The sequence below is a fragment of the Cnephaeus nilssonii genome (assembly GCF_951640355.1).
Source record: "Cnephaeus nilssonii genome assembly, chromosome: 7".
Lineage (NCBI taxonomy): Eukaryota > Metazoa > Chordata > Mammalia > Chiroptera > Vespertilionidae > Cnephaeus > Cnephaeus nilssonii.
In genome coordinates this window covers 100,597,871-100,709,005 of record NC_137078.1, presented here as the reverse complement: position 1 = coordinate 100,709,005, position 111,135 = coordinate 100,597,871, and the positions used below count along the sequence as shown (strand labels likewise).

Sequence of the window (111,135 nt, the reverse complement as noted above, 5' to 3'; positions counted from 1 at the left end):
AGTTGGAAGCTGGGGCTGTATCTCCCAGCGCTGGCCCGGTCGGGTACGCTCTCCTGTGCGACCCTTTCACAATCTCAGATGCAAGCCGCCCGCCCACTGACCTCCTCCTGGTTTCCAGTTCTGCCAGTGCTTCTCAAACTGGCCTGGCGCCAGGAGTCTCCTGGGGGCCCGGTTAACATGCAGAGCCCTAGCCCAGCCGGTGTGGTTCAGTGGTTGATCCTCGACCCATGAACCTGGTCCTGGTCAGGGCACATGCCCGGTTTGCAGGCTCCATCCCCAGTAGGGGGCGTGCAGGAGGCAGCCAATCAATGATTCTCTCTCATTGATGTTTCTCTCTCTCTCCCCCTTTCCCTTCCTCTCTGAAATCAATAAAAATATTTTTTTTAATAAAGTTGCCTAGAGAGTTCCCAGCTTTATGTTTGGGGGAACATCTTTTTATATAGCCTTAGTTATAAAGTGTCTATATAAAAATCTTTTTAAAATAAAATAAAATGCATAGTCCTCGTCATTGGCCCATGAGCTTGAGACCATGCATTTCTCACAAACTCCCAGGAGCTGCTGCTGCTGCTGGTTCATGGCCCACAAGTTGAATAGCAAGGGTCTTCTTCCCAGGTCTACAGTCGATTGACGGTGACAAGAAAGACAATTCAGGATATTCTAAATTAAAATCACAGCGGCTGGGAGTGAGAGCAAGAGAACATTACCCTGCTAATAGCTGTGGGCCAGTTCTGACAAAGAAAGAACTCCTCACATTCCCTTCTATCTGTTCAAATTTAGGGCTAATTTCCAGGTGGCTATACCTGGGATTATTGACCCCTAGGGCCCTCTGCTTATTTACACACGAACTTTCCCATCTGCTGCCAGGAGAGCGTACCCGACCGGGCCAGCGCTGGGAGATACAGCTAATCCACAGGAGCGGACACTTCTCCCTTGCGGACTCTGCCGAACTGGCCCCACTTCTTTCCTGTAAATTTATTCCAGCTCCTGGGAACTTGTACTTGCTGCTCCCTCTGCTTTGAACTCTTCCTGGCGTGTCCGGTGTCTGATTTCTCTTCATCTGCCAGGGTCTCGCCCTCTCTGCCCATGGATGTCTAGTGTACCCTCAGCTCCACCCCCTCCCAGCCGCCCTCCATCGTATCATTCTGATTATTTTCCTCGGAGCATGTAACACAGGGGTCTGCCATTATTGTACTTGTTTATTTGTGTACTGGTGTGTTCCCTCCTGTGTGTCTGACCCATGACACAGGTGTGTTCCCTCCTGTGTGTCTGACCCATGACAGATGCTGAGTAAATACTGTCCAAACAGATGAAGACAGGATTGGACAGATTAAATAAGCCGGTATCGGGAACAAACACCCGCCTCCTGCTGCCCCTCCAGGGGGAAGCTAATGCACCATCCATTCATGAAGGACTCAGCTGGCTTTGTACAGTAGCTCTCCCACTTACTAGGGTAACATTTTCTACCTCCCTAGGGTTGTTGTCAGCATTAACAAGTAAAAGGACTTTGACTAGTACGTTGTCCCATAAACATTAGCCATTGTTACTATTTTTTAAGTATATTTTTATTGATTTCAGAGAGGAAGGGAGAGGGAGAGAGAGAGAGATAGGAACTTCAATGATGAGAGAGAATCATGGATAGGCTGCCTCCTGCACGTCACCACTAGAAGAATTGAGTCCCATGGGAATCGAACCATGACCTCCTGGTTCATAGGTCATGCCTAACCACTGAACCACACCAGCTGGGTTAGCCATTATTATTATTATTATTATTATTATTATTGTCATCATGACTTGGGGCAAAAATGAAACCAGGGCTAGGGATGACCCTTAAAAGAGCAGGTAAGCCCTAGCTGGTTTGGCTTACTGGATAGAGCGTTGGCCTGGGGACTGAAGGGTCCCAAGTTCGATTCCGGTCAAGGGCATGTACCTTGGTTGCGGGCACATCCCCAGTGGGGAGTGTGCAGGAGGCAGCTGAATCGATGTTTCTCTCTCATCGATGTTTCTAACTCTCTATCCCTCTCCCTTCCTCTCTGTAAAAAAGCAATAAAATATTTTTTTTTTAAAAAAAGAGCAGGTAGTTTCTGCCTAGAATCCACTTCCTTTCTTTCCCCCCTGGCAAACTCCTACACATCCTTCAAAACCCAGCTCGGATATTATCTCCTAGTCTTTTCTGATTAGTAAGAGTTTATTGAGCACCTTATGTGGGACAAGCTCTGGGCTTGACTCTTTGATTCCAAGAAGGGCAGGAGCTGTTTTCCCAGAGCTCAGTGTGCGAAGAAAGCAGACAATGACCTAGGGATGAAGGGCATTCTGGAGGAAATCATCCTGGGATGAACGAGCGCTCCCCGGGCCTAGATCGGCAGAGGGGACCTGGCGGAAAAGGGGGCGGGCCTGCTTCCTTGGAAGCCTAGTATTTGCATTTCACTTCCTGATGTCTCACCCCCTCACTGGGAGGCCGCCCCCTTTTCCCAAACCCGAAGGTTCTGAGAGGCCAATACCTTGGCCAGGAGCCGGAGACCAGCCAAAGAGCGGCCACGCCCTCCCGCCCCCTCGCCGGTACTGGGCTGTCTGTGGAGGGGCGTCGCTGCTCTCTGTCGCCCCCAATGGGCCGCGTTGGAACTGGGGCCACGGGGACCCACTCCTGCCCCGGCTCAGGTCCGGTGGATACAGCCCCCCGGGCTCCGGCGGCTGCGAACTCAGGGTCCTGCCTTCCCAGTGGGGCCTCGGACCCTCGCGTGGCGCGTCCTTCGAAGCCGCGGTGTCCCCGCCTCTCCTCCGCCCAGACTGGGGAGGGCGTGGCCGTGGCCGGACCCCGCGGGCCGAGGCCGGCCGGGTAGGTGGGCGGGGGCACCCGGCGGAGCCGCACGGGAGGGGCGTCGCCGGCAGGTCACTCGGAGGACAGGGCGGGAATTCCTGGGGTGGGAGTGCGGGTGGAGAGGTGGAGGCAGGGGAGGAAGCCTGGCGGGTCCAGCCGTCTGACCTTCCAGGGCCACCGCGGGGGTGCGGGCGAGGCCGGAGCGCGGGCCCCGGACCGGCCCTCCGCAGCCTCCCTGCCCATTCCCCCTGCGCCCTGCGCCCTGCGCCCCGCTGCTCCCCGCTCCGTGACCGCCGCCGCCCCGCCGCGGCCCGGCACCGCCCCGGCCGGCGGATGTCGGGGGCTATCTTCGCGCCCCTGGAGGGTCCGGGCATCCTGGACGCGGCGAGCGGACACCCGCTCGTGTGCCCGCTGTGCCACGCGCAGTACGAGCGCCCGTGCCTGCTGGACTGCTTCCACCACTTCTGCGCCGGCTGCCTGCGCGGCCGCGCCGCCGACGGCCGCCTGGCCTGTCCGCTGTGCCGGTGAGTGCCCGGGGCCCGAGCCTCCCTCCGGGGGACGGGCTCCGCCTGGCCTGTCCGCTGTGCCGGTGAGTGCCCGGGGCCCGAGCCTCCCTCCGGGGGACGGGCTCCGCCTGGCCTGTCCGCTGTGCCGGTGAGTGCCCGGGGCCCGAGCCTCCCTCCGGGGGACGGGCTCCGCCTGGCCTGTCCGCTGTGCCGGTGAGTGCCCGGGGCCAGAGCCTCCCTCCGGGGGACGGGCTCCGCCTGGCCTGTCCGCTGTGCCGGTGAGTGCCCGGGCCCCAGAGCCTCCCTCCGGGGGACCCAGGTGCGGGGAGGGCCAGGCTCTGACGCCCAGCAGAGACGCTGGGAACGGCGGCTCCCACCCCGCTCTCCGCGGGAGAATGCACGGGCTCCCGCCCATTTTGCAGGTCAGATTCGCTGAGGTTAGGGTTCCTGGCCCAGGGCTCCCACAGAAAGCCAGGGGCCAGGGCGGAGCTAGAGCGCATGTCACCTCCGGACTTGGTGCTACTGGAGCACCCCAACTGAGCACCGCGCCAAGACCTCACTTAGGGTCCCGGAAATCTTAGGTCAATGGAAGCAGGGGATGCCGGCTCAGGTTACGGGGCGTGGCCGTGAACTCCCCGAGGCCCTGAGACGGGCTGGAGGGCAGGCTCCCGCCTTGTTATCCCAGGTCCCAGCCCCTCACCTCCCAGGATTCGCCCAGGACTGGGTCAGAGTGCGCAGTGACTGAGATATTTATAGCAGATGCCAGCCTGCTGGACGGGCACCCACCCACCCCCACCCCCACCCCCACCCTATTTTTAGTTCCCGACTGGAAGGTGGGGTGGGGGCGGGTAGGGAGCCTGTGAAGGGGCCTGTGATCCTGGCTGCACCGTCTCTGCAGACACCAGACGGTGGTGAAAGGCCCCAGCGGGCTCCCCCCGGTGGACCGGCTGCTGCAGTTCCTCGTGGACAGCTCCGGGGACGGCCTGGAGGTGGTGCGCTGTGCCAACTGCGACCTGGAGTGCGGCCAGCAGGCAGGGCCTGAGGGGAGGCGGGGCCTGAGGGGAGGCGGGGCCTGAGGGGAGGCGGGGCCTGAGGGGAGGCGGGGCCTGAGGGGAGGCGGGGCCTGGGGAGGCGGGGCCTGGGAGGGGAGGGCCGTGGGGGGCAGGCAGGGGGTGGGGAGGCAGGGCACCTGGGGGACAGCAGGGGCCCCTAGGAGGAGGCAAAGGCGCCAGGTCGCAGGGTCCTGATGCTGGCGGAGTATACCCATCAGGGGGTCCTCCAGCACCTCCTTAAGTCACCCCGGATTCCAAATGTAGGCCCCCTTTTACAGGTGGGGAGACTTAAGATGCAGAACGAGTGACCAGCCGATAGGCAGGCAGTGGCGGACTCTGGCCTGTGTGTGTGGAGGGGGGGTATTCCCAATTCCGGGAGGACGGCCCTACAGCTGGGAGGAGGGGGTGCAGGGCCAGCGCTAGGACAGGTGTGACGACCAGCTGGAGGTAAGGAGAGCAGGGGAGGAAACGCCCTTGAATGCCAACGTAAGAACTTGTGCTTCTACAGCCATTGTTTTGGTCAATGCCATGGCTGCTGTCTATGCCCCAGACCCGTGGTCGGCAAACTGCGGCTCGCGAGCCACATGCAGCTCTTTGGCCCCTTGAGTGTGGCTCTTCCACAAAATACCACGGCCTGGGCGAGTCTATTTTGAAGAAGTGGCGTTAGAAGAAGTTTAAGTTTAAAAAATTTGGCTCTCAAAAGAAATTTCAATGGTTGTACTGCTGATATTTGGCTCTGTGGACTGATGAGTTTGCCGACCCCTGGCTCAGACCTAGCTCTGGGTCTGGCCTGGGAGAGGGAACCAGCAAGCCCTCACCCCTTCCCCCTCCCAGCCAACTCTGGCCTCCACGCGGCCAGGGTGGGCACCGCCATCTGGCTACTAATGAGGGTGACAAGGAGGGGCTTGAGAGGTCTATGCGCGCGAGCGTGCACACACAGACAGACACACACACACACACTTTTGTTGTAGGTGAAATGTTTTGCAAATGCATTTCTGCCCTCTCTCCAACTCCATGTAACCGCCTCCCCTAGCCCATCCCGGGTACCTGTCCCATCCGGAGCCTCGTACGGACTCTCTGAGCCTCGGGGTTCTCACCTGTAAAGTGGGTATATTAGAGCGTTGCATTACCTGTAAGCACCGCACTGAGCCGCGGGCCGCCCAGGCTGGGACTGGCAGGCTCCGGACACGCAGGGACAGCCGTCCTGCAGGGGCGGGGGGCGGGGGGGCGGGCTGAGGCTCCGGGTGGGGGGGGGGGCTGAGCCTGCGCTGGGCCCGCAGGACGCCGAGACCACGTACTTCTGCAACACGTGCGGGCAGCCGCTGTGTGCGCGCTGCCGCGAGGAGACGCACCGGGCCCGCATGTTCGCGCGCCACGACATCGTGGCCCTGGGCCAGCGCAGCCGCGACGTGCTCCAGAAGTGCGGTGAGTGCGGCGTGCGGGGGGGGGGGGGGACGAGGGGAGGGGCACGGGGGCGGGCGCCGCCCCAGCCCTCACCCCCTCACCGCCGCCCCCTCCCCAGCGCTGCACGCGGAGCCCTACATCATGTTCTCCACCGACAAGAAGTCGCTGCTGTGCATCCGCTGCTTCAGGGACCTGCAGGGGTGGGTAGGGGGAGCGGGGGGCGAGGGGGGCGGAGGAGCGAGGCTCTGAGCCGGGCTTACCGGGAGTCCCCGCAGGGAGAGCCGAGCCCACTGCGTGGACCTGGAGTCGGCCTACGTGCAGGGCTGCGAGCGGCTGGAGCAGGCGGTGCTGGTGAGCGCGGGGTGCCCTGCGCGCCCCCCGGGACAGGGTTGGGGACGCGTGCGCGCGCCCACGAGGCTGAGGCCGCCTCGTCCCCAGGCCGTGAAGGCCCTGCAGACGGCCACGCGGGAGGCCATCGCGCTGCTGCAGGCGATGCTGGAGGAGGTGCGGCGCAGCGCGGCGGAGGAGGAGGCCTCCATCCACTCCCTGTTCGCCAGCTTGCAGGTGAGGGAGGGGGGTCGGCCAGCCACAGGCTGGGCATCCTCCTCAGCGGTGACCCCGGTGCCCATGACAGAGGGCGCCCCCAGAGCCCTTGCGGAGTTTCCAGCCCCGGCAGGGCAGCCGGCCTTGAACTCCCAGGCGTTGGCCACAGTTGCCAGGAGAGTTCAGAGGGAAGCAGGGCCTGCCCAGCTGTGCGGAGGCGGGTGGGTGGGGAAGGTAGGGGAGACTATCCCCAGGAAGTGACATTTATGGGGAGGGCCCTGGGCTCTCAGGCAGGGGCGCTGCAGGTGGTGGGGCTGGCTGTTAGAGAGGGCACCGGCCTACCCAGTGTGGCTGGGCCCAGGGAGTGGGAGGGGGGAGGGGGGAGGGGGCAGGGCTGGGGACGTGGTCAGCGCAGCCTGTCCCTCCAGGACAAACTGGCTGAGAGGAAGGCGCTGCTGCTGCAGGCCGTGCAGAGGTGAGTGCCCTGGGCTTCCGCCCTGCCCCTCGGCGCCACACCCCTGGCTCACAGCCTGGACCCATCCCAGGGAGCAAAACATCAGGTGCCCTCCATGAAGGGGGAAGGGGGTTCAGGGCACAGCGAGGGGAGGGTGGCAGGGAAGGATGCACACAGCTGGTGGGGTGATGGAACCACTGGACCCGGCCCCCTGGGGGTGAGAAACCCTCCCCCAGAAGCTGAGGCTGCTGCCCCTCCCCCAGCCAGTATGAGGAGAAGGACAAGGCCTTCAAGGTGCAGCTCTCCCACCTGGCCACTCTGCTGCCCACCCTGCAGGTAAGGGAGCCAGGGTGCGGGGCTGGGCACTCTGGCACAGAGGGCCCCTCCCAGGCCGGGCACCGAGCAGTGTCCCTCACGCAGGTTCACCTGGTCATCTGCTCCTCCTTCCTCAGCCTGGCCAGCAAGGCCGAGTTCCTGGACCTGGGCTATGTGAGTCCCCAGCTCCTGCGGGGCCTTCCCCTCCCACACGGGGTCTCCCAGTCCACCACTGAGGGCTGGCAGCCTGTCACCTGGAGGCTGGGCCAGGGTCTCTGGGCTCACCTTCCCCTCTTCCACACCATCACCTACAAACTGGTTAGGGAACAGCTGAGCCCATTTCTAGGGGGAGGGTTTCCCACCCACCCCCAGGGGGCTGGACCTAGTGGTTCCATCACCTCCACCAGCTCTGGTTTGGCTCAGTGGATAGAGCGTCTACCTGCGGACTGAAGGGTTTTGCAGGCTTGATCCCCAGTGTGGGGCATGCAGGAGGCAGCCAATCAATGATTCTCTCTCATCATTGATGTTTCTATCTCCCTCTCTGTCTCTCTGAAATCAATAAAAATATATTTAAAATAAGCCCTAGCTGGTTTGGCACAGTGGATAGAGCATCGGCCTGCTGACCAAAGGGTCCCGGGTTCGATTCTGGTCAAGGGCATAGACCTTGGTTACAGGCTCCTCCCCAGCCTGGGTCCTGGTAGGAGGTTCATGTAGGAGCCAACCAATCGATGTGTTTCTCTCACATGGACGTTTCTCTGTCTTTCCCTCTCTTCCACTCTCTCTAAAAAAAAAAAATCAAAGGAAAAATGTCCCCAGTGAGGATTAACAAAAAAAATTTTAAATAAAAAATATACCCTATATAATGAAACCCTAATATGCAAATCCATAACCGAAGAAATGACCTGCAGAACAACCGGTCGCTATGATGCACACTGACCACCAGGGGGCAGATGCTCAACGCAGGAGCTGCCCCCTGGTGGTCAGTGCACTCCCTCAGGGGGAGAGCCACTCAGCCCGAAGCTGGGTTCATGGCTGGTGAGTGCAGCGGTGGTGGCAGGAGCGAGGGGTCCCAGACTGTGAGAGCCCCGGAATGCGAGAGGGATGTCTGACTGCCAGCTTAAGACCGGGGAAATTGGGCCTACGCCAGCAGGTGGACATCCCCCGAGGGGTCCCGGACTGTGAGAGGGCACAGGCCAGGCTGAGGGACCTCCCCTCCACCCCCCAGTGCACCAGGCCTCTAGTATTTAAAATAAATAAAAGGACAGCACAGCCTGGAAGGCAGTATAAGCCTCTACTCTCCCAAAGTGCAGCGTCTAGGGGCGTCCAGCCACCCAACCTTTCCTGGGGATTTGGGGCCAGGTGGTGGTGGGGTTCCAGGGAAGGGTTGGAGCCTCCAACAGACACCCAGGTAAAGTGCCCAAGACAGACTTGCCCTTGAGGCCTTCCCCTCCCTGTCATCCCCCTCACCGCCCGTGCGCACTCACACACACACACACACACACACATATACACACACACCCCCCACACACTCACACACACACTCACACATATACACACACACAAACACACACATATATACACACACACACACATATACACACACACCCCACACACACTCACACTCACACACACACACACACTCACACATATACACACACACAAACACACACATATATACACACACACACACACACACATACACACACCACACACACATACACACACACACACACACACACACACACACACACACACACGCAGCCTGAGCGCCTCCCCTCCCCCCGCCTCGCAGGAGCTGATGGAGAGGCTGCAGGGCATCGCCACGCGGCCGCACCGCCTCCGGCCGGCGCAGAGCAGCAAGGTGCGCGGGCGCCGGGTGAGCCGGGAGAGCGGGCCGCCCCCCCACCCCCCCGTGGGTCCTGGGGCTCACGACCGTGTCTCCCCGCCCAGATCGTCAGCGACCACCGCGCCGAGTTCGCTCGCTGCCTGGAGCCGCTGCTGCTGCCGCCGGGGCCGCGCCGCGCTGCGGGTGCCGGGGGCGGCCCCAGCACGTGAGCGACAAGGCCCCCGGGCAGGGCCCCCCAGAGGCCGGCACGGGCTGAGCGCTGCTCTCCGGGTGGGGCCCGGTCAGGGCAGGACCGGGGGCCGGGACACTCCCTGTCCGCAGCCTGGGCGCGGAAGGGTAGGGGCAGCTCGGAGGGCCTGACCCCCCAGGGCCGGAGACCTGGGAGGAGTTAGGGGAGATGCCCCCCCATGTTAGGGGCAGCCGGGGAGGGCTCCCAGCCTTTCCTGGGGACCAGCCCTGACATCCTCCGTGCGGACTCCTCCACGTTGACACCACCCCGGAGGGTTTAACATTCCCTGCGGATGTCATTGGTCTTGGGTGCGGATTTGCATCCGCTTTTCTGGACTCCCACGGTGGTTCTGGGTGCAGTCAGGGGTGAGGGGCTGGGAGGCACTGGGAGGCTGGGGGAGGGGAGGGGAGAGCCGCCCTCCCTTCCCTCCCACCCCCCATCTGCATCCGCACCGGTTCTCGCCCAGGCTGGCAGGGGTCTCAGGCCCCAAGGTGATGGTGCCCAGCTGCCCCTCCCCGGGGGGGAAGATGTTGGGGTCCCCGGTCCAGAAGCCCACGCTGCACCGGTCCATCGGCACCAAGGTGCTGCTGGCGGAGGGCGAGGACACGCCCTTCCTGGAGCACTGCCGCCGCTATGAGGACTCCTACCGGGTGAGCGGGCCTGGGGCCTGTGGGCGGGAAAGGCCCACCCCTTCCTCACGGGGCCACCAGGAAGCCAGCTCTCCTCTGAGCCCCAGGAGGCTCGGCCTGCAGGAGCCCAGGCGCTCATGGGACCGCCCCGCCCGCAGCGCCTGCAGGCGGAGATGCAGAGCCTGAAGGACCAGGTCCAGGACCTGCACCGGGACCTCACCAAGCACCACTCGCTCATCAAGGCCGAGATCATGGGAGACATCCTCCGCAAGGCCCTGCAGGTGGACGCGCAGATCGCCTCGGAGTTCGCCTCCGTGGAAGGGATGAGAGCCGCCTTCCAGGAGGTACCCCTTCCGAGGACCTAGCGCCCAGCAGCTCACCCCTCAGCATGCACATGGGCGACCCCAGACAGGAAGGGGGAGAAAGAGGGCATTGGCGGGTGCCCCACGAGGCCTGGTGTGGCAGGCTCTGGATCCCGGGTCTTTGCTGCCTGGAACCCCATGACTGGCTGGGGGTGCCTAGGGCTCTGAGTAGCTAGGGGACAGAAATGCCACCAATGGAAATTCCAACTCGCACCACACGCGTGTCCGCCTTACTTTCTCTTTCAGATGTGGGAGGAGTCCTACCAGCGGGTGGCTAACGAGCAGGAGATTTATGAAGGTCCCAGGCGGCCGCTGCTGGGTGCACCCCTGTCCTGGAGCTAACCCATGTGCCGTAGGGGCAGGAAGGCAGTAACCCACTAACCAGACACAGAATCCCCATGCTCTTCCCTTAGCCCTTGACTTTGCCTCACAGCTGCTAACTGGCCCCAACACGATGCATCTGGGGCCAGAATCCAGTGAGTAGAAGGCCCTCCCTCTCAAGTCTTACTCCACGCTTTAAAGAACGAAGTAGCGATGGGAGTCGTTGGGATATTGCGATGGTGTGAAGCTGGGGAGTAAGAATCTAAAGCCAATAAGACCCAACACTCTGGCCTTGGCCCCACAGCCCAGCTCTATGACCTCCTCCAGCTGAAGCAGGAGAATGCCTACCTGACCACCATCACCAAGCAGATCACACCCTACATCCGCTCGATTGCCAAGGTGAAGGAGCGGCTGGAGCCCAGGTGAGACCGGGGGGGGGGGGGGGGCGGGAAGGGGGGTGCTCAGGGGAACCCAGACACTTCAGAATGGGTGCCACATACTGGGAAGAGCCCTTTCATGAGGGCCGCGTCATGAGGTTTAAGCGGGGCACCTGGGGGGACCAGGTGCTGGACATCTGCCAGAACACAGAATGCGTGGGTTGCCCTGAGTTTCTGCTTCTAGGCACACGATCTTCCGCCCTCTCTGGCTCTCGCGAGCAGGTCAAAGCAGAACACACTTCATGGGAGTGTGATGAGGGCTCTCAGCGGACCCAGGCAGAACACAGAGAGAGCAGACCTTCCTCTGTGCGTGGTCAAGTCTAACAAGGAGCCACACCAGGCTCTCGGCACCATGCATGAGCTTCGAAAGGTGTTTCCGTGGCAGAGGGATCCTGGTTGCAGGTCCTCAGTGTGCCCACCTCTTAAATCGCTCAGCCTCCAGGTGGCTGGTTGTTCTTTACATCGGGTGCACAGGAGTCAGCCTGAGCTCCCCCCCATCACCCTCCTGGGGATCCATTTGCCTCATTCCTGTCGGATCTCCTGTGTCCTACATCCCATTTGCCTCTTTCATATTTTTTTAAAATATATTTTATTGATTTTAGAGAGGAAGGGAGAGGGAGAGAGAAAAACATCAATGAGAGAGAATCATTGATTGGCTGCCTCCTGCATGCCCCCCACTGGGGATCAAGCCTGCAACCCGGGCATGTGCCCTCGACCGGAATCGAACCCGGGACCCCTCAGTCCACAGGCCGATGCTCTGTCCATTGAGCCACACCAGCCAGGGCCCTGGAGTGTTTCTAGAGTTTGGTTCTCGTGCAGAGTGAGCTTCAGCACAGGCTCTGCCTCCCGATTGATTCCTGGGCTGTTTCCTCGGCAGGTTCCAGGCGCCCGCGGACGAGGAGTCCGAGCAGCTCCAAGACCTGGGTGACGACAGCGCGAGCGACGAGGCCCAGGCCAGGTAAAGCTCGTCTGCCCGCCTGGGCGGCGAACACCTCATCCCAGAGACATTCCCGCCCGTCCCCTCTACGGCCTTAGTGGGGCCTCAGTTTGTAAAACACGGGTCAGAGAGGTTTGTAATCTGGACAGTGACTCGTAGAGGACAGATGTGACTTTGATAGACGTGACCCACGTTTTCTAACCATCGATGCATGGTGGCTGCCGGGCCCCGACACCACCGAGAGCCGCCAGCACTTGGACTGGCTCCTGGGCACTCACACACGTGGCTCACGCCCACTGGGCGAGGAGCAGTGACTGAGGACCACTCTGGGGGCACCGCTGTCACTGGAGCCACGGTGTTTACAAACACTGCCAGAGGGAGGAGGGTGCGGGAAGACAGCCTCGGTCACAGCGGGCTCTCCGCGTTCCCCTCTGGGTGACGTGCCAGTCGGGGTGGGGGCAGAGAGCGGAGGTGGGGGGGTCAGAGCTGTGAGAGCCCGGAGCCCTGGCAGGTCTGCTGCCGTGGCTGGAGACAAGGCGCACACACGTGCGCACACACACACACACACACACCAGGCACCACGGTTCACTCCGATGCTTCAGGGGAGTGAACTGAGCTCCTGCTGGGAGAGCTGAGCTGCTGATATCTAGGCAACTACCTCTCATCAGAAGTGAACTAACCCTGAAGGAGGCCGTCGCTCTGGCTCTGATGACGCGGTCACCGTGCCTTCCGGAAAGGCCTGGGCCGGGTGGACGGCAGCGCTGGGCACGGTGAGGCGGGGCGGCGGGCGGCGCCACAGGCTAGAGCTCGCGTCCATGATCCTCTAGGAGTGACCCAGTGTGTGGGGCGGACAAGAGGGAGAAGACCTCGGAGCCGAGAGGCAACAGCCGGACCCCGCACAGCCTCACGGAAGAGCCTCCCCTGCAGAACAAAGATCCTCACAGACCCAAAGCGAGAAACGGGGGTGACGTCCCCCCACGGAGGGAGCGCCCCACCTAGCAGATGGGGCTCGTCCCGGGGGCGTGGGCCTGTCACAACAGGCGGGTGAGCCCGGGCCTGTAAGAAAAGCGCGCTCCCACCATGATGTTTCACCGGGTGAAGGGGGATCGCTTATCGGCAGTAAAACCCAGAAACTCACGGGTCCTCATTTCAGTCCCGTGTTCACGTGGCACAAAGTCTTGGTTCTCATCACGGTGACAGGGGACGGTCCTAGGCCACATGGTTGTTCAATGAGGAGACACCCAGCCCAGCCGGTGTGGCTCTGTGGTTGAGCATCAATCTGTGAACCAGGTCACACTTTGATTCCGGATCAGGGCACATGCCCAGGTTGTAGGCTCTGTCCCCAGTAGGGGGCGTGCAGGAGGCAGCCGATCAATGATTCTCTCTCATCGTTGCTGTTTCTCTCTCCCTCTCCCTTCCTCTCTGAATCAATAATAAATATTTTAAATAAATAAAGGAACATCCAGCCTCAAGCCTCTCCCCAGCCCAGCCCCTCCCCAGGGCCTGGGCTACCCAGTGCCAGGATTACCTGCGTGCCCGGAGGGGCGGACCACTCTGAACGTAGGTAACGAGACTCCATCCTCAGAGGAAGCCAGTTTCTCCCGAGTCACAGCTCCACGGTTAACCTGGTGCCACTGGGAGGTTCCACCCAGCAACCTGAGCGCTGCTCAGCAGAGGGAAACCCCGTACCCAGCTTCTTCCCTCCCAGGCGAGGGCTGAGCTCCAGAGCAGGTGCGAGGCGGGACGGCCCCCCCACAGCTCCTCGGCTCCTCCCCAGGCTGCTGCCCGCACCTGTGCTCGCCTTCTGTTGATTATTAAAGCAGATTCGGCAGCAACTTGTCTCTGCTAGCTTCCCATTCCTACACAGCGCCCTCTCTGCAAGAGGAACTGAATGTTCCTTAAAACGGAAAATGGCCCTGGCTCGTGCTGCTCAGTGGTTAGAGCATTGGCTTGTGCACTGAAGGGCCCAGGGTACAATTCCCGGTCAAGGGCACATACCTGAATTGCAGGTTTGATCCTCAGCCCGGGTCGGGGTGTGTGTTGGAAGCAACCAATTGATGCGTCTCTCTCACATCGATGTTTCTCTCTCACACCCTTCATTCTCTAAAAACAAATCAATGGGAAACATGTCCTCGTGTGAGGATTAACATACATCAGTGATGGGCAACCTTTTGAGCTTGGTGTGTCAAACTTCACCAAAAAACTGAGCATAACTCAGGTAGTGTGTCCCTTTGAGGAAAAAACATTATTTTGCAAATGTTTCATCCTCGGCATGCGGCCGCCTCAGCGGCCGCGTGTCATCAGAAATGGCTACACGTCGCCGAAACCGGTTTGGCTCAGTGGATAGAGCGTCGGCCTGCGGACTCGAGGGCCCCAGGTTCGATTCCGGTCAAGGGCATGTACCTTGGTTGCGGGCACATCCCCAGTGGGGGGTGTGCAGGAGGCAGCTGATCGATGTTTCTCTCTCATCGATGTTTCTAACTCTCTATCCCTCTCTCTTCCTCTCTGTGAAAAATCAATAAAATATATTTAAAAAAAAATGGCTACACGTGTCAGTGCTGACACGCATGTCATAGGTTCGCCATCACTGACATACATTAAAAAGGAACATTAGCCCTGGCCGGTTTGGCTGTGGGTGGAGCATCGGCCTGCAGACTGAAGGGTCCTGGGTTTGATTCCGGCCAAGGGCACCTGCCTGGGTTGCGGGCTCGATCCCCAGTGGGGGGTGTGCAGGAGGCAGCTGATCAATGATTCTCCCTCATCATTGATGTTTCTATCTGTCTATCCCTCTCCCTTCCTCTCTGAAATCAATAAAAATACTTTTAAAAAAGGAACATTCATCTACAGGACCTAAAATTTAAAGTTTTGAGGTAAATGCTGCCCGGAGTCACATTTTAAGCAAATGTCCATCTTGAGTCCGGGGTTCAAACAGCGAACGGCTTTTCTGCACCAGCTGGGCTTGCACATCCAAACGTCAGTGTCACACGGGAACTGCCAACCCCCTGGACCTGCCCTTTCAGGGCCTGCCGTCCCCGTGCCAGAGCGGCAAGACCTTGGCAGCCGGCAGGGTGGGAGCGCCTGGCATCACCGACTGCCTGGAGGCAGGACTGCAGAGCTGAGTGGAGAAGACCCCTGGCTGATGCTGTAGGTCCTCATTTCTCAGCTGAGCGGCGTGACCTGGAGCGGCCACACCCCACACCATCACACTGCTCTTCGTAGTGAAACCGAGTATAGTTTTATTTCAGATTTGGAAAGAATATCAGTATCTGTGAGAGAAATCCAATTTAAAGTATTTAAACAAACATGTCTGCATGTAGAAAGAAGAGTAGAATAATTACTCCATTAAGTTATTCTCCTCGCTAGGCCGGCTTCCCCAGAGCGGCCGCGGGTGGCCGGCCCGGGATGGCCAGTCCCCCAGGCCGGAAGCTCTCAGAGCAGGGCACGGGGAGCAGGTCCCACCACGCGGCAATGCCGAGGTCGCCTACCCTCGCCAAGTCTCTACAGAAACCAAAACGGTGGGAGATGGCAGCTATCTAAGGCAGTAGGTAGGAAAGTGCAGAGAAGGGACAGTGGTAGGTTAGTGCACCGTTACGGAGCGACTGTTACCAAAGGTGAGCTGTGGCCGAGGCCTCACTGCGCCCAATCTATTGATTAGTTTAGGAATACTCCCCTATCGGTCATCACCGGGATGGCAGGGGCTGGTAACATCACTCTTAGGCTCCAGAAGCAGCTCACCCCAGGAGGGGCTGTGGGGTCTCTGCCCGGCCTGCTCCCTCCCGCAGCTGTAAGCTGCCACGCGCAGCCCCGCCGATCCTGTCAGGGGCCCTTCCAGGGCTTCAAGGCAGCGTAGTTCTGCGCAATGCCCGTGTCCCCTTAAGGAGCCGCAGTGGGACGAGTCATCTCCTGGCGGTTTCATTCGAGGGCACAGAGCGGCGCCTTGGCCCAGGAAGTGTGGGGGAGTACCCAGAGAGCCTGCACCTCATTAACCTGATTCCCTGCCCTGCAGGCCAGCGCTGCTAAATTTGAACGGTTAAAAATAACCTGGCGATCCAGGACCAGACGAAAGCCAGCCACTTGCCAAACCCTGTCCCTCACCAGTTCACCTTCTATCCCGAGGTAACCGGGCCTCTGCCCTGGGACTGCAAAGGAGGGCGCCGTGTTCCCCCGCCCCTCCCCCCTGCTCTGGAAAAGCCCAGCAGAGTGCCAGTCCCCGGGGCCCAGGCCTGAGCCCCTGCAGCAGCAAGGTGGGCTCGGAACTCGGCGGGGGGAGAAGAGATCATCACACGGACACCTCACAAAGCCGGGCCCTCAGAGCTGCTCTCAGCTGCTAAGGAGACAGATCCATGGCCCAGGAAGTGTCATCAGATCTGGCTCACGCCGGCTCCACGCGGCAGGAAGTTTCCCTCAAAGAGCTGGGGGTGGCTGCCCACCCCCCTTTATCCTGCAGTCCTACTAAGTGGAGCTGACCTCACCAAGCGCGGTCGGGGGAACAAGGCTGGTCCAGGCCCGACAGTGGCCGTGGCCAGTCTGACTGCACCCCCTGCGGCGGCCCAGGGCGGGGTCCCTGGTTCTCACACCAGCAGGCGGCGAACCCGCACACCTCTTTGGTACATGTGATGACGAAAGGATTAATTAGGCCGTGAAATCTAGAAATTAATACTATTTTGAGTTGGTAAAATGCTCTTTTGCACACACATTTCCGGCATCTGGCACAGTTAACCGAATGTCCTTTTTTGCGCAACTCTCACACAGTACAGATCCCACAGGTCCTGTCACCTAAGCATTAAAAACGTTTGACGTTCTTCTCAGTCTTCACAACACCCCTGTGAGGTAGGCGGTATTGACCCCATTCCACAGATGGGGAGGTCTAGGCACGGAAAGATAGTGGCTCCTCGGAGGCCGCAGGTCTGCGCTCCGCCGCGGCTCCGCCTCCACGTTCGCGGTCCCAGCGCCGCCGCCGCCGCCGCCCCGCGCGGAAGGATCTCACACAGACCACGCTCCTGTCTAGTCCGGAGTCAAACGAGGGTCTTCACAGTTCATGTTTGACTCCTAAAGCCAGCCACTCGCCCTGAACTGGAAAGACAGAAATGTGACTAACCCTCGGTCGGGCTATTTGCTCCATGTAAGACTTTCCCGAGTCGCCTTGCATGCGAGCGCTCCGACCCCTTTGGAAGACAGTTTGAAGTGGCATCAGGGACGATGAGATTTTGAGAATGGAACATAGAAATCAATAGTTAATAGATTTGATTCAAAACATAAAACTACACGCTATGGCAAAGTAAGAATGAACCCCAAACCGACGGAGAGCAGTACTCCCAGCGTCTGACCAGGCCTCGCACAGAGCAGGCGGCCAGGAAGCGTTTCCTGGACGGAGGACACATCTCGGACACGCCTGCGCGGATGGCAGCCCCCTGGGGAGAAGGGCAGGGGCAGGAGCCGGAGGCCCGGGGGCCCGGGGCGCCCTGGTAACACAAAGCCGCTCGGCCACTCGTCTGGGTGTGGCTGCTGCCTTTCTGCCAAGTAAGAGTTGGGGCTGTCAGCACGGAGCCCCCCTGAACTTCCACTGCCCATCACACAGACGGGGTGCAAACAGGATAACTACATGGAGAGCCTCCTCAGGGAGTGTCTTTAAACCTGGGTAGATGCTCATGCACCCACGGAGGAAGGGAAGGAGGAGGTTAGGGCTGTGCTGCTCGTGTTTCGGCTAAAATGTATCTCTAACGCTAGAAGGCCCTGGTGCCCACGCCCCTCCGGCGGAAGAACCTGACTCTGAGTAAGGAGTCCACCTCCCCCGGGGCGGGGGCTTGGTTACAGCCCAAAGGCAGCGAGGCCTCAGGACCGCTGGGCTCCTGCAGCCTGGCTCGCCGGCGCACTGCTGATATTGCTGTTATCTGCTCCGTGTTCATCTCTCATCCTCGTCCATCTCTTGATTCAGCCCAAGAGCAGACTGCTCTGAGAAGTTGGGGGAAGGGTCCTTTGGTCCTAAGGCCTCTGACCTTTGGTCTTGAGGGATGTCCCGAAGAGGAAATGGTGAGTATAAAGTGATTAAGAAAATCCATCCTGCACAGCGGCCGACCGGAGGCCGTTTTGTCCCGGGCTGCACAGAGTGGGAGGCGCCGTGGACCCGGGGGTCATAGCTCCACCTTGACCCCTTTTATGAAAGGCAGGCCCGTGGGCACCCGCTTCTTATACTCCAGGTACTCCTCGCCGAAGAAGTGAATCAGGGAGATCTCCTCCTCTTCCGTCCGGTCGCGGAAGAACCGCCACACCGTCAGTGCGTAGCCCACGCCGCAGATGGGGTTGCAGAGCATCACCTGGTGGGGACACAGGCTGGTCAGGGTCCGAGGGACCCACACTGTGGACATGAGCGCCATCGGCTTCTGTCAGACCCACAGGACTCCCCGCCAAGGGCCTGAGAGACTCTCGAAATAAATTAGATTAGGTGTCCAGCCGGCATGGCTCAGGAGTGGAGCATCGACCTATGAACCAGGAGGTCATGATTGGATTCCTGGTCAAGGGCGGGCACACGTCAGGGTTGTGGGCTCATCCCCAGTAGGGGGCGTGCAGGAGGCAGCGGATCCATGGTTCTCTCTCATCAATGATGTTTCTCTCTCTCCCTCCCTCTCCTTCCCTCTCTAAAATCAATAAAAATATCTATTTTTTATATAAATAAATAAAGAGGACCAACAACCTTGCGAATACACCGAAACCCACTGAATAGTACACTTTGAACTGGTGGATTTTATGGGACGTGAATTATGTGTCAAATAAAAAAATATTTGAAGTAAACCTAAAGGAGGCCAGGGTCACCTCTGATACCTTACCTGGGTTCCGATACTCCAGTAAAACCACCCCACGTAAGAAGGGTGCCGGAACCAGGCGTACACTCCGCTCGTCACCAGAGTGTGGGTTTCTGATTTTTCATTCTGCACCACGTGGTTGAAGTTGGAACCAGCTGTAAACATCGCCGCTTTCCTCAGGCACTCTCCGAAGACCACCATCAGCAGGCCCGTGGCGCTGAGCCAGGTGACCTGCTTCAGTTCTGCAGGGGACACGTGACAAACGGACTGTTGAGTCCTCCCTGTGGATGCTTAAAGAATCTATTTTTCCCAGACAGGAACCGAGGACCGCGCTGGTTGGGCAATCAGCATGTGTCATCAGGTTCAAGTTTAAGTATAAGCAAAGTTGTGCTATTCATCCATTTAAAGTGCCAGCAACCAGCCCAGCTGGTGTGGCTCAGTGGTTGAGTGCTGGTCCAGGAACCGAAGTAGCTGGTTCGATTCTCAGTCGGGGCACATGCCTGGGTTATGGCTTGATCCCCAGTAGGAGGCATGCAGGAGGCAGGCAGGAGGCAGCCGATCGATGATGTTCTTCTCTCATCGATGTTTCTATCTCTTGATCCCTCTCCCTCCCGCCCTCTCTCTCTAAAAATCAATAAAAATATATTTAAAGGGCCAGCAACCCAGTTAGAGCATCATAGCAAAGACCTGCTGGGCTCTCGTCCACGTCCCCTGCCACACACTCCTGTCCTTCCCTGGGGCCAAGGACAACCAAGTGAAGCCCAGCAGGACCCAGCGCGCCTGCTCCGGCCACTTACTGGCTCCTGGAACTACACACATGTGGTCAATTTGCTGTGGGAAGTTCACCCTGGGAGCAGGCTCCGGGGCAGTGGCTTTTGCTAATAAAATCCCCGTGTGGAACGTCTCAAGCCACAGAAAAGCCATGGACCCAAGTCTCCTCCGACTGAAATTGGATTGCAGCGATCCGAGGGAGGGCCCGTCTCAGAGCGCGCACTATGCTCCGCAAGGCTTAACGCAAGCGGTCACCGTGCCCTCGACCTGAAAATCCAGAAGCGGGTGCACAGTCCCGTCCGCTATAAAGAGCTTAGTGAGGACTGAGGCCTGCGGAATCACTCGGGGAGATTAGACCCGAGAGGAGAGCCCCCGAAGTCACTGCCATGACGCCCACTGGAAGCCGCCCCGCCCGAGGGGCGAGCAGGGCACACTGACCTGGCCAGAGCAGGTTCTCCAGGGTGAACTCGATCCACGAGGAGAGGGCAGCCACGGTGTACTCCAGGCTGTGGTTCAGGAGGAAGGAGTCCAGGGACAGGCTCTTGGGGTTGTTGACGGCCGTGACCAGGTACTCAGAATAGTGGAACAGGGACAGCGAGCACATGTACCTGTTCACAACGAGGGAAAGAGAGGCTCAGCTTGAGCTTTTTGGGGAAGAGATTTTAAAAAAAGAGATAGAGGTCAGCTGGGGCAAAGGAATCGCCCCCATTCACAGTACAGATTCGGGGCTGTGAGACCATCGCCGGGCCTATGAGGAGGTCCCGCGCCCCTGTCTGAGGTGGACCTCAGGCACCCATATTACTCCCTCAGGTCTGCAGACACTGACTGGGTTTTATGGTTTCTTAAGATTCTTTATTGCATTTATTTACTTATTTATTAGAGGAGAGGGGAAGAGAGAGAAACATCCATGTGGGTTGGCTGCCTCCTGCACACCCCCTGCAGGCATGTGCCCTGCCGGCATTCCATCCAGCAACCCTTCAGCGCACAGGAGGCCGCCCAACCAACTGAGCCACACCGGAGGGGGCAGAGAGGGGGGCTTTAAAGGGACTACACTTTTGAATGTCATAGGCAAAACAAACAAACGAACAGGAAGGCATGATGGGTCCTTCAGCCTTTTTAAAATCGCACCACACACAGTAAAACATGAAAGTGGGAACTAGCAAAATAAAGTAGTAATGTATGTCAAACACAAAAACAAAAAACAAAAAAGAACTGAAATGAAACAGTTCCAGCAACAAAGAATGAGACGGATCCGTGTTGATAACAGGAGACAGCGCCTTTTACCTGGAAGCCCGGGTTCATATCTAGGTCAGGGGCCAGAAGGCTCAAGGGACTGAAATAGCGTAGGGAAAAGTCCCAGCCTGGCCGTGGGGGATGCACTAGATGTGACCTAATAGAAATGGGAGATGCAGGAGGCCGGTGAAGGCCAGCCAGAGCCCCCCATCTCCCCCAGGATGCCACAGCAGCTGCTGCTGCAGGTGGGGCACCTGTGGGGAGGGTGCCAGGGAGACCTGCTTCTGCCTGCAACAGACGCGACCAATGGGCACGAGTTCTCAAGGTCCGAGATGCAGGACTCCAGGTGGAAGGTAGATACCTGGTTTCCACAGAACCCTACCAAGCACGTGACCCTCGCCTCCGGCAGGCTGGGGCAGGTGGCCCTGCACAGCTTCCAGCCAGCCAAGATGAGACGCGGGGACGATGAAATGCCACGACTGTTCTCTGCTCTGCCACCCTAGCCTCAAACCCACTGTTCCCAAGGGCCTTCTTACCAGCCGAAGTGATCCCAAGAAGACTGGCTGAAACTCAGCAGCACCCCGCAGCCGAACACGAAGCCCAGGAAGCAGGCTCGGACGGCGATCTGAAAGAGACCAGGAGCCCTCACCGGGCTGCTCTGGAGCACACACCTGCTCCTGGTTAAAACCCCGAGCCCAGCACTTGCTGCCTGTGTGTCCTTGGGCAAGTTACTTAACATCTCTGGACCCGTTTCCCCATCTATGCAATAGGGATAATAATAATAATACCTACCTGTTAGCATTGCCTGGAGGATTACCCAGGAGAAGCACTTAAGAGTAAATGCTACCTAAGTTTTTGCCGCCATTACTAGTGATTGCTGCTGTTATTACTCAGGGCTGTGGGTAAACTGTGACCCTAATTTATTGGGAGGGTTCTCACAGGTCCCCGCAGCGTGTCTGGTCCGAGCACCGGGGACTGCGCCCGGCCCCCTGCACGTAACAGCGGGGCCTCTGACCTCAGACTTGTAGGTCCACACCTTAAATTACGTAAAAGGACTCGGGAGCTCGCTCACTGCTCTCCCCACGGGCATCTGCCGCAGCTGCTGAACCGCACCAACTGCAATTCTGCACCCGCCCCGCCGGGTGGAGGGCCCGGCCCCACGCCCCTGAGCCCGGCGAGGCGCGGTCCCCGCTGCCACCGGGTGACTCCGGCCACGGAGCGCTCCGGGGAAGGAGCCCCTCTCCTGGGCCCCGCTCCCGGCGGCCGCCCCCACAGCCCGGCCCCCCGGAGGGTGCCGCGCGTCCCGCCCGCCGGCCCCGGCCCGCACCTGGTAGCGCGGCGGCCGGTAGAGCAGCAGCAGCAGCGCGTTGAGCCCGGCCACGTAGAGCGCCAGCGCCGTGCGGCCCTGCAGGCCGGCGCGCGTGAGCAGCGGCAGCGCCAGCACCGAGGCGCCCAGCAGGAAGGCGGCCAGGCTGAGCCGCGCCTCGGAGCCCGGCGGAGCCCGCGCCGCGCAGCCCGCCATGGCGCAGGCGGCGGACAGCGGGCGCGGCGCCGGCTGTAGCCCCGGGAAACCCGCCCGCCGCGCCTGCGCGCCGCGCCGCCGACGCCGGACTGGAGGAGCCGCGGGAGCCGCGCGCCGCCGGGAGCTCTCGCGATACCGCCGCGCTGCCGGGCTGGGGCCGGAATTTGGAGGGAACGCCCCGCCCCTCAGCCACGCCCTCGGCCACGCCCCTCCCGGGTCCGCCGCGGACACGCCCCCTCTCGCGGCCCCGCCCCGCCGGCCTCCCGGAGACTGACTGACACGGGCTGAGCCGGGGCCTGCGCGGCGGCCAAGTCTCCACCGAACTCCAGAATGCCGGGAAATAAGAAGGACCCCACCCTCGGCGGCCCCGCGCACGCCTCCCCCAAATTCTCACCCGCAGCCGAGAGCCGGGCCGATCCCCTTCTCCACGTCTAGGGGTCCGCACGCGGGCACCCGGCGCGGTGGTCCCCACCTGCCCTCAGCGGGGCCCCGTGCGCCCCCTGGAGCCCACGCAGCGCCGCCGCGGGGATACTGCCCTTGGGCACCCTAAGCGCGGGACGACCGCCCACTTGGTGGAGGGCGGGACTATCGGGATGCTGTTACGTTTTCTAAAAGGCAGAAATCAGAACTTGTGATCTTGACTTCACTTGGGAAAAACAGAATCATTTTTGTGAGCCTGGGAAAATGATGGAAATAGAAGCCAACATTACTTAACAGCGGTTATATGCAGGTGGTAAAACTCCGGGCGACTTCGATTTTCTTTATAGGTTTTTGTATTTTCCATATCGCCCACAATCAACTTATAGTACTTTTTAAAATATATATATATATTTTATTGATTTCAGAGAGAGAGAGAGAGAGAGATCAATGATGAGAATCATCCATCGGCTGCCTCCTGCTCACCCCACACTGGGGATCGAGCCCGCAACTCTGGCATGTGCCCTGACCGGTAATCGAACCCTGACATCCTGGTTCACAGGTTGACGCTCAACCACTGAGCCACGTCGGCCGGGCACCTTATATTACTTTTATAATCAGAAATTGTCTTTTACATTTTAAAGGGTTAATAGTGCCCCTGTCCCCCGGGGGCTAAGAAGCAAGGGTGCAGGAGAAAGGTATGTCAACAAAGGACTAGAAAGCCTGTGGCGGGTGGGAGCGGGGCAGCAGCAAGTAAGGACGGAGAGAGGGACCCCAGGGAGGGGTTATGGTGGGAGGGCCGCGGTGAAGAGTGCGTGGACGAGATGCTGCACTAGGTCGTGGGGCCCCTGGGAACCGGCAGCCTGCCTGCCGCTGGAAAGGAGAACAAGGGCGTCGAAGGGTCGGAGGGGGGAGGGTGGCACAGACACAGGAGGAAGCGAGCATGCGGCGGGATAGGGGACAGGCCCCAGGGGAGCTGGAGCCCTGAGTCGTGGGCCAGACGTCGCTGAGGCCGGGCGGGCTGTGAGCTGCCGTCATCCGGGTCCCGCTCTCCTCTGCCCCCCCAGGACCTGGCAGGCCGCCTGGCGTGTGGGCAGCGGGGTTCAGGGAAGCATGGAGCCTGCGCTGGAATCCGGGCCCGGGGCTGCTGCGGTCCAGCGTTGTGACCTCGGGCAAATCAACTCTCACAGTTTCTGTAAAATGTAAAATGTTTCTGTAAAAACCAGGGGATCCTGATTTCACAGGCAGGCATCGCTACCGTTCCGTAAAGCCTAATGCCATGTTCATGTGGTGCTCTGAAGACAGGTACTAGACTCGGTTGGTCAGAATTAAAAGGATTTTTAAATGTTTTTAAAATCCAAAGTCGGCTGGCGCCATGTGGGAAGGAGGCTTGGGCTTTATGTTGAACCCCTCTCCTGCCTCTGCCCCAGTTTATCAAGGTCTCCCCCAGACTCAGGACTTCTCCCTCTGTGCCGGGAAGCCTTGAGGCCACTAGGGGGCGCTCATTTCATAATCGGTCCTGGGAGTGAGTCTGGCCCTGGGCAGAGAGCTGCCCTCAGGAACCTCCACCTCTGGCCATTGATTCTGCTTTTCCCGCTGACTTACCGCCCTGGTTCCCCCCAGGGACCATCCCCATTCTAGGGGCACAGAGTAATGTAACTCAAATTGGAGGGCCTCCCCTCTCTGCCCATCACTGCCCCTTAAACCCTTCCAGCCCCATCTTGGAGAAGTTGAAAAGAAAGGGGGAGCAGTCCCCTCCTGCATGGGGCCAGTCCAGAGGGACGGACGGACGGGGAATTTTTAAAAGTCACTGGAGTGGCTGAATTTATCAGGGCCCACAGGCCAAAGCAAATGTATCCACCCTGACACGGGCATCGGCCCAGAGAAACGAAGGAGCACAAAGAGATGCACACAGACACACGGAGAAGCAGACAGGAACACACACAGACCTGCTTCCCTCCGGGGAGGAGAGTGACCTAACACACCCACTCTGCACCCAGCGCTCCAGGGCCACCCCCCAGGCCCGGGGAACAAGCCTACAGAAAATATGAGAAAATACAGGAAAACTGCTCCGCCCCGGGACGCCTCGCCGGCCTTTTCTTGTAAATAAGCATTTGAATGTGTTTTGTTCTAAACTGCAGGGCCCGCACAGAGGGAGCTCTTTCTCATGCAGGAAGGTCCTTCGGCCGGGCCCTCCCTCCGCCCTCTCCTCCAGCCGCCCGCCCACCAGCTGGGGCGGCTCCATCCTCAGCCCCGGTCGGGGTCCCTCCTGTTCCAAAGAGTCCTAAGAACACCTTGACTTCTCCCAGTTACACGGCAGGCTGACAGAAAAGTAGGCTTCCCCTTCTTCAACGGATTGCTTAATTGAGCAAGAGAGAGTGGGGTGGAGCAGGGAGCTGCAAGGCTGGGCCTTACCCAAGCACCTCAACCCACATCAGGCTTGGCACCAAGTAGGAAAAAGTCAGGGAGCCGGGCCTCTCCACCACCTCTGTGTGTGGGTCCCCAGTCAGTGGCTGTTAGAAGGGCCTCCTGAGCCCCTGTCACTCACAGGCCTCCTCCAATTCCCACGTGAAGGTGGGAGTGAGTCTGTCCGGTGTGGCTGCCGCCCTGCAGGGGGTGGGGGTGGGGGTGGGGAACCCCTGGTTCTCGGAAAGTTTTCTTTTCCATCCCTGGGCCATTCTGGGCTCCCGGCATTAAAGCCTTCTCCCTCTCTCGTCTGGAAATGGGTAAGTGACGCGTAATTTACGAGCACACCAGCCCAAAGTGCAGAAGTCAGACGTGCACAAAGCAGCGGGTAAATATTTAAAGATTGGAGCCAGCTGGGGAGAGGCACAAAGGCGGGGACAATGGGGCCTCCCGGAATTCCCTCCCCCAGGGCCGGGCGGCGGGGCGCAGAGTCGATGCACTCGCCGCGGTCCCAGCCTTTGTGCCCTGGAGGACCCTTGGCGGGAGCTATTCGGAGCCCCAAGCAGCCAAAGAGAGTTAAACAATCGCGGCCTCCCCAGCCCCATCCGGAGACAATTGGCTGAGTCATTCCAGCGCTTTCGCTGTGTCCCCAGAGTTAATTACACGGAGCAAGCCCTCCATCCGCTTTGAAATGCATCTGCGCGGGGCGGGGCCTTCCCCCCAAAGCGGCCTTTGCGGCACTCACCCGTGAGCCCGGGAAAGGGCCTGGGCTGCTGGGAGGACGGGGCTCCCGCCAGGCAGGAGGTGCCCGGGGCCTGCAAACCCCTCCCCACCCCGTGTCCACACCTGACTCGGTCTGCCATTTTTATTTATTTACTTATCTATTTATTTATCTATTTGTTTATTTATTTATCTATTTATCTGTTTGCTTGTTTATCTATTTATTTTTGTTGTTGTTGCCGAAGTCAAGAAAGCCAGCCCAGCTGGCATGGATCAGTGGTTGAGTGTTGACCTCTGAACCAAGAGGTCACAGTTCGATTCCTGCTCAGGGCATGTGCCCGGTTTGCGGGCTCCGTTCCCAGTGGGGGGCGTGCAGGAGGCAGCTGGTCGATGTTTCTCTCTCATCGATGTTTCTAACTCTCTATCCCTCTCCCTTCTTCCCTGTAAAAAATCAATAAAATATTTTTTTAAAAAGTCAAGAAAGCCAAAGGGGAGAAGGGAGGGCAGACCCAGGCGCTCGTCGCGTGAGGAAGCAGGGCCCCGAGTGGCGCCTCCCGAGCGACAGAAGGACTGTGCTCCCTGCATGAGCAGGCAGCCTCGGCCTCCCCCCCCCCCCCTCGGCCTGGACCCCAGATCCTAAAGACGAAGGGGCTGGGGCCTACATCCCCGCTTGCAGAAGCCCGGCCTAAGGCGGCCCATGCCCTTCGCTTTGTCCTGAGTGCAGTCTGAGAGGACTTGGGGTGAGCCCTTGCGCACCCCCACTTCGGAAAACGCCTCCCCCCCCGCTGCGCGCCTCGGGGGCGGGGGGGCAGGCCTGCCCGGGTGTGCGTAGGACGGGCCAACCGCCAGGGAGACGGGCGGAATGGAGTCCCCAGCCTGGCGTCGGAGGGATCTCGGTGGAGACCCGTTTACGACCCTCTCCCAGGACGTCGCCTTTAACTTAGAGGCGGGAGTGGCTGCCCAGGAGGAGCCCGAATTGGGGTCAAGTGGGGAAGGGGTGGGGGTCGCTGTCTGTGAGCGCGGGCAGGGAGAGGGGACCCTCTCAGCCCTGAGTCTAGGGCAGGGGAAGCGGGGAAAGCAGATGGGGGCTCAGCCCAGGTGGCAGGACCCGGCGGGAGGACGTGCGGAGGGTGGGGGTACGGGGGCTCGGCGAGCGCGCCGGGGTGGGGGGCGGAGGCGGGTCTCGAGGCGGAGACTCCCGCCCGCCGGCCTCGCCCCGGCAGCCCGAGCAGAACATTGCGAATTAGAGCATTTTGCGGTCAATTTTCCACCGCTCAGGCAACACCGAGCCACCCACGGGAGCGGCCCCACCCTGCGCGGCCGGATGCCCGCGCAGCAGCTGGAGAGGAGGGCCGGCCGGGGGGGCCGGGGGGGCCGGGGCGGGCGGGGGCGCCGGCGGCCCCTTTACGGCGGCCCTAACTCTGGAGAGGGCGGCCCCGCGCTCCCGCTGCGGCCGGAGGGCCCGCCGAGGGCCATTGGGTTGCTAATGCGCCGGAGTTGAAAGGCGAGGGCGGCGGCTCCTGGGGAGGGGCCGTAATTAGGGGACAAATTGCCGCGCGGCCCGAGAGCGGCGGCGGGCGGGGGGGGGGGGTGCCGGCGGCGGGGGCGGGGGTGCCGGGGGCGGGGGGGGGGGTGCCGGGGGCGGGGCGCCAGGGCGAGGCGCGCGCCCCGTGCCGGTGCAGATGTGCAGCAGCTGGAAGCCTGCGCGCGGCGGGGCGCCCGGAGTTCGGCCCCGAGGGGGCGCGGCTTCGTGGGGCCGGCACAAAGCCCTCAACACTCGGCTGCCCCCTTTGTGCCCGCTGCGCCGCCCGCCGCCCGCCCGCCGGGGGCGCCTCGGAGCGCGCCGTCCCCGCCCCACCGGAGCGCGCGCGGGAGGGGCTCGGGCCGGCGAGTCCGGCGCTTCAAAGCCGCCCGGCGCGTGCCAGCGCCCTCCGTCTGGCCTGCCCCGGATCTGGCCCGTGGTCCCTGCGGCCCGGGCGGCGGAGAACCCTGGAGCCGCTGTCGCCGCAGCTTCAGCCCGAAAGGAAGGCGGGGCGCCCTTCTCCTCGCCGCTCGGCGCCTGGGAACGAGGCTGCCCCGGCCGGGCCTTCAGTATCTCCCGGGCGGGGCGGGGCGGGAGGGGAGAGAGGCCCCGCTGGAGGGAGCTGGGGGGCCCACCCAGAACCTAGCCATCCCCCCCCCCTCCACCCCGGCGGAGCTCTGCACAGGCCAATTTGTTCATTCCTCTGCCGCGGGCTCCCTGCGGAACCCCATTGCACAGACACTGAAACTGAGGCTGTGGGTCCAGGAAAGGGAGCTGCGTGAGTTCGAACCCAGTGTCCCCCCCAGACCTCAGCCTTCCGGTCAGCCTCAGCCCCTGCGGCCCTGCTCCTGGGGCCACGCCCAGGCCTGCACCCAAGTCCTCCTTCCCTGAGCTCCGTGGTGTCCGGCTCCAGCCGGAATAGTCAGAAGAGATTGGGGTCCCAGACCTGCAAAAGCCGCAGTGACGCTCCCCCAGGGGGCCGGTGGTCTTCCCACCCCCACGTACCCTCTGGGAGCCGGCGGCGGCGGGAATAAGCCCCCAGGCCTTCCCATGCGGGAGAGGTTCTCAAACCCAGCCGGCTAGGAGGCTGCGGCCCTGCGGGCGGGCTGCACGCTTTAATGGGACACATGTCCCTGTGTGGCCCCCGCGGGCCCGGCCTGCGCCCGGCTTTGAGTGGCCACAGGCAGAAAATTGCTGCATTGTCCGGACATTAGGGCCACTAATGCGCGTGGCCAGCGCGGCCGGAGCGTGAAGCCCGCCTGGAGGCCTGGCGGGCGGGTGCTCCCGCCTCCGCATCTTCATCAGGCCCGAGGCCGGGCTCTGTCACAGTCGCTAGCAGGGCTCAGAGCTGGTTGGGCCTGCACACCCCCAGTGGGACCCCAAGAACACTCAGAGGCAAGAGCAGCAAGAACGAGGCAGGTGGGCCTGGTGGTGGGGCCCAGAGCTTCGGGACACTGGGACGGGACAGTCATGGGGGGGGGGGGAGGAATAGGCCTGGAGGGGATCCCAGACATGCGAAGTGGTGGGGTGAGAGGAATAGGGAAAGACTGGGGCAGGGGAAGGGGGTTGCTGGGGAGGGAGGAGAGGCCCTGGGGCAGAGCTGAAGCCTGGGCAGCAGGAGGGGTGGGGCAGAGGGAGGTGGGGGAATTCACTCTGTGTCCCCCTCTCCTCCCCTCCCCTTCAGGGGTCCTGGAGCCCAGGATCCCTCATTGACATGTAAACGAGGGGCCCCTATAAAGGCTCGGCCGCCTCCCGCGGGCACGTACACGACAACATGGGCACTGAGCCCGGGACCCAGGGCAGCTCTGGGGGCCCTGCGGGCAGATTCCGAAAGGTCCGGGGTGCTGAAGAGCTCGGGGTGGGGGCCCTGCCCGCCGGCAGGGGCAAAGGGCGAGAGGGCCGTGACCCCGCCCTCTGACAGCCTCTCTTGGACAGATCTCCAAGCCACTGATGGAGAAGAAGCGCCGGGCGCGCATCAACGTGTCGCTGGAGCAGCTCAGGTCGCTGCTGGAGAAGCACTATTCGCACCAGGTGAGCCCGGACGCGGTGGTGGGTGGTGCGATCCATCCCTCGCCTCTCCCCGCCGCGGGCTCCCCGCTGAGAGCCCTTCCCACCCACCGCAGATCCGAAAACGCAAGTTGGAGAAGGCAGACATCCTGGAGCTGAGCGTCAAGTACATGAAAAGCCTCCAGAGCTCGGTGCAAGGTAGAGGGGGCCCTGGGAGGGTTGGGGGGGGGGGGAGCCCTGCGTAACACAGGGCCAGATAACAGAGGGATGGAAGGAGAAAAAGGCGCAGGGAGTGAGCAGCCGGGTGAGGCAGGGCCCAGGCCACCGGAGGCGGGAGGCGGGAGGCGGGAGGCGGCTAAGGCGGGCGGGCTGCGGAGTTGTAATCCGAGGGGAAGGAGGTCTGGACGTTCAGGTGGCCTCGCCTCCCCTCCCCTCCCTGCTCTTCCTTTCCCTCCACGCTTCTCCCCTCCCTTTCTTCCTCTTCTCTACAACTCCCCCTTTCGCTCCTCCTCTTCCCCTCTCCCCTTTCCTTCCGTCCGCTCCCCTCTCCCCAGGGCTCTGGCCCGTCCGCAGCGGCGCCGAGTACCCGTCGGGCTCCCGCGGCTGTCTGGCGGGCGTTAGCCAGCTTCGGCGGCGCGGGGAGGACGGCGGCGGCGGCGGCGGGCTGCGCGGCCCGCAGGGGCACGAGCGCACGGCGGGCAGCACCACGGACAGCGCCAGTCCCCTCCCGGAGGCGCCCACGCGCTGCGGCCCTAGCGCCCCCGCCCTGTGGGCCCCTAATCCGGGCGCCGGCGGCTCGCGGTGCCCGCCATCCAGGCTCCTCCTCCCTGGCGGTCTCCCCTGCCCGTCCACCAACGTCCCGGCACCGCAGGCGGCGTCTCGTCACTGCGCCGAGAGCCCGGGGTCGGGGTTGCGCCTGTGGCGGCCCTGGTAAGGCCCAGGCGTGGCCTCGGACTCAAGGGGTCCCCCGTCTGGTCTGCCGGCGCAGACGCAGTTTGGAGCGCGCCCGTGTGACGACCCGGACCTCAAACGTCCGTCCCGGTCCCGTGGGGAGGGAGGCCGGGAGGGTGCCGCGTGCCCGAGAACGCAATGAAACGCACGGAGCCTCGGTGGACCCGGGTCTGCGCGTCTAGGCAGCATCTAACCCCGACCCCAGCCTCACCTGCTCAGGCAGGACCCGCTCTCTCCTCCTCCCACCCAAAGGGGCTGGGAGCGGCGTCCTGGGCGCGCCCCTTGCCCAGGGCCCCGGCGGCAGCCCGCCCCCGCCCCCGCCCCCGCCCCCGCCCCGCGGCCGCGCCGCGCTGGGAAGGTCGCCGCCGGCTGCGGCGCAGAGCAGACCCCTCGCAGCGAGGAGAATCGCTGCCCCGCCCCGGCCCATTCAGCCTCCTGGGGACGCCCGGTTCCCACCGGCGCAAAGCACGCCGGGCCCGCCCCGAGGGCGAGGGGCCCCAGCAACTCCGTCCCTGAACCTTCTCTGCTTCCACGGGTCCCCACCCCCTCGGCACGCAGCGCGGCACCCGAGCCGCCCGCAGCCCACTCCGAGCTCTGCCTCGCGCCACCAGATGCTCCTCCCACCGCCCCGCCCGCCCGACGCCCTGCCCGCGCGGCTCCAGGGGGACCCAGCGCACCGTCGCGCCTGTTTGAGGGGGGCTGGAAGGAAGCCGAGCTCCTCTCGTGCGAGTGTCCCCTTTCCCACTCGGCAAAGACCCCGGCCCCGGCCCCGCAGAGCCCCGCCCCCGGATTTCTGGGCCGTCTAGAAGCCTGCGTCCTTCCTCAGCCCTCGGAGGGCTGGGCACCTGTTATGGGGGTCCCACACGCCTGGGGGTGGGGGACGGGGTTCTCGGGCTGTGCCCAGGAAGAGATTTTGACACCTCCACACACCAGTTTGAAATTCAGAATAAAGACAGTGCGAACCTGAGAAATGGGTTCTCCTTTACCCCACGCGGCCCACGTAAGTGCATCTTTTTGAATTACAAATATCAACTTTGTATAAAACTTCTCTCATTTTAGGCTGCCCCTGTCCTGCTCGTGTGCTAAAAACCCATACAGGTCAGAGCGCGGGGAGAGCGCGGCCGGGTCCCCCACCCCACCCAGCCGGGTCTCCGGAGCGAAGGTGGGGGCGGGGTTCTGGGCTGTAGCGGTTTAGGGGCGGCCTGTCGGGTCTCGGCTTCCCACCGTCCTACATGTGGCTGGTGACCCTAATACCGCTTCCGGACACCAGGTGGCGATCTCGCATCGCAGACCCAGGAAGCGGCTTCCAAACCCCAACCCGGGCCGGGGGTGTGGTCTCATGGGGCACAACAGGTCCCGCGGGCCTGGCTCCAAACTGCCCTACCCTTGTCGCCCTCCTGGCCAACCTTACAAAGGCTTCCGGTCCCGGGGCAGGGACTGCTCCTGCCAGCAGGGCCTTGGTGCCCACCCCGCTGCTCCAGGCCCCTGACCCTGTGCCATAGCACGTGCCAGTAAGAAGGGGCAAGCCCAACCCCCGAGAATGCCGCACTAGTAGAGGAATTCGAGAGACACATTTGGGGGCAGGTGGCCAGGTGGGTGCTGTTAGATTCTAGAAAGGTGTATCCGTGAAACCAGCATAGAAATGCGAGGTGCAAATCACAGGAGGTTTTATTGGGTCTGTACAGAGAGAAATGCTTAGTTGTCAAAAACAAAACAAACAAACAAACAAAAAACAAACGGATCCCTGGCTTTGGGTTGGGGGGTGGGGGTGGGGGTATGAAGACAGAACCCTCCCCGCTAAGCCCAGGGTCAGGCTGCTATCAACGCAGCAAAGGGGCCTGGGGCCGCACAAAGTGTGAGCGGGATCCTGCCCCCAAGTCCCTCCGCTTGGGGTCCTCCCTCTTCTTATTTTTGTAAAAACCAGGAGTAGAGAGACTCTGGGGTGCCATGTCCCCCTGTAAGTATTGCTGCTGGATAGGAAAGTAAAAACCCCAAGGTGACCAATGGGCCAGCCTGAGGGGGGAGTGGCTAGCCGATGACCTCACGACGGGTCAGTCCTAGAAGGCACAGCAGTACTGGCCGGGCTGGACAGCAGTCCCCTGCCTTGCTCGCCCGTGGCCAGCTCATCCCCAAAGGTTACCCACAGCCAGGGGCTGCAGGGGCCTCGAGGCAGAGATGGAGCCAGGCAGTCCCTCCTCCCCCCTCCCAGTGGCCTCTCCTGGGGCTGGGACCAGTCTGGGGTGTGCAGAGGGAGGCCTGGCCACAGGAGGGGCAGGGGCAGAGCGGGAGGGAACGTGAGCAGGCAGGCTCCGCGCTGGCTTCCTGTGTCGGGGCCACTGCATGAAGGCCGGGGCCAGGACAAGACAGCCTCTGCACTTGCCCTTGTCTGCCACTCAAGGTCACAGCTGCTCCTGGGCCTCTCCTTAGCCTGTGCCTAGGGGCTTCCCAGGGCCCATGCCGAAGCCCAGGCCTGCAAGGGGTCCGCCAGGAGGGAGAGCAAAGAGCCCTGTTCACAGGGGTGGGGGGACCCCCTGTCAGAAACCAGGTCTTCACCCCAGAACCTGGGAGGCTGTGGGCCACACCTGTAGGCCGGGGGACCGGCAGAGTAAGGAAGCCCACTCCTTCGCTTCAGTCCTTCCCACCAGGTACCGTGTGGTAGTCAGAGGTGGCCACCGTGCGGGGACAGGCAGTGAGGACATAACAGTGGCAAAGGGGGGGTGGGGTGCCAATGGCGAGGATGTGTGCGTTGTGCTTTAGTTGGGGTGCGGGGGTGAGTTCCCAAGGGGCCAGGGGCAGAGAGCAGGATGCCTCAGGCCTGGGGCCGCGGAGGGCCGAGACTACCTCTCCCGCCCTGTGCGCTCCGTGGTCGGAGCATAGACCTGGTCACCTGTCCCACAGCGGGGGACGCAGAGGCGGGACGGCAGGGGGGCTGCTCTGAGCTTGTTGGGCTCCGAAGACCCTGTGCTTAGACCTCCGCGCCCACCGCAGAGGCGGGACGGGTTAGTGCCGGGTGGGGAGCGGCGGTCCGTGGCTCCCCTTCCTGCAGGGCCGGGCGCTGTTCCCTCTGGGGGTGGCCTGTCCTGGGGCTCCCCGCCTGGAAGCGCTGGGCACGTGCAGAGCCTCCTTTACCCAAGCCCAGAGACCAAGTGCCCAGCACAGTGTCCCGGGCAGCTGGCGCCCTCCAGGCAACGACCGCATCATCCCGGGACAAGGCTTCGCCCCTTCGCCCCGAGGGCCGGCCCTGCCCTGAGCCTGGGGGGCAGCCGGCATCTTTGGTGCTTTGGCCCCGGGGCGGCCCTAGGTCGCGGAGCCCAGCGAGTCCGAGTGCAGCGTGACGTAGCCCGAGGACTCGGACGGCGAGCTCAGGAAGCTGCTGGTGCTGCCGCCGCCGCCCGCCACGTGCAGGCCCGCGGGCTCGCCCCACGACGCGCTCAGGACCCTCTGCAGGGGCCGGACGTGCGCATGCGTGGCGGGGGGCGGCCCGGGACTCCGCTGCGCGCCGGGGCCGCCAGGGGGCGCCGCGTCCTCGCCGAGCGGGGCGGGGCCCGGGGCGTCGGGGGCCCGAGGGGCGGGTGGGCGGCGCAGGGCCTGCGGCTCCCGCTCGAAGGCGGTCAGCGCGAAGGCTTCGGGCAGCCGCGAGGCCGAGGCCGAGCGGGCGCCGGGCCCGGGGCGGCGGCGCGGGCTGCCGGGGGGCGAGCTGCGGGCGCGGCGCGGGCCGCCGTCCAGCCCCCGGGGGCGCAGCGGCAGCAGGCTCTCGGCGGAGCGGCGGCGCGGGCGGAACGGGGGCGCGTCCTCCGCGGGGGCCCGCGGGCTGTCGCGGCGCCGGTGGGGCCCCAGGGCGGCCAGGTTCTCGCCGGAGCCCCAGCGCGGCAGGAAGGCGGGCAGCGGCAGCACCGCCCAGAGGCCCGCGTCTTCGTGCGAGAAGCGTCGCGTGGGCGGGACCTGCGGGACCGGCGGGTTAGCAGGGGGCCTCTGGCCAATAGGGACCCACGCGGGGCAGGGCGCCTTGTGGGTCAGCATCGACCCACACCGGACCTCCTCAGGGCAGCTGTCAGTCCCCCCGAGGCCCCGTGTCATCAACCTGGGGTGGCGAGGAGACCCCTGGATCGAGGCGCTGAGCCCCAAGGGAATAACAGGCGCCAGGCGGACACTCCCGGCGCACAGGGGACGGAGCAGGGGCCAGGGTGCGGTGCCCACCCGCACGGGTCCGCCCCTCGGGCTGCCCGTCTGGAGGTGCAGCCACCCGGAGCTGCCAGGCAGGAGATGCGCTCAGAGGGGAGAGGCCCGGGACCAGGGACAGGACGCCCCGCCCGCACCTTTGGAGCCCGCCCCGCCGCGCCCCTACCTGCAGGTACTGCATCTTGTCCTCCTGCAAGGGCCCCAGCGGGTAGAAATGGGGCAGGCCCCGCTCCAGGGGCAGCTCGTAGTTGGCCATCCTGTCCAGGGCCACGAAGTCGCCCCCACAGCTGTAGTCCAGGGAGCGCTCCAGCACCAGGTCCTGGGGCAGCCCCCCCTCCAGGCTGGTGTCTGCAGGGCGGGGCAGAGGCTTAGGGTCAGGGGTCAGAGAAACCTGAGGGCACCCACAGGCACGCACAGGGCAGAGGGCTGGTTAGTGGGGAAGAGGAGGGGCAGGGTCCTGGGTGCAGATCCTGACTCCCCACCTTCCAGCTGTGGGGCTGGGGAGCCAGTTTCCTTGTCAGTGGGGGTGCGACCTCAGGAGCTAAGTACACACGAGGGGCTGACAGTGCCTGGCACGTAGCAAGGTCTTGGCTGAAATAACATTCCCATTGCTGGGGAGACAGGCCCTGGGTCTGCAGGAGCCGCTGGGGACTCCTGAGGTTGGAAGCTCAGAGCACATACAGTCTGGGGCACAGCCCTGCCTGGGGCAGGCAAGCGGGACACAGAATGCCCCGTGGGAGAGACACTGAGGTCCCTTAGGGGTTCGAGTGCATTCGGGTATAATTCAGGGGGTGTTTGGGGTTGACAGTGGGACCTCAGTGCCAGGGGGTGGCCACCTTACAAGTTGTTATCTCAATGACTCCAGGGACCGCACCCAGACGCCCCCTCCTCAGGGGCCCCTCTCGGGGTTCCTCACCATCGTCCGAATCCTGGTCGTTGGCCATGAGGGCCGCGCACTTCTCCCACACGGCCCTGAGGTCGGCGCGGTAGCGGTCGCAGGCCCAGAGGAATACGGGCAGCAGCAGGGCCTGGGCCACCGAGCACCACAGCACACACAGCACCATCCAGGGCGCCGAGGCGTCTGCCCGCAGGCTGCTGAAGCTCACCACCTGTGGGCACAGCGCTCGCCTGGCACCCGGCAAGACCCTCCACCGCTTCCCCTCCCAGACCGTCCTCCCGTCGGCGCCCACCTGCCCGAGGAAGGCGTGGTGGAGACAGCGCGCTAGACTACGGGCAGAAAAGAGGCAGAGAGTGAGGGCGAAGTCCCTGCCCCTGAGAGCTGCTGGCTGCCAAGGTACAGGCTCAGCCCAGTGTGCCTGGCCCCTCACCGCGTGCCAGCAGCCCCGGGCATGTCCAAGGACAGAGGGGCGGGCAGGGGTTCCCACCCCCTTTCTGGGAAGAGGAAACGGGCTTGGAGAACTAGGTTTCCAGCCGCCCACCTCGGGGACCATTCTGTCCTGCTCACTTCTGCCATGGCCCCCTCAGCCCTGCCCCTGCTCTGGGGGGCTAGGCCGCAGGCCCCAGAGGATGAGAATCAGAGCAGTTCCTGAGGCTCAGAGGGTTGGGATGCAGGGACAAGGACCAGCCAGGTGGCCTCTGGGTCACTGCCCAGGGGGCCTCATTCCTCCGTTCCCATCCCCCACCCAGAGTGACTGTTCCCCACCGGAGAGGGAGAGGCACAGTGCAGACATCACGCTGGTTCTGCCACGCGAGCTGCGTGCCCCTCAGAAAGGCACTGGACCTCTCTGAGACTCAGTTTCTTCATCTGTGAAATGGGCCAAGAACACCCTACAGGGTGAGGTACAGATTCCAGGCACTGTGCCAGGCCTGCAGCATGGAGTGGGCTCCATAAATGGCACCCCCTTTCCTGCCCTGAAGAGAAGCTGGGGGTGCAATTTCACACACACTCCTTCCCTCCCTCAGCATAGGGACGGGGACCCCAGGCTCCGCTGAACACAGGACCCCATACCTGGGGGGTGCTGGGCCCACCGAAGGCTGGAGACTGCACCCGTCACCTCCTTGAGCTGTGTCTGCAGGGCGCAGCCCTACCCAGCGGCTTGGACGAGCCCTCTGGCTGGTCCTTGTCCTGCTCCAGACCCTTCAGGGGGTGGGCTAGAGGCCCAGGGTGGGGCGGCCCAGCTATTGGGTGTAGACTTCATTCTTGGCCAGGGCTAGGCCCAGCCCGGCCTCACGGGCAGGACCCCAGTTGGCTTCCATGGAACTTGGACCCTGGTGGCAGAGCCTTCCTCGGGCCAGACCTCACCGTGACCTTCCTCAGCCCCTGGGGTGAAGTCCGACTCCCCAGCAGACATCCCAACCCTGCCGGCCCCCCAGTGCAGGACCAAAGCCTCACTCCGCACATCCCAGGACCTGGAGCCGTGACCCCACGTTCATGCCTGCTGCACTGACTGGGCCCCACTCTGGTGAGAAAGTCCCCTGCGGTGTGGCAGGAAGACGCTGGGCTGAGAAGGCCCCTGAGGGGTTCAAGCCCCACCACAGCCATCCTGACTTTGGCTCCGTCATGTCCCTCTCTGAACCTCGTTTTCCAAGCCTTTAAAGTGAGGATGGGGATAATGCCCCCCCTCCCACCCTTAGAGGACCGGGTGTGAGGATCCAAGCACCCAAAGCCCACAGTGCACCTGCCCCGAGCCCCCCACAACCACAGGCTCACCCACCAGCACGGGGAAGCCCATGAGGCAGTCGTAGATGAAGACAATGGTGGCCACCAGGCCCGTGATCTGCAGCGAGGTCTTGGCGGGCTCGGAGCCATCGATGGAGGAGCGGCGCTTGCCCTGCGCGTCCTCCACCACGATGGTGGGCACCGTGAAGGCCCGGCGCCCCGCCCGCGCGGCCAGCGTCTGGAAGAGGGCGATGGCTGTGCACACGGCGCCCATGGCCACGCTGCCCCCCACCAGCAGCAGGAAGCAGACGCCGAAGCCCAGGCCGATCTCGGCCACGATGAAGCGGCAGCCGTGGGCGTAGAAGCGCTCGCTCGTGTCGTGCCAGCCGACGGCAGGCAGGGCCGACAGGATGAAGGACACCATCCAGATGCCCATGACCGTGTGCACCGCCTGCTTCTTGGCGTTGCTCAGCCTGACACGGGAGGGGCGGGGCAGAGGGACGCCGTGTCAGTCACAGGGCCTCCGGGCGCCACAGAGCCCCGCGCCCGCGCCCACGCGGGGCTCACCTGTAGTTCACGGGCCAGCGCACCATCCACATGCGGTGGTAGGACAGGGAGGTGACGGAGAAGCAGGTGGCCAGGGTGAGGGTGTAGAAGGTGGACACGAAGACCTTGCAGAGGCCCTCGTTCCACTCGTAGCCGGGCCGCTGCCGCCGCAGCTGCACCACGGCGTAGGTGGCGATGGGCACCGCCACGTTGAGCATGTGCGTGGCCGCCAGCGCGCACAGCAGGAACTCCAGCGGCTTCCACTTCTTCTGCTTGGCACCCACGCTGAGGATGCCCCAGGCGTTGGCCAGCAGGGAGAGGCCCCCGCACGCCAGCCAGCCCACGGCGCTGCCAGGCGGCCGCTGCTCCTCACTCATGGTGCCGGCGGGAGCTGGCGGGCGGCTGGGGCATCCTCCTCGCAGCCAGGCCTCGGCTCGGAGCAGCGGCCCTCACACCCCGCGGCCCGGGGACACCAGGGACCAGGAGCATCTGCGGGGAGCGGGGCGGGGGGAGGGGGGGCAGTGAGGCTCAGCGGCTCTCCCTGTGGCTGTGGCGTCGGGGTCCTGGGGAGGAGATGGGAGGCGCCCCAGGTGCCATCACCTGTTGGCCCCGGCTTGGGCTGCTCTCCTGGCGCTGTGGCCTCCTGCCCGTCCCCGGCCCCAGGGGCTACGCGGAGCTGCCTGGTAAGTGCGGGGTTCCTCCCAGCCGCTCCTGGTGAAGGGAGGAATCCGCGCTTCCTTCCAACCACCTGTGCCCTCAGGGAGCCCGCAGGCTGGCTCAGACGGGCATTCTTGCCCATGTGTGCCCTGGCCCTGGCTGGCAACAAGCCCTCTCGCCAGCAAACACCCCAGATCCCAGGGCAGCCCTGGCAAGGCTTCCCAGCACACACCGGGGCCGCGCCTTCACTTGTGCCTGCGAGGCCGAGTCCCCTAGACCCCCGTGCGAGGGAGGGGCGACCTGGTGACACGTCCAAGGCCACCCCGGGGAAGGGCCGCCTGCGCTGCCCAGGTCGGCCCCCAGCTGGCCCAGAGGCCCCGCACGGCACAGGCTCCGTGTTCCAGCTGTTGGTTCCAGCGAGGTCCCTGCACCACGCCCTACACCGCCACGGGGCAAGACCTCCTCCGGGGAGGCTGGTGGGCACGTCTTACACACGGTGGGTGCTCGGGGTGGCGGTCAGTGTCCCATCACAGACGCCTTGGGCGCAGCCAGGGATAGGCCTGGACCCAAGAGGAACCGCCGACGGCCTGGACATGAGCCAGGACAAAGGACTCGGGCAGGAGGCACGTGTCTGCGGGAGGGCGGGGCAGAGGTCCCTCCCGCCCCCTCGCCGGCCCACAGCCCTCAGCTGCCTCCCGTCGGGAGTGCTGGCCCGACGGGCCCCTCTGGCCACAGCCTGGAGCAGGCAGCGCGGGGAGAAGCAGCCGCTGCGTGAAGGCCCACTGTGCGCTCCGCCTGCACTCGGCCCTTCTCACCGGGGAGCCCGTTGAATCTCATTGGCCGCACTTCTGGCCCCACACCTGTGGGTGCCCACTGAACCCCTCACATCACGTGACCCCCAGGTACTGGTTCCAGCTTGGGAGGGGCAGGCCACTGCAGGACCCCCGGACGGGCTCGGGGCAGAGGACACGCCTCCCGGCCGCCAGGCCCCAGGCTTGTCTAGTCCCAGGCTCTTCTGGTCTGTCTGTGGCCTGAGCCCGGGCCCTGAGGGACCTGAGGGGTGTGTCCCATCCATCGCGGTGTCTCTGTGGGCCTGCCCAGAGCCCCGGCCCAGGGGGGCGTCCACTGGAACACACCCTGGGGGGCTCGGGGACTTCTGGGGCCGGGACTTCCTTCTCCACACGAGGCGTCTGCGTGCAGAATGGCCTTCCCTTCCCCATCCCAGACCCCGTGTGGGAGGCGGTGGCCTGTCGGCCCCTCCACCCCGCTACTCCCGTGTCCAGCAAACCTCCCTGACCTCAGCACGCAGAGGCCACCGCGTGAGGGACGGGCTCCCAGACTCCAGCACCAGCTCCCCCCCGGTTCCTGCTCTCCGCTGGGCCTCTGTGTTCGTATCTGTAAGCTGGGCGTGACAGTCCCTGCCTGAAAAGCCTTGTGGGTGGTCAGTAAGCTCTGCCAGGGACGTGCTCAGCGTGGAGCCGGACACAGGAAGTGCTCAGTAGGCGCTGGCCATGCAGACGCCTGCACCAAAGCCCCCCAGCTCGCCGCGCTGCCTCTTAGGGGCTACGACACTGAGCGTGGCGGTGTGGGTGACCCTCAGACCTGCAGGCGGACACGCTGACTCCCCGACAGCACTTGGGACAGCCCAGCTTTGGGGGGGAGGTAACCACAGGCCGCCCCCAGCCCCACGGGGTGCCTGGCAGCCTGCTGGGGGCCCAGGGCAGGCAGAGTGTGGGTGCTCCCGTGGTCCAGAGGCTGCAGTCACCAGTGATTCTCGTCATCAGATAGGAAACTGGATCCAGCATGCACTGGTGGACCAGCATCCTTTCCCATCTGCACGGGCTGTGCCAGCGGGCCAATAGGAGGCCTTTCCTGGGGTGTCCACACAGCTGGCTGACCCTGGGACCCTGGTGAGGGGGCGGGGAAGGAGCCACAGCCTCCCACTGGCACAGCCCTTCACGTGCCAGGTGATCCATCTGGCGTAACGGTGGCTCCCTGCAGGGCACGGCTCTGTCTGCAGGCCGGGGAAGGTACCCTGGGGTGGAGGAGGAGCTATCTTCCTGGGAACAGGCACACTCCACCCTCTGAGCAGCTCCAGTGATTTTGTGCACTGACCATGTCATCATCCCCATTTTACAGATGGTCAAACAGGCAGGGAAAGGTAAAACCATTTGCCCAAGTTATTATGTGCCTGAGCGAGGACCCAAACTCGGTTTGCCTGACATAAAAATCCTGCTTCTCAGACCTGGCCGAGTAGCCCAGCTGGGTAGAGCCTCGTCCGGATACACCAAGGTTGCAGGTTCTACCTCCAGTCAGGGCGCATGCAAGAAGCAACAGTGAACGTATAAGTAAGTGGAACAGCAAATCCACGGTTTTTTCTCTCTCCCTGCCTCTCTCTCTAAAATTAAAATAAAATAAAAAATAAGATCCTGACCTCTCAAACCCCAAAATGCTCAAGAACAAATCATTATTATTATTATTATTATTATTATTATTATTATTTTGTTCCTCAAGTTAAGATGGCTTTTCCGAGCCTCCTACTTCTGCAGGGTGGGCCCTACTGTGCCCGTACTGCAGAGGGGAACACTGAGGCCTGCAGCCCAGTGCACACAGGGAGAGAAGTGTGAGGGCCGGTTTGGGGCCGGGACTCCTGGGCGTGGCGGCCCTGGGGTGGGAGCGGAATGGCACTGGGGTGAGGGTGGGGAGTGTGTACCAAGAACTTGGGATTCAGAGTGACAGGGGGCTGGCTCTGTGGGGAGAGGGAGTCCCCCACAGATCACACACCTTCTTCACAAACAGGGGACATTGGGGCCCCCTCCATGGGGGTTCGCACCCAGGGCGGGGACGTTTCTCCTGCATCACCCCCAACGCATCCCCGCAGCATTTCAGGACGGAGCTCCCGGCTGCGCCCCCATATCACAGGCCAGGCTGCAGGCCTGGGACCCACAGCCCGGAAGACTCCCTTGGAGGGGTCTGCGGGGCGGGCCGGCGTGACGTCACGCCCACCGGCCAATGAGGCTGCCTGGCCCCAGGGCTGGATTGCGCAACAAAGAAGACCTAGAACTTGAAAGGATTCCCCGGGCTGGCCGGCCGCCTCGGCTGCTCTCCCTCCGCCGGCGCCGCCGGGAGCAGCCGCAGGGCCCGCTGGCCGCCGCCCAGGGCGGGGCTCGAGGCGGCTCCGGCACCTCCACCCGCGGGGCGCCTCCACTGCGCTCAGGTCCCCTCCCCGCCCGGCCCAGCGCGACCCCGCCTGCTGTCCAGCCCCAGCAGGGCCCCCAGCCCTGCCCACCTCCGAGGGTGTGTCCCAGCGACGGCCGGGAGCCGGGCGCAGGCGGGACTGCGGGCCCCGGACGCACCCCCCCCCCCCCCGCCCCCCGACTACGCTGGGCAGGACGGGGGCTCCCGGCACGGCCATCCTCGGCCCGCGCAGCCAGACCCCGGGCGGCGCTGCTAATCCGGGAGGCTGGGGCCGGGGAGGGACCGGCCTCTGGCAAGTTAACTCCTAGGCTCCCCAAGTTGGGGGGTGCGCAGCCCTAAGCGGTGCCTGGGCCCCTCGGGCAGACGCCGCGACCGAAAAACCGCGGACAGCCTCTCCCCGCCCAGAGTCCTCCCGCCCGGGTCCCTGCCGGGGTCCTCCCGCCCCAGGCGGCTGCGCTCACCGTGCGTTCCCGCGTCCAGGGCGCCCGCCCGCCGCTCCCGCCTCCGGCTGCGGCCGTGCCTCCCGCGCCCCCGGGCCGAGCGCGGGCCGCCGGGGACGGCGGGGGTGGCTGGCGGCAGGGCGGCCCGAGGGCCGGAGCATCCCGGCGGTGGCCGCCCGTGGCCGGGGCGCTCTGCTCGGCTCTGCTGCCTCGGCCGCGCGGCCCCTCCCACCTCCCCTCCTCCCACCTCCCCTCCTCCCCGCGCCGTCACCGCGGCGCTGCGCTCCCGCCGCTCGCCGCTCCGCTGGCTGCGCCGGAGGCCGGGGGCGGGGGGCGGAGCAGGGCGCATGTCTCCGCGGGCGCCTCCGCGCCGCCCCTCGGCCCGCCTCGCCCCCAACTCCCGGAGGCGCGGCCCGCAGTGGCGTCAGTCCTGGGGGGAGAGTGCCCCCCAAAGCGCCGGGGCCACGCCGGGCCCATCGCTGCCTCTTGGGTGGGTCCACACTCCGGGCCCTGACTCTGAACCCCCTGGGCCGGGCCCTGACTCTGAACCCCCTGGGCCGGGCCCTGACTCTGAACCCCCTGGGCCGGAGCCGAGAGGGCCTGCCCCTGGAGTGGATAGTGAGAACCGAGGCCCGGGGATGGGAGGCTCACGGAGGCCTCTCTGGAGGAGGCCGCATCACAGGTGAACAATGGTGTGGAGAAGAGCAGGTGCAACTTCTAGGAACTGGGGAGTCGTTCAGGGCCAGGCACCGCGGCGGGATAGGCTGGGTTGGGCCGGGCCAGCTGAGGGTTCCAACACCCTCAGACATTGGGGGTCCACCCCAGAATCAAGTGAATGGACCAGGGGCTGCTGGGTGGCCGTCCCTTCCTGGCTCCGGCTCAGAAGTGTTCTCAAACTGGGACTACTGACTGCACAGCTAGGGGAGGCCAGGACCCCCTCCCTCCCCTCCTCCCCAGAGCTCCCCCATTAGTGCTCCTGAGGGGATACAGCTGCCACCCACAGGCTGGGGGACATCCGGGGTAACCCAGTTAGTCCCCTTGATAGGGGCCTCTGGAGACCCTTGAGTCCCGAGAGTGGCCACTGGCCGCCTGGCCTCCTGTCCAGGCAGAGGACCGGGCCTGCCTCTCAGGCCGCCTGTGACCACCACACCCTGTGACCACCACACCCTGTGACCACCACACCCTGTGACCACCACACCCTGGGCAAAAGCCTCGGAGCCACTGGCACAGCCTGGGACGTACCCGTGAGTGGCAGCCCTGTGTCTGGAGGAAGGCGGGCACCTGCCCAGGACACTGCTCCACAGCCTGGCTCCTGCCCGTGCCACGCCAGCCAGGTCCACACCCCTCAAGCAGCGCGTGATTCTGGGCGGGGCGGCGGGGGGGGGGGAGCCAGTCCTCAGAGGCAGAATGAGGGTGTGTGTGTAGGGAGGCTCCACAATGAGGTGGGACCGGGCAGGGGGAGCCATGTGCTCCGTGTGTGTGGCTTCGGGGTGGGCAGGCCCGCTCCCTGCCCGGTGGTCCTGGTCAAATAGGCCACCAGCAGGGGAGGCTGGCAGGGGAGGCTGGCAGGGAGCATGGCATTTCTAAGGCAAACAGGCGACCCAGTCCTCCTTGGTCCCATGGCTGCCCCAGGCCTGTGGCCGCAAGAGCCCATCCACCGGCCCTGCTCCCCCGCTGCGCCTAAGAGTGCCCCTGCCCGGGGCGCCCCTGCTGGGGCTCCGCAGGCTCGGGGGCAGGTGGGAGTGAGCCCCCCACGGCTGCCCTGGGGCCTCGGGCCGAGTGCTTTGCTAGCCTGGGCTCTTCCCATCTGCCTTGGGGAGGCCTCCGTGCTCCTAGCCCAGGGCACTGCCAGTCTTCAGGAGGTTGGTACAGGGCGTGGGTGGGGCTGGGGAGGCCCTCCAGGGGCTGAGCAGGGGTGGGTTGCTGTAGCCCTGTGGGGAGCACGTTCCCTCCCCCTGCTCCCAGGCAGGAAATAACCCGTCAGCGGGACTGGGGCCCGAGACAGATTCCGAAGCTCTTGGCCCGGGTTCTGCACATCTGGAGCCCAGTTCCTCTCGGGTCCGAGGGAGCCGTGCGCGGCCCTGCTGGCGGGGTCTCCCTGTCCAGGCTTCAGGGACCAGCTGAGGGGAACATCCTCCCGGGCTCATCTCCAGGTTGCTGGTGGAGGGGCCTTGCTCAGCTGGCGGGGACGGGCGGCCCCCGCAGTGGCCTGGGCAGTCCATCCGCCCCGAGGCTGCTGGCCCGGATGCAGACACAGATGCACACAGGTGTGCACACGGGGCTGTGCACGCACACAAGCGCACACCCTCACACTGGTACCACTAACACACCGGCCCCCAGACCCTCACCCCACAGCCAGGACCACCCCCCCCCAATGGCTGGGGCATTTCCACATGGGCCACGGGCCTGGCACCACAGGAGGCTCCTTCCCGGAGTCCCTGGCTCTTGCTCTTGAGGATCCCAGAGGCCACCGCTGGCTGAGCCCAGCTGTCCCTGCTCATGGTCTCCCCGCCGCCTCACAACCCCGCCCCAGCCAGGGGAGGCCACACAGGCTCAGGGCGTCGCCCTGCAGGAGAAGCCAGACAGACCTCGGGCCAGGACAGGGGACCAGGGCCGGGGAAGGGGCGCTCTCCAGCCAGCAAGTGCTCAGGCGAACGTGAGTGCGTTGCTGGGCCTGAGCGCCTGGGGCACCGCAGGCACTGGCGGCCAAGGGGCCGGGGCGCTGGCAGGCAGGAGGCAAGCTCAGGAAGGCAGGCGGGCGAGCCCAAGGAGCCCCAAGACAAAAGACCACCCAGGACCGAGGTCCAGCTGAACAGCAGCTTTATTCGTGAGGCTGGAGTCCTGACAGACCGCACTGCGCGGAGTGCTCCCCAGCGCTCAGGGAATGCGGGGCGGGCGATGCTGTGAGCACGGACAACGGGATATATAAATAAAGCTTTGGTGTATATTCAGGAAGGCAGGTAACACTGCGAGACACACACTGCACACCACACCAGCTCTCATGGGAAGTGGGTTTTGGCCGAGGGGGTACTTCTAAGTGACGGGTGCTGGGGCTGCTCCGAGCCCAGCAGAGGGAGGGGGCGTCTAGGGCTGAGGCTCCGCCTGGCCCTGCCGCTTCGCCTTCATCTGCAGGTACCGCCCTTTGCCTTCCTCAAAGCGCTTCTTCTCGTCCTCGGTCTCGGGCTGTGGATCACACACAGAAACAGGCAGGTGAGAGACGCGGAGCCCGGGGCCGAGGGCCTGCCCAGCTCCGCTGGCCGCCTGGGACCTCCCGGCACCCGGGAGGCCTGTCTGCCAGCCGTGCCGCCTGGGACCGGCGGGGGTGCCTCCAGGGCAGAGGTCTGCAGAGGGGACTCCAGGAGAGAAGACAACTGGGAACGGCCTAGCCGTGGGCACCCCCACATCACCATTCCCACAGCCAATCCCACACCTGGCGCCTCTTGGTAATGAACTTCAGCTGGCGACGCCGCTGATCTGAGCCGTGGAGGGAGGCCCAGAGCAGAGCCGAGCGAGAGGAAGGGAAAGAGGGGCCTACGTTTGCTCCACCCCGAGGATGCCAGCTGCTGGCAGTCTCGGCCCCAAAGGACAGTGGGATAAACGTGGCCTGGAGAAGGCCATTTCGTTGCACTGGAGCAGCCCCGACTGCTGTGTGGGCACGGACGCCCAGGAGGGGGCCCCGAGGTCTGCGTCACCCTTTGTCTTTCCTTCCTCTGAGCAACTTGAGAAGCAGGTCCCCATACTGAGGGGCGGAGCCAGCTGCCCCACCGGGTTTGCGGGGGCGGGGTGGGGTGGGGGGGGACGGTGCTGGCTCATGCCTGCTAACCTGGGAGGATGACTGGCGCCCCTTTCATTCAGGAGCGGCCCAGCCGCTCACTGGTGTGGCCCCGAGGCCCACCTCCTGCGGCTCAGTGCTCTCCTCTCCGCCTGGCTGGGACTTAGGATTAAAGAGCCGCGTGGTTCCCCTGGGAAGACACTTCCTGGCGACACTCGGTGCTGAAAGCCGCCCTTCACCACAATGACACGCCGGCGGCTATTTTCAGGCCCGAGGTTCTAAGACAGGGCGTATTGGAAAGAGAGCAATCCCCGAGGACAGGAGCAATGTCAGGACCAAGCACCCCGTCTCCTCAGAAACCGGCTCCCCAGGTCACCAGGTGGGAACCTTCAGAGCTGGCGGCCTGGAGCCAATGCGCCCTGACAGTTAACAGATGAGGGGCGAGCGCCCGCAGCTCTGGGCCGTCCCGTCTCGGGAGCGCATGGAAATGGTGGCTTCCCCAGGCCCGTTCCTGAAGGTCCTCCTGCTGCTGGTCTCATCTCTGGCGGACTGTTACAGATATATATGTTTTTATTGATTTCAGGGAGAAGGGAGAGGAGGGGAGAGAAACATCAGTGATGAGAGAGAATCGTCACACCAGGGATCGAGCCCAAAACCCGGGCAGGTGCCCTGACCGGGAACTGAACTGTGACCTCCTGGTTCATAGGTCGACGCTCAGCCACTGAGCCCCGCCGGCCGGGCTGGCTCTTTTAAGATGAAATTGGAGGCTCTGCAGTTTGATGTGAAACCACCCAGGGAAACAGCGTTCTCAGCTCGAGCAGGCGTGCTAGGGGGCAAGACCCCGGGCTGCCCGGCTGGACTCGGAGCCCAGCCCCTGCGGGACACGCGGCGGCTCCAGGCCAGAGCAGGGCTCCTCCAGCCTCGGGCCTGTCAATGCAGATCCTGGCCCAGACTCTGCGGCTCAGACACAATTATTTTTAAAAATATGTTTTTATTGATTTCAGAGAGAGAATCATGGTCCGGCTGCCTCCTGCACCCCCACACTGGGGATCTAGCCCACAGCCTGGGCAGGTGCCCTGACCGGGAATTGAACTGTGACCTCCTGGCTCAACCACTGAGCCACGCGGTTGGGCTCAGACTCAATTCTAAGGAGCATCCAGGTAATGCGCTGCCGCTGGCCTGTGGACCACTTAGAGCAGCGGGGCCCTGTCCCCCTCATCCACCCTGTCCCAAATGGGGAACAGCTGATGTGGCCGAGAATGCAAGGTCAAGGCCACTAGGCTAGGAGGAAGGGTCCTCCCCGTCCCCTGTGGCATTTGCGTGTGTGGCTGAGGAAACGTGGCTCCCACCCCCCCACAGCAGCCAGAGGCACGGCTCACAGAGCGGTGTGGCTCACAGGGCGGCGTGGCTCACAGAGCGGCATGGCTCACAGAGCGTGTGGCTCACAGGGCGGCGTGGCTCACAGAGCGGTGTGGCTCACAGGGCGGCGTGGCTCACAGAGCGTGTGGCTCACAGGGCGTGTGGCTCACAGAGCGGCGTGGCTCACAGAGCGGCGTGGCTCACAGAGCGCGTGGCTCACAGGGCGGCGTGGCTCACAGAGCGCGTGGCTCACAGAGCGGCGTGGCTCACAGAGCGCGTGGCTCACAGAGCGGCGTGGCTCACAGAGCGGCGTGGCTCACAGAGCGCGTGGCTCACAGAGCGGCGTGGCTCACAGAGCGCGTGGCTGGCCCTTCCTCGGGGGAGAAGGGGCTGCAGCGAAAGCTCCTGCCTGCGGCGCAGAGGACCCCACTGTGGGCCGTGCACGTGGGGTCCCGGGCCGGGAGCTGGGGCGCATGCTGAGGTTGCTCCTGCAGGCCCCGCCCCGGTGCGTGGGTTCTGGCGCAGGCCGGGTCCGCTGGTGAGTCCCGCCCCCGGGGCCGGGAAGGAGCGCAGGAGGCTTGGGAAGAAGAGCCCTTCTCCACAGCAAGAGCGTGTGGCCCGGCCCCTGGGCAAGGCGGTGGGCGGGGACACGGTGCCGGCTTCCGCCCAGCCCGGCAGCCGGGGCCTGTCTGACGTGAGGGGCTCCGTTTCCACAGCCCACGCGTGTTCCTGGGAGCTGGCAGGCGTGGCATTCCAGCAAGGACCTTGATCCCCAAGTCCCCGGGTCACCAGCCAAGGGCTCTTGTGGCTCCAGGGAGCTGGGACGGGTTCAGGGAGGGTGGCGAATGGCGCTGTCACCAGGGGTGCCCTGGACGGCGGCGGGAATCACCCATCGGAGGCGGCTCCTCGGGGGCAGGCAGCTGGCACTGGGGCTGAGGAAGGGCTGCTGGGCCAGGAGAACCCAGGGTCACACCGCTCTCTGCAGCCATCACTCTGTCCACCTGTCCACCGTCCGTCTGTCCACGCCATCCATCCACTTCGGTTCTTTCCCTTGGGGACGTGTCACTCTTGCACGTGTGTCCCCGACTCTGGACGGGACATGGGGCCTTCCTGAGGGTCTGTGGCCAAATGCGCGTGGGCACCTGCACGCTGATGGCCCCTCACAATAAACACGGCCTCTGGGTCAAGGCTGAACTTTGTGTAATCCGCTTTCCCAAACTGACCTGGCAGGGACCCCTTCCTAAGGAACCCTTCTTGGGAAGGGCTACCCACACGCTCCGCCATCAGCTGGCCAAGCGGGCCCTCAGAGTTGGCCTCGCCCGCCCTGGGAGGTGCCTGGACGGGCAGTGCAGGCTCTGCCAGCCTCCAGAATCGGGTCACTTCAAACATAGGCCAGCAGGGCAAGGCCAGGGCATGAGCTGGGACCCCACACACCACAGACCTTCCTGGGGTGGCCTCTTCATTCTGCCCCAGCCCAGCCCAGCCTCCCCGCAGGGCCAGCACGGGGGGACCACCAGCTTCCCCTACTTTTCTCTTCTGTAAAATGGGCCGGTGTCCACTCCACAGGGTGCTGTGGGGACCACCTAGCTGTCCCCCTTTGACACCAAGAGTTAAAACTCAATGCAGCCCTGGCTGGTGTGGCTCAGTGGATAGAGCGTCGGCCTGCAGACTGAAGGGTCCCAGGTTCGATTCCTGTCAAGGGCACATGCCCAGGTTGTGGGCTAGATCCCCAGTGTGGGGCGTGCAGGAGGCAGCTGATGCATGATTCTCTCTCATCATTGATGTTTCTCTCTCTCTCCCTCTCCCTTCCTCTCTGACATCAATAAAAAACAAGCAAAAAGACACACCTCAATGCAAATGGCAGACCGTACGTGCGCGAGTCTCAGGAAAGCTGTTCTGAACCACGGCCACCTCGGAGGCCAGAGCACGCTCCGCAGTTACAGACGGCAGAGGGAAGGTTGGGGGGCGGTGCCCTCCCCGCCTCCAGCAGAGCGGCCGCAGGGTGGAGGGAATGCTCACTCAATAAAACCAGGCACCGTCTGCCCTTGGCCGAGCCTTCACTGCCTCCCTTCCCATGTCCCCGCAGACACGCGCCGTCCCCGCATGTCCCCGCATGCACGCACCATCCCTGCATGTCCCCGCATGCATGCACCATCCCCGCATGTCCCCGCATGCACGCACCATCCCCGCATGTCCCCGCATGCACGCACCATCCCCGCATGTCCCCGCATGCACGCACCATCCCCGCATGTCCCCGCAGACACGCGCCGTCCCCGCACGTCCCCGCAGACACGCGCCGTCCCCGCACGTCCCCGCATGTCCCCGCATGCACGCACCATCCCCGCACGTCCCCGCGGGCACGCGCCGTCCCCGCATGTCCCCGCAGGCACGCGCCGTCCCCGCACGTCCCCGCAGGCACGCGCCGTCCCCGCATGTCCCCACAGGCACACACCATCCCCGCATGTCCCCGCATGCACGCACCATCCCCGCATGTCCCCGCAGACACGCGCCGTCCCCGCACGTCCCCGCACGTCCCCGCAGGCACGCGCCGTCCCCGCACGTCCCCGCAGGTACGCGCCGTCCCCGCACGTCCCCGCATGCACGCGCCGTCCCCGCACGTCCCCGCAGGCACGCGCCGTCCCCGCACGTCCCCGCAGGCACGCGCCGTCCCCGCACGTCCCCGCAGGCACGCGCCGTCCCCGCACGTCCCAGCAGGCACGCGCCGTCCCCGCACGTCCCCGCGGGCACGCGCCGTCCCCGCATGTCCCCGCGGGCACGCGCCATCCCCGCAGGCACGCGCCCCCCCTGTGCGCAGGCAGCGGGACGCCTCGGAGAGCAGACCTAACGGGGCAGGTTGTGCTCCGCAGGGAGGGGCAGCCGCGTGGCCCCAGGACGAAGCACAGCAGTGAGGGAGCGAGGGGCCAGGTGCTGGGGTTCCCGGGAAGGCCCTGACCCAGGGTCCCCAGGGTCCCCTGTCAACAGCAAATGGCGGAGCCTGGGCCCACCAGGAAACAAGCCACGGGGCAGCGTGTCAAGCGCGCTCAGGGCAGGCCTCGGCGGCGCTGTTCCCCGTCTGTCAGGTGAGAGAGGGCCCTCCCTGGCCGTGTGGTCCCAGGACCAGGGAGAGCGCCCACGCGGCCCCCACGGGGGGCTTCAGCACGCGGTGCCCCCGGCAGCGGCCGGTGATCTGCCACGGGGTGACCTCCGGAGGCCCGGGGTCCTGGGGGCTCCTGCACACGAGGAAGGCTGGCCCTGCAGCCGCCGCGAGCAGGAGGCCCACGCCCAGGCCGCGGCCACAGCCCAGTCCCCCAGGGAGGCTCAGCCAATGACAAGAGCCCTTCTGCCTGAGAGACACCCCGACAGTCACCGTGTTCGGCGCCAGCCGCATAGCCGGGACCGCCTGCCCTGGACGATGTGCTCTGAGATTTGCTTCCAATGAGCCCGGGTGGGGAGGCGGGCCAGGGGGCCCCGTGTTGATGACGACACAGTTCTCTTTACTTTTGCACATACGTGAATTCATACCGTGAGCAGGAAAGGAACACTGACTAGACCACGAGGGTAGCTGCGGCCCTAGAAAGCATGGCCCTCCCCGTCCCCGGCAGAGGACATAGACCGGGTGAGGGGTGGGCTGGGGGCGTTCCCAAGGGAACTCGTGTCTAAGCGGGGGCGGCACAGTGTGGGTCTGGGGGTGAGCGAGGGCCCATCGGGGTCATGCACCCGCAGGGGGGGCCCCTCGCTCGTCTCCCCTTGTCCCACCTGCTCCTGAAGCCCGCTCCCCACCAGACCACCCAGCCGACCGGCCACTCCCCCTCAGCGCACAGGCCACCCAGGGTGCCAGGTTGTGCGCCCCCAAGGCCCTGGGTGCGTCTCTCACTGGAGGAGGGGCAGGGTGAGGGGCAGGCAATTCCTGAATGTGCTGCTGGCGCCAAACATGCGAGTCCTGTGTCCGCCCTGTGGAAGGAGACGCGCCCCAGCGCCAGGCCCACAGCTGCTCGGACACGTTCCGACGCCCCGTGCCGTGCAGCCCGCCCGTCAGCCAGGATCCAGCCTCAGACAGAACCAACCCCGACGCCCCGTGCCGTGCAGCCCGCCCGTCAGCCAGGATCCAGCCTCAGACAGAACCAACGCGGCCAGCGATGGGCGTGGAGGCAGCTGGCCGCACCGGACACGCAGGGCCTGGAGGAGGGGCCGCTGGGCTGGATGTGGCCGGCCCGAGGCACCAAGCCCACCCCAGGGCGCTGCCGCCTCCAGGTGCTGACAGCTGCCCCTGGGAGGTGTCTGGCCAGGGCAGTTCATGAAGATGGCCGAGGGCAGTCCAGCCCCCGGGAACCGGAAGCGAGCACAGGGGCGGGCACTCAGCCTCCCGGGGTAAACAGCCGCGTGCCAAGTGACTGGGAGGGGCCCCCACTCCCCGCTGGGTGTGGAGCTGACAGTGGCACATGGCTCCCCGCACACGCACACGCCCGACCCACGGCCCAGCTGCCAACTCCTCCCAGCCATAGCAGGCTCCCTCCATCCCGCAAAGTAAATAAACACCCAGTTGCTGTTTTTAAGGGAGGGGGAGGGGAGAGAGAGGGAGGGAGGGGAGGGGGAGGGGGAGGGAGGAAAGGCTCCTCGTGGGAAAGGAAATCCCTGTTTCCAGGGCTTGAAGCTGGGCAGGGGGCGGGCGGGGGCCACCCGCAGTCACCCCACCCGTCTGAGCAGGTCCACAGCTGGGGGTCCCCGCGCACATGCCAGGGAGAAGAGGGGACAGCAAAGGGGCACAGGCAGCTCAGGGCGTGGCGACCCATTCACCCGGCACGGGCGCGAGACGTGCCTGCTGCTGGAGGGCAGTGAGGGGTGGCGAGGACACAGGGCTGGTCCCAGGGCCTGGCTGTGTGCCTCCGTGCTGCCGCCTTCCCAGGCCAGCTGCTCCCACCGTGACACGCGAGGTGCTTCCTCCCACGCGTGGGGGTGCTCCTGGCTCCGCCACAGCTCAGCCCTGGGAGGAGGGCGGCTCCGAGGTCATCTCAAGGGGGCAGGGCCTTTGGTGCCTCACACCCCGCCACAGGGACAGGAGGGGGGACCCCAGGGCAGGAGGAGAAAGCGCCCTTGCCTGGCTCAGGGACCCCCACGCCGCAGGGGCCTGGGTCTGCTTCTCCCCTTCCCTCCCTCCCACTCTTCCTGCAGCTGCTGCCTCCGGCTCCTCCCGGGGCAGGTGGGAGGCCTGTGGCTTCCAGAGCCGAACCGTGCAGACCACATGTTTCCACTCCAGTCCTCTGTGCTGAGAACACACGTCGGAACTCGGCGCCGAGGGCGAGTGGCTGGTTCCGCCCTTGGCAAAAGCGATAGCTCTTCCGTTAGTAACTCGTGGGTGTCTGGTGCAAAGGGGGTCCCAGCGGTGACACAGCAACTCCCCGAGAGCCGGACGCAGACCTTGCTGATCAGACAGCCACGCGGTGCACCCTCCCTGGACCTCATGATGGAGACACGTGGGATCATGGGAAGTCACGCAGGCAATTAAGATGTCCTCAGCCTGGTGAGGGCACGGTGCGTGGCCAGGCGGGATGAGCTCGGCCCCAGGACCCACAGGCTCACAGCGGCCGTGGCCCCGAAGGGCCCGCCTCCTGGACCCTGGGCTCCTTTGCGAGCGCTTCCACGGGCGGCGGCGTTGGCCCCGTGCGCTCACCGCCTCATCGGCCTTTCCTGCCGCGGTCTGAGGCCAGCACACCTGGGACACGGAGTGGGGGTGCGGGGGAGCAGCTGCTGAAGGAATAAATGGTCAAAGAATGAAGACCAAGCAAGAAAGCCCTCACTCCAAACCCAGACCCGTGTGTGTCTGTGTCAACGACTCAAAATGGGCGGCTGTGCTCAGAGGCCACCCATCCAGGCTTCACCGGCCCCGCTCCCAGAGGCGGCACGGCTGGCGCTGGGCCACCGAGTGCTGTTCTCCGTGTGGGCAGCCCTGCCCGCCCCCCGGCACACCGGCACGCGCTGGCGCTGCTGAGAAACCCTCTCTCGGCCCAGGAACCCCCACAGGCCTCTCCCGACCCCTAATTCACCTTCCAGGGCAGCCACCGAGGAACATGGATGCCCCGACGCCAGGGAGGACCCCTCTCTCTGCTGCCCCCTCTGCGGGTCCCACCCCTGCTCCCCTCGTGCAGCCGCCTGCAGGCACCACACGGGGTCTGGCCTAACGGTGCCCCAGAGAGCCGGCCTCCGGGTTTTCACGTTCTGGAGAAATCAGAATAGCGAGGCGTGGCGCAGACCTGAAGGCGCGGGAGCAGCAAGAAGCCGCCACGGCGTGCGCAGGGCTCCCAGCGGTCCAGCGAGAGGGGGTCACTGTGGGGCGGGCCGTCTGGGCGAGCTGGCTGCTGACGCTGAGCGGGGGTTTCAGAGCGCTCGGGACAAGTGGGCCCTCCAGGGGCGTCTGCAGAGTGGACACGCTCAGCCGTCAGAGGGGAGTCCGGGCTCCCGGCAGAGCCGCGGGAGAGCGGCTGGTGGGGTGCGGCTCTCACCCGGCGCCAGGGCAGGCGGGATGCGGCCACTGGAAGTGTCGAGCACCAACCATCCAGCTGACGGAGCAGCTTCAGGGTTCCGGCATTTCCCACCACAAGGCGGGTTTGTGCTGGGCATCCAAACCCAGGAAGGCACGGCGGTCAAGGAGCGTCAGGACCCTTCCGGCCCGGCTCCCCGTGCACTGAGCAGGCGGCGTGGGGTGCAGCTTCCCTCGCTGACAGGGCTCCCCACGCCCAGGAACAGACCATCCATCCTCCGTCAGTCCTGCCGGCCCAGCCCGTCTGTCCGAGCTTATTCAGCAAGGGAGCAATCACACATCACTCCGCCACACGGGAGTCCAGGACGCTGCGGTGTGGAGCCACTGGCCCAGCCCAGAGCCCCGTGTGGCACCGGCTCGCCCACACCCTGGGGGTGGCGTGTCGGTGTGGAGCCGGCCCCGCTGTGGCCTGGAGAGGGGGTGGCCGCCTCGGCTGCTGATGCTTCTTCGTCAAGGAATGGGGCCCGCGGAGGACCCAGGGTCAGGCCGGGCCTGGCGAACGGGGCGCTGACCACGGCCGCAAGCCTTGCCCTCGCTCCCTCTCCAGTGCCCGGGGGCGGAGCCTTCCCGGAGCATCACCCTGACAGCGTGAGGACGGCCCGCAGAGCAGCCGCAGCCGTGGGGGCTCCAGGGGGAAACCGAGGCTCGGAGACACGGAGGGCCAGCCGTGGCCGGGCACAGAGGCCCGCGGGAGGCTCCTTGGCCCGAGGTGGCCGTTCAGTGACTGTGGGCAGGCCGCTCCTTCTCGTGTCCCAGTCGCGTCCTCGCTCAGCAGCGGAGAAGCGGCCGGCGCTCCAACACCCAGCGCTCCGTGGCCACTGTCGTCAGGACACCAGGACCCCCGCCCGCAGCCGGGCTCGGAGGGCGCTCGGCGCAGGAACCCGCGGTACAAAGCACACGTGACGGTTCCTGGTGGCCGCTGACCTGGTGGCCCTGTCCGCTCAGCGGCCTGTCGTGGCGGACCGAGGCGAGGGTCTGGCCCGGCTGGCCCGGCTCACACTGTGGCAAAGCCAACCTCTGCACGCCTGCCCCGAGGCTGCTGAGCCATCAGGCCTCGCTCACGGCGGCATCTGATTCCATCGTGATCCACAGAAGCTGCTGTTTTCCAAAACCACATCCTCCACGAGCTTGAGAAGGGTTCTGGGCTCCTCGATGCCAAGGGCGGGAGCGAACCCTCCTCTGTCCACGCTTCCTCCTCGCACCAGGCCCTTGCACGTCTCCCGGGACCCTCAGCGCAGCAGCCACGGCTGGACCAGGACGGCACTGACTGTGGCTTCAACACAGACGCCACTGGGCTCTCACGCTCCTGGGGGGACACAGCCCCCGCCCCCCTCGCCCCGGGCTGACAGAAGGTCACCCACCGGAGGTGCCCGGCTCCCAGGGAGCCACTGGGTGGCTTCCCGTGTCCCTGTGCACAGCCACTTCAGCCCGGACCAGAGGTCTGGGGCTTGACCCCACCCAAGGTCAGAGGGCACGGCCACAGGGAAGCCTGTACAGGGAGGCAGGGCGGTGGGGCCCGGCCTGGGTCAGAGGGAGCCTGGCTCCTCGCTCTGCGTCCGCCTCTCCTAATAAGTAGCCTGGGAAGTGCCGGCAGCTGCAGGGAGCGGCGCCCGCCCTCGCCCGCCCCAGCATGAAATATTCACCAGGAACCTCCAAACAGCACCGCTGCGCCTCCGTGTCAGCGGCCCTGGGGATGGAGCTAAAAATAGGCAGGAGCTTGAAGAACTGCTGACAGGGGGGAGGCGGGGGGAGGGGGGAGGCTGGCACGCACAGGCCCACGGAGCACACGTGTGCTGAGACAGACAACACTCGCGTCAGCCCCCGGAGGCCGGCTGGGCTGAAACCCCTCTGGGAGGGGACCCCTCCTCCCCACAGAAGCTATTTTTATCAGCGCCAGTGCGCCCCAGCCCCTCAGTGAGGAAGCAAAGATGGCCTTTCATTGGTGAGGAGCCACAGCCTGGATGGACACCGCCGGGGCAGGAGGGTGTGGCCATCGCCGCGCTGGCCCCTGGAACATGAGGCTTCGGTCACCTTCCTTCAAGCAGGTGTCGCTCCCCATCCCCTTCCGCCTCCCCACCATGCCCAGCACCTCTTCCTCCACCCACAGGCCCGGGAGCCCTGTCCAGGTCGTCCACAGGTGGCCCAGGCCCAGGACGGCTCCTTCCCCCCGGACGGCTCCCGGTCCCCCCACTCCAGTCCCGGCTGAATGCACTCTTCTCCCTCCTTATTGAAGTTGCAAGTGCTCCCCCCAAAACACCGGGCCCCCACCTCCGGCTTTCCCTTTGCCCCCTCCATCACGCTCTACTCTCCCTACGTGCTGACTGCCTCTTCCCCGTAGGGCGTACGCTCTAGTGAGGAGGGTCTGAGGAAAGACAGTTAGGAGTCGCTGATATAAATCAGCTCGTGGGACCCCCCCCCCTACCCGCCCTGCGTGTGGCCCACAGGCCTGACAGCAGGGGCAGGTCCACTGAGGAGAGGAGGCTGGGGACGGAGGGACCTGCGGCTGCCGCTCCGACTGTCCGCGAGGGAGCAAGCCTGTGATGCTCCCCGACGTTTCCTGGCCCCGCTCTGCCAGAGTCCTGCCGTCATGCCGGGGCCAGGCCGGATACTGAACTGCCGCGCACGCACTAGTCCACGACGGGAAGGAGCCCCCGGTGCGGGAAGGCTGCACCCAGAGCGGCGAGGGAAGGCCCTCCAAGGAGGGAACATGGAGAAAGAGTGGAAGGAGCTGGCTCCGTGCCCACCTGCTCGAGGGTGTGCAGGCAGAGGAAGAGCACGTGCAAAGGCCCTGGGGCCGGAGGAGTTTGGGGCTGAGGAGCAGAGCGGGCCGGCCGGCTGGACCAGGCCCAGGCCCAGGGCAGCTCAGGTGGCAGAGGGGACGAATCTGATTTGTTTTAACAAACTCGACGGCTGCAGTGTGGAGCCGGATGGAGGGCCGCAGGAGGGAGGACGGCTCAGGGCTGAGCAGGACCCAGCAGCGGGCACAGGGCCTGCGGACCAAGGGTGTGGGCTGAGTAGGAGAGAGGAGCCGGCCAGGTTCCCAGCGCACGAGGGGCGGACACCCGAGGAGTGGGGTTTTCTCGGGAAGTAAGACCTCAGTGGGGTAAGCCGGTGTGAGACGCCTGCAGAGGCCCTGTGGGGAGACGCAGAGCTGGCAAAGCCGAGGTGGGAAGGGCACAGGGCGGGGCCTGTGGGAGCCTCATGCTTGGGGGGGCTGTGGGGTGGCCCGGTGAGTCATTCCAAAGGCAGGGAGAGGCCAGCGAGATAAAGACGGGGAGCGTCCTTGGCTGTGGCCACCCAGCTGGAGCCAGAGGCCGGGGGACTGGGAGGAAAGAGGTCAAGGGTCCCGTGTGTGGCGGGATTGAGCACACAGGACGGAGATGCTGGGGCAGCCTTGCTCACAGTAGGACGCTGCATTTTTCAGAGCGCTCCCACTAAGTGCCAAGACTGTTCCAGGCCTAGTGACCCATCAGGAGCAAACCCGTCCCAGGCCTCAGGAAGTTCAGTCGAGGGAGACGAACCACCAGGTAAGGACCGGCTACCCCAAGTCCTGCGGTGGTCGGGCTCCAGAGGACGCAGGGCAGGTATGAGAGCAGAGGGCGACGGCATGCTGGATGGGGTGTCCTCTGAGGAGGGGACAGTGGGGGCTCTGGGTGGGCGGGGAGCAGGCTGGGTGGGCAGCAGGAACTTGGATTTTAGGCTACATGCACCAGACCCAGCGGCTCTCAGCAGGGCAGGGACCCGATGACACAGCTGAGCCGTCCCCTGTGCTGAGGCAGGGAGGGCGTGGGGAGGAGCGTGAGGGTGGAGCCTGTGAAGTCTCTGGGGCTGTGGGCACAGGGACCTCAGGTGTCCACAGCGGCCGGGGCCGGGAGTGTCGGGGGGCGAAGTCAGTAAGGGCTCAGGAGCCCAACCTTCTGTTCACAGATAAACAAGCCCCCAGAGTGCCCGCCCTCCCCTCAGCACCCCAATGTATCCCCATCGGGGCTCATCTGAAGCCCCAGGCGAGTGACCCTGCTGGGGGCGATGACCCTCAGGGCCGGCCAGAGACCGTTATCAGCGCCAGTGCGCCCCACGCCCCTCGGTGAAGAACCCAAATGGCCTAGAATTGGTGAGAAACCACAGCCTGATGGACACACTCAGCTCTGCCCCGTCTCTCCTGCGCACCCGGCAGAGCCCAGCCAGGCGCCGAGGCAGCGCAGGGTCTGGGGGTCCCCTGAGCCGCCTGGGGGGGTCCTCCCTCCAGCACCTGCGCAGGGCAGGCGCCCTTGGCCGGAGCTGACCCCTGAGAAGAGCCCATGCCGAGGGGCCCGGGAAGGGGTCTCCCTCGTGCTGTCTGCTCGCCCCGCCCTCTGACCTGCACCACAGCCAAGGCCACTGGCTCAGGGTGTGGCGAGGAGGGCCCGGCTGCCCAGAATGGGCTCACGTGACTCAGTTTCCCCTGGGAGCCCAGGGAGTGACGAGGGGGCACTCACCACGAGCTGGGGCACCGGCAGCGACCGGCCGTCCTGGCTCAGGGACACGTAGGTGAAGAAGGCACTGGCGGCCCGGTAGCGCCGCTGCGTGTTGTCCACCACGGGGTCGGCGTCCACCAGGACCTCGATCTCCATGGACTTATTGCTCGTGAAGGTCATGCGCCCCGAGATGGTGATGACACAGCCTGCGGAGGGGGACAGGGTTAGGAGGCGAGGGCCGGGCTGCGGGGCGTGGCGGCGCAGGGTCAGCGGGACTGAGGACGCCGAGACACCTGGTTAGGCAGCACAGCCCACTCTAATCACTAGACGTTCACACGGCAAACGGTTAGCACCACGCACGCTCGTGGTTCCAGCGCAGGCACGCCGGTCTCACTCACGGGAGAAGAGAGAGTGGCATCCTGGGCCGTCCCGGCCCCCTGCGCCGGGAGTGGCAGTGTGTGCGGGGGTGGGGGAGGGGGATGCCTCCTCACTCCTGCCCCTCAGGGCAGCCCTGGGGTGCGGGCTCCGTCCCCGAAGGCTAAGGCCAAGTCTGCACCCTGCGCTGTCCACGCTGTGGCCCTGTGTGCCCACTGGAGCCACCGAGCTGCACCCCACGCGGCTCTGAGCACCCCCCCCCAGCTCCCTGGCTCCACGTCCCGGGGCCGTCTGAAGGGCTCGTGCAATGGGCCGGGCCAAGCTGCCACACGGACCGGGGTCCTGCCTCCCTGAGCTCCTGCCTGCGCTTCAGCCCAGCACACGGCCACCCGCGTCCAGGCAGGACCTGCGGCCCCTCCCAGAGGGACATCTGTCTCCTGAGCACACGGCGCCCTGTCCTGTCAGAGGCCCGGGCGCTCACACCGCCCCGCGGTCTCCCCTGTGGAGTGTGACTAAGTCTAAGTCACGTGGCCCCATCACCGTCCCGGTGCCCTCGCCCCCGCAGCCCCACCCGACGCCTCCACTCTTCCCAGGCCCTGGCTCACAGCATCCGCCCTGGCAGTCGCTTCGGGGCCCAGCGCCTCTCTCTGCCCCTCAGCCCCCGGGTCACGAGCTCTTCCCTCCACCTAATCCCCGCACCTCACGGAGCGGCCACCGCGGGGACGGCATGAGCGGGCCAGGTGCCGGGCCGGGGCCGGCGTGGGAGGCGGGAGGCGCTGGCACAGCCACGACCACCCCGATGGGCTGCTCAGGACCACGCGGCCGCGCTGACCCCCGGGCCGACACCTGGCCGTGTCCCCCCCGTGTGGCCGGACCTGCCCCTCCCCATGGCCTCCCTCTGGCCCGGCTCAAGGAAATGCCTGCGAGCCTGGCTGCACTGCGGGACCTGCTCCCCGAAAGCAGTGCTGGCTGTGGGGACCCTCAGGGTCCCGGCTGCAGACATGTTTAGAGACCTCACAAGACAGACAGGCCGGGCGGCGTGGCGACTGTTAGGGGAGTGAGCAGGCTACAAGCGGAGCAGTTATTCCAGGTTATAGTTCCAGAACATTCCATGCCACATTAACTGCATACTTACAGGGAGCTCTGCGGGTCGGGCACAGCCATTTCTGGGGGAAGGAAGGCCACGTGGTCAACGACGGTGGCATTATGTGGGTGACAAGGGGACAGTCACTCACGAGCACCCAGGGCACACCGGGTCGCTCCTGGTGACGGCCAAACTGGGACTGGTCAGCCAGGCCCCGGCCCCCGAGGACCCGCCCAGTTCCCCGCCTCCCGCAGCCAGACCCGTGCCAGAGCCTGGGCTTCTGGAGGGACAGGGCCCCGTCTCCCTCGGAAGGGCACGCGGCTGGAGGCTGGCGCTGAATGTTCTCTGACTTTCAGGAGGGAATCCATTCTGTCCCGTACGTGGCAGAGGCCTTCGGCAGCCACGGGTCTCGTGACAGCCGCGTGGGGACGCTGACACTCGGCGCCCAGCACAGGCATGGAGGGTGGACCCGGGAGGCTGTGCTCATCGCCCGCCGGGGCTGACACCCAGGCGGAGGGCGGATGCCGGATGCCGGCCATGTTCACGCCTGTGGTGAGAAGGCCCCGGAGCGCGGCCAGCTCCCCCCGGCCCAGATCAGAATGGGCACACACACCCCCCCCCCCCGGTCTCACTGGGCTGGGTGAGGGCACATCTCACCAAGCACCTAGCACGCCCGGCGCCCGGCGGTGAGGGGGTGAGGGTGAGGGCCAGGCAGGGGGTGGCTGCGCCTGAACCCTCGCCAGTGTCTGTCTCTCAGTCACTGCTGAGCTGCCCGCAGCGCACGGCCCGGCGGCTGGCAGTGCCCACCCGCTCCCCCAGCGGGATGCCAGGGTTCGGAAAAGCAAACAGAATAAAACATTGCTCTTGCCAGGACTGAGACGTTGCCAAATATTTCAAACTTTAAGAGCAGCTCAGCGTTTCAGCTCCGAACAGCCGTGGCTGTGCCCTTTCCTAAATGGCACGGAAACAGAGCGGTGACTTTGTGATTCTCACGTAACACCCCACGCCCTCTCCAGAAGGCGCCTCGCTCCCCAGTCTGCAGAGCTCATTCTCCACAGAACACGTGGCTGTAGGGTCCCGCACCCGAGGCTTCCGAACACCACGTCACAGGGACCCGTTTCCTCCTTCGCCGTTCTCCACGCTGCCCAGCACGTTAACGTCTCCGTGAAAAGAATCCAGAAACGGAGCAGGTGACCTGCAGGCGCGCAGGACGTGGAGGGGGGGAGTGGGGGGGCCGGAGGCCTCCGCCCGTGGAATTGGGCACAAATGCACAATCTGTGTCTGAGGCGGCGCAGCCGGGGGCCAGCGCTGAGCCTCCACCTGGACGTGACCGTGGACAGAGCCGTGGCGCAGAGCAGAGCCCACGCCTCTGGGCCATCCTTCGGGGAAACAACAAACACGCGTGACAGTGTCCAACGGCCCCGGACGACTCGCCCAGAGACAGGCAGGGTCCGCGCTGCCATGTTAGCTTGGCCCCAATTCCTTCCTCCACAGAACAAGCCGTGGCCCGAGAAAACAGACGGTCCCTGCTCCCCGAGGACCCAGGCCGGCCGGCACGAAGGGGCGCCGGGCGCCAGCCCCACCTCCCCCTCAGCGCCTGGAGGGAGCCCCCCGCGGGGGACGTCTGCCAGCCATCTGGCTGCTTTTGGAAAAGACCCCTCCTCTGCGTTTGGACAAGAGGAGGCTTTGAGAAACGGGGAGTCTTTATACGCAGACCCCACGCCAGCGGCCCCGTGCGCCCAGGTCGCCAAACTGATCCTCCGACTGGAGTCCCCGTTCTCCCCTGCTCTTCCCCTCCCCCCACCCCGCCGTGCCCTCCCCGAGGTTAATTCTGGGGGGACGGGCGCAGAGCGGGCTCCTTAGGTGGTTCCCTTGTGACCAAGCAGCCTTCGCCTTTGGAGCGGCCCCAGCCGCAAAGCGCAGCTGCTGACCGGCGGGCGGTTCTCGGTTGCAGCTCCCAGGGCACCCACCGGGGCACCACGCAGGGCAGGCTCCACGGAACGTCATGGTCCCCCTGTGGAGCCTGAAGCCCCGATCACGTACTTGCCCCGGGGAGTCGTTCTGGAGAGAGCGGCGTGGCATCCTTCCCGAGTTCACCGCGCCCCCGTGGCCATGGAGGACGAGCCAAGGACAAGGCTCGCTCGTTGGGGGCAGATCCCTTTCCGGAAGCCCCGAGTCCAAGGGAAGCAGCTTAACTTGCTCTCGATGCCGCCAGGGAGGGGAGGAGACCCTCTGCCCTCCCCGTCGCCGCCGCTAGTGCCGCCCCAGGCTCAGGTGCCAGGTGCGTGCAGGGGCGAGCACCCCAGGGCCGGGGAGGCCTCCGCGGCTCGGACGCGGCATCGCTCCGGCCCACGGGCTGCTTTCGCGGCGAGGCTCTTTCAGAATCAACGCAGCCTGACCCCACTGAACCCCACTGAACCCCACTGAGGATCCTCCTCAGGGCGCAGGGCCTCGCCCCAGAAGACACACAGGACAGAACGGCCACGTGTCGGGAGGGGACACTCGCTGCTCATCTTCACGCAGCACTGAGAGCCGGGCCAGGGGAACTGCGCCCGCTCAGGCCACAGGCAGCGGCCCGAGACGCAACGCGGCTCCCAGGCGGGGTCACCGGGCCGCACTGAGGTCGAGCACGGCCAGCACTGGCCCCGGGGGCGGGGCTCCTCTGCACCGACCCTGCCGCTCACCCCCAGACCCCCGCTCCTCCGGAGAGCGAGCGACGGCCAGGCTGAGGGCCAGGCCACAGGGAGCGCGGCACCGCCCCGGCCGCCCACTCCGCGGTGGCGCGTTAGAGCCCGGGTTCCTGCCGCTCCAGCGGGACGAGGGCCCCCTCCCATCGCAGGGACGGCTTCACCGGACTGAGAGTCGTTTCGGGGACCCTGGGCTCAGAGCTGCCTCCCAGGCCAGGGCGTGAGGCTGGCCTCCTGCCTCCCGTGCGAATGGGTGGACGCCGGGCCGGGCCACTCTGTGAACCAGAAGCAAACGGCGCGGGCACGCAGGCACCCCGTCGGCAGCGTTACCTTTCCTGATCTTGTCGTGGAAGTTAATGGCGTCCACAGAAGCGGTGACGATGTTGGTCTTGCAGTGCCGCGCGGCCACGATGCCGGCCACCTCGTCCATGAGCTTCATGGTGACACCTGCGCGGGAGAGAGGCGCGTGGAGGTGAGCCGGGCAGGGAGCTGCTTCCCCCCAGGGACACGGTGTGAACACGAAGCCCTCCCGCTCCCCCGGCGGGGGCTGCACGGCGCTGGGGCGGGCGGGGTGGGGGCAGGAGCTTTTAAAATTGCTTGTAAGTGTTTTTATTGATTTTAGAGAGAGAGGAAGGGAGAGGGAGAGCAAGATAGAAACACTGATGAGAGAGGAACATCGACGGGCTGCCTCCTGCACGCCCCCTACTGGAGATCCAGTCTGCAACCCGGGCATGTGCCCCGACTGGGAATGGAACTGGGGACCTCCTGATACTTGGGACAATGCTCAACCACTGAGCCACACCGGCTGGGCCTTCAGGAGCCTCTGAAGACGACCCAGCTGAAGTTCTAGGTCAACACCAAAACGCAGTCCCTCTTCCTGCCCTCGCCGAGACTTCCCCTGCCAGGAGGGTTTCCTCCCGGGTGCCTGCACCAAAGTCAGGGCCAAGCGTTGGGAGATGTGGTGGAGTCGAACCCTCGGAGCTGCCGGGGGATGGGAAGTGGTGCGGCTGCAGCCACTGGGAGGCGAGGGGGAGTTCCCAAAGGCTGGTTCCCCGCCCCACGAGGCAGCATTCCGCTCCCAGGCGCCCCCGAGAGCGGAAAGCATGTCCCACCTGCATGCAGATCGCATGACGGCATCTCACACAGCCAGACAGCGATGTCCCCCACTGATGCGGGGACAAAGGACTGAGCCATCACGCAACCAAAACAGACCAAGAACCGACACGCTACAACACGGATGAACCTGAAAACACGACGCTGCGTGATTCCATGTCTGCGAAGTGCCCGGACAGGCAGGCCCAGACAGGAAGCAGATCGTGGTTGTCAGGGGCTGGGGGACAGGGAGTGGTGGGGCGGGCCTGCTCATGGTATGAGCGTCTCTGTGGGGTTATGACGATGTTCTAAGCGGCTTGTGGTGGTGGCAGCGTAGCTGACCGCACTAAAAATCAGTGACTTGCAGTGTGAATTGTAAGGTCTGTGAATTCTACCTCAACAAAGCTCTTCTGGAAAACACAGCCAGAAAGGCAGGCTGCACGCGTGCTTTTGCCCCGCCCTTGTTTGACGGAAGCCCGACCCCGATCTTGCACCCCAGCACAGCACAGCATTACGCTCGTTTCATATTCACAACTTCAACATGCCCTTCGGCTGAGCTCTGAGACTGTTGCCCTAGGAAAGCAGCAAAGGGTGCTGGTCAGCGTCACAGCCCCAGGACACAGAGGCTCCAGGTCCGAGAGGCAGAGCCCCCCCCCCCCCGGGAAAGCGGGCTCCCAGGGAGCCTGCAGGGAGGGCCTGGCAGACCAATGCCCACTGCCCACCCACCCCGGGACGAGGCCCGAGCCCCCAGCCTGGGCTCGGCAAGCTTTGAGGAACCTGCCAGTTTTAGACATCGGATTCGGGACACCTCTTCCCCGTGTGGGGAAACAAGAGACCACGTAACGGAAGACCGGAGCTCGCGCTGCCGGCGCCGGCGGCTGACCGCAGAGCCTCCCCGGTATTGGGAGACGCAGCTTCCCAGGAACGAGGAGGCGGGGCGTCTGCATATTTGAGCGTTTCCAGATAAAAGGGTGTTTTTAACGAGTGTCCTTGACTTTAAAAAAGTCGGCTTCCACTACCACGACTCTCATGAAGGTGCCGCTGAGGACCACGCGCTCGGCCCAGCGGGATGGTGACGGGTCAGCATCCCCACTCTTCCCACTAACAGCCAGGCTCAGGCCCAAGGGGCGCTCTGCAGGGAGCTGCCGGAGGGGGAGAGTGCTGGCCCGCCGGACAGCAGCGGGGCGGCCCGGCGCTGCTCCGCGTATCACAGCAGGAGCTGGAGGCCCGGGGGCCCGGGTCCGAAGCCAGAGAAATCCGCGGGCAGAGTGGGGCCGCGGGCACGAGGCCACACAGCAGTGAGACGGGGCTCCGGGCGGCATTCCTGGCTGCGGTGCGATTACCCGTGGCGACGTGGGGCAGCCCAATGGTGTGCGGGTGGAAGGCCAGGGCCGCGCGCCAGCTCTGGCCACCAGGAGGCGTCATCGACTTGGGGTCTGTTGGGGCAGGAAGGAGGCGAGGAACGGGAAAGGCAGGAACAGCTGAGTTGGAGTGAACGTTTAGGACAGAAAGTACAACGGGCCCTCTCTGTCCTGTAGGCAGGCCAGTGAGGGTGGAGGGGTGAGTGGAGGAGTCAGAACCAGCCCTGGAGCTGGGGTGCTGCCCCATTTACGGAAAATGCTGGTAGAGACCCCACAGGGGGCGTCGCTGTTACTAAGGACAGCGCAGGGCCGAGTGCGCCAGAGCGCGGCTGCGAGCCCAGGGCGGACGGGAGGCCGTGAGCAGCTGGGCGCTCTGCTGTCAGCACCGGCAGCCCCGGCCCGGCACCCCGGCCCGGCAGCACGTGTGACAGAAGCAGGCCCTCCGAGGCCAACACTGAGCTCTCCGTGGCGCGAGCCCTAACCCACCGCGATGACCCGGTGGCCGTGGGAACTGCGGCGGCGGAAGCGCAGACCTGCTCCGGGGACACTGCGCTCACCGGGTAACGGGAAGAAAGCACAAGACTGTGGCCGCGAACGTACGGACAGACATGGGCACCAAAGGGGTCTCCGGATCTAACAGCCACAGCTAACCGCTGACGGGTTTGCGTTTTGAAGCATCAACCGCAGGCGGACGGGCCTACGAGAGGCTCAGTTCTCTCCGGGCCACTGGCTGGAGGCGACCTGACGTGCCCTGTTTCTGTTTAGTTCTGGGACGGGGGGGCGGGGCGGCCTCGGGGTGAAGGGAACGGTAGTGAGTGCGGCCATGGCGACGGCCCCCGCGGGGACCACAGGGCCACTCCAGGGCCCGAGTGACAGCCTCCTCCCGAGACCTCTGGCCGCCCTCCCAGGCTCCACACGGACCTGCGGGCACCTCTGTGCCCCGGACCGAGGGCAGTGCGGTGAAGATGACAGGTTTCTAACCTCACAACGTCAAAAGCGGGAAGTCTGCGAGGCCTCGGCACGGCCGGCCCGTGGCTCCCGTGGGCCAAGCATCGCAGACCAGGGCCGGGGAAGGGCCGCTGCATTTAGTCGCTCACACTCTGTCTGAGGGAACTCGAGAGTTAAAGCTGCGGGCTGCTGGGTGAGGATCAGTGCCTGCCCCATTCTGAGCAAGGCGGCAGGGGAAGTAGGGCAGGCGAACCCCTGCATGGAGCCGGAAACCGGCCGCCATGATGTGCAGGAGCCCCTCCCACCCCCACCCCTCACCCCTCACCCCTCACCCCTGCTCTGGGGAGGTGGCGGCCTCACCCGATTCCATGCAAGGTCAAGCTCACATCTTTGAAGGCAAAGAACCATTCCAGGGGGTACCCATTCCCTCAAAGGAGTCTAGACTGAAGTTGGGGGTGAAGGCTAATCCTATATAATAAAAGGCTAATATGCAAATTGTCCCCTTGGGAGTTCAACCGCTCACTATGATGTGCGCTGACCACCAGGGGGCGGTGCAGAACGAAGGTAGGCCCCGGCCGGTAGCCTGCAGCCGGGGGAAGGACCCAATCAGCCCTGGTCGACAGCCGGGCCTGGGGACCCCACCCGTGCATGAATTTCATACACCAGGACTCTAGTCTGTAATAAAAAAGCGTAATATGCTAATTAGACCTCACATCCTTCCGGAAGAAGCCGGGGCTGCAGCGGGATCGAGGCAGCCGCCGCAGCTGCGAGGGAGGGATCCAGGCTGTGAAGGCCTACCCCTGCATGAATTTCGTGCATCGGGCCTCTAGTGTTTAAGAAGTCTATGTTCAGCCCGGCTGGTGTGGCTCAGTGGTTGAGCATTAACTTATGAACCAGGAGGTCACAGTTCGATTCCTGGTCAGGACACACACCTGGGTTGTGGGCTTGATCTCCAGTGCGGGAGAGGGGGCGTGCAGGAGGCAGCTGCTCAGTGATTTTCTCTCATCATTGATGTTTCTCTCTCTCCCTTCCTCTCTGAAATCAATAAAAATATATTTTAAAAAGGAATTCTGTGTTCGTAATGCTGAGTAGGAAGGTCCTGCAGGGGACAGCTACCATGTTGTCCCTAATGACCGCGGCTACAGAAGCAGGGAATTAATCTGGCGCCAAAAGCAGGGGCCCCAACAGGCCGGACGGACGTTCTCATGCTGGAGGCGGACCGCGTCTCCCAGGCAGAGCGCTCCGCGTCTCCAGAGGGAGGACCTCGGGCCAGAGGGGCCAGAGCCAGGCCCGTGGAGGAGGGGCTGCTGGGAGGACCGGAGCTGGAGGAAGCCAGCTCCTGGGACAGGTGTCAGGGCGCCCTGTGACCAGGGAGCAATCCCACTGCCGTGTCTACGCGGGAGCTCCGTTAAAGGAGCCACAGAGCTGGAAGGCGCCTGAGCCTCACTCGGTATTTTCCGGGGAATCAATTCCTCCCACGAGTGCAAACGCTGCGTTTCCACAGCCGCCACCCAAACCCCCCCTCGCCGCCCAGGCGCCCTCTGCTCGGCCACCTGCCTCCCGCAGGGCCTGCGGTTCCCCCGCGGCCCCTTCCCCCGGTCCTGGTGAAGCTGTGCGGGCCCGGCCTGGGGACCCCTGGGCAGCCACGTGTGTGCGTCCCCAGCCCCGGCACACGCACAGGCCGCATGCTCAGGTGGTGGCTCCCGCCGCCGCCCAGCCTGCCTCTGCGGGCCCGTCTCACACGGGCGTCTCCACTCTCCCAGCCCCTCATCCCACACGCGGCACGTCTGCTCAGAGCCGGCCCGGTGCCCAGTGCTGGGAAGCAGCCGAGAGAAAGACAAAGTCCCCGTCCGTGAGCCCGCAGGCGGAGGGTGGGGGGAGGGGACAGCGACAGGAGACGCCGCCAAGGAGTGGCCGGTGCGCCGGAACAGGTGCGCAGGGTCAGGGGGTCCACGCTCAGGCTCACGGTGCCCTGGGGTCATTCGCTGCCCGGGGGCCATGGGGTGGGATGAAGCCTGATCCACACTCACCAGGCCGGTCTGATTCTAGAGGCAGAAGCGTTCCAGTTTAGGGGTCCCTAACCCCTCACGCCACGTTCTGGCAGAGCGGTCTGGGTTCCCTGCAGGAACGTGGCCACCGCGGGCGCCACGGTGCCCGGGCACAGCCCGTCCGCTGGGTGGGAAGAGCCCCCAGCAACGCGAGGAAGGACAGCAGAGCCACATGCCCGTGACCCTAACAGAGCAGCTGCCAACGGCCCAGGCGCAGCTACCCGGCAGCACCCCAGCACCCGGCAGCACCCCAGCACCCGGCAGCACCACCACCAGCCTCTTTCCGCGAAGTCCCTCCCGGCCCGCGGTGGACATCCCAGGTCCTGAGGACAAGAGAGTCGTGACCTCCGGGGAGTGAGGCCAGACAACCTCGCCTCCCCGAGGCAGGCAGGCCTAACGCGTGCGAGGAGCATGACGGGTCATGAGGGGGACGGAGGTGGCCTCGGCTGGGGAGGGCCCAGAAGCCCTGGGGCAGGTGGATTTGGGCGGAGCAGCGGGCAGAAAAGCTGGGGCACGATTAGGGAAACAGAGTCACAGCCCGTGGTGTGGGAGCCAACCCTGATCTGGCTGTGGGCGGTCAGGGAGGGGAGGCCCCCAGGTGGGACCCAGGATGCAATGAGGGGTGGGGAGAGGCGGGCGGTGGATAGGGCTCTGACGGCTCAACATGCACAGATTGTCTATGTGTCGTGAGGACCTGCACCGGGGACCAGGTGGGGACCACGGAGACGGGGGCAGGGGACACTACCCCTGCCTGGCACGTGGGCTGCATGTGGAGCATCCATAGGCAGCTGCGGGGGGGGGGGGGGGCACATGCGGCCACACTGAGCTCGGCGGCACAAGCCCACACCACGTCACCATGGCGCTGACGTGGCTCGGCGCCGGCTGTTCACGTGGCAGCAGCTGGAATTTCCGACAAGAGACGGCTAGGCCGCGAGCCCCGCCGGCAGCCGCGAAGGCTGGAAGAGGCTGGCTGGAGCGAGGGGACGAGGAGCAGCTGTGTTTTGTCAAAAGCCATCTGGACCATTTCCACAGAATACGTGGGTTTAAAATAATTGTAAAATGAAAACGAAGTGCCGAAGAAATAGCCAAGGCTGCGGAAAGCTCAGGAGCGAGGAATTCCGGTGACGCTGGCGTCCACCGGGCTAACCCCCAGGAAGCCCCGCGCCCTCCCCGCCCGGGGCTGGCCAGGCCGCCGGACTTGGGAGCGTGTCCCTCTCGTCCTCAGCTGGCCCCGAGCAGGGACTGCCCAGCCCCCATGGAACAGCCGGGAGGCCAGGCCAGGGAACCCCATGGGGAAGCCGCCAGCGCCAGGAGCAGCCAGGGGCCACAGCCGGAGCGGAACGCTCAAGACAGTGAACCCAGGGCACAGACGCCATGGCAAACCCCTCCTTCTACCAAAGGACCAAAGAGTGACGTTTGTGAGACTGTTAAAATGTAAGACATAAAAGCACACTTGAAAACAAATATACCGCCTGGCCAGCTTGGCTCAGTGGATAGAGCATCAGCCTGCAAACTGAAGGGTCCTGGGTTCGATTCCCGCCAAGGGCACATGCCTGGGTTGCGGGCTCGATCCCCAGTGGGGGGCGTGCAGGAGGCGGCCAATTGATGATTCTCTCTCATCATTGATGTTTCTCTCTCTCCTTCTCCCTTCCTCTCTGAAATCAATCAATAAATATATATATATATTTTAAAAAGGACACAAATATAGCTACAAACAAAAACAATGAAAGATGGTTTGTCTATTTCAGGCGAGTTTTTAAGTGTCATCCATCCTGCAGGCGGTTACCTCACTGGATTCTCGCACTATCGGAGTTATTTCTACACCGGGTCCCGTTCTCCGGGTGTCACTGTGCCATCTGCGAAGGCAGACAGCCTCGCCTCCTGTCTGCCAGTTCCTCGCCTGGAAACGTTCCTCTTGTTTAGCTACAGCGGCTAAAATATCCACAACAATGCCGCCCAGCGGGGGGCGGGGGGCGGGGGGCGGGGGGCCCTGCCTTACTCCTGAGCTCAGGGGAGGTCCTCCAAGGCCCTCGGATGCCTTTATCATGTTCAGTTGAGTCCCATCCTCAGTGCGGGTTTCATCGCGGACGGAGTCTGGGCGAACCTGTAAGGCCTGGACTGTCGCGTGTACCTAGCGCCCCCTCATGCCCGGTCGCCCTCAGCCCTACGGCTCGGGGGAGGGAGCCGGAGGGACCGGCCTTGAGGAGCTGAGACCCAGCGCCTTCAGAGGGGGAAGGAACCCCGCCCAGTTCACTCAGGAGGGCAGACGCCAAAGCCAAGCTGGCCCCTGTGGTTTCCAGCCACGCAGCACTGCCAACGCCTGTGTGTGCACATGTGTGTGTGCACGTGTGTGTGTGTGCATGTGTGTGTGTGTGTGTACGTGGTGGGGTAGGAGCTAGGCCTCAAGATTGACTACCCAAAGTGTGAAAGTCACAGAAAACGGGCCCGGGGTTCACCAAAGCACAAACCCAGCACAGAATCACTGAAAAGCCAGTGGCATCCCCCCGTCACGGCTTCCTCCTGCGGCTGGCACCGCTAAGCTCCAGTCTGGAGAAGACTTCCACCGAAATGCGTGTCAACCCGCCTGCCGACAGCAGCCACTACAGGAACGGGCGACCGCGCCCCCAGTGCCCGCCTCGCCCTCCACTCCGGCTGAACCCCCGGCCGTGTGCGAGACGACGGGGCTCGGGAAGATTATCAGACGGTTTTTAAAGCCGTGGGCACAAAAGCCCACGGAAGCTGGCAGCGCGCACACTTCTTAACACACAGGAGCCAGCGTGCCTGCATCAAATGGCGCAGCCGGGGCGCCGTAGGGGACATGAGCTCCGTGAGCTGCCGCTCAGGGTCCCGGCAGGTCTCCCCCGGCCTGCGCTCACGGCGCCCCTGCACGCGGAGCGAGGAGACGGCTCGGTGTGGCCTCTGCACCGAGCACGTGCCATACTGTTCCCAGGGCAGAAAGGCCTCTGATTGTCACAATATTCACGAGCCTGGGAAGAACTGTTCGTTATAAAAGAGCTTTCCTGGGAGGCCCCAAGCTGACCAGATCTCAGGGCCCTGCAGCCAGCATCTCGTGGAAAGAGGAAAGCCATCAGGAAACGGAAAAAGCAGCAGACCAGAGGATCAGTTAAAAAGGAAACGACCTTTAGAAATGTACCAATCAGGGCCCATTCTCTGGTTCTGACAGGCCCAGGGCCATTATCCCAGCTCCTCGCCGCTCATTCACGGAGCAACCTGAGCGCATGTGCCTCTTCCACTGCACGTGAGGCCCTGGAGCCAATACGATGAATAAGATAAAGCCCTGCTCCTGAGGCATCCCGGGCAGAAACATCAATGCACCCCTGCAGCGTGGTACCATTTGAGCTGGGTTTTGAAGGATGAATAGGAGTTTTCCGAGAGGAGAAGAAAGGAAAGCCTGGCGTTCCGGGCAGTTGGAAATGAGAGTGCACATGAATGACATTGAACAGTGCCCGTCTGCCTGGGAAGCAGGACTAGGTCCGTCCCCCCGAGCAGCGCAGTGCAGTCCAAGCCCCCGTCACCACACACCCCGGGCACATTCCCGCCATCGTCCATGCCACTTACTGACGCCCCCTCATGCTTTTCTTTAAATCAGCTTGCTTTTTAAAGTTTACTTTAATGCCATCTGAAATGATAATATCCATTAACGTATGAGCTTGATGTGATACTTAAATTTTCCCTAAATCACAAAAAATAATTACACATTATTCAAGTAACAAGTGTCCCTCCAAGAACCTGGGGCTAATAAGTCCTCTTGTGTTCCCGCCGTGTTTCCCGAGTTAGGAACTTCAAGGCCTGTGTTGTTTGGGCTGGAATCTGACCAGAGGAAAACATAAATGCAAACATCAGCGGCAAAAACGGCTCTCATTGGCCACTCAGTTAGCGCGTCGTGACTTTACTCCTGAGGATGTGGGCGTCCCCTGAAAGGCCCGCCCACCCACGGCAGCCACGGAGCAGCTGGTGGCTGAGCTCCCGGGGTGGGGTAACTCTATTAGGACACTTCCATCTGACTTTCATTCCCAATTCTACAAACAGGCACCAACAGTACTTCAGTGTTTATTATGCAACTCTTAAAAGTTTACATGTACGCTTCACTGAACAAAGAGCCTAAACTGGGTCAGACAGCGTGACCTCCCGGGGGGTCCCGAGGGCCTGGCGAGCGGGCGGGAGGGGACGGCGACAGCTGGGACCCTTACCTCCGTGCACGAAGCCATGCAGCGTGCAGTCCGAGGGCCCCACCAGGTGGATCAAGCTGGACTGGCTGTAGCTGACCGTGTTCGGCTCTGGAATTGCAAAGGAGGCAGGTCAGGCCAGGGGACAGACAGGTGACCGTGCTGCCACACCCAGCGTGTGTGTGGCCCCCGGGGCTGACCGGCAGCTTGGACCTGGGGTCTCTGAGGAAAACCGTGGCCGCAGAACAAGCTGCAGTTGGCGAAGGGGAAGGCTTAGTGGGCCGTGACATCACCCTCTGGGGACAGCAGTGTCCCCAGCAAGGCCCTGCCCAGCCACAGGCAGCCGCTGAGCACCTGGTGGCGAGCGCCCAGGGTGCATGTGACTCTGGGAGGATGCTCGTCGCCTGACTCTCGTTCCCGGGGTTGTAACAGGCGCCAACAGTCTTTCAGGAATCAGTGTGTGACCTCCAAACGTTTCAGCTTATACTTCACTCCGCACCACCTCGGCCTGGCGCCTGGGGGGCCTCGTGCAGGAGGACCAGCATCGCCGAGCCAGGAGCCGGGGCAGAGGCACCTTCTGCCCGTGGGCCGAGTGGTCCTCGAGGGCGGGCAACTCCACCAGGGGGTGTGGGTCTCATCAAAGGTTCCGGGACAGGCACTCGGTGTCCCCTGGGACTGCAGTCAGTGCAGATGGCCTGTGGCCTCGGCCTCGGGTGTCCAGACAGCTGGGCTGGCGGCGAGCACGCTGGGCCTCAGGGCGACATGGCACGCGCGGCCCGAGGGAAGGCCAGGGTGCTGCGAGGCCCAGCTCCGATGTCACCTGTGCTGTGAGGGCGGTGACAGTCCCTGCAGGTTGGGTGCACCCAGTGCCACATCCACCTCCAGCCTCAGGGGCTGCGGGTGCCCAGACCCTGCCCGGGGGACCGGGCGGAAAGGCACAGCCCAAGGAGCCAGGAGGACGCCGGGACCATCAGAGCCCCAGCCGGCGCTGCCAGCCCAGCAGCCAGTACCAACCCGTCCCCCGGGGCCTGGCCCTGCGCCACGCATGGGCCCACCGCCTGCTCCCGTTGGCTCGGTCCCGCCCGCAAAGGACAGGAAAGAGCCACGCACAGCCCCGCCCTGAGGGCGTCCGCGCTCAGGGGCCTCTCCGCTTCGCTGTTAAGGACTTGGGGTGCAGAGGCTGGAGGGGACACCCATGACCTGGTTTGGGTTTGGGTGGACATTCCGTTAAAGCAGGACCACCCTGGACGTGAAGGATGAGGGACGGGAAGGCGCCGCCGGAGAGGAAGGCGTGGCCCAGAGCTTTGTCGCCAGCGCGAGAGCGCGGCCGTCACTCTGTCTGTTACCCGGTGGGAATGCCACACACACGCTCCCGGGCGACCTGGGGACCCGCAGGAGCCGGTCCCTGCGCGGGCACACGGGCCCGGGCCATGCCCGGCCTGACGCCTTCTCCTACGGGGCCAGTGCACCGAGGCCTCCGGGGACTTGCCTGGCCCCCGGTCACCCCAGCTGCCTGGGACTGGGAAGGGCTCGGGTCCGCACTAACCCCAGGAGGACGCTCACGAACCGGCCGCCTGTCACCTGCCAGCGGCCGACAGCCATCGCCCCGTGCGCCCGCGGTACCTGGGTTCAGGCCGGGCTGGACGATGTCCCCGTTCCTCCACTTGGTCTCCATGCGCTCCAGCTTCTGGGCCTCGTAGCGCCGGCGGCCCTCCTCCTCCTGCTCCTGCCGGGCGTACTGCGGGGCAGACAGGGGTCAGCCGGCTGCCGGGCCAGGCCTCCTCCCTCTGATAACACACGTTTATATGAACAGCAACATCACAGAGACCGAGAAGATCTCAGCCCCCCCGCCCATCACATCCTGCCTGGAACTCTTTCCACGCCCACCTGTATGTAACAGTTCCTTCATGCTCTTCGTGGGCTTTAAACCTAACAGTATTTTAAAAGAAAGGAACAGTACTTCCCCCTCTTGCTGTATCAACATAACGTAACCTCTGTGATGGAGCCATTACAAGGGGCCTTCGGCTTGCTCCCAGTTTTTTCCTATTAGAACGTTACCACACTGACTACCTCAGCCCTTACTCCCCGCCCGCCCCTTCCTTCCTACGGTTCGTTCCCGGACACAGAGCTCAGAATCCAGGCCGCACCCACTCCCCCGAGACAGCAGGTGCCGCGTGCCCCCCGCACCTGGCAGCCCGGCTCTGCTGCCCCCCGCCGACCAGCAGGCCGCACATTGAGAGGAACGTGCAGGCGAAGCTAAGACGGCCCCTCTGCGGCTCAAAAGCTGGGGCTCCGAGAGACTCTCTCTCTCTCTCTCTCTCTCTCTCTCTCTCTCACACACACACACACACACACACACACACACACACACACACACAGGAAGGGGCCATGTGACAACGGAGGCAGAGACTGGGGTGATGTGGCCACAAGCCAAGGAGTGCCAGGGGCCAGTAGCGCCTGGTTCCAGCTTCATTATTTTAGAAACGTGCTCTGTAGACACCTCGACGGCAGGGAGGAAGCGCCGTGCAGGGGCACGTGCCACGAGGGCCCAGATCTGTTTCCCTCTAGACCTGCTTTCTCCTCGGGGGTGAGAGCAGAGAGCAGTGGCTCTCACGGACGAGCCATTCACACGTGTCCTGGGAACATCCAGGGACACGGGAGTTACAAGAGGAGGAGGTGAGGGAGTAATTGTGGGGAAGGAACCCGAGCTGCCCGCCGGCCCTGCCCACCCGGCGCCCCAAGAACAGGCATGACGAGGCCTCTCCAAGCAAAGATGCGTCTCCACAGCAGCCACCGAGGGAAGCCCGGGCTGTCTTACCCTCAGGTCCTCGGGCCAGAGGGACTGGGAGGGGCAGGCTGGCCGGGCAGGGCTGCGCGGTCCTGGCTCTCAGCTTGTGAAGGTTCATGAACAGAAACCTCGTGACATTGGAGGTGGAGGGCTCCCCTGCCTTCCACTCACCTCTCCCCCACACGGGAGAAACACTCCATCCCCAACAGGAAGGCCTGTCTCGGCCGCCACTCCAGCAGGAGGGAGGAGGGTCTTCTCGCCTGGCAACCACTCAGCCAATGAGCAGCAGCCACACTTTGGACTCCCAGTTTCCCCAGTGGATTCTCTGTTTACAGCAGCCCCTCTGCACCCTCCCCCCCTAAAAGAGCCGCCTCTCCTTTGTTCTCTGGACTGTGGGTGGCTCGCCATTAGACTGTATGTCCCAAATTGCCACTCTTTGTTGTTCCTGAGTAAACCAGTTTGGGGAGCAATGTCCAGCTGTCTGTCTGTCTGTCTGTCTGTCTAAGGTCAACAGGCAGAAGGACCCCACCCCAGGCATGGCCGTCACCTGCCTTTTGTCTGGTCAGAGAGAGGGATGAAGGGCCCGGGAGGAGTGCCCCTGGGGTCTGGGCCAGCCACACTCACACACCCAGCCTGAAGGAAACCTACGCGGAGAGACAGGGACACCCCCCGGTCCCCCTGGCTCTCCTGGGATGCCTGCGACCCTCAGAGTGGCCGGGCTCCTGTCATCTGCCCGGTGAGAAACGCAGGGGCCTCCTTACCACAACCGGAGGCACCTCCAGGACCTTGTCCACATTCTTCAGCGACAGCGGCACGTACCACAGGGTGGCCTTGTTGGTCAGCTTTTTGGTGCCTTCGGAGAAGAAAGCCACGAGTGAGGGCCTCGGGAAAGAGGGCGGGGCGCCCAGAACGCCACCATCTCTGACCCCTGACCCCCAAGGCCTTTAGGTGCAAGGGTAGACCCCCAGCAAGGGGACCCTCCCCACAATCCTGCCACTCGCAAAGGCTGCTGGGAAGACTTCAGATCACCTGGTTTAAGGTGTGTGTGTGTGGGGGGGGGGGCGTTCCCCAGGCCTGTCGGCTTTCTGGCGCTTGCTCACACGGAGGCCCCGAAACCAGACAGGCTGTCTCTGAAGGGGTTAAATAGAGGGCAAAGTGGGGCTGCCCATCTGCTGAGAAACTCGGGCCAAAAGAAATCACTTGGTCCACACCCCTCGCATGTACAGGAGGAACCTGACGCTCAGAGAGGTCAACGCGTTTGCCTAGGGTCACACAGCAACTCGGTGCCATTCCGAGTTCAGACCTAGGCCTCCCGGGTCCCAGGAATTTCAGGGAAGTATTTGCAAGGATGTCTTTTAAAAATTGCCTCTTACGCCTGGCTGGTGTGGCTCAGTGGTTGAGCATCGATCTATTCCTGGACAGAGCACATGCCTGGGTTGTGGGCTCGATCCCCAGGAGGGGGCATGCAGGAGGCAGCCAGTCAGTGATTCTCTCTCATCACTGATGTTTCTCTCCTGCTCCCTCTCCCCTCCTCTCTGAAAGCAATATGTTGTTTCTAATTGCCTCTCCCACGTGAGACCCAGCGAAAGGGGGAGGCAGTGGGGAGCAGCCCAGCGGCCCCCCAAGTCCCTCCAGGCGCTCACTCCCTAGCAGTTCCCCCGGACCTGCCTTCCCCGGTGAGTCCAGGGCTGCGGCTTCCCCTCTAAACACAGCCCCAAGGACCAGCCGCGCCCAAGGGGGTTGATTAGATCAATTAGAACGAGAGAGAGAGAGAGAAAGAGAGAGAGAGAGAGAGAGAGAGAGAGAGAAAGAGAGAGAGGGGGGGGGCCATGGGGGCAGCTCTGGTCCACAGCACCCGGGACAGCAGGAAACACGGGAAATCGTTTCCCTGCACTTCGACGGAAAGCGGATCTGACAGCCTGCTTTTGGGAATAAAGATTTCCTGTCTGACTCAGCGAGAGCCAGCCTGACAAGCTGGTTTCCATGGAAACCCCGAGTGGCCCTCCTCTGGACCCAAATGAGCGCCAAGGAGCAAATGAGGCAAAACATACTAATTGCACTTTTCCCATCATTTAATAAAACCGTCGAAAGGCAGCTGCGGCATTAGAAACGTCTGTTTCAGAATCCTGGGAGCTCCCAGCTACTTTCTGGAGCAATTCACAGCAATCACACCCAGTTAGCGGAATATTATGACAGGTGCCGGGATGAAGAGCCGCCTGCCTGCCTGGGTGTGCTCGCTCAAGCGCCTCCCGACAGGCCACGCGGCCCGGGCGGCAGGGACACAGGACGGGGTTGAGGAACAGAGATGTCGCGCAAACAGCTCATGTTCAGCCGTGTCGGGCCGTTTGCCTGCCAGCCTCAGTTTCCCCACCTGTCAGAGCTCACCGCCCAACCGGCGGAGTTCATGAGGGCCAGGCACCGCTCTGGGCGTGGGGGACTGCGGTGGACAGGCAGCCACCGCCCTGTCCCCAGAGGGCTCCCACCCCAGGGGACACACCAGGTCAGGGAGGCCTGGGAGACCAGGGTCCCAGAAGAGACCAAACCGATCCAAACATGGGGGCCCAGGCGAGATAAGAAGGGGCGGCTCTTTAGCGGGTCCAGGGCAAGAGGACCAGGACGGGGGGAAAAGCCCGGCGCGGCTCGGAGAGCTGGCCGTGCGCCCGGCCTGTCTGAGCGGCTTCTCCGCTCTCCTCGGTGGGCAGTCCGGTCCTGATGCCATCTGCAGGCCGTGGCACGGGGACGGGGTGCTCAGGGAGGTGGGCACTTCCTCAGGGCAGGGCTGTCTTCTCGCCCACTCTGCCCTCACGCCCACGAGGGCTCCGTGCCGCAGCCTGAGACCCACGGCAAAAGGTTCCTTTGATGCAGAGCCACCTGCCCTGGCTCAGCTAAAGGGTCCGGTGTGCACTGGCCGGGCCCGCCGAGGCCTCCGAAGTCCCAGGGCACCCTGTGCTCCTGCCCTGGGGGCGAAGCCTCTAGCGCCTCCCCGAGCTCTGAGCCAGCACTGCAGGCAGCCTCAGCCGAGGAGGGGGCTGTCGGGAGGAGCTCCCTCCTCCAGACCCGGAGTGGGCTCGGCTCTCCTAGGCCTGGGTGCGGGGGGCGGGGGAGGAGGGGGTGTGAGCAGCCAGGGGATGGAGGGGCTGAGTTCTCGGCAGCAGCCGGGCTATAAAAAGCAGCCAGTGCCAGTTAGAACCAAAGCCACGCTCCCCTGCAGCGCCCAGTGGGAGGATGAAAACGGGTTTCCATGGTTACCACACCCAGGAAGAGAATATTCGGATCAAACCAGAGTCAAAGGTCGCCCTGTGAGCTTCAGCCTAAACCTTTTGGGGCAGGGGAGCGGGGGGGAGGGGGGGAGCAAGAGGCGCAGGGGAGAGGCAGCAGAGGGAGGGGAGGGCACTTGTGCCTCCGGAGCAGCCACTCCCACCCTCTGCCCGGCACGAGCTGCCAGAGGCGGGCGGCAGGGCTCCCTCACTCAGGCCTGGGCTCGCTGCCGGCACCTGCTCACTTTGTGGGGGTGCGAGGACCAGCCCCTCGAGCAGCGCCCCCTCCATCCAGGGCCAGGAGGCCCCGCCCCCATCGCTGCCGTCACTGCGGCTCCCACCCCAGCTGGGCCGCCCGGTCACCTGTGAGGATGTTCTCGGACATCACGTGCACCTGCACCTCCACCGAGTGCTTGGAGGTGTAGGTGATCTCCGCGCTGACGTGCGCCACCTCGCCGATGCACATGGGCGACAGGAAGTCGGTGCGCTCGACCCGGGCCAGGACGGCCACACAGCGTTCCTGCAGAGACCAGACACGGTCAGCCCGGCCGGCGAGCCCCCACCCCGGAGATGAGCCCCCAAAACTGCCCTGATTTTTTCACATATTCCTAAATGCGACATCAGGGAGGCGGAGACACGCCCTGGGACCCTCCAGAGGTCGCGCCGTGACTGCGTGGTGGGACCGCGACCGGCGTTTTTCTTTTCCCCCGTTTTTCTACAAAAGACACGTATCACTCGCCTGATGGAAGGTGAGAAGACGGGTGCTTATGTGGGAAACTTGGGGAGCAGACAAGGAGGCAGAGGAGGGAGCCGCTCCTCCCCACAGATGGCCGTTTCTATTTGGGGATCTCCCTCTCTGGGCTCTTCCCCTAAGAACAGGGGTTCGCTGGCTCCGGAGCCTGGATCCGCGTCCTGCAGCTTTCACCCTAAATAACTGTGTGAAACTAAACTACACGCTCACGCCCTGCTTCTCTCAACAGCAGGAAGGAACCTGCCGGTGATACGCACCTCAGCGTCACTGTTCTCTTACTGAAAGTTCACTTATCTTGCAACCAGGCAGCCCATTCTCATGACTCAAACTTCAAACGGAACTAAAGGCCCCCAGCCCCCAGGACGCTCCGGTGCCCACGGCCAGGAAGTGCTCGGGGCTCCAGGGCCTCTACAACACCCCGCCCCCCCCCCTCCAGGAAGCTCCTCTCCTGGGAACGAAGGGCTTCCTCGCTCCTTTCCAGGATCGCCTTTCCCCACACGCCATGGCAGAGCCCCTGGCTGGCCGGACCGGAATCTTCCGTCGTTGGAGAACTGGGCCACCCCACCTGTTAGCTGTAAGCAGTTCAGTGCCCAGCACCCTTTGCCTTGCTTCCTGCGGGGGCAGGACAGACGCGGTGACGTGTTCCCCGAGCACCGCTCAGCAGGCCGCAGCGCCTGGCGTGGCCCATGTCACCGCGCACTGCACGACTCGAAGGACACCCTGCGCCTGAGCAGGGGCTGTGGGTCCTCATCGCCACTCAGGGCGCTGAGCGCAGCCGTCCATCTCAGGAGCCGGCCAGCAGCACGGGTCCGACTGGGGGGAGGGCGGGGAGCCGGCCGGTCGGGCCCTGGGCCCTGCGAGGCCGGAGGTGGAGGCCTGCATCAGGTCTCAGCAAGGCAGGGCTCAGGGTGACAGCCAAAGGGCCACGCCTGCTGTCCCCACCCCGCCGACACACGCACACACACACGCACACACACACGCACACACACGCGCGCGCGCACACATGCACACACAGACGCACACACGCGCGCGCACACACGCAAGCGCGTGCACGCGCGCACACACACACACACACACAGCAGCTGCTGGCAGCACATCATGGCAGGGAACACAGGGAATGCGGTGCCGCCTTCGAGGAAGTTCATGTGGCTACAGCACCACCCACTGGCGGAAGGCTGGAAAGGCAGCTCAGAGGCGCGGGCAGGAATGAGGCGCCAGCTGGCAGGGCTGCAGGCGGTTACCTGTGGCCTGGCTATGCCACACAGATGCCACACACACCCGTATCTTTAGTGGGACCGCTGGTTCCTCGCACGCGCACACGTGGGCCGTGGACAGGCCTGAGCTTGTCTACGGCTAAAAGGCACGGCCTTCCTCGCAGCATCTGTGGAGCAGGCGCTGCGCCGCGTGGAGGGAGGAGGTCAGGGCACATGCCCGGCCTGGGCACTGGTTGGAGGCTGCTCTGAAGAGGGTGGTGTGGGCTGGGGTAGCTTCAGATGAGGGGAGGTGAAGCCATGGGGTGGGCACCCCAGGCAGAGGGGAGAGCAGGGCCCCAGGCCGGGGGCCTCTCTGGAGGTGTTGGGAGACTGAGTCCACGCCCAGAGTTGCGTGAATCTTTAGCCAAGGGCATGGGTGCTCCTCCCGTGACCAGGGCACGCGTGGGATGACACCTCAGTGCTGTCCCGAGGATGCTCCCAGCACAGACCTGTCCAGAGCACGCAGGCCGGCGCGGGCACCTGGGAAGCCTCGGGCCTGCGGCTCCCGGTGGGAAGGCCACGCATAGACCTTAAGCCTGGTCCTCTCCCACTTACAACACGGAGGGAGAGAACTGTGCTCGGTGGGCAGCCACTCGGGATCCCTCCACCTCCCGGGTTGTTACCCACGGCCTGTGTCAGAGCTCTGGCCATGGTGAGGGGAGGAGGCCTGGCTGGGAGCGGCTGTTCCCAGGACCTGGCAGGCTGGGCACATGCAGCGGGTGGAGCCCGCAGAGTGACCGACATGCCCTCGGGAGGGCACAGCGGGGCAGCAGAGGCTCCAGGCTTTGAGCCTGAGTCGCGGCCGGGCCGCTTCCCGGGAGAGGGAGACGGTGGAGAAGCAGCCTGGGTGGGCCTGGAGGTCTTTGGGCCCCTCAAGGTCAAGGGGACGATGAAGCATCTGGTGGAGCCAGGCCTGGAGACAGAACCTCACACTGTTACAGCCACAGACGGGTGAGGCACCAGGGAATGTGGGTGGGGGGTCCCCGGTCCCACCCAGAGCCCAGCATCAGCCTCTGCAGCTGCCCTGGGCTCACAACCCCTCCTGAGCCTGGACGCAGATCCCTCTCCTGGGACACCAGCCCAGAGGCAGCGCCGAGCTGACAGGTCCAAGCTGGCCCTCTTACACCCCAGGCTCACTCCAGGGAAGGGGGAGGAGGGGCCAGGGCTCAAGGCACGGGTTCGAGGCCTGGATTTCCTGCCCAGACCAACCACCTGCTCCCTGTGCGGCCTCAAGGAACTAGCCGACCTCCCTGGGCAGTGGGACAGTACGGACAGCTGTGTCTCGGTGCCGTGAGGCCTACATACACAGCACTGACAGCGGCGGCGCCCTCGCCTCCCAGCCTCCTCCTCCTCACTCCTCAGTCCTGGGGCTCCTCCCCCCAACACCCAGCCTGTCTTGTCAGCCTGCCTTGGACCCTCAGTGTCTCCCTCAGAGGGTCTGCCAGGCACCTGGCCCCCATCCCAGCCCCAGCCCCTCAGGCTCAGGCTCGCCTCCCCATGGCCACCAGAGGGCGCGCTCTGAACGGGACGGATTGGCCCCAGAACTCCATGGGCACCAGGATACACGCAAACTCCTAGCCAGGCAGGGAGCCGCCTTCCCAGCTCAGCCACTCCCATCCGCCCTGAGCCCGGGCCCCAGTCATGTCCACCCCCCCACACCACACACTCACTCACCAGCTTGGTTCATGCTACAGGCACACACATGCACACTACACACACACACACAGTCACCAGCTTGGTTCATGCTACAGGCACACACATGCACGCTACACACACACACACACTCACCAGCTTGGGTCATGCTACAGGCACACACATGCATGCTACACACACACACACACTCACCAGCTTGGTTCATGCTACAGGCACACACATGCACGCTACACACACACGTGCGCGGCCAGGGCTGGATCTGCCTCTTCCCAGCACAGCAGGAGGCTACACACATGCACGCTACACTCACACACACACACACACACACACACAGCCAGTGCTGGATCTGCCTCTTCCCAGCACAGCAGGAGGCTACCCGGGCCGGGGGAGGGGCGCCTCAGGCACACAGAGCCACACGCTTCCTGCTGGCCCCAAGGTGGTGGCTGTGGTGCAAGACAGACCCTCCCCGGCCCCGCACCCCAGGGTGGCTTCCCGCACGCCGGCAGACTGCAGAGAAAATGCCAGCCCCGCGGTCTGGGGCGCAGCAGCCGACCCTGCGGTGAGGAACACCACTCCACAGGCACCCAGGGCTCAGCCAGGCCGGGGAGGGACCGGGCCCAGGGGTCTGATGTCCACAATAAACTGCCACCCATGCAGGCGTGGCTCTGTGAGGTCTGGGCTCCAGGAAGATTCTAGAAACCATGACCCTTCCAGAAAGGTGGGCAGGGAGAGAAACCAAGATGGCGGCATAGGTTAAACACCTAACCTAAAGCCTGGCACAACAATTTCAAAAATACAGAAAGGTGGGCAGGCCCTCAGCTCAGTCTCTGGGTCCCCACCCGGCCCAGCTGAGCCCCAGCCCACGGCGTCCCCAGGGGCCCTGCCCGGGATGATCGGGCCGCAGCCTCTGGAAGCCCCTGGGCCTGGGCGTGCGGGGGGGGGGGGGGGGGGGGCGGGGGCTCCTCCACCAAACTCCTCTGACCCCCAGCCCGGCGGGGGCCGCACTCACCCCGTTCTGGCTGTTGCAGTGCCGGGTGCTGATGATGACGCCCGCCTCCTCGATCATCTTCAGGATGGTCCCCCCGTGCACGTTGCCGGCCACGTTGGCGTCGTCGGGCCGCATGATCCTGCGGAGGGAAGAGGCGGGAGGAGGCCTCAGGGAGGACTCCTCAGGAGCAGTGACGGCCCGCGGGGAGGAGTCCTCCACAGGGGCCGACGCTCCCAGAGGGAAGAGAAGTGTCCCGCGTTTGGCCAGGGGTGCTGACCTCACGGGCCAGGGAAGCGGCTGTGGGGTCCTGTTTCCACGGGAGAGAGGGGGGCAGGGGGCCTTCCCCTGGAGCGCCGACCGGGAAGGGGTGATGTGGGGCCTTGGAAAAGGCCAGACGTTGGCACGGCCGCCCCTCCTCGTTCCCATCCAGCAGCAGAGCTGAAGGAGCACAGGACACAGGCTGTGACCCGACCCCTCGGAAGACAAACAGACCTGGGGCCACCTCCGGGGGGGGGTCCCGAGGAGCAGCTCTGAGACGCGGCAATGCCCAGCCTGGCAGCCTGCAGCGGCGGACGCTGCCCACCAGCCGCCCCATGCCCACTGGCCTGCCCCCACTTCCCCCGGAGGAGGGCCATGCCCTGGCCGCGGCGGCCCAGGCAGGGAGGCTCCACGGAGTCCGAAACCCCAACAAGCCATCGTGGGGCTCCGCCCGCGCAGGGACAGGCCCTGAGCACGTGCCAGGGTCCCAGCATGCCCAGCACCCACCCCTAGGTCACCAGCCTGCTCGGCCCCCGGGCCAGCGTGGCCCCGACAGCACCCTCCGCCTCCCTCCCGGAGGCAGGCAGCCTGAGGGCGGTCCTGGCTCCAGCGCCAATGAGCTGGGTGCCCCAGGCCAGCTGCCCACACGCTCATCCCTCCACTCCCGTCTGTGCACTGGCAATGCCCTCTCACCGCGGAGGGCGGGCTGGCCACACAGAGACCGCGATGGGCAGCGCCACGCAACCTGCACGCCGCCAGAAACAGTGTCCGCCCGCGCACCCTGCCCGCTCTCCTGAGTATTCAGCCGGCCCACCCAGGGGCACCCGCATCAGCCGTCGGTCTGTCGCCTGGGCCCAAACAAGAACCACAGCCCATTCAGGCGACCTGGCTTCTCGCCCGCATCACTGGCGCAGGGGCAGCGGTGCCAGGGGAACCCAGATCACAGGAAAGAAGCGTCACTTGGCCTCTCAAACGTTCACTTAAAAATACTTTGGAGCCCTGGACGGTGTTGCTCAGTAGTGAGAGCGTCGGCCTGAGCAGTCGGACATCCCTCTCGCAATCCGGGACCACTGGCTCCTAACCACTTGCCTACCTGCCTGCCTGATCATCCCTAACCGCCTCTGCCTGCCAGCCTGATAGCCCCTAACAGCTCCCCTGCTGGCCTGATCGCCCCCTAACAGCTCCCCAGCTGGCCTGATCACCCCCTAACAGCTCCCCAGCTGGCCTGATCGCCCCCTGACTGTTCCCCTGCTAGCCTGATCGCCCCTAACTGAGCCTTGGGCTGCTGGGCAGTCACAATCCGCAGCTTGCCTGAGCTCACAGCCACCATCCCCAGCTTCCTTGAGCCTCGGGCAGGCCCTGGGCAACGGCAGCCGCCATCTGCGGCTTTCCTGAGCCTCAGGCAGCCGCTGCGGCTTTGTCCGGAAGGACATCCGGAAGTTCGTCCAGAAGGTCTCCGGTCTAATTAGCATATTACCCTTTTATTAGTATAGATATGCACAGCCCATGGACTCGGGCAATAGGGTGGTGAAGACCTGGGGGGTGGGTAGGGGCTGGGCGAAGGGGGGTAAAGGGGGGGAATGGGAGACATCTATAATACTGTTAGCAATAAAATAAATATTAAATAAATAAATAAAACAAAACTATTACCAAAAAAAGAAGAGGGAATTTGGACCCACAGGGAGAAGGCCCTATGACAAGGGAGGCAGAATCGGGGTGTGTCTGAGAAGGAGCGGGGCGTTGCCAGCCGTCCCCAGGAGCTGGACGAGGCGAGGAAGGGGGCTTCGGGGGGCACGGCCCTGCCGCCCCTGGATTTGGGGCTCGTGGCCCCCAGATGAGAGCATGCATTTCTACTGTTTTACCGTAAGTTACCTGGTCTGTAGTCGTGTTATGGCACCCCCAAATTCATACAGCCTGTCCCCCCTGCGGCCCCCGCTCCACCCCAGAAGGCAGCAGCACGTGGCCAGGGCGAGCCCGCTGGCCCCGGGCCTTGGTGGGCGCTCCGCAGGGGGCTGACCCCTGCCTGCCCCTCGCAGCTCCCTGGGCGCGGGCCAGCATCTCGGCTCTGACTGGGAAATGTCAGCGCTAAAATTAACACAGGGCTGTGAGCGCCATGGCAACGGAGGGGGCCGTTTATCCGACAGTGAAGCGAAAGCATCCATCTGTCATAGGAGGCGGCGGCGGCACAGCCCGCCGTGCGGTGCATCTCAGCTTCCCCTGCACCCCAAGCCGCGGCCCGGGGCCTGCAGAGGTCAGGCGGGCCCCGGGGCACAGCTCCCAGGACCCTCCTGGATGGCGGATGGCGCTGGAGGCTCCCTGGTCCTGTCCCCTCGGAATTAGGCCCAAACCAGAGAGGCAACCACAGACCCTCCGCCCCTCCCAAGGGAGGCACAGGGCAGGGCTTTGGGGGGGCACCCAGGAGGCAGGCTCTGAACTGGGCCTGAAGGAGGGGTGGGAGGAGAAGCTGGGTGCCATTCCAGGCGGGAAAGGTGGGGGGCAGGGCGGGTTCACAGCAGGCAGCCTGCACCTCAGGTCTGGAGGGCCGGGCCAGGCCCACACGAGCACCGTCTCTCCAGGGGGCCCCGATGGAAACGTGCCCCGCTATCCTCTCCACTTGGCCGCTTACGAAGGTTCCGGCAAAGTCCCCTCAACCCCCAGAGACCCCACCACAGGCCCCAGAAGAGGCAGGGCCGGGAGCAAGCCCTGGGTCCTCCGAAGCCCCCCAGGGCAGGGCCAGGAGCCGGGGGAAGCGCCCCTGTTCCCAAGAACCGGGGGCCCTGGGCCGAGGCAAGCAGCGCAGCCGCGCTCGGCACAGCCGTAGACCCGCCGGCGTGACAAAGGACAGCGAGACCAGGAAGACAAGCAGCTGCGGTCCCCGCTCCCCGGTCCCGGCTCCGCCCGTGATGGGACCCCCTCGAGGGCAGGTGGCCACCCGGAGGCGGGACTTCCTGTCCTGGCTCTGCTTACCCACCTAACGTCAGGGGTCAGCGAGAACGGGCCAGGCACGGCGCCCCGCGCTCAGGAAGCCCGCCGCCCCGATGGCCCCAGGGCCCCGCTCCTCCACCACCTGCCACAGCGGCCCACCTGGGGCGCCGGCGACTGGAGGTCCGTGCTGGCTGGGAAGCGAGCGGCTGGGACACCCCAGGGCGGGGGGGCGTCACCGAGTCACCTACCCCCCCACCAAGACACCATCCCCGCTTCCTGCCGGGTGGGGCTCTGGGGAGCACCCTGGCCTCCGGGCTACGCAGTCCAACCAGCAAGCGGCTGCCTGGCCCTTCTGCGGAGTGACCAGAAGCCGGTTGTCATGGAAACCTCACTTTGTAAATAATCACAAGGAGAAAATAAACCGACAAGCCCTTCCGCTGCCCCGTCAGGGGAGCAGGCAGTCCCCGGGGCCTCGAGGCCTCTGGGAGGCCGTGGGAGAGGCCAGCGCCCTGCGTCTGTCTGGCTCTCAGCGAAGGCCAGGCCCGCTGGGCCCACACCAGGACCTTCCACCGCATCCGACGGGCGGAGGGCGGAGGGCGGAGGGCTGGGGCCGGTGCGGCTCCCGGGAGACGTCCCATCAGATGCTCGCCCTGCTTCCTGCTCAGGGAGCTGGCCTCTGAGCCCGGCCCCAAGGCCGCCTGCCCAGCCCCCGGGGAAGGGGGAGGCCGTGCCCAGCTCTCTTCGGCTGGCACCCCGCCCCCAACAGCCAGCCTCACTTCCCTTCCTGCCCGCTCAGGTGTGCAGGCTGCCAGGAGAGCCCCCCCCCCCCACGTCCCGCCCCTCCGGAAGGGCCTGCACGCCCTTCTCCAGCCACCGCCCTCCAGGGCGTCAGGAAGAAGGCAATCCAGCGAGGGTGGCCCCGGGGCAGGTGAGAGGAGGCTGGGCGTGTCATGACCAAGGCCATGCACAGCGCCCCCCTCCGCAGGGCCCTCTGCCCGGGGAGCCCGCAGCCAGCAGGAACAGGGAAAGCCCAGCCGGTGTGCACGGACCGCCTCCCCTGACCCACTGAGGCATGGCCGCGGCAGGAATGAAGGAGCCAGTCCTTCCCCAAACCTGCCGTCCTGCCTGGCCCTGGGCACCACTCCACTGGCCTGTGGGGCACGTCGGGCAGGTGCTGGCAAGAGACAAAGTGAGGACAGAATGCCGCACGGCTTGGCACGCACGCTGCACTCGCTCCCAGCCCCCGGTGCACAGCGCACGCACCTCTGCTTCTTTAAAGGCCACCGGTCCCAGCGCGTCCTCAAGCACAGACCGCGATCCGCCCTGCCCCACGGCCCCACCCCCTGCTAAGGAGAAAGGAAACCAGGCTCCTGGCGCCGCCCCAACCCGAACCCAGAGCCGGTGCTGCCGGCCAGGGAGGGAGTGGCAGGCTGCCCTGGACTGTGCCAGCAGGGATGCTCAGAGCCGGAAGCCAGGCAGGGCGGCCAACTCTACCCGGTACGGAGCTGCCGACCACCCAACGTGTCTACCTGGGGGAAGTCAGGGCGGAAAACCTTGCCAAAAAGCCTTCCCACCCTCATGCACCCCCGTCCCTGAGTCCCCTCAAGTCAGCGGGGTGCTCAGGACCCTGTGTGCCTGGCCTGCGCAGGGCAGCAGCCGCCCCTTCTTCCTGCCGCCCCCCCGCCCGCCCCGCCCCTGAGCTCAGCGGCCTGCTGTGCTGCTCCCCGCAGTGGGCTCGGTGCCCCCAGGAGGCCGCATGCTGGGTCTGGTCCAGTCCAGGGATCCCCTCGGGCAGAGAAAAGGCCCCCAAGGCCTCGGGGCACCCCAGAGCCGAGTGTCTAGATAGCTGAGCTCTTCCCAACCTGGTGGACCAACCAGGGTCTCCCCCACACCCACCCTGGCCGCCCCAGAGTTTTCTCGCAGCCCCCAACTCACGGCTGGGTCTTCTCCCTGGGAAAGGCCTCGTCGACTCGCCTCCTGAGCGCCTTCAGGGACAAGCCGCGCCGAAGCAGGAGCGTGAGCATGGCCCCGCCGTCTGTCTCCGGTCCCTCCCGCAGCCACAGCCACAGCCACAGCCACAGCCACAGCCACAGCCACAGCCACAGCCACAGCCACAGCCAGGCGGACTGGAGAGGCCCCGGCCCAAAGCGGTGCCCTTTGGACTTGCCCCTCCCTGCGGTGTGGACGCCGTGCCTAGGCAACCCTGGCTTCTCCTCTCGGCATGCCCGGCACACCTCCCACCCAGAGGACGTCCGCACCATCCCGCCACACACCCCGCGTGCCTGACCTTTACCATCCCAGGGAGCACACCATCCAGACACTGACATCCCAGGGAGCACAACCATCCAGACACTGACATCCCAGGGAACACAACCATCCAGACACTGACATCCCAGGGAGCACACCATCCAGACACTGACATCCCAGGGAGCACAACCATCCAGACACTGACATCCCAGGAGCACAACCATCCATAAACTGACATCCCAGGGAACACAACCATCCAGACACTGACAACCCAGGGAGCACAACCATCCAGACACTGACATCCCAGGGAACACAACCATCCAGACACTGACATCCCAGGGAACACAACCATCCATAAACTGACATCCCAGGGAACACAACCATCCAGACACTGACATCCCAGGGAACACAACCATCCAGACACTGACATCCCAGGGAACACAACCATCCAGACACTGACATCCCAGGGAACACACCATCCAGACACTGACATCCCAGGGAACACAACCATCCAGACACTGACATCCCAGGGAACACACCATCCAGACACTGACATCCCAGGGAACACAACCATCCAGACACTGACATCCCAGGGAACACAACCATCCAGACACTGACATCCCAGGGAACACAACCATCCATAAACTGACATCCCAGGGAACACAACCATCCAGACACTGACATCCCAGGGAGCACACCATCCAGACACTGACATCCCAGGGAACACACCATCCAGACACTGACATCCCAGGGAACACAACCATCCATAAACTGACATCCCAGGAGCACAACCATCCAGACACTGACATCCCAGGGAACACAACCATCCAGACACTGACATCCCAGGGAACACAACCATCCATAAACTGACATCCCAGGGAACACAACCATCCAGACACTGACATCCCAGGGAGCACACCATCCAGACACTGACATCCCAGGGAACACACCATCCAGACACTGACATCCCAGGGAACACAACCATCCAGACACTGACATCCCAGGGAACACAACCATCCATAAACTGACATCCCAGGAGCACAACCATCCAGACACTGACATCCCAGGGAACACAACCATCCAGACACTGACATCCCAGGGAACACAACCATCCATAAACTGACATCCCAGGGAACACAACCATCCAGACACTGACATCCCAGGGAGCACACCATCCAGACACTGACATCCCAGGGAACACACCATCCAGACACTGACATCCCAGGGAGCACAACCATCCAGACACTGACATCCCAGGGAACACAACCATCCAGACACTGACATCCCAGGGAACACAACCATCCATAAACTGACATCCCAGGGAACACAACCATCCAGACACTGACATCCCAGGGAGCACACCATCCAGACACTGACATCCCAGGGAACACACCATCCAGACACTGACATCCCAGGGAACACAACCATCCAGACACTGACATCCCAGGGAACACAACCATCCAGACACTGACATCCCAGGGAACACAACCATCCAGACACTGACATCCCAGGGAACACACCATCCAGACACTGACATCCCAGGGAACACACCATCCAGACACTGACATCCCAGGGAACACAACCATCCAGACACTGACATCCCAGGGAACACAACCATCCAGACACTGACATCCCAGGGAACACAACCATCCAGACACTGACATCCCAGGGAGCACAACCATCCAGACACTGACATCCCAGGGAGCACAACCATCCAGACACTGACAACCCAGGGAACACACCATCCAGACACTGACATCCCAGGGAACACAACCATCCATAAACTGACATCCCAGGGAACACACCATCCAGACACTGACATCCCAGGGAGCACACCATCCAGAAACTGACATCCCAGGGAACACACCATCCAGACACTGACATCCCAGGGAGCACACCATCCAGACACTGACATCCCAGGGAGCACACCATCCAGACACTGACATCCCAGGGAACACACCATCCAGACACTGACATCCCAGGGAGCACACCATCCAGACACTGACATCCCAGGGAGCACACCATCCAGACACTGACATCCCAGGGAGCACAACCATCCAGACACTGACATCCCAGGGAGCACACCATCCAGACACTGACATCCCAGGGAGCACAACCATCCAGACACTGACATCCCAGGAGCACAACCATCCAGACACTGACATCCCAGGAGCACAACCATCCAGACACTGACATCCCAGGGAGCACAACCATCCAGACACTGACATCCCAGGGAACACAACCATCCATAAACTGACATCCCAGGGAACACACCATCCAGACACTGACATCCCAGGGAGCACACCATCCAGACACTGACATCCCAGGGAACACAACCATCCAGACACTGACATCCCAGGGAGCACACCATCCAGACACTGACATCCCAGGGAGCACACCATCCAGACACTGACATCCCAGGGAGCACACCATCCAGACACTGACATCCCAGGGAGCACAACCATCCAGACACTGACATCCCAGGAGCACAACCATCCATAAACTGACATCCCAGGGAACACAACCATCCAGACACTGACATCCCAGGGAACACAACCATCCAGACACTGACATCCCAGGGAGCACACCATCCAGACACTGACATCCCAGGGAACACAACCATCCAGACACTGACATCCCAGGGAGCACACCATCCAGACACTGACATCCCAGGAGCACAACCATCCATAAACTGACATCCCAGGGAACACAACCATCCAGACACTGACATCCCAGGGAGCACACCATCCAGACACTGACATCCCAGGGAACACAACCATCCAGACACTGACATCCCAGGGAGCACAACCATCCAGACACTGACATCCCAGGAGCACAACCATCCATAAACTGACATCCCAGGGAACACAACCATCCAGACACTGACATCCCAGGGAACACAACCATCCATAAACTGACATCCCAGGAGCACAACCATCCATAAACTGACATCCCAGGGAACACAACCATCCAGACACTGACATCCCAGGGAGCACACCATCCAGACACTGACATCCCAGGAGCACAACCATCCATAAACTGACATCCCAGGGAACACAACCATCCAGACACTGACATCCCAGGGAGCACACCATCCAGACACTGACATCCCAGGGAACACAACCATCCAGACACTGACATCCCAGGGAGCACAACCATCCAGACACTGACATCCCAGGGAGCACAACCATCCAGACACTGACATCCCAGGAGCACACCATCCAGACACTGACATCCCAGGAGCACACCATTCAGACACTGACATCCCAGGGAGCACAACCATCCACACACTGACATCCCAGGGAGCACACCATTCAGACACTGACATCCCAGGGAACACAACCATCCAGACACTGACATCCCAGGAGCACACCATCCAGACACTGACATCCCAGGGAGCACACCATCCAGACACTGACATCCCAGGGAGCACACCATCCAGACACTGACATCCCAGGAGCACACCATTCAGACACTGACATCCCAGGGAGCACAACCATCCAGACACTGACATCCCAGGAGCACACCATCCAGACACTGACATCCCAGGGAGCACACCATCCAGACACTGACATCCCAGGGAGCACACCATCCAGACACTGACATCCCAGGGAGCACAACCATCCAGACACTGACATCCCAGGAGCACAACCATCCAGACACTGACATCCCAGGAGCACAACCATCCAGACACTGACATCCCAGGGAGCACAACCATCCAGACACTGACATCCCAGGGAACACAACCATCCATAAACTGACATCCCAGGGAACACACCATCCAGACACTGACATCCCAGGGAGCACACCATCCAGACACTGACATCCCAGGGAACACAACCATCCAGACACTGACATCCCAGGGAGCACACCATCCAGACACTGACATCCCAGGGAGCACACCATCCAGACACTGACATCCCAGGAGCACAACCATCCATAAACTGACATCCCAGGGAGCACACCATCCAGACACTGACATCCCAGGGAACACACCATCCAGACACTGACATCCCAGGGAACACAACCATCCAGACACTGACATCCCAGGGAGCACAACCATCCAGACACTGACATCCCAGGGAGCACAACCATCCAGACACTGACATCCCAGGAGCACAACCATCCATAAACTGACATCCCAGGGAACACAACCATCCAGACACTGACATCCCAGGGAACACAACCATCCAGACACTGACATCCCAGGGAGCACACCATCCAGACACTGACATCCCAGGGAACACAACCATCCAGACACTGACATCCCAGGGAGCACACCATCCAGACACTGACATCCCAGGAGCACAACCATCCATAAACTGACATCCCAGGGAACACAACCATCCAGACACTGACATCCCAGGGAGCACACCATCCAGACACTGACATCCCAGGGAACACAACCATCCAGACACTGACATCCCAGGGAGCACAACCATCCAGACACTGACATCCCAGGAGCACAACCATCCATAAACTGACATCCCAGGGAACACAACCATCCAGACACTGACATCCCAGGGAACACAACCATCCATAAACTGACATCCCAGGAGCACAACCATCCATAAACTGACATCCCAGGGAACACAACCATCCAGACACTGACATCCCAGGGAGCACACCATCCAGACACTGACATCCCAGGAGCACAACCATCCATAAACTGACATCCCAGGGAACACAACCATCCAGACACTGACATCCCAGGGAGCACACCATCCAGACACTGACATCCCAGGGAACACAACCATCCAGACACTGACATCCCAGGGAGCACAACCATCCAGACACTGACATCCCAGGGAGCACAACCATCCAGACACTGACATCCCAGGAGCACACCATCCAGACACTGACATCCCAGGAGCACACCATTCAGACACTGACATCCCAGGGAGCACAACCATCCACACACTGACATCCCAGGGAGCACACCATTCAGACACTGACATCCCAGGGAACACAACCATCCAGACACTGACATCCCAGGAGCACACCATCCAGACACTGACATCCCAGGGAGCACACCATCCAGACACTGACATCCCAGGGAGCACACCATCCAGACACTGACATCCCAGGAGCACACCATTCAGACACTGACATCCCAGGGAGCACAACCATCCACACACTGACATCCCAGGGAGCACACCATTCAGACACTGACATCCCAGGGAACACAACCATCCAGACACTGACATCCCAGGAGCACACCATCCAGACACTGACATCCCAGGGAGCACACCATCCAGACACTGACATCCCAGGGAGCACACCATCCAGACACTGACATCCCAGGAGCACACCATTCAGACACTGACATCCCAGGGAGCACAACCATCCACACACTGACATCCCAGGGAGCACACCATCCAGACACTGACATCCCAGGGAGCACACCATCCAGACACTGACATCCCAGGGAACACACCATCCAGACACTGACATCCCAGGGAGCACACCATCCAGACACTGACATCCCAGGGAACACAACCATCCAGACACTGACATCCCAGGGAGCACAACCATCCATAAACTGACATCCCAGGGAACACAACCATCCAGACACTGACACTGGGCACTTCCCCTTCGCTTCCCACAGAGCCATGCGCTCGCTTAGGCAGCGCTCCTGTCTCCAGCACCCGCGACGCTGTGTGTCCAGGACTCACGACCTGGACCTGCGGCTCCAAGGTTTTGGTTCTGTTACAGGCCAAAGTACTGGGCCTGGGACACTTGTGGGAATGAACCTCAGCTGAGTGGGAGTTGTGTCACTTCCTGGCACTCTGGTGAGGAAAGGTGAGGGGGTACTGATGCAAATCATACGTCTGTTGATTTATCTTTTTAAAAAATATATTTTATTGATTTTTTACAGAGAGGAAGGGAGAGGGATAGAGAGTTAGAAACATCGATGAGAGAGAAACATCGATCAGCTGCCTCCTTGAACACCCCTATTGGGAATGTGCCCTCAACCAAGGTACATGCCCTTGACCGGAATCGAACCCGGGACCCTCCAGTCCGCAGGCTGATGTTCTATCCACTGAGCCAAACCGGTTTCGGCTGTTGATTTATCTTTTTGTTCCATGTGGTCATTAGGAAAACAGGTGAGGCAGACACTGCCCCTAACTTTAGAGGGCATTTTGTCTTCATCTGTCCAGAATGCATATTCTGCTGCTTTGGGGTGAAATACTCTAAATATATAAATGCAAAAAAAAAAAAAAATCACAGGAAATAGGAGTTGAAAGAGATCTTGGAAATTAGCTGGTTCGAGTCCCAACTTCTACCTGTGAGGAAAGCGAGACTGCGCGGTAAGGAGGCCTGGCCCAGCCCGAGGTTAGGCGGGATGACAAAGGGCACACACCGGAGCTGGGTCAGGAGGAAGCCCTGCCGAGGGAGAAGCCCCTCCCTGCCCATAGACACACTGCCCTGCCCGGCCGGCGGGGCTCAGTGGTTGAGCATCGACCTATGAACCAGGAAGTCACAGTTGGATCCCCAGTCAGGGCACATGCCCGGGTTGCAGTGGGAGCCATACAGAAGGCAGCAGATCCATGATTCTCTCTCATCATTGATGTTTCTATCTCTCTCGCCCTCTCCCTTCCTCTCTGAACATTGAAAACCTATTTGAAGAAATAATGACAGAAAACTTCCCCTTCCTGGTGAAACAGACTTACAAGTCCAGGAAGCACAGAGAGTCCCAAACAAGAGGAACCCAAAGAGGCATCATTATTAAAATGCCAAGGGCTAAAGACAAAGAATCTTAAAAGCAGCAAGAGAAAAGCAGTTAGTTACCTACAAGAAGTACCCATACGACTGTCAGCTGATTTTTCAACAGAATCTTTGCAGGCCAGAAGGGAATGGCAAGAAATATTCAAAGTGATGAGTAGCAAGAACCTACAACCAAGATTACTCTATCCAGCAAAGCTATCATTTAGGATTGAAGGTCAGATAAAGAGCTTCACAGACAAGAAAAAGCTAAAGGAGTTCATCACCACCAAACCAGTATTATATGAAATGTTGAAGGGCATTCTCTAAGAAGAAGGAGGAGGAGGAGGAAGAAGAGGAGAGGGAGGACAAGCAAGAGGAGAAAAAGGAGCAAAAAAGATTAAAAATATGAACAATAAAATGGCAATAAATACATATCTACCAACAATTAAGTCTAAAAATCAAAATAAACAAATAAGAAATCTAATGAACAAAATTAACTAATGAATAAAATAGAATCAGAGGCATGGAACAGACTGACGAATCTCAGAGGGAAGGGGGGTGGGGTTGGAAAAGATTAACCTAAGATCTTATATGCATGTATGCATTACCTATGGACACAGACAACAGGGCGGTGAAGGCCTGGGGTGGGGCAGGAACTGGGTGGAGGGGGACAATGAGGGAAAATATGTAATACTCTCAGCAATAAAGATTTTTTGAGAAAAGGAAAGAAAATCCATATGTAACTTGTTGGCCCAACAGCAGATTGAAAACACTAGCTGAGCCCATCCATTTGGTTCAGTGGTTAGAATGGTGGCCCACAGACTGAAGGGTTGAGGGTTCAATTCCCGGTCGAGGGCACATACCTTGGTTGCAGGTTCATCCCCGCCCTGTGAGCAGGAGGCAACCAATCGATGTGTCTCTCTCTCATCGATGATTCTCTCTCTCTCTCCCCCTCCTCCTCCCTCCCTCCTAATTTCTATAAAAGTCTATGGAAACAATATCCTCAGGTGAGGATTTAAAATAACAAATGAAAACACTAGACTTTCGTTCAGAGCAGTGCTCCCTGTAACAGCCCAAACAGGAGCCAGCTCCCATGCCCACGCACAGACGGAGGAACAGCGGTCCGCCCCGCCCAGGGAGCACTGCTCAGCACGAGAGAGGGACGGACGAGCCGTTCAGGCGGCAGCACGGACCAGCCCCGAAGGGAACACATTCTGGGGCTTCCAGGTCATTAAGCTGCTCTACAGCCACAAAAAGGGGCTCGAGGCTGCCGGGCTGGGGAGGCGGGAGGGAGGGACTCTCACCCGAGGGGCGTGCTCGTGACTTTAATTGTGGTGATGGCTGCACAGGTGTAGACGTGTGTCAAGATTCTCTAGTTGCTCACTTAGATGTGAGCAGTTATAGAAATGACACCTCAGTAAAGCGGGTTAGGTAACTAAACACCCTCCTGCCCCGGCTGACGCTCGCAGAGAATCCGTGTTTTTGGCAAATGCCTTGGGCTCCTCCTTTAGCCGCTGGCATGAGGACACTTCGCTGGGACCCAGCCCATTGCCCCCAGAGGTAACCACAGCGCCCCCCGGAGCCAGCGGAGCTGGTGCCCCACTCCCCAGCCACCAGCATTGTGCCCGAGGGCAGCAACGTCAGGAGGGAGGCAGCAGACTGCCCTCTGGAGGGAGCTCGGGCACCCTCCCCGGAGCCCTCCCTGCACCCTCCCCGGAGCCCTCCCTGCACCCTCCCCGGAGCCCTCCCTGCCCAGCAGCCAGGCGGCGTCAGCAAAGGCCTCTCACCCCCCGGGACTGGCAGCGAGGCCCCTGGTGTGCAGAGAGCTGCAGGCCCAAGGTCTACCCGTCATAGCAGGATCACCTGGAAGGGCGCCCAGACTCCCTGAAGGCCCCCCTGAGGACACTGGGCCTGACGACACTGGGCAGAAGTCGCCCTCAACCCTGAAGGGCCAGGGAGAGAGGAGCGTGACCCTCTCAGCCTCTCGGCCCCTCCCAGCATCCCGGGCATGAAGCTGCCCACCCTGCTGGGCATCGGCCCAGGCCACGTGGCCGGTGCCCGGGGGGGGGGGCGGGGCGGGCTGTGGGTATGCCAGGGCCAGCTGGCCCGGGAGACAAGGTCTGAAGTCTGGGTCCTGGTCGAGGCTCTGCCACAGCTGCCACGTGCCCCAAGGTGCTCAGTTTCTTCGCCTGGAACAAGGAGGCTGACGCAGAGCCGAGAGCCTGGGAGCCGCCACCCGACCTTGTCTCCTACGACCTTGTCTCCTCCCCGCCCAGACCCCGCAAAGCCCCCGCGGCTCAGCTCCTGGCCGCCCGTTCCAGGGAGCAGCCGCGATGCTGCTGAGAGAATCCAGGCGAGCCACCGGCCGGGAGGAAAGGCTTACACAACACGCTGATTTAAAAACAACAACTGGTATTCAAAACGCACGGAGAGCTCCTAAAACTCAACAGTAACGAGCAACCCGGTAGGAAAACGGCAACAGCTCTGAACACGCACGTGGAGAAGCACGGGGGGGGGGGGGGGGGGGGGTCCGAACGCCGCGGGCGGGGGAAGCTGCACGCACCTCCTCCCAGGACCAACCGGAGCGGCAGCTCAGATCGCGAGCGGTCAGCCTGGGCACAGCTGGAGAGCAGCTGGACAGAAGCCCCGGCCAGGAGTGTACAGAGGAAGCCGGGGGGACTGCTCGGAGGCGGCGCTGCAGGCCTGGGCCACACCCTGTGCAGCATGCCCGCTGGGTCCTGCCCGAACCCGGGTCCTGGAAGAGGTCCCGGAGGGCGACGGTGGGGGGTTAGGGGCTGTGATATGGAAGCAGCAGAACCGGGTGGACTGTTGGTTTCTACCCGGGTTCGAGGCGCCGGTGCAGGGCGCTGTGGTCTCGTCTTGTTTGGAGCTTACGACACAGTGAAGGGCTTGTTACCCAACCGGAGGGAGCCCACTGCGGCCTCCTGCCTCACTGCGGGGGGCCCGCAGGCTCTGGAACCCCCTCTGTCCCTGCGGCACTGCTAGGGACAGCACCGCTAGGGACACGGGGCGCGTGGCCAGCTGCCCTGTGGAGATGCAGGAGCAGGAGGGAGTCGATGCGTGTTAGCGCGGTGCAGGGCGTGCTCTCTATGATGAAATTAAAGAATTCCTTAACATTGGGATGGGAGGCAGCTCCTCAGGAGATTAAATTGAGAAATGCAAATATTTAACTTGTTAAGTACATAGACGACATAGCTGCCATTTGTACACATTTTGAGTTTGTTATCACTGCCGGTATTTTCTAAGTGGTAATTCTGCAATAAGGCATAAGCTTTTCAAGGATTTAAATACTAAGTCAGCCCGGCCAGGTAGCTCAGCTGGTAGATCTGACCCAATACTCTGAGCTGCGGGTTTGATCCCTGGTCAGGGCACATGCAAGAATCAACCAGAGGGCATGAATGGTGGAGCAATAAATCGCTGTTTCTCGTTCTCTCAAATCAATAAATTAAAAAATTTAAATAGCAGATAAAAATAGGTTTCCTTCAAACTCACTTTAGTGAGACAGTTTATTTATAATTAATATATGTGATTTCTATTAGTTTAAAGTCCTTTCCTTACTCTTGTGATGAAAAATCAAAATGTATCATGTTAAAATATAAGAAATAAAGTATGTTCTTTTAAAAGGCTATTCTTAAAGACAAAAGAAAATTAATAATAAAATAAAAAAAAGATAAAAGGTTATTCTTGCCTGGCCAGCGGGGCTCAGTGGTTGAGCGTCGACCTATGAACCAGGAGGCCACGGTTCGATTCCCGGTCAGGGCACATGCCCGGGTTGCAGGCTCGATCCCCAGAGTGGGGCGTGCAGGAGGCAGCTAATCAATGATTCTCTCTCATCATTGATGTTTCTGTCTCTTTCTCCCCCTCCCTTCCTCTCTGAAATCAATAAAAATGTATTTTAAAAAGAAGAAAAAAGAAAAGAAGACACTCAGATGGCAAAGCAGCATGAGATGCTCAGCATCACAGGGTCATTAGCGAATGGCAAATTGAAACCTGCGCACCTGCGGGCCAGACTCCACACTGAGGCCGAGGACGCGGAGCGGCAGGAACTCACCGGGGACCCACTTTGGAAGGCAGTCTGTAATTTCCTACCAAACTGAACATCCTCCTAATTCCCTATATTGCATCCCACAGCCCACTAATTATATTAAAACAAATGTAAAAATTTAGTAGGTACATGGAAGCAATTAAAGCAAAATCAAGTCAAAAAATCATCATGGACAAAAGCCCCACCGTCTCAAGAAAAGCCGTTGTCGCTGGCTCCGGCTGAACGCGGTCAGGCAGGCACCCCCGGCTGTGCGTGTCGCCGCCTCCGAGGGCTGGTTTCTGGTTTCGGGCGGCACAGGGCAGGGGGCACAGGGCAGGGGGCGCCCGTCAGGAAAGGAAGCGCAGAGGGGCCATCAAACAGACCCGCTTCCTGGAAAGCGAGGCCCCGAGGCCCGGAGAGCCACTGGGCGGTCAGAGCTCTGGGCTCCCGGGCCACACGGAGCGAGCGCAGCCCCGGCTTAGAGGGCGCAGGGAAGGGAGCCACTGGCTGGGCACCAGGCGGCGCCTGGCCACCCGATCGGCCTCAGGCTCAGGTTTCCACCCGCGGGGCGCCCACAGGCAACGGAATACCTACTCAGCCGGCTCAGGAGGGGGCTGGGACGCGAAGCCTCCTTTGGGCAGGCAGGCAGACACACCTCGAGCATCCCGCATGCCCCCTGCCAGGGCCGGCCGGGCTGGGCGGCCAGGACAGAGGGGGAGGGACCAGAAACCACGCCCACGTGCTCCCAGCCCCCTCCTGCACGAGGCCCTTCCAGGCCCCACCAGACAGTCCTGTGGGGTAGTCACCGCTAGGCCTCCTCCGAGACCCGGGTGGGCCGCTCACACCCGTCCGATGGGCTGCCATCAGAAGGCAGCGCCCAGTGCTGGGTGAGGAAAGGAGCGGCCTGTGGGGGGCGGTAGCTGGTGCAGCCTCTGCGGCCACAGCCTGGGGCTCCCACAAGGCAACCAGGTGCCACAGGAGGCGTCAGGAGGCCCGGCACGTGGCACAGGGCGCCCGAGACCGACAGTTTCCGGCCACCGAGCACATCGCAAACTCCCGTCTTCCCGCCCCGGACACTTAGGAGTGCCTGTCCCACTTCTCCGCCCGCCGGGTAAACAGCCTACATCACCCACCCATCAGGGAAGCGGATAACAGACACCCACGTGGTGCCCTTTGCCAGCCACACCCAAGGACGGACGGAGTCAGGGAAACAAAGCCGACGACTAGTCTATCGACCCCCCAGACCCCCCTGAAACCCCACCTTTGGAAAACAGGTGCAACCCTGGCGGCTCTCAGCATGTGCTCAGGCCTCTCCCTCCCAGGCGTGCATCGACTTTTCTCTCCCCAACTCCAAGGGCCCCCCGACATTTGCCGCGGGGGAGCAGCAGGCGGTGGCAGCTCCTCCAGGCTAACCCCGATCCAGCCCCCAAGCCCCTTTTCTCTGACTTTCCAGGGAGCTCCCCACCCGCCTTGGCTTGCTGCCTTCCTGTGACTGCTTCTCGGGGAGCCCACGCAGCCTGCGGCCCGCGCCTTCCCCTGCTTCCCGGGGCCAAGGCGTCCAGCCTGCTCTCCTGGCCTTTCCACCCCAGCCCTGCCCTGCTTCCTGTCCGGCTTCAGTAAACATCACAGTCACTCGGCCTCGCGTTGTGAAATCTTTCCTACACGAAGTCAAGAACCACAGCTACCGGCGTGCGGAGGCAGACTGGCCCCGGGCCAGTCCCCCGGTGGCAATATGACCGGCAATGCCGCTTCTGACTTGGTGGGGTTTTTGTTAATCTTCTCCGAGGACATTTTTTCCCACTGCTTTTCAGAGAGTGGAGGTTGAGGGAGGATGAGAGAGAGAGAGAGAAACATCAATGTGAGAGAGACACATCAACTGGTTGCCTCCCCCACGCTCCCTGACCAGGGGTGGGGAGCAAACCACAACCCAAGTATATGCCCTTGACCGAGAATCGAACCCTCGACCCTTTGGTGCGTGGGCTGACGCTCTAACCATTGAGCCACACCGGCAGGACTGAGTTGTTTTTTTAATCCTCGCCTGAGAATATGTTTTCATTCACTTTTAGAGAAAGAGGGAGGGAGAGAAAGAGATTTTTAAAAATCCATGTGAGAGAGAAACATCGATAGGATGCCTCCCTCGGGTGTCCCAACTGGGAGTTGAACCCGCAACCCAGGTACATGCCCTGACCAGGAGCTGAACCCGCCACCTTTTGGTGTACGGGACGATGCTCGTACCAACCGAGCCACCCAGCCAGGCCCTACTTCTGAGCATTTATCTGAAGAAAAGGCATTAACTAAAGAAGATATATGACCCATGTTCACGGCAGTGCTACTCAGAATAGCCGAGACCGGGAACAGCCTGGGTGTCCATCGGGGTTAAAGGGCAGATAGATGCGGTCACGTACACAGAGGACTAACATGCCGCCGGGGGAAGAGAGAGTGGCATCCGGGCCCTCCCTCCCAGGAGCAGCCCACGCCTTCCCTCCCCCCCGCCCCCCATCTCTCCGGCCGTCACCTTCACCTTCCTCACTTCGAAGCTCCAGGGCCTTCCTTTGCCTCTGTAACTTGCTTCCTAAGCCCTTGTCTTCTACCAATTACTTCTTCCATATCTGTGATGTCATAGATAAAGGTTCTCTCTCTCTTTCTAAAATATATTTTTATTGATTTCAGAGAGGAAAGGAAAGGGAAAGAGAGGCCAGTAGGAAAACGGGCAAAAGCTCTGAACACACGCAATATCAATGATGAGAGAGAATATCAATATCAATTAATATCAATGATGAGAGAGAATATCAATATCAATTAATATCAATGATGAGAGAGAATATCAATTAATATCAATGATGAGAGAGAATATCAATATCAATTAATATCAATGATGAGGGAGAATATCAATTAATATCAATGATGAGAGAGAATCATTGATCAGCTGCCTCCTGCACGCCCCCTACCGAGGATCCAGCCCGAAACCCAGGCATGTGCCCTTGGCCAGAATCGAACCTGGGGCCCTTCAGTCCGCAGGCCGACACTCTAGCCACCGAGCCACACCGGCCAGGGCGGGAAGGTGCTTTTCCGTCAGTTACACCTGAACAGAAACCACTGGCCAGAACGGGCGTGGCCACCGCAAGGGTGTGAGGCGTTGGGAAGACATCATGGGAACAAAGCAACGCGCTCTCGCGCTCTCTCTCTCTCTCTCTCTCTCTCTCTCTCTCTCTCTCTCGCTCTTGGCTCCGGTGACGCCTGACTGTGGGGCTCTGTTCCTGATTCCTGGGCCGCAGCCATGCAGACCGCACACGCCCCGGACCAGGAACTGCGGTGGGAGCCCAAGCTGGGCTGCGCCGGCCTGCCGCGGGACAGGCCCGGCTCCACCACGAGAGGAACCTGCGGACACTGGCTGCGGACCCGGGAAATGGGACTTCAGAAACCCAGGGTTTATTCCAGGGAAACAGAGCTTTCTACCAAATCGCATCCTCCCAGGCGAGGCTCAGACATTCCTTTCCTCAGGACATTGCAAGAAATTCACCCCCACTAGCAACCGGGGGATGAAGCCCTCTCCCCCCATTAACAGACAGACACCCTATGATTGCACTCACATGTGGAATCTTAAAAAAAAAAAACACAACTAAAAACTAACAAGCGCATAGAGAACAGACTGGTGCTGCCAGAGGCGGAGGGGGGAGGGGCGGGGTGGCTGAGGGGAACGGGTCAGGCCCACAAACTTCCAGAAGGAAGATGACGGAACCACGAGGCTGTAAGGTACATCGTGGTGGCCACAGGCAGGAATACTGGAGCGCATATTTGAAAGTCGTGGAGAGAATAAAAGTTCTCATCACGAGAGAGAAAAATGTGTAACTATGTGTGATAACAGATGTTGAGTAGACTTTCTATCTCTCTCTCCCTCTCCCTTCCTCTCTGAAATAAATTTTAAAAATTTAGGTGAAAAGACAGCCCACTGAATGGGAGAAAATCTTTGCAAATCATACATCTGAGAAGAAATTTGTATCTCGTAGACTATCTAGAAGGAATTCTTCAACTCAAAAATAAAAGTGATAGGGGACTTATAATCCGATAGAGCACGTGATTCATCTGAAAATAATCATTGAACTTTAAGTCCTAGAACACAGACTCTTCCGGAACAGGGGCTGAGCTTTTCTGCGTGTCCTTTCTCAGGCCGGGGCGCCTGTGATCCCGAGCAAAGTGGCGGAGGAGGTGACTCGGCAGCGGACAGTGGACACTGCCCAGCACGCGGGCAGAACCGTTAGGCACGGTCAGGCCGACCCCACCAGGAGCCACGCCGTCTCTCATCACCTGGCGACCAGGAACAATGGTGGGTTCTGCTGGCCCCAGGACAGCTTGTAATGGCATTCCGTTCCCAGCACCCCTAGGCCACTCCCCAATGTAACCCTGGCCCCCCCACCTGCTGGAGGACAGGATTTGATGCTCGTGAGCGCCCGGTCTTCTTGGTTGGCGGCCTTCTCAATAAGCGCCTCGTATGATTCCACCCTGCCTCCGTTATCGGACATTGCGACAGGCAGCCCACGCCCGCCCGGGGTTCCCGGTAACCAAAGGACAAATAAGCCAAGTGAGGACAGGTGGGTGTGACAGACATTTCTCCAAAGACGGACACAGGGCCCCTGAGCTCACAAAAAGGTACGCAATATCGATAGTCATCAGGGAAGCTCAGACCCAACCACCATGAGACGCCACCTCCCCGCCACTAGGGTGTTGAGGATCAAAAAGACGGACAGCAACGAGTGCTGGCGAGAGCGTGGGGCCCGGCGAGCTCTGAGGCTGCTGTGGCAGCGTGGAGGAGAGCCGCCTCTGGCAAACAGCTGGCAGGTCCCCAAAAGGCTGAACACAGACGGGTGAAGGAACAGGTCCTATGAAAAGTAACCTCCGGTGATCTTATCCTAAATGTCCAACTGGGCAGGTCCTGGTGGCTGTCCGCCTCAGGCCTGTAACTCCTTGTTCTGTGCTTCTAGGCTCACACACCTCTGAAATGCGGAAACAATGTCCCTGGTGAGAATATAACCCTCCAGGGAGCGTTCATCTCGTTAACTACCCTGAACTCCAATTCCTGCCTTGCTTTCCCCCCTTCATGGAATCTTCCTATGTTCCCTCCTTAATTTAAACACATAAAAGAAACTGTAGCCCGGCCGGCGTGGCTCAGTGGCTGAGCATCGACCTGTGGACCAGGAGGTTACAGTTCGATTCCCAGTCAGGCCAGATGCCCAGGTTGCAGGCTCCATCCCCAGTGTGGGGGGTGCAAGAGACAGCCGATCAATGATTCTCTCTCATCATTGATGTTTCTATCTCTCTCTCCCCCTCCTTTCCTCTCTGAAATCAATAAAAATATATTAGAAAAACCAACAACAAAAACTGCCTCCCTGACATATGCCATCAGTTTGGCTCAAATAAACTAAAAAACTTCTCTACAGGTTTGAATGGCTCTTACTTCGACACGGAATTACCACCTGACCCAGCAGCTCCATTCCTGCTTGTGCTCATTATCCCCCTTCACATCAGCCAAGCCTCTAAGCCACCAGCTGGTGTCCCACAATTCGATGCAGTTTGACGTGGAGGAACCAGAGTTAGCACAGACTCCACGCTGAAGGGCTTAGTCACACAAGACGACCCCCATCTTGGACGCCAGGCACAGGTTCTGGAGCACCCGTGCTTCTGATGATGTGGCTGTACTTGTTTATTTTTGTTAATCCTCACCCGAGGCTATTTTCCCATTGATTTTTAGAGAGAGTGGAAGGGAGGGGGGAGGGGCAGAGAGAGAGGCATCAATGTGAGAGAGACACATCTATTGGTTGCCTCCACAAACGCTCAACACGGTATATGCTGGATACAACTTGACCGGAATCGAACTTGGGACCCTTCGGTCCGTGGGCCAACGCTCTAACCACTGGGCCAAACGGGCGTAGATCCGGGGCCCCACCCCCGCCTCAGGGAGGATAATTTGCTGGAGCCGGCATCACCGGGCACCGCAGTGAACCCATCATCCTACCTTCCAGAGCCAGAGGGTCCAGTCTTGCTCCCAAAAGCCCGGACCGAGGCCCAGCATCGCGGCCGCAGCCCCGCGGAGCTCCTGGGCCCCGGACCCTCCCGGGCAGGTGGCCGCCCGGCCGTGAGCCCGCGGAGGTGGAGGCGGAGGCGCAGCGCCCAGGCCAGCAGCTTCATCCTGCCGGCAGCCCGTTCCCAGCTCCCAGCTCCCAGCACGAGGCTCAGCGGCCCCCTCCGGTCTCCCGCGGCCCTGCCTACAGGAGCGGCAGGTCTCCAGGGGCCTCCCCCCCCCCCCCCCCCCAGCCGCAGGGCCAGCAGGATGCTCGCAGCAGCCAGTGATGCAAGAAGGAGCTCATGACTCAGCCTGAAGTCACACAGCCAAGCAAATGAGACAGAAAGCAGGGCCCGGCCGCCAGTGGGAAGGAAATAGGTGGGGCTGTGGCAACACCCGCCAAGAACGCGGTGCCAGGCCCAAGCCAGGCCCAGGCAGCAGCCGCACCAACAGGCCAGAGGCACCGATCAGACAGACGAGGTGGAGGGGTCTGTACTGTGGGTAATGCCAGCGCCCCGCGGGGGCTTTGCCAGCCAGGGCACCACTTCCAGGAGGCACCTGCTTCCAACTCGATGCCGGCGGGCTGGGTGGCTGCAGAAGCCGGCCTCGCCCGCCAGGCTCCTTTGTTTGGGAGATCTTGGCCGATTTCACACACTGACCATCTGAGCCACTTGTTTTTTTCTCTCCGGACTGTAAGTTCTCCCTCTTACCTCACCATCCACCGCAGGAAGCACGATAAAAGCAGAACCGGCACAGCCTCACGCTCAAGCTGGCCCCCTAGCTTGCTCGCTCCCCCTCCCCCCACCCCCTGACCTCACTGAGGGTTGCTGTACATTTCCAGATCCTGTGAGTAATAACTTTCCAAGTGCCCTGATGGTTATCACTGAGGGACGTTTTGGCAACCGCAAGAACCAGTCGCAACACTGGTCCCTCCTGATAGGCTGAGAGAACAGGAGCCACCAGGCCCCTGGGTAGGAGCAGCCCGAGGGGGCTGGAGGGGCCGGCAGCGGCTGTCAGGGGGGGCGGGAGGCAGCAGGCACTGGGTCCTGGGCTGCAGGGGGCGGAGGAACGGAGACACACCCACAGTCCCCGCGTCAGGAGTGGCTCTCAGCTCCCAGCAGGCCCGTTCTCCTTTACTCTTTAATTGTGGAACACATCAAAGGCTTCTGTGAGTGGAGCAAAAGGAAATGACTCCCCGCCCCACCAAACAGCTCCAAACAATCAACGCTGGTCCCTCTCTGGCCCTCTCCCCATTCCACAGCGTTTGAGAGAACGTCAGACATCACAGCTGAGCATCCATAACATCTCACACTCCCTCTAAAGATAAAGACGCCTGCCTGGCCGGCGTGGCTCAGTGGCTGAGCATTGACCTGTCCACCAGGAGGTCATGGTTCAACTCCCGGTCAGGACACAGGCCGGGGTTGTGGGCTCGATCTCCAGTTCGGGGCGTGCAGGAGGCAGCCGGTCAATGACGCTCTCTCATCATTGATGAATTTATCCCTCTCTTCCTCTCCCTTTTCAAGAAAAAATATATATATATGTGTGTGTGTGTGTGTGTGTGTGTGTGTGTTTAAAATAAATAAAAGCTAAAGACTCCTTTTATAAACAGAACCGCAAAACAATTATCTCACCTAAAATACAGTATGAATCCCTTCATAGCATTAACCACCAAGGGACTACTCAAGTTTTCCCAAATGCCTCAGAAACGTTCGTAAAGCTGCATGCTGGTGATTCCCCCTGAAGTCTAATCTGCAGGCAGACAATCTGCATGAGAGCTTCCTGAGTGACTCAGCTGTAAGGAGGCCAGGATCAAGGGCAGAGTGACCCCCCCAGGACCCCTCCTAGAGTGAAAGAAGCCAAGTGGACAGCAGGTGTCCAGGTGGTCACCAGGCCGGACGCTCTGGCGGAGCCCTGCCCCCGGAGAAAGCGCTCGTGGCCCCATGGAGACCCGGGAGCCGGTCAGGTGGTGCGGCGGCCTGGCCCACTTACAGGAGCCGGGAGAGTGATGAGCCCAGCCCCCACCCACAGGCTCTCCGGCAGCAAAGGCCAAGCCTCACCCAGGCGCCGCATCGTTTTATGGAATGTTCCAGAATCCTACCTCCAAATGTGGTTGCTGTAAATCAGGTTTGTTTCCATTAATTCCACTGTAAACCCAAAGACAGCCCAAGGGGGGAAGTCCAACCCCACGGCGTACTCCCCTGCGGCCACGCACCAGTACCACCGGCACGTCCGCTGAGACCGGCCCTTTCCCAGGCTTCCTGGCCAGCAGCCCCTCGCCTCCAGGCGCACCCTCCTGCCCCCGCATCTAAAGGCAGGCGAGCAGCGATGACCTTGCAGCCTGCGCACGGCCTACCCACGGAGGGCTCCAGGTTGCCGCTGGGCCGTGCCAAGGCCCACCTCCATTTACAAGCTGGCTGCAGTCCCCAAAGAGCCCCCGGACGTCCGGTTTTTAGGTTCTTCTACAGACTGCACTGTCCTTGAGGGAGCCACACTGCTCGCCCACACCCCCAGCACCTGCCACAGGTCACCCCTCAGCTGGACTTCCACAGGCGCTCGGGGCCACTGATGCCGTGACTACGCCGCACGACACAAGGTGGACCTGCGCTGGGTGAGCCGTCAGAGACGGGACGTCAGGTCACCTGGCAGAGGGCATCCTCCGGGCCTCAGGCGGTCTCCTCAGCCCAGTCTGAGCTCCGAGGTCAGTGCCAGAGCCGGCTGACACTACAACACTGAGGGCGACCAGGAGAAATGCAATTTGCTAACTAAACCTCAATTCTGATTACTCAAAATAAAGCAAGGGGAAAATGCTCTTCTGAGAGTTTAAATGCTGTCCCCAAACCTGCATCTGTAGGGCGGGACCAGGAGGAGGAGGGGCAGCGCCCCACAGCGGCCTGGCCACCCAAAGCTCAGCCCTCAGAGGTCGGGGTTCCCTCTGTGAGCCTCGTCACGTGTGTAATGCTGGGCTCTGTGTCAGAGGCTCTGTGCGAAGGGCACGGTGATGGTCTCCAATTCACAGATTAGAACACGGAGGCCCGGCAAGGTTAAGGAACGCCCTGAAGGTGCACACCCACAGAGGCCGAGCTGGGATTCGAACCCAGGACACTGGCCTCCTGAGCCTGCGTCCCACTTTTCCCACAAAAAGAGCTGCCATTTACTTTCATGAGCCAGTCGCCCTGCCAGGCACGGATGCACTTTCTTCTCTTTAGCACCCAGAACCACCGGTGAGAAACAGGGCAGAGCAGGGCTAGGCAGCCACGGGGCAGAGGGTGGACGCACACCCAGGCCTGGGACTGCAAAGCTGGCTCTAACCACTGCCCTCCCCAGCCTTTAGAGCCCCTGTCCCTTCCACACCTCCTTCAGGACCCAGAGCATTAACCGCTCTTAATGGTGCTGGACGGTGGGGCTTGGGGCGTTTTCTCCCGGCTGAACTGGGAACCCCTAAGGCAGGCACCACATTTTCCAGGTCCCTGTCCCTCCCCGGGGCACTCTGCTCCTTGGATTCAGTGAAACTCATTAAATTCATGGGCGTGGCTGTCCCGTCAGGAGGCTCCTCTTTCCAAACAGGGTGTCAGCTCACATGTCCTTAAAGGGCTCCCCACCCTGATGTGGCCACTCTCCCGGTGTCCTGGGGTTTCTCCAGGCCAAGTCCTCGTGACCACGGCCCTCGCCACGGCCCTCCACCTTTGGCAGGTGCTCTGGGCACGTGAGCTCACCTCAGCCAGGTGTCCTGCCCGGCACCCCACAGAGACAATGTGAACTGTGACTGCGGGTGGCAGCGGAGAGCATGGTGTGAGCGGGCTGTGCACACGGAGAGTCTGAAGCTCTCCAAAACTCTAGTACCTGTTGAAGCTGGGGTTTTAAATAATTATGTTTTCAATTAAATGTATTAAGGTAACATTGATTAAAAACATTATATAAATTTCAGGTGTATTTTTATTTTATATTTAATTAATATTTTAAAGAATATTTTGTTTTATTTTTTATTAATTTTACCGAGAGGAAGGGAGAGAGAGAGAAACATTGATTGGCTGCCTCCCGCATTCGCCCCAACCGGTATCAAACCCACCCTTTTTGGGACAGGACGACGCTCTAACCAACTGACCATACCGGCCAGGGCTAATTATTCATATTAAATTAAACTTATTGGGGTAACATTGGTTAAGAGCCTTATGTAAATTTCAAGTAAGAAGCTGGTTTGTAAAAAGACGAGTATGTATAGAGCTGCTGTTCATGCCCTGGCGGGTGTGGCTCAGTGGACAGAGCGTTGGTCTGCGGTCTCAAGGGTCCCGGGTTGGATTCCGGTCAAGGGCACGTACCTCGGTTGCAGGCTGCTCCCCGGCCCAGGCCTGGTCAGGGCACGTGCAGAAGGCAACCAATCGATGTGTTTCTCTCACACTGATGTTTCTCTCTGTCTTTCCCTCTCTCTTCCACTCTCTCTAAAAATCAATGGGAAAATATTCTCAGGTGAGGATTTAAAAAAAAAAGAACTGCTATTCATCACCCTGCAGAAGTGAATAAAAGCCTGGCGTTCCACGCAGACTGAAATGAGACCTTCTCTCGGGGGGAGTGCAGCGGAAAGAACCGTGCTGGAGGCAGAAGCCCTGGTCGGAGCTGTCCTCCGGCTCTCGGGGTTGGATGACCTACAGAGGCACCGGGTCTCCCGAGCTCAACCTCCTCCTGCACGCAGCCGAGTGGTGAGACCCTGCCTCCCTCCCAGGGAAGGTGGGCAAACCAAGGGAGGCGAGAGCTATGCAGGCCCTGTGCACAGAACGGACCCCAAGGTCACCCCGCCCGCAGGAGGGCCTGTCTCCAAATATCAGTTATTCCTATTGTTTCTGCCCCTGGAACTTGGAGTGGGTGGGGCCGAGACAGACACCCGGCCAGGAACAAAGCGGATGGAGCAAGGCTCCCCCCAAAGATTCCCTCCCCCTAGAAAAGTCAAGCCTGACCTTGAGGTCAGTAAAGGCCTCGGGCTGGGCCAGAAGAAGGTTTGGGGTCAGGGCGCCCCACTGATCCAGCGCCTACTCTTCCCGGCAGATGTCAACATCCACAGGAAGCTAATTGGGGCTGGACCCAAGGTCAGTGTGATAGCCAGCGACCAAATTGGTAGAACCCACGCCGAGGCAGGAAGGCGCGCTCCCTGCCAGTGGTGCCTGCGCAGGACAGGCCTGTTGCAGGCCGGGCGCCTGGGAGGCCGTCCCAGGGCCGTGCCCACCCTGAGCTCAGGCTCACGCACCAGCGGGCCCGCTCCCGACGCTGCCCCAGGGGATGGGGAGTAACCTTGAGGCCGCCCTCCGTCCGTCCGGTAGCAATGAGCCAACTCCCCGCTCCCCCGCTTCCTCTGGGGGCCTCCCCGTACCCGGCGCCCGTGAAGGAAGGCGGGGGTCCGCGGAGAACGGCTGGCCCCATTGTGTACGATGCTGCCAGGCTCCTGGGCCATTCCCTCTCCTCAAGCCGCTCGAGGGGAAGGCGTTTTCTGTTCCTCCTGTGAGCGCTGGCTCTCCCCAAACCCGAGCAGGTGCCCGAGGAGGCACCGGACACCTGCAGCCTCCGCCCACCCGGGCACCCATCAAAGGGCTCGCCGAGCTCCGGACGCCGACCGGCGAGCGGGCCACCAGCGCCCCACATTCCGGGATCCGCTTGGCTTGGAGCCGCTGCCCAGGGGACCACCCAGAATTAGGGAGCTCAGGGGACTGAGGCTGCCCGAGAGCCGGCGGGGCGGGGCGGGGCGGGGCGCGGGGGCGGCACTCCGACCCCCGCCCGGAAAAGGCGCCGCGCCGATTGTCCCGCAAACGGCCTGCGTGACCGCGGCGCCGCCCCGGGGATGTGCCGGAGGCCGGCGGGGAGGCGCGCGGGGAGGCCGCCGGCTCTGCGGCCCCCGAGGCGCCCCCGGCCGCGGGGGCGGGAGGTGTGGGCGGGCGGAGGCGGCAGCGGGTGGAGGGGCCGGAGGTGACGGCCCGGGGAGGCCGCGACGGGCGCGGGGCAGGCCCGGGCGGGGTCCCGGCGCCCCGGCCGCGCGCCCCTCTTACCGGCAGATCTGGATGGCGGACGGGGTCTCTCCGGTGGGGCCCGACATGCTGGCGGCGGCGGCGGCGGCGGGCGGCTTCGGGAGAGCGCAGGTGTCTGGCAGGCCCCGCGGGGAATGAATGAGCCCGGGTCGCGCCATGGAGAGGGAGGGAGGGGGCCGGGCCCTGGCGCCCGGGAGGCGGGGCTGTGCGCCGGCGGCGAATCAGACGCGGCCTCCCGCTCAGGCCCCGCCCCGCGCGCCCGGCCTCCCCGGCCTCTCGGGCGTCCCGTTCTGGCCGTGGGGCGCCGCTTCCAGAAGGTTCGGCGGCGGTTGGGCGGCGCCGGCGGGGTGGGGCCGCGTGGGTCAGCGTCGCCCCGCGCGGCGCGTGTCTGTGCGGGGCCTTCCGGCCGCAGCGCCCGGCCGCCCGGTCTCACGGCGCGCCCACCGGGCGGGCGC

At 62.7% G+C, this 111,135-nt stretch overlaps 5 protein-coding genes across 11 annotated transcripts; 2 read left to right on the top strand and 3 right to left on the bottom strand.

Annotated features, from left to right (window-relative positions):
• Positions 1-2,881: 2,881 nt before the first annotated feature.
• RNF207 (ring finger protein 207) lies at positions 2,882-14,006 on the top strand. 4 transcript variants are annotated; one of them, XR_013813805.1, is made up of 17 exons: positions 2,882-3,339; positions 4,220-4,352; positions 5,654-5,798; positions 5,896-5,977; positions 6,053-6,128; positions 6,216-6,341; positions 6,749-6,795; positions 7,038-7,110; positions 7,195-7,263; positions 8,882-8,950; positions 9,040-9,140; positions 9,631-9,814; positions 9,952-10,137; positions 10,402-10,453; positions 10,589-10,631; positions 10,781-10,898; positions 11,791-11,840. XR_013813805.1 is itself a non-coding variant. In XM_079777550.1 (17 exons), the coding sequence occupies exons 1-17, from the start codon at positions 3,149-3,151 to the stop codon at positions 12,847-12,849; spliced, it is 1,905 nt and encodes a 634-aa protein (XP_079633676.1). In that variant the 5' UTR covers positions 2,882-3,148; the 3' UTR covers positions 12,850-14,006. The 4 variants fall into 4 exon arrangements, 3 of the variants coding, with proteins under 3 accessions (XP_079633676.1, XP_079633678.1, XP_079633677.1); XM_079777550.1 differs by lacking the exon at positions 10,589-10,631 and adding an exon at positions 12,678-14,006 and having other exon boundaries at positions 11,791-11,871; XM_079777552.1 differs by lacking the exon at positions 10,589-10,631 and adding an exon at positions 12,678-12,812 and having other exon boundaries at positions 10,804-10,898; positions 11,791-11,871.
• Positions 14,007-14,692: 686 nt separating this feature from the next.
• Positions 14,693-22,266, bottom strand: ICMT (isoprenylcysteine carboxyl methyltransferase). The gene is made up of 5 exons (XM_079777556.1): positions 21,982-22,266; positions 21,191-21,279; positions 19,860-20,029; positions 18,675-18,892; positions 14,693-18,164 (listed from the first exon to the last, which is right to left on the bottom strand). Exons 1-5 carry the CDS (start codon positions 22,174-22,176, stop codon positions 17,982-17,984), a joined length of 855 nt encoding a protein of 284 aa, XP_079633682.1. The 5' UTR covers positions 22,177-22,266; the 3' UTR covers positions 14,693-17,981.
• Positions 22,267-29,015: 6,749 nt separating this feature from the next.
• HES3 (hes family bHLH transcription factor 3) lies at positions 29,016-30,182 on the top strand (the record flags this gene model as incomplete). Its single annotated transcript, XM_079778448.1, has 4 exons — positions 29,016-29,075; positions 29,177-29,272; positions 29,365-29,446; positions 29,803-30,182. 4 exons carry the CDS (start codon positions 29,016-29,018, stop codon positions 30,180-30,182), a joined length of 618 nt encoding a protein of 205 aa, XP_079634574.1.
• Positions 30,183-31,849: 1,667 nt separating this feature from the next.
• Positions 31,850-42,057, bottom strand: GPR153 (G protein-coupled receptor 153). The gene is made up of 6 exons (XM_079777555.1): positions 41,861-42,057; positions 37,566-38,033; positions 37,054-37,471; positions 35,295-35,487; positions 34,545-34,726; positions 31,850-34,141 (listed from the first exon to the last, which is right to left on the bottom strand). The coding sequence occupies exons 2-6, from the start codon at positions 37,919-37,921 to the stop codon at positions 33,497-33,499; spliced, it is 1,794 nt and encodes a 597-aa protein (XP_079633681.1). The 5' UTR covers positions 37,922-38,033; positions 41,861-42,057; the 3' UTR covers positions 31,850-33,496.
• Positions 42,058-44,642: 2,585 nt separating this feature from the next.
• On the bottom strand, positions 44,643-110,864 carry ACOT7 (acyl-CoA thioesterase 7). 4 transcript variants are annotated; one of them, XM_079777214.1, is made up of 10 exons: positions 110,702-110,864; positions 82,453-82,570; positions 78,150-78,306; positions 75,291-75,382; positions 73,365-73,479; positions 71,766-71,852; positions 71,305-71,385; positions 62,436-62,552; positions 57,981-58,165; positions 44,643-45,022 (listed from the first exon to the last, which is right to left on the bottom strand). In XM_079777214.1, the coding sequence occupies exons 1-10, from the start codon at positions 110,836-110,838 to the stop codon at positions 44,924-44,926; spliced, it is 1,188 nt and encodes a 395-aa protein (XP_079633340.1). In that variant the 5' UTR covers positions 110,839-110,864; the 3' UTR covers positions 44,643-44,923. The 4 variants fall into 4 exon arrangements, with proteins under 4 accessions (XP_079633340.1, XP_079633339.1, XP_079633342.1 ...); XM_079777213.1 differs by lacking the exon at positions 110,702-110,864 and adding an exon at positions 104,625-104,900; XM_079777216.1 differs by lacking the exon at positions 71,305-71,385 and having other exon boundaries at positions 110,702-110,859.
• Positions 110,865-111,135: the final 271 nt, after the last annotated feature.

Coding starts and splice junctions, on each gene's coding strand:
- ACOT7 (XM_079777213.1), bottom strand. CDS start 104,797: ATGAAGCTGCTGGCCTGGGCGCTGCGCCTCCGCCTCCACCTCCGCGGG. Junction 82,571..104,624: donor GGACCCTCTGGCTCTGGAAG/GTAGGATGATGG, acceptor TTCCCTCCGCAG/GATCATGCGGCCCGACGACG. Junction 45,023..57,980: donor TGCCGGTGCCCCAGCTCGTG/GTGAGTGCCCCC, acceptor TGTGATCCACAG/CCCGAGACCGAGGACGAGAA.
- GPR153 (XM_079777555.1), bottom strand. CDS start 37,921: ATGAGTGAGGAGCAGCGGCCGCCTGGCAGCGCCGTGGGCTGGCTGGCG. Junction 37,472..37,565: donor CGCTGGCCCGTGAACTACAG/GTGAGCCCCGCG, acceptor CTCCCGTGTCAG/GCTGAGCAACGCCAAGAAGC. Junction 34,727..35,294: donor CGACCAGGATTCGGACGATG/GTGAGGAACCCC, acceptor CCCGCCCTGCAG/ACACCAGCCTGGAGGGGGGG.
- ICMT (XM_079777556.1), bottom strand. CDS start 22,176: ATGGCGGGCTGCGCGGCGCGGGCTCCGCCGGGCTCCGAGGCGCGGCTC. Junction 21,280..21,981: donor ACCGGCCGCCGCGCTACCAG/GTGCGGGCCGGG, acceptor GGTCTCTTTCAG/ATCGCCGTCCGAGCCTGCTT. Junction 18,893..19,859: donor GGAGAACCTGCTCTGGCCAG/GTCAGTGTGCCC, acceptor TGTCCCCTGCAG/AACTGAAGCAGGTCACCTGG.
- RNF207 (XM_079777550.1), top strand. CDS start 3,149: ATGTCGGGGGCTATCTTCGCGCCCCTGGAGGGTCCGGGCATCCTGGAC. Junction 9,815..9,951: donor GCTATGAGGACTCCTACCGG/GTGAGCGGGCCT, acceptor CCCCGCCCGCAG/CGCCTGCAGGCGGAGATGCA. Junction 10,138..10,401: donor TGAGAGCCGCCTTCCAGGAG/GTACCCCTTCCG, acceptor TTTCTCTTTCAG/ATGTGGGAGGAGTCCTACCA.